This window comes from Panthera tigris, chromosome C1 (genome assembly GCF_018350195.1).
Source record: "Panthera tigris isolate Pti1 chromosome C1, P.tigris_Pti1_mat1.1, whole genome shotgun sequence".
Lineage (NCBI taxonomy): Eukaryota > Metazoa > Chordata > Mammalia > Carnivora > Felidae > Panthera > Panthera tigris.
The window spans coordinates 163,178,170-163,322,348 of NC_056667.1; the positions used below are offsets into that span (position 1 = coordinate 163,178,170).

Here is a 144,179-nt window from a genome sequence, read left to right on the forward strand (position 1 = left end):
GTCTAGGGGAGATGATATGGCATAACAGAAATGCCATTAAAGCCCAAAGCAGGGCACTGGGCTTTACTTCTGGCTGGGCAATGACTACCTTTCTATCTTAAGAACACTGCTTCACTTTTTGGATCCCATGACTTCATCCCTCATCTCAGGGAGGTTTCAAATTCTGAGAAAATTCCAGAAATCTTTCTACTGACACCCTTGGGGAAGGCTGTCTTCTCTTTCAAGCTGGAGGAAATTTGAGAGAGCCACTGGGTCTAGAAGAGTCTGGGTTATTTCCAGCATGGGGTAAGGAAGAAACAGGAAAAGGTGCTGCTGTTTAAGGACCTCCAATCGCGAGAAGGGCATGGACCACGCAGCTCTCTGGGGAGGTAAGAAAAGGCTCAGCATTGTCTGCAAATTACTAGACTGCTGGATCCACGTGAGTGGGACCATGTCCACTGCGTTCGGGTCTGTATCCCCAGAACCTCACATCGTGCCTGGCATGTGGTAGGTGATCGGAGGCAGATTTACCATAAAGCAAATAAACCTTAAGCTTCAGGGTCCCTTCCATTTGCATTCTAAGAAACATTCACTTTTATGCTTAACTTTATATTTGCAGTTTTATATACTTTTTCATAACGGGGTCTCCCAAGCATTACAAACTTCAAGCCCCATACAACCTATATATCTGCCTCCCGTCGGCATGCAATAAACACTTATTGACCTAATGAGAAAAAAAATTTTAAAAAAAGAAAAGGAAGGAAGGAAGGATGAAAACGTAAACAAAAAAAAAAAAGAAGAAAAAAAAGAGCATAGCAGCTGGGAGGATCAGATCCAACCTGGATCATCAGAGGCAGCCTTCTTAAACCATTCCCAAACATCAATAGACGATGATTTACCTCAATTAATTCAGACTGTTAAAAGCTTAGTTCTTATTTGACAACCAGAGGCTAGAGGCCAACGTATTTAAGCCTCTCCTAGAGCATTCTGAGAGATTGCAGTAAGGGTTGCAAGCATTTCCAGAGGCAGGAGAGGTGAGTATGGGGGAGTTTTGTGTTTGGCGCCATGCCAGGTACTTTCACATACCTCGTCCCACTTAATTTATTGTCCCCACTTCAAAGACGAGGAAACTGAAGGTCAGAAAGGTGGATCATTTTCCTTAAAGTCACGAGACTATTAACCGGTAAAGTTGGGATTTAAACTTTGATCTGTTGCGCCCCAAATCCTATGTGTTCTCCATGATTCCATGCTGTTCCACGGTGAGAAAATAGACGGTCTATTTGTAGGTTGTAAAAAAATCTTAAAAGAAAAAAAAAATCACCCAGGAGAAAATAGGAGACTGAAGTGAATAGCGATTAGTGGACATTATGGATTAGTTGATGACTTTGTGACCAGTGGCATCCGTTATTCTGTTGCTTATTAGAACAAGACCCGTGCCATTCAGTGTAGACTGGGAAGAATCCATGCACTTGAGCCACAGGAACTTTAAGAAACAGTGCATTTGGAGGAGCGATTTGAAACAGAGCCTGAAGATGGTTCAAAGATCAAATCTGAGGAAGTTGTAATCAGAGGGATCAAAAAAAGATGTTGAGATTGGAGTGATAAAAAATAACTCCTCGGTGGAATTTTAATTTCTTTGTAGTTCCGCAAAGCTCTTAGTTATTCATTCCTTGTAGTAGGAAGTCTTCAAAGAAGTCATCTTTTTCGGACACCGCAATGTGTGCAAGGCAGTTGTGGGAATTGTGGTGCATTCAGGAAACACATGCTGTTATCTCTTCCCATGTCACTAACAGGATGGTTAGGGGCCTTGATACATACAGGCCTACAACACCAGCCAACAGTCACTGCCATGATGGAGGGCACATTATGAACGGGTAGGAAATACATGGTTACTTTTAGGGACTTCCTGACCTTTTTTCTGTGCCTCACCGTTTAGAACGTGGTTTCATGTGCATCTTCACAGCAATCCTGTGAAATAGGCAGAGAGGGTATTGCTACTCTCCCAGTATGCAGGTGAAGAAGGAAAGGAGGTTGCAAAGAGGGGAAGTGAATTGCCAAAGGCCATCCAGCTGCTGAGTGGGAGTCCCACTAATTTCCTCAGATTCCCAGGCCTGTGTACATTTTACCAGTCATTCTTTACAGAGTTACATTTTACTGGGCAGCGTCTTAAGTACCCAAAGCATTTTTAACAATGCGGCATATTTCCTAGTCACTGAATTGATAACTAATGCACTATTTTGACTCATTATTAAAAAGCGTGAGAGTAGAAGTCTACGCCTTTGGAATTGGGATAAAGACTTGGTTGGCCACATCTCAGCAGTTGACCAGTGGTGTGCTAGTAAAGTGGCTCTGGGGGCAGGGGTGAGGGGTGGTTGGGTGAGTGTCTGGGAACAAATGTAGCATTTGCTCTTTTCCATCGTGTAAATACTCCCACTGTAGCCAATTTTAAGCCACCAACAGTTAAAGATCTACTTCCGGGAATTCCTGAATATTTAACAAAAGGCTCTTAGCCAGTGAGAAGCTAGCCCGCTGCTGACAGTGGTCTCTTCTGTCTTTTCTACTCTTATTTTTGGACCTAAGAAGCATCTTGAGAGAAAATTCTGGACCTGACTTGAAAATCTTGAGTCCAGTACTGTGGTTATGCTTTCCCTTCCTTTATTTGTGCCTGTCCATTAGGATACAAATTCATATTCTGTATCTCATTGATTTTTTAAAAGTGGCTTGACTTTATCTGTCTGACATACACAAGCTGACTACATTATTGATAATTACTTCTCCTTTTTAATTCTTAAAGAACAATGTACTCGTGGATCTGAAAGTCAGACTTCTAGGGCCGATAAGAAAGACGTGCTTTCATTTAAATGTTCTTCCTTTCCTCGTCACCAGCAACATTTCTATATAGAACTAATCCATTTGAGATCTCCACCTTTGCTGAATTTAATGTAGCTCAGTGTTAATGAATGTCTAATTCCGGGTTTCTGACTTTCTGGCGTTGCTTGCCTTACTGGCACTGCCTTACCATGATTAAGTCAAAAGACCTGCTTTATTCACGTTGCTCTGAAAATCTGAAGTGCAAGGTATCCATTCAGTTTTATTTCTCCCTGGTGGGTACAGCTCTCATTGGATACTAATGAGAATTACAAATGTGGCTTAAGGAGAAACTAGTGCCTTTGGAGTTGAGGGGCTGGTTATTTAAAGATGTATTGCCATGGCACTTAAGGAAAATGATTTATCTGTTTTGTTTTGTCCTCCTATAAATCAAGAATACAGCACAGCATTAAACATTCCTCAATATTTATGCTAATATAAATTTGGGTTTACATACCTGACACTAATTCAGGAGGAGCAGTGGTGTTAGAATAATGGCTACCTGCGACGGGGCACGGGTGTTCCTGAACGGCCACTTTAACTCTTTATTAGGCTGTGGATGTTCCCTTGTGGAGCAGACACGGCAGGTATTCCCCGTCTCAGGCACAGTTTCTCTGGTAGGTGCATTCTGACCATGCTTTCGGTTTTTCATTTGGTTTAGTTCGGGGCATTAGGTCAGCAACTGTATTTATAAATGTCTTACTAAGGAGTCAACTGGAACAGAGAGAAGCGACAGGACGAGCTCTGTGGGAACTCGGAACCCAGGAGGTTTGGCTGTGTCTGTACATCTTGGAACAGTCTATGGATCCAGCGAGCCAACACATACAGTGCAGACATTTCTAAGGACAGGTTTCATGTCCACTAAACTAAAATTCTTTCCTGCCGTTGTGTTCGCATCACCTGGAGGTGACTGACCCTCTCCGATTCCTCAACGCCTTTGTGCTTCAGTTTCCTCACAAGTAAAGCGGGAATACTCACAGGACTCGCCTGGGGAGGATTGCTGTGACAGCGGGCGACACCAGTGCAGCACATCGCACACGGCGTATGCATGCAGAGGTGGGCTCAACACAGGTCCTCCCGCTTGGCGCTCGCCACGTGCGGGTGGAATCCCGATTGTGTCTTTGCACTCTTGGTCCCACTGGACTATTTGTGAAAGTCCGTCGGACCCCAACAGTCACAGGCAATTTTCTGAGATGTTTTGTTAGAGCTTCCCCCAATTAGTCCGAAGGAGGAGCTGAGAGCCCGGCTGGGGTTCACTGCGCTGCGAGTGTCTTCAGTGCCTACCTGCCCTGTGTGAATCGGGCCAGTCTCCGATTCGCTGCCCGACTGGCCTTTGCGGACAGAGCCCCGCAACTCTACTGTCCGCATTTCTTGGTGTCTGAGTGCATTTTTGATGTTACCTATCTGCATGCATCCCCCAAGTGCACACATTTAATTGGTAATAGGTTTCCTTTGAAGATATAACGGATGTGGACTGACCACCATATCGCCCATGAAAATTTGGGACTTCTTTGATTACTTTTGATGCAAAATACAATGAGAATTCAAGGCCTTATTATTATTCCTGCTAACCAGGAGACACGCCAGGTTTAAAGTCAGATTTGTTTCTGTGTTAATAATACATTTGTATTACCCTTCCTTGCAGTCCCCGTCTCTTCTCCTGCTATCTTCACTGTGAGTTTGCACTTGTCAAAATGAATAATATGCGGCATCAATTCAAACTCCACTTTTCCAGTGTGTTCAGCCGTAATAGTTTCACTTTGCCTTGATTCTGTTGATTGCTATTAAATCCTGGATTGCTTTAAATTCCGTGAGATAGTCCTCAAAGTATCGCTTATAAATTGTGTGCATTTATTAGAATCTTGCTTAGAACAAAGAGCATCCAAGCTTCTGGAAACACTGCCTTCCACTTCTGCTCTCTGTGTAGAAGAGGCTGTAGAAACACGTTTTATCTTTTGAGAAACAAATTGTTCAAGAAGTGAATATAATACATTGTTGGAGGTGGGGTTTTTGTTTGTCTTGTTCTATTGTTTTATTTTCTTTTTTATCTGGTGGAGGAATAAAATAATCCAAACCCAGCACACTTTAGAGAAGAGAGTGGACTGGGGCCAAGATTCATAATAAATTTCTCTGCGTCCATCTGTACAATATTGATGTAAACGAGGTGTTAGTTGAATTTATTATGGGGCATTGTTCCTAGGTAATTCATCTGGGTTTCAAAAGCCAACCTCCAGCTCTTTCAGTCTTAGAAGTATGGTTGGTATAGACTACATTTTAAGAAATCCTGTCAAATAAGAGTGTTGCAAATACCAAATCTATTTTTTTCTGTTTTAGAGAGTTGGACCTGCTTCAAACAACAGCTCATCCAAAGTGGAGTTAAGTCAAGCTGAGTGAGTATGGTAAATAAAATGTAGTGCCTGTCAGGTGTTGGATAATCACACTCTGCAAGTACAGCTGTGTACTGGGTGCTGGGCATGTAGCCTTAGGAGGCACCGTCCTAAAAAACACGATGTGGGAGGAAGAGAAGAACAATGAAGTTTGCCATGATGCTAATGAACTTTAAGCTTTAGGGTCCCTCATTGGTAAGCTGCTCCATCATCAGCTCCAAGACCCTGGGTAGGGCCCAGGTAATATGCTCACAGAGCCGCATGTTTTGTAAAGTTTGGACAAGTAAGATATTTAAATGCAATCGGTTAAGACCCCCGTCTTTGTCTACTCCGGCTTCCCCTCGATGCTTCCCCAGTCGGTAGCCAGTGTGCTTGGAATGGCCACCAGTATTTTGGAGATGTAGTTGAGGGAAATTGGGTTGGGACAACATTTAGTTTGGGTTTCCTAAGATATACTTATGCAGCCTTCAGTCACTTCCACGTTTCGTTCAGTTATTGCTAACCACCCCAGTGGAGAAACTGTCCCAGAACAGTTTTACTGCCCACTGTACTGATTCATTCACTCAGCATCAGGACACAAAGATGCAGAGTCCAGAAGTCATATCACAGTATCAACATGCTTTACAAGGCGTGGCATTAAAAATAAGTGAGCGATGAAGGACACACGAGGTTTGAAATCTATAGAACCAGAAACTAGTCTCATCAATGGCTAATGAAAATGAAAGTTTTTTTCTGTCAGGCATACATTCAGTGATGAACCATATATCACTCTTCATAAAGCTATTGCTTTGAGTTGAATTTTTGTGTCCCCCCACCCCAAATTCTTAAGTTGAAAACCTAGTGCTCAGTGTGATGGTATTAGGAAGTGGGGCCTTTGCGATACGATTAGGTCATGAGGATGGAGCCCTCACAAATGGAATTAGTACTTTTATAAGAGACCTTGGAGAGCCTCTCCTTGCCTCTTCTGCTATGTGACATGTGAGATCGCAGTGAGAAGATATCCTCAGTGAAGAAGTGAGCTCTCACCAGACACTGAATCTGCCTTGATCTTGGACTTCCCAGCCTCCAGAACTAAGAGAAATAAATGTTTGTTTTTTAAGCCATGATATTTTTCAGTCCATGATATTTTTGTTTCAGCAGCTCTAATGGGCTAAGATACTCCCCAATTTATTTTTTCTTTTCTGACAAGAATGTGTGAAATAGAACTAATCATGATTCTTGTATTTGTGCAAACGTCTAGCCATATAATAAACAGAGATATGTCTGTGTACAAAGCTTATTGAATCCTAGCTATCAATAATAAAAAGTAAATTTAGTTCAACCAAGGTAGAGCAAAGATTGAAAAGTCTTTTTATCCTTTCTATAAAAAATATATCACAAAATCATTGCCATATAAAGAAGTTATCAAGACTGCAGCCAAATAATATAGGAAAAATATTATAGAGGTATGCTGGGCAATTAATTAATAAAAATATTGTGCTATTTTTCTGGATTTTATGATGCATGTAGCATTTGGCAAGTTAAAAATGTGTAATCTGTGGTGATTTCTTTTCTCCTTCTACATAAATACTCACTTTTATTTTGAATGTAATTAATTTGTGAGCAAGCATTGAATCTTTACTGACTCTTTGCATTGTTCAAGAAAATAGGTGGCTCAGTCAGTTGAGCATCTGACTTCAGCTCAGCTCATGATCTCACCGGTTCATGAGTTCGAGCCCTGCATTGGGCTGGCTGCTGTCACCCTGTCAGAGCAGAGTCCACTTTGGATCCTGTGTCCCCTTCTCTGATGCTCCCCCACTCATGCTCTCTCTCTCAAAAAAAAAAATTTAAACAAAGAAAGAAGGCAGGGAAAGATAACTAAGACATGGTCCTTTTTTGGCCAAATAAAGTGTGGCATGTGTATACTATAGGACCACATGCAGCCATTGAAAAGAACATGGTAGTTTTTAAAATTTTTTTTTAACATTTATTTATTTTTGGGACAGAGAGAGACAGAGCATGAACGGGGGAGGGGCAGAGAGAGAGGGAGACACAGAATCAGAAGCAGGCTCCAGGCTCTGAGCCATCAGCCCAGAGCCCGACGTGGGGCTCGAACTCACGGGCCGCGAGATGGTGACCTGAGCAGAAGTCGGACGCTCAACCGACTAAGCCACCCAGGCGCCCCTTTTAAAGGTACTATATGGAAAATCTCCATGTTTGAGTGTTAAGTGAAAAAAGCGAGGAGCAGAACAAGCATATATGGTGTGCTGTTTCTAAAGAAGAGGAGGAGACATGCATGTTTGTATTCATATAGGCAAACTCTGGATGAATACACAAAACACTGGTATTCTAGTCTTTAAAGATTGTTTTAACGACTGTAAGAATTCGAGTCCCCAGAAAATATGGATCCACCGGGCCCTGGCTATGTGATATAAGCATATTAATCTTAAGGTGCATCATAGCTGGGCATAATAGAGTATATTCATCCCTTTTCCTAAGGAGCAAACTGAGCCTCAAAGAGGTTAAATCACTTTCGTAAAGTGAATTGGCAAGGCCTGGATTCACACCCCGATTCACAAGTCTTTCATGCTCTTGTGTGATTTCTTTTCTTACTCAAGGCTGCCTTTGATGTTTTTGACAGGTCCCCTCTGAGCTTTCTCCTACAGTCCTCACAGGAGATTTTCCGTAACTTATGACCTCTCCCTCATTTTCAGCAAACATTTTGTTGTTGTATTTTATTTCACATGGCAAGTAGAAGTGAGAATTTCTCCAACCCTTCCCCTCCGTCTGCCCCCTTCTCCTCATCTCCTGTCCCCTCATCTTAAGGGGGTCAGGACACCCTTCTGACCCTCCCACAAGCTAAGGGTCCTCCTGACTCCACCCACTCACTCACCTCTGTCAGTCAGCCCCAAGACTTGCAGAATTCGGCTCCCAACACCTCTCACCCCCTGTCTCTCCTGCCTTCCCCTCTGCTCCATCATCAGCTCAGGCCCTCACCCTACCTGGCCTCCTTGGTCTTATTCTCCTTTAATCTGTTCCCAGCTGTGCTGCCATCTGAACGCTAACCTGATCCTGTTACTCTCCTGTTGAAAACTGTTCAAATAATTCATTCATTCATCTGTCCGACGAATCCTTACTCAGATGCTACTCTGACTTAGGCAATGAGGATCAGCAGAGAACAGAACAAAGTTCCTGCCTCATGGAGCTCACGTTCCAGTGGGGGCTGGGGGAGACAATACATAACATAAGTAAGTTAATATATATGTGTGAGTATAAAATACAGAAATATCTATGTCATAGAGTGATAAATGCTAGGGAGGACAATCAGCAGAGTAAGGGTTGTAAGAAAGGGTGGGGGGAAAGGGAGTTTGGCATTTTATACATAGTCTGGCTTTGGAAGACCTCACTGCTAAACACAATTTGAGCAGGAATTTGAATGAAGTGAGGGTAGCAAGCCACGTGTATATGCAGAAGGTCATTGTAGGTGAGGAAACGTCGGGAAAGAACATGGCTGCTATGTAGGGAAATGGCAAGGAGGGTAGAATAGTGTTGCCCAGTGAGAGGGGGGCACAGAGTAACGGCATGGTGTTGGTGTAACATCACCGAGGGCCTTTGGGCCACTGAGATTACTCTGGTTTTTAGTCTGAGTGGTCAGGAGAGCTGCGGGGGGGTTTTGAGCAGAGGCATCATATGATCTGAGTTGTAGTTAGCAAGATCACTCTGGGTGGTGTGCTGAGAAGATTTTGGTGGGGCAAGAGTGGAAGCAGAAACAATTAGGAGGCCATCAAAATGGAGGCAAGAGACGACGGTGGCTTAGACTGGATAGTGAGAAGTGGACAGATGCTGGATATCTTTTGCATGGTTCTCCGTATCCTTTAAGAGCAAATGCTGCCTGCGCACCATTTTATACAAGGTTCTTCATAATCTGCCTGCCCTGTACCCCTCAGGTGCCCCAGGGCTTTGCACCCGGAGTTGCCGGCTACTTTCTTCAAGGTGCAAACAAGTGACTCCTCCATTATGCCCCTTCTTCCTCCAAATCTAGGGTGACTATTCCCCCAGCTCCCTGTGCTTAGCTCCACCCCCCTGTGTCACAACTGTCTCTTTAGTGATCTGTTTCCCTTCCCCACAGTGGACTGTGAGCCTATCGAGAGAAGGAATAGTGCTGTTCACCACCATCCCTGCCTTTTTAAACCAGTGCTTGGCACATAAGAGGTGCCCAATAAATACTGTGTCATAGGTGAATATGTTCATTAACCTGGTTTGGCTTTAACTTTCTAATTCCCCAAGGAATAGCCCTCGAGCAGGCTCTCTCTGTGTAGGGACACACAGGGACAAAAGCCCTGGTGGGACTTACCTTTAGAACCTGCCACTTCGGGGAGCTTTTGGAGTAAGGCAGGGTTTAAGCAAACAAATTTTAAAGAATTAACCGTATAGGCAAAAGGAGCGAAGAGTTGGTTAAAAGAGCAAAAATAAAAAGAGTTACTATTTATAGAGTACCTACTGTGAGTCATAGCCTCTCCTAGTCTACAGAATCAGAGACTACAGTGGAGACTTCTGGGGCCCTGTGAAGCCAGTTGACTGTGATAAGAACTCACCCATCCTGAATGGGCAGCGGTGACAAGCACGGTGACAATGGCATTTGAGAAAGAACGTGGAAAACGGTAGAAAGAGGTGGGGGCCCTTTGCCCGAGCTCCGTGTCACCATATGCAGGCACTACAAAAGCGCCCCATTCTTGGCCGACATGACTGCTGAGTGTCCTGAGCGGAGTTCACTTCTGTTAGTCTTCTCCTCAGGGTTTGTATCTCCTTGCCTCGAAGGCTTCATCTGCATTGGCTCCTCCCTGGCCACCTTTTTCTCTAGCTGCTGCTACTATAATTAGCTTCATGCTGGCCAGATCAGACAGCGCCTCACCTCAGCTACACCGCAGACATCTTGCTTCCTGCCCCGAGGCCCTTTTAACAAGCACGGCGAGAGAGATGCCTGCGGAAACCTGTTGGGGAACACACAACCTGGAAGTGCCAGAGGGCAAGGCCTCACAGGCAGCTCCTGATCGGCGGTTACGGCAGGTAATTCTTAGGTACATTCTTGCGGTTTCTCTGAAGGTCCTGGTGAGGGTGAGCTCCAGTCACCCACAGGATTGACCAACTGGACAACATAAACTTTCCTTGGCTTTCCCTCCTGTCTTATTGCCTGCAGGGTCTCACTCCTGTTTCCTGGGTTTGCGTCTCCACCAAAAGCAACCCACTGCCTTAGGCTCTGCTTGGAAGTGGCAGGATGGGGAATCCTGGCTCGGAAACCCATGCTTAGTACTATTCAGTCATCTGGCCATTAGGGCTCCATCTTGAAGCCACATGACACATCAGCAGACAAACTTCAGAAAAGCCACAGGGCAGAGAAAGCAAAATCATCAGAATGGCTGCCCAAGCACCTTCTGTAACAGCATTTGTTTTCACTAGATATTCTAAAAGTTACCTTCCAGCATCAATAGGTCAATCCGTTCCTTTTTCCTGTAATATGGACACAGACCCCACGGAGACCACCTTTTCTCAGAAACAAATGACCTCACGCTGAGGATCCTTGTAAGGTGATCTGCCACCTTATTACCTGATAAATGGCCTTTCACACGAAGATATCACGGATTCTGCCACCAAGAATATTTTTAAAAAGAAATATTTCTCACTGTGAAATATCCTGTGAAGGCAGTTATCCCAATTTTGCCATGAGCTGTTATAGCAAACAACTGTTTTAGAGTTGATGCAGCATTATTTTGTCCAGGCTTTTCATTTCTTAATTATTCAAATGAGGAGGGTTTCAATAGTATTAGTATTGTGTTTCTAAAATGTAGAATTTTCCTAGGGGTCAGGAATCAGGAAAACATCTTCGAGTTTTGTATAAGATGGCTTTGTGTAAACAAAAAGAGAGATAGATTCCAGAACTCACAAATACAAGACTGCCTTATTATCTCAGTATGTCCCTTTCGTTAAAAAAAGCACACGGGAGCAAAAGTTACCATAAGGTGAAAATGTTCGTTAATGTTATGCATTTATTTATAAAATTAGCCATCACTTAAAGGTGTCTTTCCCATTTCATGCTAGACTTGCCAATTCCTCTGACAAAATAACATAAATCTACTGCAAAGTGAAGTTGCAAGTCTTGTAAAAGATGCGGGATTTCGTGAAGCTGATACAACGATGTTGACAATTGTGTGAATCACACACAAAGCTACTGACAGATGGGAATGGAAGAAAGAGAAAAATTAGCTGTAAGTGAAAGGGAAAAAAAATCAAGAGGAATGTTGATGGGATAGTAATTCATCAGAGATGTTTGAAAATCAAATGAGTCAGAGGGCCCCTGAGAAAATAATGAAGTTCTAAAATATTTTACTATTTTTACGAGAGTAATGAATATCACAATGTGGTATTATACTATCATAAATTTGGTAGAAAAATCATGTGAAGAAAATCTCCCATGTGTTTCATTCTTGGTTCTAAAAAGTAATTTATGCAATTATAACTCCCAACTTAAAATATGATGAAGTTAACCTCTTTTAATAATTTTTAGTTTTGTTTTTCAAAGTCAAGTCTCATTCAAACCTTACCCAGGCTCTGACATTTTTAGTTTCTGCCTTAAATGGATTCACTTGAAGATTTTCCCCATTACAAATGATTCGGTGTGTTAAATCATAGAAGCTTGGATCAGGTGTTTCAGAACGTGGAAAGCATTTTTGAGTAACCACCTGCCTTTATATTCTTACTTTGCAGTTGAACATCTGAGAAATTGGATGACACAGCTGATGATTAGGGGCGTGGCAGGCAGAGAGGAAGGGACAGGGTTCTAAGACTCACGACGCCCATACTGTTTCCTTACACTACGCATGTGCGACTTTGTCCAAACCACCTCGCTCCTCCGCATCTCAGATTAATCATACTTGACACTTGATGGCTGAGAAAAGGTGCCATCAAAAATTAAAAAAAATTTTTTTAACGTTTATTTATTTTTGAGACAGAAAGAGACAGAGCATGAACAGGGGAGGGTCAGAGAGAGGTAGATACAGAATCTGAAACAGGCTCCAGGCTCCGAGCTGTCAGCACAGAGCCAGACGCGGGGCTCGAACTCACGGACCTCAAGATCGTGACCTGAGCCGAAGTCGGACACTCAACCGACCAAGCCACCCAGGCGCCCCTCAAAAATTTAAATATGTTCAGTTACCCTTGATCATTTGGGTTTCTGGATTAGAACACAAGTGCAGATAATTGAAAATAAAAACTATGAAGGCTTAGAAATATTTTAGCTCTGTTCTGTTTAAAATACATGACTTCTCCTCAAAACTACACTATACTTATTTTTTACTGTGAACATTTTGAAATGGCTTTTGGCCAAAAGCATTAAAATTCTGACTCAATAATTTCAAACAACAGATAGCTCAGAAAGCATTTATGTTTAGCTTTCCAAAACTTTCGAGAATATTTCTGGTGGTGAATTAATCTTTTTAAAATATATTTCATTTGGGAAAATGTTAAAATTAGTTTATCTTTCTTGAGTACAAATCACTAATAAGGGGTGGCTGAGGAAGTCAGTTTTAAATTAAAATTTTGTCTTAGATGATCTACTGAGCCAAGACTTTGCACATGGATGTTATGAGTTGCTTGTATTCCAAATTGTAAACCCATTTGTTTTCCAGAAACTTCTCAGGTGGTTAGTAAAAATAGTGTGAGGTTTTTCCAAATTTAACATTTTTAGGACATCAAGAAAATCCTCAAAATCTAGAGAGAAAATTTTAGACCATTAATAAGTAAAAAATACTTATTATCAATAGGGAATACAAATGGAAAAGAACTCATCTTGTTATTAATTTCATTATCCTCCATTCCCTCCCCTCTTTCCTTCCTGAAATTACAGCTGGTAAACAGATGGTAGGCACAAGAGTTGCAGAAATAAGCAGACACACACACACACACACATCCCCTCAATGGGGGGACCTATTTGTCGGCGTGACCAGTGAGGAGTTCTGGCTGAGGGAGACCCAGTTGTCAGGCCTCAGTCAGAGCGCTTGTGGAGAGGGGAGTTTTGAAGATATATTAGCTCTGCACCTGTGTCTCACAGCAAAAGACCTTGGTAAGTCACACATTCTAAGTCCCAGCATAGTGGAGGCTTCTTTCAATTCCTATGTCCTTGAATTTTTCTTCAGGTTCCTGGGAGGCAGAAAAGCCTGAATCATTTGGAGCAGGAGAGTGACGGGATCAAATTTGAAAGACTGCTCTGGCAGCAGTGAGGTGAACAGACTCTGCAGGGGAGTGGGTGGGGAGTGGGTGGGGAGAGATGGAAGAGGGAGGGAGGGCGTAGGGGTGGAGAGGAAACAGAGAGACTAATAGCTGCCTTTGGCAGTGGTTGAGGTGAGGGGGATAGAACCTGGGCTAGAGAAGTGCCCAAATTCCAGAAAAATGGAGCTGAATCAATAGGACATGGTGAATTGGCAGTAGGAGGCAGAGGGAGGCATCAGGGAAAACTCCCCAGCTTCTGGTTTAAACCTTTGCTTGGGTGGTGGAGTCATATGCAGAAATGAGAAGGTTGAAATCGGTGGAAATTTGTAGGAGAAGATCAAGAGATCCATTTTGGACATGTCAAGTGTGAGATACCAGTAGAACATTCAGGTAAAAGTGTCAGATAGGCCACTCAGAGCTCAGAAGAGAGGTGTGGAGTGCTGGAGGGTACTTCGTGTCATTCAAAGCACCGATACACGTTTAATCTCATTTGATCATATAACAATCCCTTTATGGAATCAACAGAGCAGCCATTGTTATCCTATTATTTCGCAGACAGGAAAATTGAAATAAAAAGATGTTCATAGACTTGGCCAAATTCGTGTCCCCAAATTCCAGAGGCATCCTCTGAGACATAATCTTTTGGTCCTGTTCTTCCATCTCTAAGTTTTATCAAGATTTTTAGTCTGATTTAAGGCTTCTTTTCTAGTTTTTTATAGGTGGAGCAAGAAGCAAGTTTTTCTCCCTTTGCAGACAGTCCCAGACTCCACAAGTATTAATAGGGTACAAGTCAAGTTTATTGCTGTCTCTTGTCTTGAGGTCCAGGGAGAAAAGAAAGAGGATGATCGCTGGCTCAAAAGGGGACTTCAGGGCCATGGATTCCATCAATCCAGACCGAGGGGACACAGCAGAAATGGTGGCAGATGTATAGACTGTGGGCTTTAAAGAAAGCCGGTCCTTCTGTGTCCAATAATGTAGTGACAGCTCTACCATCCATTGGGTCCCAGAAGAGACAACAGGAGACCCATAGACTAAGAGCCTGTTCTGCTGCTGTAGGTAGTTCTAGAGAAGTCTCAGGCTCTCCCTCTTATACGGTAGCCCAATGTGGTCCTGACTTACTGAGTGTCAGGGCATCCAAGAGTTCAACCACTCAGGCATAAAAACCCACCAGTTCTTTTAAGACATCTAGCTAAAAGCCAGTCACATTCAAACTTATCTTTGGTGCTTATAAGACACCTCTGTTATGATCAAGGTGCAATAGCTTCAACTTTTGAGGGAAAATCATATGACAAAAGAGAGTCTCATGAAAAACACTGTTTGCTAAGTGAATCCTATGTCCCCAGGGAGGTGCATGTGGCAGAAACAGTACTAAGGCTTCAGGTCCCTTTGCCCCTTGTCTCTGGCCAAAGCCCCTCTAGCTTTAACAATTTTTTTTTCTGTGCATATTTGAACATTCCCTCCTCCTTTCAGCTCCAACATACCTTTTTCTCCTTTTATTAACTTGACATTAAACATGTCTCCTCTCAGCTGCTACACACACTCTGTTTTCAGTAGAAGGTGAACGTGGTTGCACTTTGGGTTCATCTAACATCTTGAACTATTTTTCAGATGTTGTGGGTAAAGCCAAACCCTAAATAACTTTAGCTGAACACTTTCCCCTTAATTTCTAGCCTCAAATGTATTTAAAGGGAAATATATTCCACATGTTTCTGATTCCATTTATCCCTAATTCCTCAAGAGGTTGAGACACGGTTAAGGTTCCAGAAGCCTCGTGAACCTTCTTTCCCCCACTCAGTCAAATGCATCTTTCTCAGGCTTAGAAGTCCACTTTGAACCAAGGGTCAGTGACTTGTCACAGTTTTCTTCTGAAATAGGTTTACTTCGGAAATTATGGTCCAAAAAATGTCCACAGTTTTCTTCCTATCTCCAATTTTCCAAGTCTTCTTTGGTCTATGTATTTAGGGCATTAAGAACTGCACACACATGCAAGATTTACTTTTGACTTAATCTTTCAGATTTTACTTAGTTTCCCCTCTAGGTCCAGTGCTGAGAGAGGGGCTGGGGGATGTGGATTATAATAAAATTAATTTTGAACAAGATGCTTTCACAATGTCTGGACAGTCGAGGGAGGTATCTGTGGATAGAGGACAGGTGTGAGGACAAGAGGGCAAGTGAGAGGTCCTGAGACCAAGTGGCTCCAGGGGATCAGCGAGAGAGGGGGAGGAGTCTAAGGGGAGAGTGCTGGCCACACCGAGGGTTGGGAAGGATGGGGAATAAAACCTAGGAGACTGGTATAGTGGGAGCAGGAGTCCTGGCTCCCCAGATAGGAGCAACTGTCTTTTGAGATTACAGGTTACTGTGGCAATAGGAGGGGTCCACTGATGGAAGTCATTTTTCACCTATCAGCTTATTTTCCCAGCAAAGCAGAAAGCAGGCAGAGAATTTCTTCAGAACTCACATCCCCATAGGTCACTTGGGACTTGGGACATGCACTGCAAAAAAGTTAGACGAACTAGGTTTCTCTTTCAAAAAGATATTCCTGAAAGAATAAGCAAACTCAACCAATAGCACTACATGCTCTAATGAGTCAGGTGGCAGCTATTTCAAACACACAAACACTTAAGAAACTTGGGGCGGGTGGGGGGGGGGACTGAGGAAACTCCAGGAAAGAAAAGGAGAAGCCCTTGAAAATAGGTGGGGTTCATTTCCTCCATGCATAGAGTTTTTCCCAACCGTTGCCTCAAGGCTCAGTGTTTCTGGTATTAATAATTCACAGGAAAAGGTAATGAAGTCACCCCAGCCTACTCAGGAATGGAGGTGATTTAGAGCCTGAATGAAGCCCGTACCTTACAGGGAGTTTCCCCCCTGGTGTTGTTATACTTTCCCCTAAAACACCCTATTGCATTTGTTCTGACTCAGGTGTGGTTTCATCGATGATACAGAATATATTAATGTTTTGCAAAAGAATTACCACCTCAAGCTTGGGACAGCTGCTTATAGATCAATTCCATTTCCACAGCCAATTTCTGTTGAGCGTGATTATCTGAAGGCAGCTCTTGGCCCATGTATACAATTAGCAGGGTGAAATGAAGATTTAATCACTCAGGGTTCAGTTGTTTAGTTTTCAGTATACCTACAATTCCACACTTGATCTTAGCCAAAAGGCCGAGAAGCGATACCTACAATTCCAACTAATCATTCTAATGTACCCTACTTGGAAGGGACCAGTGTATGTGGGACCTGTTCTCATGGACATGATTCAGGTACTTGAGGGCCAGAGATGGTGTCCTTCTATAGGGCAATGTGAGAAGTCAGGGCTGTGGCCGTCTTACCCAGAATGGTCCTGACATAGTGAGTGTGGACTTGGAGCCATTGTTGTTATTATTATTATTATTATTATTTCTAATGTTTATTTTTGAGAGAGAGAGAGAGACAGTGTGAGCGGAGAGGGGCAAAGAGAAGGAGACACAGAATCTGAAGCAGGTTCCAGGCTCTGAGCTGTCAGCCCAGGGCCCGATGGGGGACTCGAACCCATGAACCACAAGATCGTGACCTGAGCCGAAGTCAGATGCTTAACTGACTGAGCCACCCAGGTGCCCCAGCATTATTAAAATTCTATATTTCTCTGTCCTTACCCTGGTCCCATATGGTAGAAAGAAGGGAACCAAGACCAAAGACCAGGCCCCTGTTTAAATCAACAAAGTGAGTTCATGACTGGAAGGGATGAACGCTGTCAGCCCCTGCCTCTAGCATGCTGCTTATTTCACTGCCTTAGCCCCTTGCTTTGGGTCCTGATGTTCCCTGAGAAAACCTGCTGGCCTACCTTTGTGGTAACAGAGCCATCTTAGTAGAGGGTGACTGCTTTCTCCCATTTGCCCCCAACAATGACAGCACCCTGTGACAGCAAACAGAGACGCCCCCTCCCTCCCTGCCTCCCCGAGTCCCATGGCTGTAGAGCGGCAGGGGCTGACTCTGCTAAAGCCCATGCAGCCTCTGGGTAATGTTACTTGACTTATACATATTTTATTATGTTTGGCTGTTGGTGATGTTTAGATGAAAATTATTTCCAGATTATAATAAAGGCCGCCCTCTATTAAAGGAGTGTGGTTAGATCACTGACCATATTAACATCCTCAAAATTGGGAACTATATATCAAAGCATTGAGGAAGCAGAGGTTTCAAAGGTTGGGGGCGACACGGGGAATCCAACAACCCACATGTAGTGTTCTTGGCTCAAAAGAACTGCTGAACCTTGGAAAAGATTTATACCACATTTATTATGATGCTGCAGCATCACCAAGGATATAAACCAGTCATTGGCACTCTCTCAAAGAACACATCATTGTAACTCGTTATAACAATACTGCTGTGATATGTGCTCGTAATATTTATAAAGGCTAAGCTATGAAAACAGTACATGCCAACTGTCAGCAGTGATGTATCATTTAAAAAAAAAAGAGAATGTACACGACATAATGGTTTAAATGAACTCTGTAAAAATATGCTGCTCTGCTGAAGCCGTTTGGCCGACTGGACCTCTGGTGTCAAGCACTGCTTTCCAGGATTCGCTGCAGCTTGGCCTCCGGGAGCTTTCTCCTCTTCCTGTAGCTATTTTCAGGAATTCTGCAGTGTTCTTAGCAAACCTTACCCCCTCCAGTATCTGGTTCCTTAGTGCCTAGCAGAGTGCTCTGCTAAGAACGCTTGCAATCGACATCTGTGGGCTGATTTCATTTTTATGCAAATGCGGGATACTTGTTGGCCATTCAGAAGGTGGGGCAGATGCTTTTGCTTCCTTGTGCACAGAAAAGTGATTGAGGCCGGCTTGAAGGGGCAGTCACGTGGTCTGGCTGATGCTGTGGCTCCTGACTTTGGGCCTGCTGGTAAGATACTCATCGAGCTTTTCAGAAACCAGTGTGATGTGAGGAACCAACAATTTCCCAGTGAGGTGGCTACTGCTCCACAGCGGCAACCACGGGAGCAAGGTAGAGAAGGGACATTTAATAGTCCACCCGGGAACTAACTATGGGGGATTGGCTTCTGAGGGGTGGGTAAGGCGCTTAGTCCATAGATTATTCTATCTAGTAAAAAGCCAACATAGTTGGTAAAATCCCTCCCACCACTGCAGAAAGGAGGGAGGAGGGGAGCGGGGGTGGGGGCAGAGAGAAAAGAAAGAGTGACTGCTCTGTAAAATCTGAGCTCAGAACATGTCGGCACAGAGCTTCTTGTAATTAGTTGATCAGCAAAAAATGCGGAAGAAGACCATCCCCTAATGGTGAAGGTGAACAAGACAGATATTGTTTCCTTTGACTAGTATGTGCTAGAGGGCCCAGATATGGAGGTAGTTAAGATACCAAGCATAGGAAAAACTCTAACTGGAGCTTTACATGCATGTATGAACACATGCATATATATGTAAATGATCTATTTAGAGAGCTATCCACAGGGCAGGTTTATTTGTCTCAGCTAAAACTTTGTTCTTTGTCTTAGCCATAAAAGTCTTGAGTCAAAAACAACCTATGGTATTTTGAAGAAGCAATACTTAAATGATTTGGGATCAATCAACACTTATAGTCAAAATACTTTGTCCAGAATTTTTAGCTGCTCTTATGGAATGATGACAGACCCTCTCCTGCTTTACAGAGCCACTAGCCTTAGGTGCACCAGTCACACAAATGAGATGCAAATGTACCTAGAAGGGCGGTGAGGTAAGAGGATGGAGGAAGGGGGAACAGACTGAGTGGGACCATGAGGCCCTGCCATCCGGGTGGGGCTATGGTCCACGTGAGAACCTGGCGGGACTGGGAAGGAAACCACTTATGGAGGTGGTCGACCTAGGAGATCAGAGAGCTCAGAGAACATATTTCACAGGCTTGTTCTGGAGGTTTTAGCTATGGTGACGGCCTTGCTGGCTTCTGGCTGATTAGAATGCAATGACCTGGTGACCCCTAGCTTCAGCAAGGTACCATTCCATTACAGAATTCCTAGAGAAATTTCCACTCCTGCGAGAGAGGCTTCTCAGCAGGGAAGGAAGCTGGGATTCGTGCTTTGAGGACTCTGCAAGTTAAGACGTTGTCTGGGAATGTCATGTCACTCTGGAGAAAGAAGGGCCCAGTTTCTCACGAAGCAATCATTCCTGGAAGCTGACTTGCTTTATCCATGCTCTATCAATCTGCCACCTTTGAGGAGACCTAAATCTAGTCCAAACATTTTTATAATGCTATTTGATAGTTTCAAACCAAGTCATATTTTATCAGACCCACATTGTCATAGTTCCAACAGAGAGGCTAAAGAACTGCCCTCTAAACATGAAGTTTAAAAAAACCTGTGTTCCTCATTAGCCACAGACTTTAAATTTCATCACTGGAACCTTCTCAACTTAGACAAACATTAGGTGAAACAGCCTTAATCGCGGACATTCTCACAACTGTTAAAATTTGATGTGCGTAACTGAGAAGTGGTCTTGCCACAAAGTTGGGTTTGTGTCTGTCTGTTGTCCTCAAACTCCAAAACTAACACAACAGTGAAAAGAGGACAAAATACAAACAAAAAAATTAGAGGCTCAGAAAAATCAGCTACATCCTGGCAGGGTTTGTTACTGGAAAACCCAAGGATTCTAAAGTCTAAGAGCCTCTTCTTAGTGCAGGAAAATGGTTTCCTCTTGAACAGCAAATGATCTCCCCCCATAGTTCTCCCTGGTTGATTTCCATGCTGGGTCTCAGAGGTGACATTGCCTTCTCACTTAGGGAGCATTAACTGTTTTAGATGTGACCTCATGTAACAGTGAATTATCAACATTAGAAACACAAAAGTTGGAAATGGAGATTCAGCTGGATTAAATGCTGTGTTACTTCACTCTCTTCCTTTAAAAATTTGTATTTCGTGTTCTTCACCCCATGATTGCATCGTATGTTTAAATAAGGAACGTTCCTCTGCAAATTCCTGAACAGAGATACCTGTTCTAATTTTGGAACTGGAAGGTACCTTGATCCAATCCTTCAATTTTACGAATGAGGAAAAGAAGACCAAGTAACGCACCCATGCTCATGCAAGAAATGGTTTGTTTTAGGAGTTAAGGGGCTCAACGTAGGTAAAATGAAATGAACTAACCAAGTACCTGCACCATTTCCTATTGTTCCCTGAATGGAGTTTACAACTCAAAGCTAGTGTTTAAAACCCGAGTGACCAGACTCCTATTGCTTCTCCCCCACTTCCAGACTAAGGGAAGTAGGGCTGAAAATGTTCTTGGTGACCTGTATTCCCAGGGTCACGGTCAGTCTTTCCCTCTTGGTGTCATCAGCAAATGTCCAGAATTGGCTCTGACTGTAGAAGGGCACAGGCTTTACAATTCTATAGGAATACTGGGCAGTCTGGCTGAAACGGAGAGGAAGAAAGCATGACAAGTGAAGAAAGTGGCCATGGTCCCAGGAACTTGCTCAGCATCGCTAGCTGGGAAAAAAACTGTGTTCTTATCACTTTTCCCAAGCCTTTGATCACGGAATCTCTTCTGGGATAGCCTGACACTCCACAGATAAGCTATTGCAAGCCTCTGAGGGAAGTGTTGGCTCCTTTCCCCAGGAAGGAGGATCCCTGGGAAGACCAGCGCCTGCCTATCTGTCGCGTTAGTTATACCTACAGACCCATCTGTCTGCTGCTGAAATGAGTGGCTCACTCTTCTTTACCAGTCCACAACCACCCAACGGCAGGGACCCTGTGAAGGACAGTGCCTCTCCCAGGGGTCTGCGTTCAGCTTAGACTTGCTGCGTTGAGCTGCCCTTTCTCCCTCCTCTTGCTCTCTAGTTCTATTGTCTCTCTCTCTCTCCCCCTACCCCCCACCCCACCCGCACACACGCTGCCCCACCCCCTCTATAACCCCTTCTCGCTCGCGCTCTCCCCAGGCTTTGTTTGGCGTCTCCCGCCCGCTCCGTCTGCACCCCCGGTGTGTCCCCGTCCCCATCCCCTACGCGCGCAGGGGGACGCCGCCGGCCAGGAGGGACGGGACCGCGTCGAAGGCCGGACGTGTGGGAGCGCACGGAGGCGCCCAGCCCCAGACAGCGAGAGTGCCCGCCGAAAAAGCCCGAACGCGACTCGGACTGCCAAAGACGCGGGTCCTTCCCACCGCGAGGGCCCGGGCGCGCCCCCCCGCCCTTCCCGGCAGCCGCCCGCGCTCCCCCGGCGCCGCGGCGCGAACAAAGGCCGGCGGGCTCGCGGCGCTCCCCCTGGCGGCGGCTCCTCCCGCGGCCCGGCGCGGCCTTCCAGGGCTTTCTCTGCCGCCCCGAGGACGCCGCGGCGACCCCCGCCGCCCAGACGTGCGCCGGGCGCTGCGTTTTCGCTCGCCGCCCTCCCAGACGGTGCCCGTTCTGACGTACTTGTAATCCAGTCAGAAAAGAAGCCATTCACGAGCCCACATAGTTTCCTCAGTGAGACAAAGAAGTGAGTGATTCCCGTCACTTAGGGGATGGGAAGGGGATCAGAGTTCGCGCTTCCGTCCTTGCGTTTGGGCGCTGACGGCGGAGGGGTCACTTTGTCATTTATTTGCTGGAGCTGGAAGCGGGGGCTCAAAGGAAACCCTTGAAGAATTTTTTTTTTCTTCTTTTCTGGAAGGGTGTCAGAATCTACCGGACCGGGGCACGCATGCCACTTGTCAGAGCCGGCTGTGAGAGCCGAGAAAGAGTCATGGGAAAAAAAAAAAAAAAAAAAAAATCGAAACACCAAACAGAAAACCCCTCCCACCCGGTAACCCCTTTGAAAATGCTGACCGCTGTTACCAACGCCCCTGCGGAGGGTTCTCGTGGTTAGCGAAGGGATGGCCCCGGGCACGGTTCAGAAACTGTCCCGAGCAGCCTGTGGGGGTCAGTCTCTGGGGGTATCGGAGGTGCCCCCCCCCCCCCAAGTAACCACCGGCGGAGGAAGAGCAGAACCTCCCATCTGCGGGGTTCTGGCTTGTGAAAATGACTCCACTTGTTTTTGGGGGGGTGGTGGTGAACTTGAAAGTGTGCAGCCCAGATGGGAGGTTTAAGATCCCGCTCGGCCTGACACAGCTGTGGTCTCCAAGTTGCCTTTGGACTGAGCCGGGCCACACCCACAGCTGCAGCCAAGCAGTGCTATTTGAAACCCCCCCAGGGCCAACTGCTGTGAAAAGAACAGTTTATTACACAAAATAAAACAAAATGCCAGCTCATCTTTACAGTTTCACGGTCTGCCTTGGGGAGAAGAAAAGGAGTTTTAGTTTTCACCCCTTGTGCACCAAGTCTTGGGGCCAATTCTGGGAAGATCTGGAAAGTTCGCCCTTATGCTGTTGACTCACTGTCTGACCACGGACCTGGCGTTTCACTCAACTGCTTCTCTTTTTTGGGAAACGAGGAGAATGACATTCGCCATTCACCTCGCCATTCGCCATTTACCTCGCCCGGATGCTATAGAGTGCCCTGGCCAGGAGGCTAGATTCAGATGACGGGACTGATATATTCGAACCGTTTTTCTCCGTCATTCCAAGCAAAGATAGCTGAGATTGGGCCAATTTATTTGCCCCAGTACTAACTTTAGGAAGCCCATGCCACTGGACTCCCGTTTTTCAAGAGCAAGCTTTCAAAGAAACAGATGAACCTGCCTTTATAAAATTGAGATATTTGAAGCAAATATTAAAGTTTTTCTCCTCCGAATGCAACACAGATAAGAGACAGTGAAAGAATCTTGTCAAATGAAGCATCAGAACAATTGGACTAAAGATGAAAAGTTCTCTTCCCGTAATATTTCGCTAAGTGGGCTAAATGTTATTTATTTAGTGTTAAGAGGAAAACAGCCCCCTTGTCCCTTTATTATCTCTCAGGCCTCCACTATACTGAATTAGACTCTTTGAGCCTAGAAAAACTAGTTTGCACTCTACAATGGAGAATCCAGCCTGTGAGTGGGTATGAGAGCATTTCTATGGTACTCAAGAATCTGAGAGAAACATGAACTAAGTTGATCAACCAGATGTTTTGTCTACACAATACTAAGCATTAAGATGTTTCCCCTATACGTGGGTACTTGGTGTCATATAGATGAAACACTTGGATGGATAATTGAGTTTTTTTTTCTTTGTTCAGATATTTATGATATGCTGAAACAGCTGAAGAAGTGTTCAGTTCAAAGCTTCAGAGGGAGGAAACAGAAACAGGAGAAACAGGAGACAAGAGGTAAATAAAAGCAAGGACCAGGACCTCCCCTGGCTTCTGTGGGGTCACAGCCCTCTGGGTGCACAAGCAGAGGGCACTTTGTGTGAGGAAAAAGGCACTGCTTCCTAATGACAGCAACTCCATGCCAGAGCATGTGACTTTGCTGTCAGAGCATGGACTGGATTTCAGCTGCATTCTTCCCTCAGCTCTAGGCTTTTGTGCAGTGCACTAACCATGTAACTGTACTTTGTAGCCCTGCCAAGTCATCAAAAAGAGTAGGAAGGATGTTCAGTATTAAGGGACAAGTGGACATGAAGAAAGAGGGATAGAGTTTTACTTTGCTCACAGGTTTTCCCAATGTGCACAATACAGAGGACACTCCTGCTAATGTCAGTTTTGGCCCAACCAGGAAAATATTTGCACCCCCCCCCCCCCGTTGTTGGTATGTGTGAATGTTTGTTTGTTTGTTTGTTTGCTTATTATTTTTAAGTTAAGGAAAGGCTTGCAATTAATTCCAGCCATGTATTTACTGCCTTTTCTATGTGGTACCGTGTCTGTCAAGTTTTCACTTCCCTGGAATTTTAACTCCCATCTCCCTCCCCACCCCACTCTCATGTCTGTAACACAAATGCCTTTTTAAATCTTTGCTAGTTTAATTAGCGCATGAATTCATTTTGATTGATGAATTGATGTGGCTTATTGGCATGAAGATTTTCCTTCCCTCACAGCACTGTGTGTAATAGAAACGGCTTGTGTGGGGGGTGACACCTGCTTTGATGCTGCAGGCATTCTGTTTGATGCGGAAAGGCCAGCCATTCAGCTGTGATTCTCTAGTCTCTGGGGAGATATTTTTTCATAGCTGTTGGTGGAGTGGGGGGAAGGTTGGTGGTGAGTAGGAGGAGAGAGTGGTGTGGAAAGTGATGGCTGAGAAACAACATAGCTAAGAATTTAATGTTTATATTTTATTGGACTGATTTTGAAATAGTCATTGTTCACACCCTGGACCCAGGAGGAAAGGAGACCTTGACTTTCTGCCATCAGTAGTAAGGCATTGTGAATTAGCACGGCGAGTTGAAAATTTCCAAAGCCTCTTGCCAAAGAATTAAGCTGAAATTAGCACACAGTTGGTAACAATTTGATTTCTGGTCTCACTTTAATCAGTGAGGATTAATGGTTAAAATTTTTATTTCTAATCTCACTTTAGCCTGACTAACAAAAGCTGTCATTTTCATGAAAACTGCTAAATGAAGAGGGATTTATAAGCTCTCTGAGAGAATAAAAGCTAAAGTGCTAAGGCCCACTTTTCAGACCATAAAATTTTCAAATTCCCCCAATAGTCCCTCACATACTGCTAGAAGAGCTGGCTGCTGCTGGGCTCAGTGATGTTTATTGCTGGACAAAGGTGGTGGAAGAATTTGAGTGCATTCTTAATGGCTTCAGAACTCCAGATGAAATGCACTAATCTTCCTGGGGAAAATGAATATTACAGAGCAGAGTAGGAAGTAGGATTTGAATTGTAAAGATATATGTATACATATACACATACACATACATATACATATACATATACATATACATATACATACATACATACATATACATATATACATATATATACATATACAAATACATATGTATCTTTTTCCTTTTCCTTTTCTCACCTGAGTAACACCTTTCTGTGACCTCCCCTGCCACTCGGGTTCACAGCAAAATTGTGCAACTGGTGGAGTCTGTTCTCACTCTACCAAAATTTTCCCTGAGTCTCCTTTGAACAGTTTCTCATTGACTCCCATCCCCCTGGAGACCCGCGTTGTAGACCCTTGTTGAGACTTTACCCTGTTTTATCACCCCACTTTCCACGAAAACTGAGTGTTGTTACAAACGTTTATGCACTCATTTCTCACTTTTTCATTTTGAGGCTCTGCCCTCACATCCCGTTTGTGACACTGTACCCACATAGTGCCTTGTATGCTGAAGGCGTGCGCAAGTCAGAGTTCGAGGTGCAATGCTGGGATGCTGGGGAGAGGATTTTAGCATCACATGAGTAGTGGAGCAGATGATCTTCAAGAGTCCCTTCCACCCCCCAGTTTGATGATACTAAAGCCTTACCAGAAGGGGCAACTGGCCTCCTCACTCCTTTTCTCTAGTTTGATCAAAACCAAATATGAGCCTTTTCTCCAAGGTTTAATTATCTTCTGATAAATACAATCCTTAGTGACTGGGTTGCTCCCAATGATTATAATGTAGAACGAACAGCTCTTTAAACAATGGGCTGGGCAATAAGAATGAATTCTCCAACATGAAGCTCTAAGAACCATCAGCTCTCACAATTCTTTGTGGTTTTTTTCCCCCCAGCCATATTAATTCTAAAGTTCTCTTTTTATCGAAATGAGTCCAGTATCGGTTATTTTAGATAGCTTCCTCTACCTCTAATGAATTCACAAGCATCTGAGAATTTAAGTGGTGCCAGGAAACCTTGAAACACCACAGTCCTAGGTCATGGTGGCCTTAATATTTCCAATGAGGCTTCTACTAAGTGGGATGCTGTCCAGCATTGTCAAGCAGTGCTGGATAGGGTGACCCACAGAGCTGCCTTCACAGTTTTCCCTCACCCACCTCAGGCCACACATGGTTCACCCTGCTAACTGTCAAGGTCGTGGTCTTTACCACCTGTCCACTACGTGGTCTCCCTGTGGGAACACAGGTCTTAATCACTTGAGGAACTTGTCACATCCTCTGCCTCCCATCTTGCTTTGAGGGAACCCTTCTGTCCCCTGGATTGGGCCTCATCTACCTCCTCTAACTCTTGGGGTCCCTATCCATCTTGTACAATTGAACTCATCTTCTCTATGAACCTTGGACAAGAAAAACCTCCCTGTTCTTTGTTAATTCTTGCAGCAGAGAAAAAGCCACAACTGTGTTAACTTGTAGAGGATGAGGAGAAATTGGGTAGATTAGTGACACCCTTCATTTCTACTGAAATGAAATCTGTATCTATCTACCTACCATCTGTCTCCATGTCTACATCTATATATTTAAGGTTGATTCAATATGGGACTGTAATTTCTTTGAAAAACACTATTCTAGTCCACCTTGTTCAATGGTACCATACATGTGTTGCCTGGGGTTTCATGTGATTGTATGCAGCGGAAACTTGACTACAGTAGCTTAATACCAAATGCGGGTTCACTTTTCTTATGTAATAAGAAGTCTCAGGATAGGCAGTCCAGGGCTGGTGCTGTTGCTCCCATGTCCTCACTTCCCATGCTTAGTGAGCTCCTTTCATCCATATAATTTAAAGTTGGCTGCTTCCAGACAGGAAGAAGGGAGTCAAGCAAAACCTTTCTCTTCATGAAGCTTTGTCTTTTTATTTAGGAATAGGAGTCTTTCCTGGGGACCTTGCCTCTATCTGTGACCAGATCCATGAACCCTAGTTATATGGGAAGCTGAGTTAGATATGTTAATTTCCCAGCCCTTCTGGTAGAGGGCAGAGGAAATCGAGGGAGGACGTAAGGGATGGAGTGGGTACTGAGTAAGTCATTCTGCAGTACCTGTCAAAATGCATGACTTGTCCTACATTATTTTAAAAAAGAAAGAAAAATCACAATTTGTATCTGTGTGTGACTGTGACTACAAAGACACATGCCTACCCAAAGATTACAGTGGGTGTCATTTTTGAATTAAATGATGTCAGTGAAGATTGACAGCAGATGTTAGGTCATAGTCAAGGCACAGATAGTTGGGAGGGGGTCCTTCAAGGAAGATAGCTACAGTCAAAACCACTGTTTACAAAGGTGGGAGAGAAATGAGAGCTCTAAGCTGCAGTGAGTCTTGTATATTGTTCTGGGCGTCACAGTGGGAGAGTGGAATGGGGAAGTGCCAGTGGGAGAAAGAAGGGAGAACATCCATCATAAAGGCCCCATGACCCTGGCTATATGCTGGAATCACTTGGGAAAACTGTTTTTAATTACGAACATTTTTAAAAGTATTTACTCTTGAGAGAGAGAGAGAGAGAGAGAGGGAGAGCACAAGTGGGGAGGGTCAGAGAGAGGGAGACACAGAATTTGAAGCAGGCTCCAGGCTCTGAGCAGTCAGCACAGAGCCCCGACGTGGGGCTTGACTCACAAACTGCTAGATCATGACCTGAGCCGAAATCGGACGCTTAACCGACTGAACCACCCAGGTGGCCCAGGAAACTGTTGTTAAAAACTACTAACTCCTGGGACCCATCCCCAGAGATTCTGATTAAATTGGTCTAGGATGTGGTCTGGGTATTAGGATATTTCAAAGCTCCCCAGGTGAGATTCTGATACATAGCCAGGGTTGAAGCTCACCGTGCTATATAATTCTGAAACACAGTACCTGACCTGTCTTAGAATCATGCTTGCTCGGTCGGGCCTTGCCTGATGCCATAGCAAACAGTGAAGGATGAACCTGCCTGAAGGAACCCTGGTTGCCTATGCTGCAGGGATGCTGTTGGGCATCAGCCTGCATCCTCTTCATGAGATGCCACAAGAAAAATGCTCCCAGGTCGGTTTCAGGAAATGTGATTCTCCTGTACATTTGGTTTGTTTCTGTCTTGTTGACATGCTGAATCTTATAAATGACTCTGTTTCCCTCTTTATTTTGGCTCTGAGGAAGCTTGGGAGCAACTCTATATTACCATATGGTCTACATTCCTCTCTGCTGATATCACTCTTGGAGTTGATATTTTCTCATTTAAAATTTTTATTTAGGCTCCTTCAATTTTCAGAAATCATTTCCTATTTCTCTAAGCTCTCTTCAAACTTTGGTAGAGTGGGGGCAAAGGATTAAAAATAAATAAATAAATAAATAAAAAAGCCTAATCCCTCACCATCATCCAAGCAAAACTTTTTTAATCCTTCTACTTGCAATTTTTCCAACATTTGAATCTCTAAAATTTTACTTCTTTTCAAAGTTGTGCTTAAAATTTATTTTAATCTGGTTTCATCTGTATAAAACTGTTCTTAGTTGGAACTTGGGTGGTAGTATCCCAGAGAGTAATTTATTTCTGGGTCTTCACCCTCAACGAATGGCCTTAATTCTTTATGGGAGTACTTTGCTTTTGGAAATTAAAAATATTAAAATTTAGGGAATTGGACATTCTGTTTACACTAACAGAGCTACTCAGCAGATAGTGTAATAGGTGTTGTTAGAGAATGGCTGTATTTGCATTTTTGCCTCCCATAGTTTTTTTCCTGGGTTTATTTTTCCAGGAGTTGTTTTTAATGAAAAGGAAAGCAGGATATGAAAAGGATAATGAAAAGGATAGCAGTCCACAGTGAGACAAAGAACCAGAAAGCAGTCCTTATTTCATTTCACGAAGACAGCACTTAAGCTTTGATTTTCACTGTTGTCCAATATCAGTTATTTGTTTACCAGACATGCTTTAGATAGCTACAGCCCATTTGTAAGTCACTTATTTTGTACATTATGGCCTAATGTCTGGCAAAGTGTTTCCAAGTTGCCTATTATCATAAAAGTTAAGAACTCTGACAGAGATATTAGGAATCATAATGATACAATATTTATGAGGCAAACTACCAGGTAATTTCTAGTGATGGAAAAATAGCTAGCAAGCATTTTAAAAATAAGTTTGCTATTAGTCAGCCATTGTTAACTCATGTATAGTTGGAAACAAATCAGATGTCCGGGATTAATTTCTAAGCCCTTGCTATGTATCTTTGGGGAGCACACTTAACCTTTCTGGATTCCAGAGCTCAAGGAGGACAGTTTAAATAACATGGATATTTTAAGGTTCAACTAAGAAGACAGAGTATTGAACTCACTGTTTAGTATTCTGAATTAAAAAAGGATAATTAAGAACAGATGCCAGATTCCTCTGCTGTTGACTTAGATGCTAATATGAATATGGCCCTGAGGGGAGGTAGCCTTCCTTGAGCAGACCACAGGATCCCTTGCATCTCTTACTTCTTTTTAAAGGCATTGGCTAGTAAGAAAGGACAGATGTGGGCAGAAGGGAGGCATTCTATCTTTTTCCCTCCCCACTTTCCAACCTCTCAGCTACCACCATTTATATGTATTTTGGGGAGGAGGGCACTAGGGGTGGAAAATTTGGTTCCTGCACTTCCTCCCCCAACTTTTTTTTTTTAATCATAGAAGATTCTGGAAAGTAGAAATCTGTAATAGTAAACATTAGTTTTCAAAGTATGAAATCATGCTATGAAAATTGTAGAAGTCTCCAAAGTATAGCACGGACCATGGCCTTTGTGTAAATTAGATTCCTAGCTTTCAGGGCAGGGACTGTTTCTTGCAGAGTTTTGTCCACCCCTATCGTCATCTCTGGTAAGCCAGAATATTTGTTCCAAGCACTGCAGCTTCCCGTTGCCTGAGAGTTCTGTCAAGAGGAAAAACAGTAATTGTTACACTGAAGTTATTGCATTTTTGTGACACTAGCAAAATGACTTGCCTTATAACCAAAACTAAGAAGACAAAGAAACCCTTTAAATTCCAAAATCCTACCCAATTCCAAATAACATTTTTTTCAATTGCAGTGTGATGTCCTAGTAGTAATTTGGTAGCAAAATCTCTTTGAGATTTTTCCATTGCATTTTCCCCTACCATGTACCAAGGGAATGTAGAGAGACTTCAACTCAAGTAAAATAAGTCCTCTGCTCAGGCTCCATCCTCTTGCCTCTTATCTTGCCCAGAGCTTCAGGTTTCTGGGTTTTCTATATTAAAGAGCCCAGGAGCTCAGAGTTTCCAGTGGTGAGGCTGCCTAGATGGATAAATGCGGATAGAACGCCCCTCTCCTCTTCCCCCTCCCTGCTAGGTTAATTCTGTCTTGGGGCACATGTTGCTTTGCTAGTCACCGAGACATGACCCAGCCCCTGGACAACCCAAGCCTAGTTTTGAACACATGGAACCAGAAGGGGGACAAGATGGCCACTTAGCTTCCCTGGCATCATTAAGAAACACGCGGTATATATGGTGTGAGATTTGAAGTGTACTCTGGAAGAACTGCAGGGTGTGGGGTGGTTCCTAAAGAGAGGAAAATTACACCACCCTCTGAAACAGACAAATGATTTCTCTTGTGCAGATTATTTGCACAGGATGCTTCCTGGAAATCTCTGATGGCATGAGAGTAGCAACTGCTAATGGACACATCCTAAAACCCGCGGTCTCTTTGGATTTAGCTTTAATACCTTGGAGGTTTTTAGGTATAAAGAAGTGTCCTTTCTACGACTGACAATGACCCCAACCACCAGTGTTGCTGGAGCATCTGAATCTATTTCCCAAGCACCATGGCATAGTAGTTATGAATTTGGGCTTGGAGCCAGATGTGGTAAAAATGTGAATCCTGGAACTGGGAGGTGGGGTCAAACTACACCAGAATGTGGAAGGAGCAGCTCCCCAAAGGAAAACTGAGGTTCCCAGAGAGGAAGGAGTAGCAGTTCTGGAATCGGTCAGTCTAGTTCTCTCATATTCTAGTGCTCTAAACTTGAACGTGTTATAGAGCCTCCGTACAGGTCAGCCACAACATAGGGTTAGTAACATCTTTTGGAGTGTGTTCTTGAAAGTACTCAATGAGATCAAATTGTCAAAATGTATATAAAGTACTTGGGACATAGCAGGCTCTCAAAAAAGGGCAATAGAAAAAAAATAGATCTAGCCTATCTTTCTCTCTCTCTTCATATTAGACATTTTCTAAGGTTCTTTGGACTTAGTTCCCCCTTTCCATTTCTTTGAGTCACTGAGGTTTCCTAAACTCAACATAAAGAGCCCCTTCCAGTTATAGCTTTGAATCTGGCCAAGGAATGAAACAATTTTTTATATGTGTTTATTGTTGTGGTTATGATTATTATTAATTTGCCATCAAAAGAAAGTGCGTCCTTAATGAGTCAGTCTGCATCTGACTGCATCTCCGCATTTCCAAATCAAAGCCCTGAAATGTACAACTCAGCTTGCTGGGGAAGCCTTTAGAGTTTTGTTCGTGTAACTCATGCAAAAAAATGTTCTCCACGATCTGCCTCCCTAATAATTCTTGAGGGTTGAACTTATACTCCGATAGTTACATCTGGTTCTATAGTTAACAAATAGGTCAGAAGGAAAGGGAGGAGTGAAAAAACCATCCAGGCCCCCGTCCCTCGTTTTTTTCTCAGTGTGAAGTCATTTGCTTTTCTTTCTAACCCGTACCAAGTCCTCAGAAGTTGAGCCAGGCAGATGGTGAGGTTATAGCTTGGGCAAAATGTGTTCTAATGTTATCAGCTTTAAAGGAGCACATGGAGCAGAGAGGAAAGATGGTTTGTGGTATTTTTGTTTATTAAATTTGATGGTTGGATTATGACATTTATATTTATTAAATGTACAGAATCTCATCCATCACTGTTGACAGTCAGAACATGTCCTCTGCGGTTGGCATAGCTGTCTTTTCCTGCAAAGAGATCTAACATTTATTCTTATTTGGGAGACTCAGAAGAGGTGGAGAAGAAAGGAGATCCGCCCTTCAGTGCCACCACCCTGGGGAGATGGGAGTATGAGATAAGTGTTATTGTGTTTGATTCTGTCATGTTAAGACGCATTTTCCTTGTTTGGGTTGTGAGCCGGTTTTGATGGTGCTGTGGAGAAAACCTTTGGCAGCATGGGAGCAGCAGAGCCAGTGAACCCAGTGCAGGAAAAATACATAGAAAGAGGGCTCTCAGCTTTGCCCCATTAAAATCCTGGCATCGGCAACAGTTGAAGAAAATGTCGCGATGGCTTTGTCTGGTGGCTAGAGCACTTTAGCAGCCAGGCATCTTCATTCCACTCTGGATTTTATTACCTACCAGATGTGGGCTTCTTGGATATTTTATTAGAGCACCAGGTGAGCTGATGAAAGGACAGCACTCCAACTGCCTTCCAAATGACTCCCGGTTCGCTTGAGTTTTGTTTACACGTAAGAGGAGACAGGAGCTGGCAAGGCTTAGAAACAAGAAGGCACTGTCACCCACACAGTTTCTCAGTAGGTCTTGAGGTGAAGGAGATGGTGTGCTGGCTTAAGGTTTACGGATCTTTTCCAGAGTATAACTTAAAGATATTTTTACAGCCAATGTGCAAATGAATGAGACACATGGGTTCAATCTCTTTAGCCACATATGAGTTCACAAATAAAAGGTTCATTTAGGTTTGAGCAATCCCAGTACATTTGGAAACCAGTTAACTCAACATGTTGACTGCACAGCCTGGAAATCATGAATTATAAGTATCTAAGATACTAACCTGGTGAAGAGATTAAGTCCTTTTCCTTTGTCCCTTCCCACCTCCCTGCCTCCCTTTTAGGAGTTCTAACTCTAATCAATAGTGTTCTAGTTGACATTTTCTAAAGCAGGCCCATGTGCAGTTGCTGTGTCTAAGAAAGATTTCAAGCAGTAGCAAGCATTTATGTAGGCTTCACACAGATTTTGACCGTCAGGTATTTCCCTTCTCTTCAGTGGATTTAGGACCTGGGAAATGGTTTATAAGAGTACCATATACTAATCTCATTCTTTTTTAAACCAGGAAAGTAACTGTTCATAAGTATTATAAGTCATTAGTAGAACATCTTTTGGGTACAGCTCTCGTCTATGCATTATGGGGGATATTAAACAAAGGTAAATGGCAGTTTATCTCTAGAGAGTTTAAACAAAACATACCAAAAGCCAGACCTCTACGAAGAAACATAATTTCCTGTTAGATAGTGTGTATGTGGGTGTGCACGCGCGCGTGCATGCGCGTGCACACATCTGATTACATAAACAGACTGTAAACATTTCCAGGGGTGGGAGAGAGTGCAGGTCCTGGGTGTTAACAAGGCAAAGGTCATGAGTGCACTCCCCACATGGACCACTTGGCTCTGCTCCATCCCACTGCTACAGAGGGCCCCTCAGAGCGGAGCGGGAGCTGCAGTCCCTCTGACTATTCTGCAGTTCACGTGAGTGAAGCCAGAGTCCATTTATGGAGGGGGTTGGATACCCTAAGTCTTTTCTGTCTCTTTCTTGAATGAAAGAAATACTGTGCAAGATATGATTTTAATTGCACGTACAATATAATTCTAATCTGCTACTTGAACCAATGGAGTGAATATTTGTGAGCACATACTACTGCAACCTGTATATGCATATATATTTTTTTCTCATTTGATTCTCACAACAAGTCTCTGAAGTAGGGGTTTAGCATCACCACTTAATTGCTAAAAGATCTTGAAGATCAGGTATGTAGTAGGTTGTTCAATAAATATGTGTCGAATGAATAGATGAATGAAACTCATATTAAAAATCTTGCTTTTGCTCATAGCCGTAGAGTAGGCAAGAGGCAATGGTAGGATTGCAGCGTAGTTCCTGTGGCTCCAAAGCTTGCTCTCATCTTGGCAGTGCACAGGAGAGATAGTGCTATTAGGTTACCGCACTGCCCAGGAAACAGAAGCACATCTGAGAAGATGTCTCCATCTCCCCACCTGAGTGTTGTGTTGAAGACGTAGCCATAGCTGTGGATCTCCCGGCAATTCCTTCTTCAACTGGAACCCTGGCTATGGAATAACAATCAAGAGAGTACTGTGCTTGGAGCGGGTCTTCTTCTTGGAAAGACTTGCAGCAATGCCAGGTGAGGGGAAGGAGGTACTGAGGGCGTGGCGGCAGAGGTAAGTGTTGTGGGCCCAGGAGCGATCCTGAAATCTTTGATCTGTGTTTGGCTCTGCTAGGGACTAGACTTCTGACAAGCAGATTTCAGGGTTCTGTAGGTTGAAACACAGTGATTCCACACTTGGGAGGGAACTGCTATTTTATTGCCCCAATTAACTGCTTTATTTGTTTATAAATTCTTCCCTTTTCTGTTTTATGATGCAGTTGTGGTGTGTTTAATGGAACTGCAAGATTAAGACTGGCAAGATGACTGCATGTTATGTTTCCAAAGCTAATAAATGGTTTGAATCCAGAATGTTTGTGGCCCTTTCCAAAAATATTTGGTTTCTCTAAAAAGCAACAGCTGTTGGGAAATGGATGGAAGTTTTTACTGTAGTGTGTATAGCATTTTATTTAATGCTTTTATTCCTGTGGGGAATTTGACTGCCTGATAGCAGATGAAACAACAGGGACTTAGCAAAATATAAAAATTCATGATGTTAAAAATCAGCAAGTTGGATGTTAAATTTAAGAGTCACACAAGAAAACTAAGGATCTCTTTCTAAAAATACTTCTTGCTGAGTGGAAATTTTTGCTTCTGTGAGAATAAGTATACATTTAAAAAATTCATTTTCTACTAATATTTCTATCGTATTTTGTAGTTTACAAAGCACATATATATTTAAAATTTAGTTTTACTACAATTCTACTAAGCTGCTTAAGGATAATGATTTTCCTTTTTATAAATGATACAGGTAAGGCCTGGAAGGAAGAAACTTGCCTAAAGTCAGGCACTTCACCAGCAGTATAACCAGGGTTAGATAGAATTTTGCAATGATTTGTTCAGGAATCTTTGTCATATTATTGCCTAGTTATCAAGTAGTACCATTATAAAGTGAATGATATTTGGACAATGTCATCTGGCCAAGATATCATTGCTCCTCCAGAATCTTGTGGCCACAGCTACAAACCCATCACTCTCCCTGCTCCCTTATCCCAGTGGTAGAAACATCAAATGGTAAAGTGTGGTCATGTGCTCAAGTCTGGCAACCAGAGGTGGGGCCAGAAGAGCTCTCTTATGCCTGAGCTGCCCATGGGATTCAGGCACTATGTCCCACTAATACAACACATAGGGAATGGTTCGTCCCACACAAGAGAGAAAGTTAGATGCTGGATAGAGCAAAATGGAGTGATAGTGCACCTGCCCGATAGGGCAAGTACATACCAAATTGAACGAGGCAGACCAAAGTGATGAAAGACTTTTTTTGCTCTCTCCCCCCCTTCTTTCTTCCTTTCTTTTATTCTCCCCCAATTATCAACCAAAAGGATTATGAGAGAAAACTACAGGAAAGAGTTTTCCAATTTTTGTGACCCAAAGAATCACTGGGGAGCTTAATGAACATGCAAACCCCAAGGCCACAGCCCTGAGATTTCGATTTCATAAATGTTTTTAATACTTGTCAAAAGCAGAGGTGGTTCCCTAAACTAAAATAGCTTGGATATTCTACAATGTCCATCCCGTTGCCTTTTTTTTTTTTTTCCTTTCCAAGGTTTTGTTTAAATTCAAGTTATTTAACATATAGTGTAATAATGGTTTCAGGAGTAGAATTTAGTGATACGTCACTTACATATAACAGTGCTCATCCCAACAAATGCTCTCCTTAATGCTTGTCACCCATTTAGCACTACCCCCACCTCTCCTCCAGCAACCCTCAGTTTGTTCTCTGTATTTAAGAGTCTCTTATGGTTTGTCTCCCTGTCTTGTTTTTATCTTATTTTATTTTTCGTTTCCTTCTCCTATGTGCATCTGTTTTGTTTCTTAAATTCCACATATGAGTGAAATCATATGGTATTGCTTTTTTAAAGACAAACACAACAAGCTGGTGTCCTAAAGGCGATCACTCCTGACTTGGGCAAGCTGCTAAAATTGTAAGTCTGGAGTGGGGTTCAGCAATCTGAGTTTTTAACATGACCGGAGGTGATTATGACCCAGGTGGTCTACAGACTTCATTTTGAGAACCCCAACCTAATGAGTCAGAAGGTTCACATAAGGCAACTCTGCTTAATTGATAGCCAGACAAATAATTCAGCTCAGCTTTGACCCCTATTTCTGTGCTCTATTAAATGCGCTTAATCTCACCCCAGACTGGCAGGCTTTGCCTTCCCTTGTTGCTTCCTAGCTTCTGTAGGGAAGTAACCCCAGGCATCCACACCATCAGCTGATGTGGCCCCCTGCGTTGGCCGCCAGTGGCATCGGTGACTCAGCAATGAGTCAGCTCAGGGGAATTGACAGATTCACTGTGCTCCAGTGGAGAGAACTGGACCCAAAGGAAAAAAGTTTAGTGCTTTGAGTTTTATGTGTGAAACCTGCCGCTCTGCCATGTGAGGGATTGAAGGATTGGTGAGAATAAACAAAGAAGAGTAAGATAATGTAATTCTATCTTTCCTTACTTTGTGATTTATGTAGAGTTCTCTGTCCTTCAGAGAGTTTCTAGAAAATGATGGATGTATGGTGAAAGGTCCTGGGCAAAAAAAAATTAGATGAAGAGCAGAAGAGGAATGGATGAAACCATAAGAGACAAGAAAGCGTGCTTGGGTTTTCACAACATGGTGTGTCCTCTTGTGAGATTCACTGTGGCAGCTCGAGGTCATGGTAATGCCCCCCAGCTCCCAAAAGAGGGAAATTATAATATCAGATAATGATAGATTGTCAAATGTACAGTGGGTCCCCTGAGTTGATTATGAAGTGTGAGTCCAGAACTGTTTGTTTTATAAATTTAAAATCCTGCAAAATTGTTATTATCATGGAAAAGAAGCACCAACAGCTACCATATACAGGTAACCTGTGATACCACCCTCTGCTCCTAATTCTCTTGATTCATATTGTGCCTTTCAATGTTGTTTCTCTAAAAATTGTTCCAGTTCTTCTGGCATGAGATGGAAAGCAGAGGGCCAGGGGTCCAGGCCCTGTGCCCATCTCCTGGGCTTGACTGGCAACTTGCAGTGTGACCTTGGAAGACTCACTCAACATTTTTGGTTTCAGTTTCCTCATCTGTAAAAAGAAGTGGTTGAAATAGTAATTTCCATACCGCTTCTACATCTAACATTCTGGATTCCCTTAATATATTCAGGATACTTTCAAAAGAACTTGCTACCCTTTACATGAAAGACAGAATAAAAGGCCACTCTTTAGAGCAAATGAGATCTTTATTAGACATGAGGAGAATTCTTCTAACAGTAAATGGGCTAATGGGTTTGCTCTCTGTATTAATTTGCTAGAGCTGTATAACAAAGTATCATAGACTGTGCAGACTGTATGGTTTAAAGAACAGAAATTTATTTTTTCATAATTCTGGAGCCTAAAAGTGTTAGTGGGGTGGTCCTTTCTGGTGCCTCTCTCCTTGGCTTGTAGATGGCTGTCTTCTTACTGTATCTTCACCTGGTTCTTCCATCTCCGTGTATCTATTCTAATCTCACTTTCTTATAAGGATACTAGTTAGATTGGATTAGGGCCCACCCCAATGACCTCATTTTATCTTAATTGCCTTTTTTAAAGATCTCATCTTCAAATACAGTCACATTCTAGATACTGGGGCTGGGACTTCAGCATATGAATTTAGGGGAACAAAATTAAGCCCATAATGGTTTCCAAACTGCGGGATCTTAAGGAGTATGGAGAACATTGCCTTTCTTGGCTGGCTTGGGTAAAGCCCTAGATTAGATGAACAAAGAGGAGGATTCGATGAACTCTTAAAGGTTTTTCCAATTCTAGGAATTTGTGATATTGTATAAAGCTCCTCAAAATCAACACCTCCTTACCAGGAGCATGAATTAAAAAGGGGGCACAAAGAGCAAGGCTGCAGGAAAATAAAATAAAACAGTGAATGATTTGTACTTCAGGGAAAGCAAAGATGGAAAAGAACTTTGAAGCATTTTCATTTGAGGCAGTTTCATTACATCATGAGGGCAGAGGTGCTTTATCACACAGCCATTATTGTTTGATCTGTACCTGTAGGTGAACTTTTAGAGAGAATAAGAGTCTATTTCTCATAAATCCCACTTGAAGCAAACACAAAAGCAGGATCCTGCTGAGGACAAAGGAAAAATTCATGATGCAATTGCGTGTATCCTCATGGGTACCTTTTATGGCTGAGAAGGGGGAAGAAGAATTCCTTTCCAACATCACTATGAAAGAATACTTACAGATTACTCTTTCTGATTATTTGGACAGTAAAAGCAAGTAATGAGTCTCACACCACAGATCTCTGGCTTTTATTGCTCCAGTAATCCATTTGTTTCCTTAGGTATGTTTTCAGCAGCACAGAGTACTGGAAAGAGAATAAATGCTTACTATGTTCTGGTGTTCAGGACTGCATCCAGGTCATTCCTCCCTATGGCTTCTTATGGCCAACAGTCCACCAATGATCAGCACCTTTGTTTTCCCATTGGGTGAAGATGTACATGGTATTCACAGTGAATTTCTCATTAGACTTTCGAGGTCAACTATCCTCATCTGTGGAAAATTATACATCTTCCTCAAGGAACTCTCACTACTCCCCAGTGAAAATGTATTTCTTTAATAAAAAAAATAGCCCGCTGTATCCAGCTTTAAACACACACACACACACACACACACACACACACACACACACATACACACACCAGAGTTTGGATGGTTATCTTTGACACTTGCTTGTTTGAATATCAGTAACTTTTCTGGAAACCATTTTTTAACCATACTTTCAGCTCACTCTAGTAAGGAGCCATGGGCTCTATATCAGTTTTCTATCACTGCTATAACAAATGGCCACAAATTTAGTAGCTTAAACAACCCAGACTTATTCCCTTACAATTTTGTAGGTCAAAGGTCCAAATCAGGTCTCACTGGGCTTCAATCAAAGTGATGGTAGGGTTAGGGGAGAATCCTTGCCTTTTCCAGCTTCTAGTGGCTACCCACAATTCTTGGCTTATACCCTCTTTCTCCTTCTTTGAAGACAGAAAGGCTATATCTTTCTAACTCCTCTTCCATAATCACATCTGCCTCTGACTCTCTGATTTCCTCTTTTACTTGTAAGGGGACTGGGCCCACCTGGATAACCCAGGATACTTTCCCTATCTCAAGATCCTTAACCTTAATCATATCTGCAAAGTCCCTTGTGCCATGTGAGGTTACATATTCACAGGTTCTGGAGTTTAGGATGTGGCTATCCTTGGAGGGCCATTATTCTGCTTACCACAGCCTCTGACCATTTTAGCTGTGCATTTCGACTTCTTCATTTGGAAAATCACGGGAAGGGATGCAATTTCAAGGCAAATTCTTCTTCTTGAACGACTCATTTTCCCTCTTCTATTTGCTCAAGGTGCAGTGATGTTTCAAATGATGGAAGGAGAGGGAGAGGGGCTTACACTTAGAGCCCCACCAGATAGGGTGTGGAGTCTGTCAGAGATCTTTTCCTGCCCATCCGAACATGCAAGCCAGTGGAAATCTTGATGTCACTTTAGTCATGACCTCTGATGTGAACCAAATATATATGCGTTTATATATGTATATTTTATGTATTTAGGCAAAGCCTTGCCTGAGTCTCCTTGGCCCCCTGAAACTGGTCAGGTGTCTCTTGGTTCTCATATCACCCAGTCAGTATACCTCCATTAGAGTACTCATCCCACTCTATTGTATTTGCCTGTTTTCTCATCTGTTGAGCTGAGCAACTGGAGGGCAAGAACTCTTGAACTCCCTGTGCCTTGCACAAGGCCTGGCACATGAGAAGTTTAATAAGCATTTGTTGAATTCATGAAAACTCTACAAAAAAGTTCCTACTCAAAGTTTTTCAAGCCCAGCCTCTGAGGTAAGTGGGTGGCCTGGCAGACATATTAGAGATAGAGTGGAAATCTGAAGACAATTTGTTTTCCTAGAGTTTTAATATTGGATTAATTAAATTATAAAAATTCAGAATTGTTGTTGCTGCTGTTGTTGTTGTGAAACAATTAGGCAGACAAATTATATATATTCAACAATTAGATTTTCAACACAATATTAAAACTTATCAATGGTAAGCCAGGGATGCAACATAGTGTTCAGGAAAGCACTGTAATCTAGGACTTAGAATACTTGAGTTCTGGTTAAATGAGTAGCTGTGTGATTTGGAGTAAGTCATTTGCTATTTCTGAGATCCTGTCCTTATCACTAAATGATTCTGTTTGACACTTAGGAGATACTGTCCTTATTGCTAAATGATTCTGTTTGACACTTAAGTGATGGCCAGGTGCTGAAATGCTGTCAGGGTCTCTTTTTTCTAATGTGATATGACTCAGTCTTTCTTAAAGTGTGGAATATGGAATGAGGACCACGGGGGTGTAACATGATTTTATAGGTGCATGAATGAATATTTTAATTTTAACAACTGTTAATTGAATTCATTGAGCTGAATAAATGTACGAATTTATTGAGCTGAACACTGTAACATACAATTAGGAAATAGCATTGTTTTTATTCCCTTACTATCTTGCTGCTTGCTCTGTCAGATCTTTCTTGTGCTGCTGGATGATATTCTAGACTAATTTCATATTTTTTTTTTAAGTAGGCTTCATGCCCAGCATGGGCCCGAGCAGGACTTGAACTCACAACCCTGAGATCAAGACCTGAGCTGAGATCAAGAGTTGGATGCTTAACTGACCGAGCCAACCAGGCACCCCTTATAACTTTTTAAATTCCTTTAAGATTAGTTTTTTCATTAAGAAAACAGTCTCATGCTCACGTCTTAAAAATTCCAGTCACACAAAAATACAAACTTTAGTCTCTCATCCAATTCAGAGTTTTTATGCTCCACCATCTGACCCTTGATCCTGAAGACTATTAGTAGGAAAAAGGAGTGATGTTTTATTTTGCTCACTTTGACTCTCAGATTCCAATTCACAACATTGCTCTGGCTCCCAGAGTCAAGGCTAGAAGGAGGAGGAGGATTAGAGGAAAATAGAAAAACTGGCTTGTTTGGAGCTGTTGTAAGCTTGTGATCAGTGCCTTCCTAATGACAGGCCCAAGCTGGCCCCCACTGGGCATATTTTTGGAGATGTTTCCACCACCCTAATAAGACCATTCCTTGATGAGCTGATGGACTCTTTCTCCAACTTTGTCTGACACTCCTTTGGCTTCTGTCTTTTGGCAGTGTATCCCAATTAGCCTTTTTCCACTGGGGTTCTCTCACCTCAGCAGGTAGATCTTGGGCAGCAACCTTTCAAGAGAGCTCTAACTTCTGTACTTGGTGGCACATCAAACATGTGACTCATAGGCATTCACATATCTTGCTCTGTCACTGATAGAAGTGCAGTTTGCTCTGCTTGGCCCTCTCTCCTTGTACTGATGTTTGGGGCAGCACCAGCTAATCTCTTGCTTTCTGAATTCTTCAGTTTCTCCAAGTTCCAGGGAACACAATTTGGGGTTCTCCCAAGAATTTGCTAATGCTTTGGAGCTGCCCAAAGCTTGCATCCAGCCAGGGGTAAGAGGCCAGCCTGTGTGTGTGACAAGTATCATCAGTCTCTATGAGTAGTTTTCTTGAAGCTCTGTTTCTTTGCTTAAAGTGGAGGGAAAAGAGCCTTGAGGAAAGAATCAAGATTCCATAACACTGTCTACTCTAATGGGGTATCTCCTCTCGATGAATCTTCAACCTTCTTTTGATAGTCTTAAAAAACCAGGTTGGCCACCTATTGACACCCTGCTTTAGATTGCTGGGGTCATTCTCATCAGTTTTTTAAAGCTTTGAAGCTTTAGCCAAAATTCTGAGGTGCCAGAAGATGTCCCCTTTTGTCATGTCTCTATTAAAAATATATATAACTTATCAAACCTGTGATGTTGTAGACGTTATTGTCAAGGATTAGAATAGTTACAAAAAATAAGAATCTTTAAGAAAAATTAAATAATTAATAGCATAAGTGGCTCACAGATATGGCAAAATCCATCACGGTTATATTCTTAAGCCATCATGTTAAGCAGGAGAAAGGCTGAGGCAGCACATTCTCTCTCTTTCCAGCCCAACTGTGACAAAAACAATGCTTATTCAGTATTAAGACCAAATTTTTACTCCATTGTAGCTAATCTACGATGGAACATTTCCTTTATCAAATTCATAGTGAGTCCCTCGAAGGTTCTGAGTAAAAGTGAGAAGATGTTAATTTCTAAGAGAGCAATTTGTTTACTCTGTCAGAGTGAGAAATTATTGTAAAGTACAAAAATAAGTGCTAAATAAAGACCTCTATAAATAATTGAACTGAAAAATAAAATCATTGAATTTTTAAAAGTTTGATTTAAATGGTCTTTTTTCTTGATTACTTAAGATAGTATAAAGCGACATATTAAAAATATCAAGGAAAGATTTAAAAACCTAGATTTCCATGAAAAAGAGGCTTTGTAGGTGAAAGAGCACTGAATTTGGAATAAAAAAATTCCAACACTGCAATCTACCTACAGATAGTATGATCTTGAGAAGTCCCTTGACCTCCCTGAGCCATGTCTTTGTGGAATCAGACCTCAACTATACTGAGAATGTGCAAGGATCAAGTAAGATAATGTATGTGAAACAGAGAACAATCTAGAGTCCAGTACAGTGCTTCATCAGTCAATAGATGCTAGATATTAATTAAATTTTTTTTCATTTAAGTGTAACATACATACAATAAAATGTACCAGTTTTAAGGTACAATTGATGTGTTTTGACAAATATATATCCTCATATGTCTGACACCACAATGATGTTATAGAACGTTCCCATCACTCCCCAAATTCTGTTGTGCCATGTAACATCACTTCCCTCCCGTTAAATCCTTGCTTTACTCTTTTGTACAATTTTATATAAGTGGAGTCATGCAGTATGTGGTCTTTTGTGTCTGGATTCTTTCACTTGGCATAATGCTTTTAATATTCATTCATAATGTTGCACATATCAGTAGTTCCTTTTTATTACTGAGTAGTATTCCATTATGCGGATACATAACATTTTGTTTATCAGCGGACCAGCTGGTAAGCATTTGGCTTATTTCCAGTTTCTGGCTATTATGAAGAAAGTTACAATAATCATTTAATTACAAGTCTTTGTATGGGTATGTTTTCATTTTTGTTGGGTAAATACGTAAAAAGTAGGATTGCTGGGTTGTGTAATAAGTCTATGTTTAATCTAAGAAATGGCTACACTGCTCTCTAAAGTGGCTGCACCATTTTCCATTTCCACTATCCATGTGTGAAATTTCTAGTTGTTTCATATCCTCAGCAATACTCAGTATTGTAGGTCACTGTAAATTTTTTTTTTAATATAGTGGCTGTGAAGTGATACCTGTTTTAATTTACATTTCCCTCTCGATGAATGATATTCAGCATCTTTTTGTATGACTATTTGTCATTTCTATACCTTCTTCAATGAAGAGTCTGTTCAAATTTTTTGCCAATTTTTAAAATGGGACTGTTTTCTTACTATTGAGTTCTAAGAGTTCTTTTATATGTTCTGGATAAATGCCTCATTGAGAAACATGCTTGCAAATATTTTCTCCTGGTCTGTGGCTTGCCTTTTCATTTTCTTAACAGAGTCTTTTGAAGTGTAAAAGTTTTGGGTGGTTATCCCATAGAAATAGGATCGATTCCTCTCCACCAAATTTGATTTAGGTGTTGAGACCACGCCAGCAAGGTAGGAAAGGATTATTATGCAATAATGAGACTTTCTGGGGAGAGCAGGGCAGGCTCCTAAGGAGGAACAAAAATGGCTTGAGAGAGCAGGGAAAAGAGGCTGGTTTTGTTTGTACTGTGTTTAGGGAATGGCGCTGGAGTGAGGGTTCCTGTGCTTGAGAGCCAGGGCTTGCATGTTTTGAACTTCCTTTTGGCAACAAAGGTAGGAGCCCCTGGGCTTTCTTATCAGCTAGTCCAGATGTGGGGCAGAAGGAGAAGGTGGAATGGTGGGATTTGAAAGCTGTCAGCAGTCAAAATCAAACATCAAAATGGAGTCAGGCTCTTTATTACAGTTTAATTTTTTATGAAACCCAATTTATTGTAGCTTTTCTTCTGTGGTTCATTTATTTTTGTGTGTCTTACCTAAGAAACATTTTCCTAATTCAAATTAAAATGTTTTCCCTATATTTTCTTTTAGAAGTTTTATCGTTTTAGATATTACATTTAAGTAATCTATTTCGAGTTAATTTTTGTATACGGTGTGAGGTGCATTCTAGAAATTTCCCCCCCACAGGATCAATTCTTCCAGGATCTTTTTACTGAAAAAGACTATCCTTCATCCCACTGAATTGGCACCTTGACACATTTGTTGAAAGTCAATTGGCCATGGATATGAGGATTCATTTCTGGATTCTGGGTTCTATTTCATTGATCTATATGTCTGTATTCATCTCAATACCACACCATATTTACTACTATAGTTTTATAATAAGTCTTGACATTGGGTAGCATAATTACTCCAAATTTGTTCTTCTTTTCAGAATAATTCCATTTCCTAGATCTTCATTTGCATTTCCATATTAAGTTTTAAAATCATTTTGCCAATTTCTATTAAAAAAACCTGCTGGGATTTGGTTGAAATTGCACTGAGTCAATAGATCAATTTGGGGGAGATTGACATTTTATCAACACTGTGTTTTCTGATAAACACGGTTTATCTCTCCATTTATTTAGGTCCATTTTAAATTTCTTCCAGAAATGTTTTAGAATCTTGAGTATATAGATTTTACACACACTACATTAATTTTTCCCTAAGACTTTTATATTTTTTGATGTTATTATAAATAGTATATATTTTTAATTTTAGTTTCTAGTTGTGCGACTTTGTTTCCAGCCAAGATGGAGTAACAGGGCCTGGATCTGTCCTCTCAACTGAAACAGCTAAAAAGCTGAACAAGAAATATAAAACAATGGTTTTTAAGCCATAGGATGTCAGGCAATGGAAGACAGTGATTTCTGGGTGATAGAGAAAAAAATATAATAAGGTGAGCCCTATCACTGCTCAGCTCATCACCTGGAGAGTGTTTCTAGGCCACAGCAGAGGAGGCTGCAATTCAGACAGAGTCCTGAAGTCTTCTTGAGTTGAAGAAGTAGAAGTGGGAGTTCAGGGAGGCCAAGATAGAGTTTGTAGATCAGTGTATTGGAGAGACTAGAACTGCACCGAGAGACTATGTCAGAGGTCTACAGAGTCCCCATAACTCTACAATTGATCACTGCATGTTGCAAAGGAAACTATCAGAGAGCAGGGAAAGAGTCACTCAAAAAGTGTAGAGTAAACAATACTTAGAACTCACATAGTGTCGATAATACTTTTGTTCCTACTGGTCAGAGGAGAAAAACCTCATAAAATTCATAAGCCCTAAGCTAAATGCTGCTTTGGGCCTTCCTAACAAAGTTTAACAGCAAGACCCAAATGGATCGAAATGTTTCCTAGTAGTATAAATACATTAAAGAACTAAACTCAAGAATATTTGAGAGTGAAAAAAAAAAAATCCAGTACTCGAGAAGGTAAAACTCACACTGTCTGGAATCCAATAAAAAATTACCGGATATACCAAGGAGTAGAAAAAAACGTGACCTATAATTAAGAGAAAATGTACCCAATTGAAATTGACCCAGAAATGACCCAGACGTTAGAATTGGTAGTATAAGGACATCAAAAGTTTTTATAACTCTATTTCATGTGTTCAAGAAACTAGAGGAAAGATGAAAAATGTTAAGTAGTGACATGAACAATATAAAATAAAATACCCAAATTGAACTTCTAGTGGTAAAAATAATGCCTGGGTGGAGAAATTTATTAGAGGGAATTAATGGCAGATTGAACACTGAAGAGGAAAAGAACTTAATAAATTTGAAGCAATAAAAACTATCCTACATGAAACTCAGAGATAAAAAAACTGAAGAAAAAAAAAAAACACCTAAAACAAAAACAGAGCATCGGTGAGCTAATGATTCCTAATAAATGTGTTATAGATTTCTTGAAGGAGAGGAGAGAGGGGAGAATATAAAAGTATTTGAAGAAATAATGGTTGAATACATTTTCAAGTTTGATCAAAATTATAAACCTACAAATCCAAGAAGTTCTAAGCACTCCCAGCAACAACACGGACGAACCTTAAATAATGTTGAGTAAAAGAAGCTAGGCCAAAAAGGGTACATAGTCTATGATTCCATATATTTAAAAATCTAGAAAATACAGATTAATTTACAGTAACAAAACAGATGGGGGTGGAGAAAAGCCACGGAGGGGTGAGAGAGAGAGATTACAAAAGGACAAAGAAAATTTTTGAGAATGATGGATACATTCATTGTCTTGATTATGGTGGTAGTTTCATGTATATACACATACACACACAGGTATAGACATATATGTATGTATAAAAACTTATGGAAAAACTATATGTATATGTAAAAACATATATATGTAAAAACTTATAAAATTGTACACTTTATTTTTCACATTGTACACTTGAAATATATGCAGTTCATTATATATGAATTGTACCTCAAAAAGCTGTTTAAAAGGTCTAATAGTTTGTTGCTAGTGTATAGAACTACATTAGATTTTTATATATCTACCTTGAATCTTGCAACTTTGCTAATCTCACTTGTTCTAGTAATGCTTGTTATTGGTACTATTATCATCGCTGTTGTGGTTAAAATCAACAGCATATTAAAGGAAATATTTAATGCATGTGCTACAGCTTTGCAAACTGTGAATAAAACTATTTTAGCTGTACTAGAGAAATCAAGCTTTTAATTCAGTTGCCTAAGCAGAGGGAGTTTTTCTGTAGATGATTGAGGCCTGGATATGCTGAGATCCTGGTGATCACATGAGAATAGTAATGTACACAGGACTCTAAATACCCAAGGGCCAGGCCACCATCCTTCTCTAACAATTGCAGGAAACGGACTCAGATCCTTTTTCCTTAGAGCTCGTGTGCCAGCTCCTCTGGTGGGGAAGCCCCTGCATCCTGTCTGTTCAGTATTTGATGCTTGGTGATAACAAGCCTGTGCTCTCCAAGAGCTGGGAACTGCTCAGAACAGAAGTATTTATGGGTTCCCTGGAAATGCCTCCTGAACGCACCCTGGGGCCTGGCTGGAGAGCTTTCCCCTCACAGGCATGCTAGCTGCTGCTCAGCTCTTGGGCTCCTGTCAACACCAGCAGAGCAGGGGAGACTTTTCTACAGAACCCAGTTCATTTTCCTGGCTTGCTATCCATAACCTTCTACAAAAAACCTCCATCCACTGGGCCTGCCACCACAGTTCTGCTGTTCTATGTAACAGGAGTTAATGTTAGAATAACAAATCCTATTTATCCTTTATGAGGAATTAATTATTCAATGTTGGTAAATATATTAAGGGTTTTCCATGGGCTGCCAACAGCAGAGGATTATGCTAGAGAGCAAATAGGATGGAGCTGAAATCCATACATTTTATGTTCCATTGTTTTCTTAGCATTATGAAGCTAAGCAAATAATATTTCATATGGACATCACATTTCTTTTTAGTCCTGTCAAACATTTGATGTGCATTTGAGCTTTTTCTTGCTCTGTGGATGGCAATGTGACAAGTTGGGCTTCCAGCTATTCCTCAGGGGCCCAAGCTAAATTCACATACCTCAGTTTCTTCTGCAGCTCTGATTTCCCCTCTTATGGAACTCATCTTTGCTCCAAATGTCTTTAGCAACACAGAAACTTTAGTAATGGGTGAACTCATTTTCTCCAAGTTCAGAAATTATTCAGACTTCAAGGATTTTGGAATTTAAAGGGGATTCTTGGTTTCTGCATCAGGTCACCCATAACACAGTGCAACTTCTGTTTTTAAGTGGGATAAAAACCCTTTTAAGAAGCTTATTGAAAGGGCTCATATGATTTTGTGGACATCAAATAGTTTTTAAAGGACAATATTTTGATGGTTTAATTATAAGAAAATAGGAAACATGCAGATTAAATTGACCCTAAAACACACATGGTTTTAAAAATTAAGGGCAAAGAATTCTGGCAAAATACATTTTTTGAATCTAAAACACATGAACAAAATCAAAAGGCCTGATAAATTCAGATTATAGCAGTTGGACTAATGTGATATGCCATATAGAATCCCAAGGAGACCACAGGCCACTTCTCCATGCTGCCTCTTGTCACTTGGGATTCAGTTTCACACATCATTTTTTGCCTCTGAAAACATACTAAATCTTTTCCTCTTGTGTGTGATTTTTGTTTTTGTTTTTATTTTTTTAACGTTTATTTATTTTTGAGAGAGAGACAGACACACACACAGTGTGAGTAGGGGAGGGGCAGAGAGAGAGAGAAAGACACAGAATCCGAAGCAGGCTCCAGGCTCTGAGCTGTCACTACAGAGCCTGATGCGGGGCTTGAACTCACAAATCTCGAGATCATGACCTGAGCTGAAGTCCAACGCTTAACTGACTGAGCCACCCAGGTGCCCCTTGTGTGTGTTTTTAAGATTGTAATGAAGAATATGTGCTCTTTGAATTCCTCACACACATAAAGTTTTCTTCCAAGTAGTTAAATTTCTCACCCAAAGGAATTTGTTGTTTGGCTTCTTAATTGTCAAAGATGGCCATGCTGAGTCACGTAATTAAGAAAACCCAGGGTTTATCTTCCCCCAAATACCTCAACAGGCATTTTAATCTTTTCTAGCCAAAGAAACTTTTCATCAAATATTCAGTGGATTAAAGGGCACCTTCTCTCGGGGGTGGGGCTGGTGTCTTCTCCTCTCCTAGTGATCCTTCTCTGGAGCAAAATTTTGGGATATGCGGCAGATAACAAATTTGCTCATGGTGTCTGTTTTAGTATGTTTGGTAACTTTTGTGTATGTACTTGTCATTGTCTTTAAAAAATTACTGGTGGGAACGTTTGGGACTTTTCACAAAGGCACATTCTCCAGAGAGGTTTTGTTTCTGCCAGACACTTGTGGGCATTACCAGTCCTCTACCACTTTCAATCAAGTTCAGAGTTTGAGGTTCTTTGAAATTTCCAGGGAATGCAAATCCACACAAGGGTTGGCCTATGGGTGCGACATCTCTCCCCTCTCCCACTTTTCTTCCCTTCTCCACAAATTGGCACAGCAGAGGCTAGTTCACTTCCGATTGACATGTTCTTTGAGGGTGTAGTCTTTGGGCTCCATTTAATGTGGGGAAGGATTTTTCTTAGGCTCTGCTCTTGCACTGGCCCTGAGCCTTGCCTTTTGTCTATCTCTGTATAAGGCCAACAAAACTCAGAAATGTCTTCTGGATAAAAGCATCTGTGATGCTCAGGTCTTGCTTTCTTCTGTAGCTTCCCTTTGCCCCTTAGATTTTGTTCTGGTGGTTCCTTGTCAGCTTATTGATACATTTGTGAGACTTTTTATATTAGTATTTTATCCAATATTTTTAGCTCTTTTTCTGCAGGAAATCTGGTCTGAAAAAAATCTATCCTACCATTTCTGGAAATAGAACTTCTTTAGATATAAAATTGAATTGAGTGCCTGGGTGGCTCAGTCAGTTAAGCATCCAACTCTTGATTTCGGCTCAGGTCATGATCTCACAGTTGTGAGATCCAGCCCTATGTAGGCCTCTGTGCTGACAGCATGGAGTGCTCCTCCCCCGCTCATTCTCTCTCTTTCTCTCTCAAAATAAATAAATACACTTAAAACTTGAATTGAATGTTTCTAAGCATCTGATAGTTTAAAAATCCTACCTCAAGATAATGCATTAAGTCAGAGTTTCAAGGCTTAGAACAAGAAGACCACTTTTGGCTTCTATACTGGTTGGCGATGTATGTTCTACCATTTTACTTGAATAATATCCTGTGTCAGAGATTTCTTGAGAATCCTATTTATCTGAGCTCTACACCAGGTAGTACATATGGCAGTATAAAATGTGATTTATTTTCATACAGGTCTAAGGAATTTGGGATATGGTCTATTTTTTTTTTTTAAGTTCATTCATTTTGGGGAGAGAGAGAGAGAGAGAGAGAGAGAGAGCGAGCAGGGGAGGAGCAGAGAGAGAGGGAGACATAGAATCTGAAGCAGGCTCCAGGTTCTGAACTGTCAGTGCAGAGCCCAACGCTGGGCTCGAACTTATGAACGATGAGATCACGATCTGAGCTGAAGTCAGATGCTTAACAGACTGATCCACCCAGGCGCCCTGGATGTGGTCTATTTTAAAGGCTGAATTTAATTGGCCTATTCCTTAGCTTGAAGGGAAAAAGCAATATATGTTGAAAGTGAGTTATATGACATCATTAACTTATCCTCAGTAGAAAACTAACTCTCTGATGAAAAAAATAGTATCAAATTCCCCAATACACAATTTCCCCACTTTGACTGAGCTGGTGTTAAACTTGGCTTCCATGCTCTACCTTCTGTCATAAAAATGAAGAGTCAGAAAGACAGATGCCATATGATCTCACTTGTATGTGGAATCTAAAAAAAACAAAATAGAAACTGAAATGGACTAGGGATATGATGTGCAACATGGTGACTAAAGAACAATACTGTATTATATATTTGAAAGTTCTAAGAGAGTAGATCTTTAAAAGTTCTCATCACAAGGAAAAAACTTTATGTGGTAATGAACGTCAACTAGACTTTGTGGTGGTAATTTTATGATTCTGATATATATATATCTGATATGTATATCTATATATCTATATATATCAGATTGTTATCTTGTACACCTGAAATTAATGCAATGTTATATGTCAGTTATATCTCAATTTAAAAAAAAACAGAGAGAAAAAGGCAAAGATAGTCCAGCCTGATGTTGAGTGATGTGGGCACAAGCTCAAATGCCCACAAAGAAAGGAAAATTCAAATAGAAAAAGAATGCTCTTTTGCATGATGGTTCTTCATCTGATAATGGGCTTCTCTGTGGGCTCACCCCTGACTATGCCGGGAGTTCACAGAGCAGCTTCAGGGTCTGGCAAGCAAGTAAATGCTTTGTCATAGGTGCTCAGTGGAATATGAAGAATGAAGGGAGGAATGAGTAAATGAACAAATGAGCAGAATGTCCTATCCTTCCAGGTTGGCAATGTTCCCTTTTGTGCTTAAGAGAGCATTTGTCACCCTATTACTTTGTGAAATGCTCTGGACTTATGGGAAATAAATCTTTCTTTCTTTACAATTCATGCCCCATGGCAGTATTTTTTCGAAGTGTGGCCCATGGACCATCTATACCTGGATTACCTGGGATATTGGTCAAAACTGCAGATTCCCAGGACCCACTTCACAGCTACCAAATCAGAATTTCTGGGGACAGACTCATGAATTCACACTTTTAACACAACCCCAGGTGATTCTCTTGTACAAAAAAGTTTGAGGAGCTTTGTATTATGTGAACATTATCACATCAGTAATAATTTATTAAGCAATCACTATGTTCATTCCATATTTTAGCCTCTAACTCTATCAAAATGATCTATAGGAAGTCTGTAATCTATTTTATCAGGTTGTTTGATGCTTTCCAGTGTTGAATATATCTGTTTGCCTTATTGTCACAATTGTCTTTATTTTAAAAAACCCATACACACATTGTGCCATGATGATGTTTCTATAGAATGAGAAAAATAGGTAAAAACATTTTCCTATAGACTCTGGACATTTAAAATCTGAAATATGATAGTATGGACATTGAAGATGGACAGTGCAGAATTTAAAGAGAGAGAGGAAGGGGGGCGCCTGGGTGGCGCAGTCGGTTAAGCGTCCGACTTCAGCCAGGTCGCGATCTCGCGGTCCGTGAGTTCGAGCCCCGCGTCGGGCTCTGGGCTGATGGCTCAGAGCCTGGAGCCTGCTTCTGATTCTGTGTCTCCCTCTCTCTCTGACCCTCCCCCGTTCATGCTCTGTCTCTCTCTGTCCCAAAAATAAATAAAAAACGTTGAAAAAAAAATTTAAAAAAAATAAAATAAAATAAAAATAAAGAGAGAGAGGAAGGGAGTTGTTCCTTTCAGTTTTCTATAGTTTGGAAATTCGTCCAAATAATAATTCATTTAAGCAAGTTTTGTCTTATCTTTGTCCAGTATGGCTTCATATAATATATGGAATTTCCTAATTAGCATTCCTTTCATGAATTGACACGGGATGAGTCCAAAGTATTTGGCTTGACTAATTCTCTTTGCTAAGAAAAAGCCCATGGCTGAAAATAAACTGGTATTTTTGTTTTGAAAGGAAAAAAGAATTTCTGGAAATAGGTCCATGATCCTAAAAAGTAAGCTTGCATAAATACTGCTCTTTTTGCCAGGTTCAGGAAATTTCTAATGCATGATAAAAAGGATCAGGTGACACACTGAAGGGAGGGATTTGAAGTTAACTGTTGCATGTGAACAGAAAGGCTCTCCCATTTCAACATAACATGCCATGTAAAAGAAATGTGGATTAAAAACACAATGATCTAGTGCAGTACATCCTTTGTTGCAGACAATAGGTAGGCAATTGATCAGTTGTTTTTTTTATAAAACGGGGCAAGTCTCAGCTGAATTTCAAACCTCATGTTAAAAGCAATAGAAATACAAAGCAGTACTCATATACAGATCCTGGCAAAGAACCACATTGTGGCGGATTTACTACTTCCTTGGTATAGGCCTTAGATTGGAAATCAGCTGAACTTGTAGGTTTTGAGTCCTCATTCGTCATGTATGGTGCTGGCCTGCCAAAGTGAACTGTGTTGCTGCACAAACATGAGGTCTCCAGGAAAACAGGGTCTGACACAGGCACACCCACGCTGAGCCAGGGAAATGCTTCAGGCATGCCTTGCCAGGGAAGTATTAAAAGCTGATTAAAAGAAAGGCTTCCAGGAGCCTTGTGAAGAAGAGGATATAAGGTGCACCATTCTGGATCATTTCAGGCTCTTTCACCCTTAGATGAGAAACACTGTAGCTTCCCAGGTGGTGGGTACTCCAAAGAGTTCATTACACTTCTAAAGATAAAAGCCAATTTTACAAGACAGAGGTGAAAGGATTAAAATAAAACATACTATCCTTCAGTGTATGAAGGTGCATTGGTGGATCGTTGCCTGGTGTCGCTGAGAATCTTGCACCCAGCTATGAGGAATATGTTCATTTGTCCAAAAAGAAAAAAATATATATTTGGTGGTCATTTAATAATTGCTCATTGCTCTAAATACAAAGAGTCTGATTTAGCTTCAACCCTCCCCTCTCCAAAGGCAAATAGAAGATAGGTTTATAATCATTTAAAATGAAATCTCCAGGGCAAGTTATGCATACTGCACATTTTATTAATGAAGAGGAAAATCCAAGGCATTTCCTGCTGCAAGCTTCAGTTGTGTGAAGGCCAAAGCAACTAGGAGTTGTGTATTACCAGGAGGAGTGTAGCTTGTGTACTCAAATCAACCAGGCGTCCATAGGAAATGGGCTCCATTGATTAGGACTGTTCTCTCACCTGAAAGCATCTGGTGGTTGGAAAATTTAAACATAAAAAGTCCATCCGCCAGCTGCCAATTCATCTGCAAAACACACAATCTACTTCACATGTAAAAAGGGCAAAAGGAGAATCCTCAAATGGGGTAAAACAAATCTCACCATAGTTTCAAACAGGCCAAGTAGATCTTGCCTTTATCTCCTGGCCTGTCTTATATAAAGATGCTGCCCCTGGTTTATGTCTTTGGTATTCTCTTTCATCTAGCAGTATTTGTGCTGTGTCTTAAGAGCTCTTCTGAACCATAAGTAGCATATTAATTAATTATTGGGTTAGTGTAACAAATTGCACATCAGTGTATTTTATAATTATTCTCCAATTAGATTTGGTTTATTGAGTTAGAGGAGGAGGAGAATGGGATTTCTGGTTAGACTAGAGGGAACAGCATGCAGGGTTATGTTCTGAATTGGGAAACATTTTGAGCTTTCTTATTAAATAAAATCAAGCAGTATGTATACGCACAGCAGCTGGAAGAATATCGAAGGAGGGTGAGTCCAAAAATCGGATGCCATGTTCCTTCTTTGCAAGATTTCTCCAACTTTTGCAAAGTCTGGTGTTCAAGTATAAGGGCCAAATACTGTCTGGAGAAGATAATGCCTAAAGAGGAAAGAAAGGGAGTTGACATGTTATTGGCATGGGGTCAAAATGCAAGGGGTCAGGAATTTAGACTATTTCAGATGGCATAATAATTTGGGGTCTGGGGTATAAAGGAAGGGAAACAGAGAAATCACTGTGGACATCATCATGTCCAAACTGTAATGTGCCACAGAGATACCGTTGAAGAAAAAAACATCCCTTAAACATTTGGAAGTATCCCACTTTTGTAATTCCTGGGATATGTTCAGTATGTGTACTCCTTAAATCTCTAGATACTAATTTTGGACCCTTTTCAATTATAAGCTTTTCTTCCCTACACCAGGGATCCTTCCTCAAACAACATCTTTTGCAATCCCTATAATGCTTTATCTAGGACATTTGTCAATGCTTTATATATTCTGGCCACTGACTCCTTTAAAATGTCACCCTCCCTGTGTCACTTCCAGGAGCCTCTTCTCAACCACTATCATCTGCCCTTTGAACACTCTTAACGCCTTCCTGGGCATTTGCTCAGAGCATAGACCACTCGCTGCTTGATCCTCTGGCTCCTCTCCACTTATCCAGATACTATCCAGCCTTCAAGGACCAGACAATCACTACTTCTCTCAGGAAGCCATCCCTGCTTTCTGTACCCCTAGAGCCCATGGTGCTTCTTTCTAAACCATTAGCTTGGCAATTTACTGACTGCCATTATATATATCATTGTCTTATATTGTCATTAACATTTCAAGGCTCTATGCCATATCTCTCTTACTGGACTGCTAGTCCCTTGAGTGGAGAGGTTGGTTCTTCTAGGACAATTCCCACTATGTAGTTTGAACTCAATAAATGTATGATGATGAATTTGTAAACAACAACAAAGTTCTAAGAAATATTTATTTCACTCCTTTCTATTAATATTAGATACATTAAATTTAATTTTTTAGATGCTAAACTAAAAACTTAATAAATTATTAGCATTTAAAATGTATTTAATTTCTATTAAGGAGGATTCAAGACGTGGAATATTTTATTTTTTTGGCATAATACTTGTGTTTTCTCATAAAATTAAATAGAATATTACCTTAAATAAATTACATACCTCATCACATTCATATATCTATTCTTTCCCAGTTACCTTCAGAGAATAACTGATAAACTTGCCATGTGACATAAATAAGAAAGGCAGAGGGAGACAAGGGTATCATATCGGCTTTCTGGGGTCTCCTGACAAAAAGGTCCCAGGTTTGACCTCTTTTCTTCAATTGACACTCACCTATTACTTCTCCTCTCCTTTTAACAGGTTAAGGCTAAGCAAGAAAGAGTCCAGTGTGATGTTTCATTAAGTCGCTGAGCCATTGGAATAGGCTGAGCACCTCTAGAGGGAACTAAGTGGTTAATTGCATTTCATGGACCCAGCCAAACTAAAATGCAGCTCGTTCACCAAACCATCCTTTTTCCCCCCTTTCTCTGGATCAGTCCCAACTCTAATTAAAATATAATATTCTCCTTATGTGATTCCTTGGAAAAGTTTGTGGAATGACCACATAATACAGAGCAGGTTTTCCAGATGTTCCCTGTCTTGGCTGGTATTCGCATGCACAGCATCTCCACCCCCAAATTTTTCTTTTCTATACTTACCATATGACCTCCTCTCCCCTCCCTCTTCTCCTCTGCTGTCCCTGATATACTGTGCATAACTTCCTGAGTCTTATTGTTGTGCCTTCAGTGTATAAGAGCCATTACTGAAGTGCAGTGGGCCAAGAAAAAAGTAATACTTGCCTCCACAGAGCACTTTAATGCTATTTACAATGGAAAAAACAACTTTGAACTGCTTCCAAAATAACAGGCATTAAAATCACTTCTGTTTGCAGTTGAGATGGATTTTGTAGTAACCTTTCCAAACCTGCTTCCTCTGAATGTTTTTCAGTCCATAGAGTGGCTTTCTCAGTGAGAATTTAAAATGGTGCCCACATAAACACTTGACACATGCCTCAAAAGCTTATTTTCCAACATTCACTCAAGCAGTTTCTTGTGAAATCAGGGTTTGCAGTCACACAATCTCAATGAATATTATACAAATGCGGTGATATTAGGAAACACTGTTCCAACTGTGAGTTAATAAAAGGGACCAGTATGACATAGCCATAAGGTTTAAGCCCACTTTTGATAATGTGATCACTTAGCACAGTTCCATACGTTCAATTTCCCACACTTTTTCCCACACGTATTTTTCACAAACCTTATATACCCTCAGTCATTTGATCTGTGTTCATTAAATGTGAGGATTTCTCAGTGAAAGGTTACAAAATGGCATGCTGTAAGCAAAACCCATAGTTAAAAAAATCGGCATACTTCTTTCAAAATTCATGAATTAATAGCTAATGTTTTAGCTAAATAGCTAAAGTTGGAAATTTTCCCTCACAAGTTGGGATTCCTGGCTTTTCTTTAGTGAATTTAGAGATTTTTAAAAAACGTTTATTTATTTTTGAGAGAGAAAGACACAGAGCATGAGCGGGGGAGGGGCAGAGAGAGAGGGAGACACAGAATGCGAAGCAGGTTCCAGGCTCTGAGCTGTCAGCACAGAGCCTGACGTGGGGCTCGAACTCATGAACCGCAAGATCATGACCTGAGTTGAAGTCAGATGCTTAACTTCTTAACCGACTGAGCCACCCAGGTGCCCCTAGAGATCATTTTGATGTAGCATCATTCTGCTGGCATTTAGTCTAGTGGCTGCCTTGTCACATGGGACAGAAGCCATCTGCTCGCTGGACCTTCTGAGTCCAAGCATTCTTTCCCATCACCTACCTGATTTGATTTCAACACTTTGAGTCAGAATGTTCTCAGTTCAAGATTTTTAGAGACAGAAATTAAGCCAAGCAAGACATGTTTCAAGCCATATGTTGTTATTATTATTATTATTATTTTAAATCTAAATTCTTTCTCTGGAGTATATTTCCCAATTTGTCTATATTCTTGACACTGTTTTCCTAAGTAAACTGAGTCCATCATGCAGCATAACCTCATAGTTGAGAGCAAGGGCTTTGGAGTCATGTAGTCTTGACTGCTTTCTCACTATGTGGTATTGGTAAAATTGCTTAAAGTCTTTGTGCCTCAGTTTTCTTAACTCTAGAATGAGAATACTCCATAGCCTGGTGATTCTCAACTGTCCTGTGTGTCAGAAGGCTTGTTAAAACATGGATGGCTAGTCCTATCCCCGGAGTTTCTGATTTAGTAGGTCTGAGGTGAGGCCTGTGAATTTACATTTCTAACACGTTCCTGAGTAATGCTGCTGGTCGAGGAACCTCCAGGCACTTTGAGAACAACTGCCTATTCCATTGGGTGAAGATTAAATGTGATAGTTGTGTAAAACATGGTACAGTGAGCTAGCCATTTGATTGAAATAAAAAGTTATATTTAATTTGTTAGCGATCCATAGCTTAATTCTTTGTAAAACCTGATGAATTACTGCATTTTAATAAATACCATCAATTAATGGATTCTAGATATGAATAAACTGTTTCGTTTCTGAAACCTATATATTTTCATACTGCAGAAGAGAAAATCCACACCTTACTTTATTTTGGTTTTGTTCTTTTACCACTGTAAGGGAAGAATTAATAGATTTGCCTAAGGCATTGGAAGGAAAGGTGAACAAGAAGGAAATCATTTTAGATTGCCATGAATAAATCACCTTCTGTTCTCACATTATCTTCTCTGTGCTCTTCCTGTGCTCTCCTGGAATCTAGACCCAGCAATGGAGCACAAAGCTATCCATGGTCCTGCATGGAACACAAAGCCATCTGTGGTCCACTGGCTGTTTGCTCCTTCCCCTGTCCCTGCATTGCCTCAGTGACGAGCAATGAGAAACAGGATGGCCCCACATCAGACTAAAAAAGTGCGGGAGCGAGTTCCATGCAGATCTAAAATCAATGGACAAATAATTTCCTCCCTCCCTCCCTCCCTCTCTTCCTTCCTTCCTTTCATCCTTCTTCCTCTCTCCCTCCTTCCCTCTTCCCCTTCCCTCTCTCTGTCTCTCCTTCTCTCCCTCTTTCTATCCTTCCCTCCTTCCCTCTCTCCCCTTCTTTTCTATATTTGGACATTAAACATCATAGGAATATGCTAGGAACGTAGCATGTGTTTTGCAATACTGGCAACTAACTGACACCTATTTAAAAAAAAGACCCTAGAACTCAATCCAGCTTGCCTGACTAAAAAAAAAAAGTTCTAGCATGGTGTTCAGATATATTTCACTCATAAAAATAGCCTTGGTGCATATGCAACAAATAGACACTATATAAATAACACCTGGAGTGTAATGCATTATACCTAATTAAATATTTAAGAACTCCTAATTTTTGAAAAGCTTGACCAATACATTATACTCCACTTTCTTCTGTGGTAGACGAGGTGGGATTTCACTGGCCCTCGATATGGGAGAAAAAGGAATGAGTGTGAAGTGCAGAGGCTTGGGGAGGTGTAGGGAAAGTTTCCTCTAGGATTAGGCTTGTATAATGAACTTTGTTATCAAGGAAGTCTGTGGAAACCTCTTTTCTGAAGTTTTAGTGAATGTACAAGTCTGTTGCCTCTGGTTGATCTCTGGAAGTTCCTTTCAAGACTGTGATTTTGTGAATATTTTTGGTGTACCGGACTGCTCATGCTTGCTGGCCCTCCAGATGCTTATAAAGCACTGCATGTTCTCTCCACTGCAGAGCTAACCGCCATGCAGTCTTTTATGAACAGTTCTAATAAAACACCTCCTCTAGAGAGGCAGACACCATCAGAGTCGAAAGTGGTTGTGACACAGAGCAACCTTTGAGGTACAAGCTCTCAAGTGGTATTTAAATTTAATACTGCATCATAATTCAGGATGCTAAATCAGTATGTAAAAAAGGGATCAATACCTAGTAAAACTACAAGCAAGGCTGGCATGGACCACACAACTTCTTTTTCCATCTAAACCCTCCCAACTTGTCTCCAGGTCTTCTTGACACTGCGTCATTTGACATTACTTAGGCTATAAAACTTTATACATTCATAATGGGCAACAATAAGACTGGGCAGTTATTGTGGCATAAAATGGAGAAAAAAGTTACCAGACCGTCAATATGGCCATCGTTTTCTAGCCAAATGCTTTATTAATGATAAGTTAGCAGTCCCGAATTAACACAGATGTGATCAAATATCAACTCCATCGGTAAGTTTTCATTATGGGCTGTTCCTTCAGGCTCAAAATGAAAAGACTCAAGTACTCCAGAAATCACTTCCAAATTCTGAATAATGTTTCATTTGTAATACGTAAATAGGCATTTTAGGAACATCTCAATAAATTTCATCTGGAGATTTTTCTTAAGCAGACCCAGCTGGGTTGGACGACTCATAAAAATAGATTGATTTTTCCTGGTGCCATTTACAGATAGGCCAGGAAAAAAAGCCACAAGAAGCACTTTACTGCTGACATTTTGAAGATCTTATATCCTATAGCTTATTTGACATCATCAGATGATGCAGAGTATTAGGAAAGTATGGGAGAGTGGTGAGAAAATGCAACTGGAGAAACAAGGGCGTATTTGTATCAAAAAATTGGAAGGAAGAGAACGAATTCTTGTTTTCATTGCACCGTTCACCCCCCTTTCTTCCTGCTTGGGAGCCAAGTCAGTGAACAGCTCTTTACAAGACATGGAAGCTTAGAATTACATTACTTTAAAGTATGAGGGCTTCAGAACTGTGGCCTAACGGCTAATCAGTATCTTTTTCACCCTGAGAACAAGCAGTTTGGCAGATCTCTTTTCTAAACTAATTGACCCAAAGAGTTCTCCCCTCAGTGGTTTAGGCCCCTCCAAAGAAAGAAATGGTGCAGTACAACAGTGGTGATGCCGGTAGTGAGAAACACACCCAGACCTTAGTCTAGGATGCTTCTAGGAGACTTGTCCTGTGTCCTGTAATGATAGTCCAAGGTATGTGTTTTGACCTGTTGTTGGATTCAAACGCATGTAATGAGTCATAGAATAACGGGATTTTATTGTTCTTGGAATTGGTTTGGAGCAATCTCTCCACCCTCTTCCCTCCTTTATTCAGAGACATGCCCAGGCCCTCTCTGCCTCCCACACCAGTACTACCTCAGAGCATCCTTCTCTCAGGACCCGTGTGCATGAGTCCGGAGCATACTCCCACTGCGCTGCATGGGCGGGGTTTGTGGATAACCTTCCAGACATGGTTCTAGCCCTTTCTGATGAAGCAGTAACAGCCTTGCAAGAGTTATGCCAGAAAAAAAGGAAAAATGGACTGGACTTCACAATCAACCAGACCCAAGCATGAACAGACCCGTTCTCAGACCAAATCAACCTTTCTATTCCCGTCCTGACAACTATAAATTCAGAAGTCGCCACCACATAAAGTGCTTCATGCGCAAATACTTGAACTCTGACTTCCTTTCAACAGCCTTAATGGTGCTGCTTACCATATCATTGTAATGTGCCCTGGTGTTGTAATGTCATAAATGACAATCTCAACTACAATTGTAGCCCTAGCTGCCAAGCCCAACTCCACAACACTTTTGTCATATAACATGTGGCCCTGACGGGGCACACACAAGGGACCTCCCCTCAAAGCCTTCCGCTGTCCCAAGCTTTCTTTCTCTATTAAAATAAGGAGGCCCGCAAGCCACCACTGCAAAGTATAGACATAATTAACCATCTCTTCTGTTCAGCGGTAACTTATATTCCCAAAGAGGAGGAAAACAGAGGAAAAAAGAAAAACAACAAGGCCTAGAGACCCACGTTTCATTTGGAACACTAGGGGTTCTTGGTAGAGATCATTAAAGTGTGGTTTGAAATATTTTCCTTTTCTCATCAAGTCACTAGCCCTGTAATTGATGTCATAAAAAATATCTGTGTTCAGTTGCAGTGGGTTTCTTGGGTCCCTTCAAGTTATCAATTATTTACATCCCAGTGAAATGAAAGGGAGCTGTAAAGCAAGGTCCTGAAATGCCACCAAGGAGTCTGAGGGTGGTGTCGTTAATCTTGTGCATTGCACCCACGAAGAGGGTGTTAGTACTCTGTTTTGGAAAGTTCATTTCCCCCTCTCTGTCATACATTATCTGTGTGGATTTTATTGCTTCTCCTCATAAATAGTCTCATTGGGCTTTTTGTTTGTTCATATCTTCCACAATTTATACTCTTAAGGATGAGAGGAAAAACACCACCAGTTCCTTCAGCTAACACGGGCCTCTTTTCCCTGGATCCCCGGGCTTTATCCATTTCCTCCCTTATCCTTGTAGCATCCAAGGGGTTTTGTTCACCTACATAAGTTCGCCCAGTCCAGATTTGACATAAAATTATATTTGCGAATGGCAGGAATTTCGTGGTATTCGGAATCGTTTTCCTTCTCTTATTTTCTCCTGCTTTAACTTCTCCCCAAACTTTCTTTCCCAGGACCAAATTCCATACTGTTACTTGTCTTGGGGTGAAGCAACAGAAAACATTTGGTGATAGGTCTGAAGACCCAAACTTGAGCCATCATCTCCTTTAGTGATATATAAAGGCATCATGGTTAACATACAACCTTCCCACATTTCAATAAAGGACTTTACAGGGATTGCAGGTAAAATCTGATGCTGCACTTTTTTGCCATCTCATTATTTTCAGGCTTCTTTGGGATTGTCCTTTTATAGACCCCACTGTAACAACTTGAGACAGTTGATGGGATCAGAGTTACTTCTAAACCCTAGAGTGCAATAGGCTTTAGCTTTTCCATCACTCAAAATGCAGATTTGAATCTACACAAATCTGTTCCTAATCAGCCCATTTCTCTGATCTACAGAGCATGAATTAGCTTGTTATAAATGAGGTGGCAGGAAAATGCCTGAACCCTTTTGAGAGTGGCAGCAAAGCCCTTTCCAGGATTGAGGAAGGTATTATATATATTATTATTCTCCATCTGGTCAAAAGGGAAATTTTGAGGAATTAGGGGACATGCTGGTTAGACAGGACTGCAGCCACGGTTCCTTCTTAATGCTGTAGTTGTGTGTTCTATATTTACTGTTCCCTAGATATTTAAACATCTAAATTGGCATAGGAGTGTGAGGAAATTCTGCCAACATCCGGATCCTGAAAACCTCAGCAACTTGATTAACTTTGGAGACTTGCAGTGCAATTTGCCAAGAAGCATTATGCCATCCCAAGTTTCACAACACACTGTAGCAACGTAGATACCTAATATTTCTCTTTCCTTAATTTCTTGAAAAGAAAAGACTGTTTAGAACATAAGGGAATCTGTTCACTTAATGCAGCTCTAAGGAAGGAGAGAGGGACATTTCTGCAAAGTGATGAAATGCAGCTTACACAGTTAGGTGCCTGGGATGAAGGACCCAGCGGTTATGTGGATTCTGCTCACTGGTCCAGGAAACTGGAGGGGCATCACAGGGCTGAGAGCTCTGTGTTTCCTGTTCAGAGGGAGCAGAAGGGAGCCACAAAAAGAGGGAGTGGGGAAAGAAACAGGTGGGTAGGAGTACAGGGAGGAAAGAAGTCCTCTCTAGCTTTCCCTTGATCCCAACCAAGAGCCAATACTTGACAGTTCTTTTAATAGAATGTGCTCTTGTCAAGGACAAAGCAAGTGTGCCTGAAAGAAGCCTCCACGCGTGATTTCAAAGCTGAAATAAACCACTAAGCGGATAAACCACTCAAAATGTTCTGAAATGTGAAGAGAGAGGGGCTTGAATTTATAAGGAAGAGAATGGGTGCAGATACACCCGAATTAACTTGATTTATTCTTAGCTCTACAGGACCAGTGTTTTCTATTATAGGTCATGATGGATGCTTTCATTTGTGTTGACCTTAATGTTTTCCAAAGCGTGTTCACACACACATTTTGTCTCTTGTTCTTCAGGTAGATGGCCTGGTAGGTGTTAAGGCTACAGAGGGGTTAAGGCTACACAGTTAAGGCTCAGAGGGGTAAGGGAGTTGCTTGATGTCATGCAGTCCCCTCTTGGCTCATATTTACATCTGCTCTGGAGCAGAGGCTCAGTTTTCATAGACTTCTCCATCCTTCCCTCACTCAGCAGGGCTCAGTGCCGGTCCCTGTTCTCGGTGGCAGCTTGGTAAACACGGATTGATGAATTAATTGGCAACGGTGAAAATGACTGCTCTCAAGTACCTACAACAAAAGTTGTTGTTTTCCTCAGGGGTCTGCCCAGCCCTGATGTACCTAGGGTTGGCATTAGAAAAATCATGAACAATATCAGCGGATATTAGCGACTGAGGAAGCAGGCTCCCATTTAGCTCTAGACGCCACACTGAGATTCACACAATTAGAAGTTTATAGTCAACTGTGGGATGATACAGTCCATTAATCTTTCTAACAGTTACACGGTTCCATTTGGACCAGGCTCAGCTCTTATAAAATGCAGACTCATTACACTGACTCAGATGGGAGCCGGGGGAACATATTCAAGGGCAATGCCACCGTTTGCAAGCATATTTGAAGAACTATTTTGGTATCTTAAACATGAAATAGAAGTTAGGCAAGTTCAACAGAAAATCAGCCCTTGTCCTTTCCTGGCTTGTTCTTTGCCTTCCTGACCCGCTTGCCTTGTCCATTAGGATTGAGGGTTCAAATACAAAGAGAAGGAGAACGTCTGTAATCACCTTCTCAGAGAACACAGCCAAGGGATTTTACCAAAAAGAGTTTGAGATGGGAATTACCCTGTTTGTGATGCAGTGGAATAGGCAGCCCGTGTAAATATATTTACTCTTAGCATGAATTGGGTAGTTTAGCCTCTCAAATTCTCTTTGGAGTTTGAAATATCCAGATGGACTATATTAAAGAAATGAACGTACAGTATTTGAACCTCCAGACTTGGAATAATTAGCAGAACCTTATTCCATCTAACCCAAAGAAATGCCTCTTGATATTAAAACATTTGTGAGTATAATTTCATTCCTTATCCCCATTTTTTTTTATGACTGGGAAACTACGTCTGAGAAAAGTAAAATAACTCACCCAGAGCCACCCAGCTGTGAGGTGACCATTAAGGATATGTAAATGAAAGCCAAGCTTATTCTCACTAAAAGCCATGTTCTGAAAGTTACCTTGAATCTGGCTAGATGTCATGCGATAAGCTATTATTAGTCATTTTAACCTGGAGATTCAGAGGGAGAAGGGGGTTGAAGGAGACAAAATGGAAAAGTTGGGAGATGGAAATGACTCACCACCAACATCACCATCAGCCTGGACCGGTTGTGCTGTCAGAGATTAGGGGTGGGGTGGTTCTAGGATGCTCAGGGATGAGAATTAGGACTGATTTGAGGAGGTCATGTTAGCAAGTAAACATCCTAATAATAATTAAGAATGCATGTGAGTCTGGAAAATATACTGGATCTAGAAGAGAATGTAGATATGCTGTAAGACTGTCCAGTCCCAGGCATTATTACTACCCTGCAGTGGTTTTCACCCACATGGAATTCAAATGCATGTGCTACTGGTCTTTCCACTTAAAATCACTTCCAGGATCTTTTATATTGTCTTCTTATGTTTTCACAAACTATAACCACTATGATCAATATTTCCTATCAGTATATTCTGATCATTGAACACTGAGTCTTGCCTGAAAAGATGATTCCTGAAATCCCTAACAGTGATGAAAGTTAATTCTTGATCATCAGCATACAGATTGTCCAAGGCCAGTTTTTATTACCAGGCTGACTTCTGTCTGCCACACAGATCCTTCCAAGCCAGCTCCTATTACATTCTGTCACTGGGTGCTCAGGGAGGGCACATTAATTTTAATATTGGCTTTAGTCAAACCTCATTAGGAAGGTCAATATACTGCCCAAACCCCATTAAATAACATGTTTAAAACACTAAATAAATAACACTGAGACTTTTCATAGTTTTGGATCATCAAGGCAGCTTTTTTCTTTCTTCCAGCATTGCTGCTAATTTAAGACTGCAAGGAAGAAGTTTTAAGCACATTATTTTTGGCTTAAGCCCAACAGTGTTGCAATGTGATATTTAGGGCTCATGAATCAAGAGACAAACATGTATGGCCAGGTGTGGTTTGACATAAAAATTTCTGCAAGACAATTGGTCTCTCTGTATGATAAATGGTCAAAAATCTCATTCATTTCTAATGTCTTTGCTTTAAACAGTAAGGTAAATATATAGAAAGCTTCATTTTCTTTGCGTGACATTTATCTTCTCAAGTGTGGAGGTCTGTCTGATTAATGTCTAGTCATTCAAGGAAAAAGATGTCATCTCTAAGTTGCATGAAACGTGGAATGATTAGGTCATGCTTCTGGGGACTTTTTACATTCAATTACTTAAACTTTTTTTAAACTTTTTTTTTTTTTTAATTTTGTGTTGTGCCTGCTCCTCGGAGACCCTTCTATTTCTGTGTAATTTAATAGATGAGGCTGTTTCCTGATGTGGGTTCTTCTTTAGCAGGAGTCTCCATCTGCTGGCAGTGATGGCTCTGAATTCTGGCAGTACTCAAGTACTTGTGGGTAAGGGTCTCATCCAGTGGGCACCCACATACCAGCTTAGCACTCATTCATACTTGCATTATGAAATTATGAAAGAAAAATGTCCTAATTTGGAAATTACATTGTTGACCGTTTATAACATCAAGGCTGTTGCCTTTTATTATATTACTATGTAGCCTGGGTTTTGATTTTGGTGTGTGTGTGTGTGTGTGTGTGTGTGTGTGTGTGTGTGTGTGTGTGTGTTGCATTTTCCCCTAGTAGACTACGATAGTTTCAAACATCATATAAATAACCCAGTTCTATTTGCTAGTTTCCACAATTCTTTAAAATCAAGATACCAGATAAAATAACGTTTTGATGGCTAGAGTCTATTATCAGCATATGACACAAGCCTGGTCTTTGAAAAGACATAAATCAGATAACACAGTTCCAGTGATGCTGTGCTCTTTTGATTTTTTAAAGCCTTCTGTCAAGGCTGCCTTTACCGGCATCTTTTGATAGTGAGAGAATTAGATCATTGGCGTCATCACAAGATGCATCTGGCAGCAGCTTTTCTTCATCATTATCATTACCAGGGGCTTGTGGTGTTGGATTTCCTTCAGTTCCATTTGTTTTATGTCTGTATGTTTCTGGGTTCTCACAGCCTCTATGTGTGTGTGTGTGCGTGTGCGCGCGTGCAAGCATGCATGTGTGGTGTGGGGGGGGTGTGTGTGTAAGGAGACAGAGAGACTGGGAGAGACTGAAAGAAGTTGGGGGAGAGCCGGCAGCAGTGTGTGGAGGACTTCTTCTGCCCTAGTCACATCTCCATTCTTTATCTAGTAGACAACAGGCTAAGTCACCTACTCCTGGCCTTATAATTCTTAGCAGAGGGGAACTGTGGCTTCCTTTGGAAATATTCTTCATTTTTCTATCCTTTCTCTATCTACTCACCCTCTTTAAGGATCAGAAGCTCTGGGATGTGTGGCATAGTGGATATCTCACACAGGGAAGCACAGGTTTCTCTGCCTGTCTTTCAAACAGCACATTCTAGACTTAGTGGCACAAGAGGAAACACTTTCTCTTTGTTTCTGATTAAGTTGTCGCTCATTCTTCATAGTATCAAAGGTTATGCTTTTTGTTCAGCCGAGACAAGCAGCAGATAATTTCTCATATAAAAATCCTTAAAGAGGATCTGACATTTAAACATCAATATTCCACTTGGTTATAGACTGGATGACTCATTCATTTCTGGACCTCATTAATTAATTAAGAAATTAAAATATTTGTTGAATGCTTGATATCTACTAAGTTCTGTGCTAGATACTCGGGATGCAACAATGAGGCTAAACAGACGTGGCTTCTGCCCTCACAGAGTTGACAGTCTAATGTTAACTTTCTAGGTTTAAATGGAAGTAAGCTTAAGCAGGAAAGTGATCTGTCAAAGAACATTGGGTAATCAGTGGAAAGATGTAAACTGGGCTCAGGAAGCGCTGTGGCGGGGGTCCAGGTAGTAGGGTACAGAGAGTAGGAAACACTTGGTGGTCTAGAATGGTACCCTCTCTGAAGTGACTATACGGGCACCAACCATTTTCCCCACTCTAGCATCACTCCCCTCAAGATGCGGAGTCCTAGAAGTGAAGGCCTTTATGGCATATGTGGGTCACTTGTCACCTTAGCCAGAAAGTCACATGACCCCTTGGCTAATGGTTCCACCAGAATGTGTGTAATGCTGAAGGCAGAGTATGTAATTTTCCTTAAGAAAAGCAGGGTATTGCCATCAGAAGAAAAGGGAAGGGATGATACACTGCCAGAAAGAGTTCTTTATCATCCCCTACTGTACTTGGGCCCAGATTGAACAGAACCAGTAGATGATTTTCTCACATAGGCAGCACATAAATGGCAAAGAAGAGGTTAGGGGGAAGTAGAATCTTGCAGGAAAGCAAAGGCACAAGTCCTCTTCATTCTTGGTGACCTGTTAATGTGACACGTCACATTAATTTAACTCCATTGGGTGTTCACCTACTTCATAACTTTAGGTTTGATCCCTGTATAGAAAATATTATTTCAACTTCTAAAAATGTGCCTGCTATATTTGCTAGACCTGAAATTCATAACTGTAGCGATGTAACAGGGTGAGTGCAGATGCGTGGGAATTGTGTGATGCCACATAAAAGGTGGGTAGCTTGGGACGAGTGATTTAACTTTTCTGAGACTTCACTTTCTCCTTTGCAAAATCTGCATAATAATGCTTTTTTATTGTTGTGAAGATTAGAGAATTAAAATTAAGAATATAAATGAAGAGGTCCCTCACATGTAGTAGATACTCAGTATATTGTAGATATTGTTGTTGTATTGTTATAGAAACCTTCTCCCTACTCTTTTGTCAGCCTCTAACAATTCTATTGCCTTTAAGCCCTGTCTACTCCATTCAGGCAAAAGCAATGTAAACAATGAAATAATTTGTCATCTAAATAATAGCTTGGAATAAATAAATGAAGGTGGGAGTAGGATAATTGCACAGTTAATAAATTCAGCAATTGATTGATGTCATCAAGGCTCCAGGTTCTAACTTTCATTCTGCCATTCTGTGTTGGCTTTGTTTCTTCAGAGTTACAACATGGCTGCTCCACTCCAGCTATCACATCCTCAACCACGGTGGTCAACAGCAAAATAAGAAGTTTCTTTATGTGTGTTACTTTTTGTCAAGGAGTAAAAATTTTCCCAGAACCACCTCCCATATACCCCAACTCCTCAACTGAAGAGTTTTCTTCAGGTCCTATTCACCAGGAGTGAATATATTCATACATGTGCTTTAATTACTAGAGAGATTGGGAAAGTGTTCAGCATTTTCAGGCTCTGCCTGAAAGAAGAAGGGAAACGTTGCTAGATAGGAAACCAATAGTACCTTTCACAGTGGCCACATCACCTGTTTCCATAAGGACTTTGTGTTGCAAGTTACCAAAAACACTTTCAAACCGGCTTTACCAAGAATGAAGTTAGTTGGCACAAAACTAAAAAATCCAAAGGCATCTGGCTTCAGGAGAGGATTAATCTAGGGGCTTAAGCAATGCCACCACAGATATAATTTCTCGCAAGCTTTCCATTATGAATTTTATGGTGAAGCTTTATCCTTGGGCCCTATCTGGCAGCATCCCCACAGCTCTGAGATGTCTCCTTATGACAGCAAAGTGACATGGCAGTCCAAGATCTTACATCTTCATTCTCTTCTAGGAAAAGAAGGAGTATCTCTTGTAGTACCACCTGCTTCCAGATCCACTGTCTCTTTCTCTCTCTGTAACCTTGACAGGATCGTGTACCTAGACTTGCACCAATCTGTGTACAAGGAATTTTGATACAAGACAGTTGATGTTTGCCTCTGAAATTGGGTGTGGACAAACCACATGCCTAAGAATGGAGACATTTCCCCACCTTAGGACACCATTTGGTGAGAGATGGGGAATAATGGCTGTGCTGGGGAGACAGCAAATAAATGTCTATTATATCACCTTTGTAGTAATCACTGAGCTTAGAGGACTTAGTAATTAAGGTTAGTCAATGTACTTCTCTGTACTGTTATACTCCATTTAATTAAAGTCAACCACAGGTAGCTGTGCCAACTTATGCCATGATGTGTACCTAGTGTTGGGCTCCCCAAAGAAAGCCAAATCCCTGTCCTTAAAGCTCAGAGTAATATTGTCTCATATTATTAAATGGTGTCTGGCTATTTATCTTTCCATATATTATCTGTTTAACTCCTCTGTGATCATCATGATGGCAGCAACCTTGTCTGAGTCAGGAAGTGTTTACCCAAACCCTCCCTTCTCCTCCCACAGCACCTGAACCACACACATAGGGGTCACTCTGAAGATTTGTGGACTGTTTGATTGCTGGCCAACATTCACATGTGTTGAGTGGCCCCCAGTGCAGAACCCTGCCTATTCTCCAGCTCTCTTCTGGCTTCTTTTTTTGGGGGTTGATTTCTGTATTGTGACAGAGATCACTAGTGTTCACCAGTCTTATTTCTTTCTCTTTCTGGGGCACACTGCTCAACTATTCTTCTTGCCCCTCTGGTGTCTCAGTGGGACCATGAGACTGAGTTGTGGCCAATGGCATGTAAGTAGAAGCTACTTGAGCTACCACCAGGCTTGGCCTTAGAACCTTCTATGTAATCTTTCAAGCTCTCCCCCTGGCTCTCCTTAGGGCCGAGAGTGAGATCCTTTGAGATCATAGGAGATAGAGGATCCTCATAATGGAAGGTTCCAGCCTCTTGACTCGCTGCTTGGAAGAGGTGTTCCTTGGAAGCTTCCTTGCCAGGGATGTTCACACTGTCTCTGAGTGAGCAAGTGCCTGAGGTTTAGGGTGGGTTGTTACAGCTCCTAGCATCACACCCTGACTTTTTGTTTTTTAAGAGAGCAAATATGGTTCTGATAGTTTTCAGAAACATCTTTTGATTTACAAGAAACTCTAGAAAATTGCTATTTTTGAAAAGAGACGTTTGAGCAAAACATTAATAACATCTTCAGATATAATATTCAACATTCTGAAGGATGGTCAATTTTCAAGCAAATGTACCTTTTCAGTAATAATCAAAACATTTGCATTATCTCCAAATTTGGGAAGAAATTATTATAAATGGTTTCATCTGTACATTAGCAAAATCCCTTAATCCCATTGTGTGTTTGTCACCTAACTGCTCATTTGCAGGTATTCAACATTTCCAATAAGAGTATTCCCTTACCTGCTTTTAAATCATTACTGTTTTTAAAATGGCTTCATTATTTCTTAATTTTCTTAATTTACTTTCTTACCTATTCTTGTTAAAAGCTGATTTTTGATGAATAATTTTAGCATCCCAGGATCTCTGGAAACAAAATGAATTTCAGGTTTACACTCATTTGTCAGTGAAAGCCAGAAGAGGAAGGCAGGATGGACAATTATAGATTAACCTCAACTGAATTTGATTATGCCCTTATGTCACATCCCATGGCACTCAGAATTTGGTAACATGAGAGCCAGGAGGGACTTTAGTGATCATTCAGTCCTCCATCCTCAGTCACTGATGAGGCAGCAGAGATCCACAGAGGGCTGCACAGTTGGCTAGTGATGAAGAGACGATTAATTCAGGGATAACGGTTTCCATTAAATGACTTGTGTGGAATTAAACCCGGGTGTGTAAGTGAGTTTTCACTCCCTGTCAACTGTCCCTCTGGTTTCCTCCTTTGTTCCCAACCTATGGGTACAAACTAAAGGCACTAACGAACACCACAGAATTACTAGGAGGTTGATGTCCCTAGATACTTCAGCCCAAACAGGGAGTCCAAATAATGTTTTTGATAATATATTTGTGGAAGTTTCTTTTTATCACCACTGTTCCATTCTCTGTTCCTCAGTTCACTGGCTGTTGTTGCTTGAACTGTCTCTGAGTAAAACAAGACAGGAAGGAACCTTTTATTTCCTGCAATGATTGAAGTATCACTCTGTTCTGTGTGGCAACCATCTTCTAATCAATTAGAAGAGTCACTATCATCCAGTGTACTTTTTCAGATACATGAGAAATTTCTTCCTCATCTCAGGAATATTGAACACTTGTCTTGGATGCTCCTCTAACTAGCTTTGTGACTTTGAACTAAACTCATCACCTTTCTGCCCCTTAGTTTCTCGTTGGTAAAATTAGGGATAAGTTAAGAATGCCATTGTCACTTCCAGTTGGAATTAATTAACCAATGAGTTCAGCAGTATTTGACAGCCTCTGTGGAAGGCCCTAGGAATTTCAAGGAGAAGGAGAAGGATGAGGAGGAGAAGAAGGAGGAGGAGACAGAAGAGACAGAGAAGGAGGGGGAGGAAGAGGAGGAGGGCAAAGCAGAGTGGAAGGAGGAGAAGGAGGAGAAGGAGAAGAAGAAGAAGAAGAAATACTCCTGCCCTTGAGAAGCTCACAATCTGGCTTGAATCCATGCTTTTTCTGGATGGGGTAAAGAAAATGGACGTGTAAGTGGTTCTCATAGTAACACTGGACGATGTGGAATCCAGGGACATCTGAACCTGTCTGAATTATTGTAATTTTATTTTATTTTATTTTATTTTATTTTATTTTATTTTATTTTATTTTATTTTATTTTATTTTATTTTATTTAAGAGAGAGAAAGAGAGAGCACACATGAGTAGGGGAGAGGGGAAGAGGGAGAGAGAAAATCTTAAGCAGGCTCCACGCTCAGCATGGAGCCAAACATGGGGCTTGAGCCCGTGATTATGGGATCATGACCTGAGTTGAAATCAATAGTCAGATGCTCAACTGATTGAGCCACCCAGGCACCCCAACCTGTGTAAATTTTTAAGCTTCCACTGGCACTTCTTTTTTTCATCGTCATTCTACATCATGTTCTTGAGACTTGAATTACCTCTCACCTATATTAAAAATCTTCCTTTTTTTTTATTTCATCTGTTCCTATCTATTTTTCCAGTTTTCTTCTCTGTAGATGGTCAACATTTAGGAATTAGGTTTTAGATTTTCTACACAGGTCACCCTTTGATGCACTTAACCTTGCCTCCAATTTTTCCCACACAGACCTTTGTCCTTTTGCATACACATGTATGATACACATGTATGAATTTAGTACACTAAAATTCTGCTTATATTTTTATTTTACAAAGCAATCCTTTCTTAACATGTTGTTACAAAACTGTGTGCGGTTGATCAAAGGAAAGTAGTTCTTCCTCTCTGCCTCTATTCAACTGTAAAATTCTGGATACTCGTGATTCATATCAGACAGGGGTCAGAAGGAGCTTGATGGAATGATGGAGGCAACCCAGGAAAGCCTGTCTATCAAAAGCTTCCTGGAAGTCTGTGCTTGGTCTACTGATACAGAACCTCTACAGTCCATTGTGTTCTTTCATTGCAGACGGCTCTGATGCTCTGCAAATCCAAAACATGTCCACTGGCTGGTCTCCATTTATGTCTTCTCTTTTCTTCATTTGCTGTTGGCAGTGGATAAATCAGATATTACTTGTTTCAATTTAGACTTTAGTTTCTTAATTGTGTCAAATCATCTTAGCCTGGAGATGGTTTCTCCCCAGTATGACCACTGTAATCTTTCATGGGACACTTCTACCTCTGGCTGACTCTGTCTTTGGTACATGGATTCAGCAAGTGAAGGGTCTTGGTTCATCTGGGGCACAGATGGGAGTTCTTCTATATCATCTGCCAGAATGACAGACTCAGGCTTCATATTCACTGGCCCACTATAGTTCATGCTCATTATTTTAGAGTGTGTTACTCAGGAATATCTTGGTTATAAGAGCCCAGAAACTCACCCCTAAGCTGACTTATGTTAAAGGAAAAAGAATTTAATAGATAATATAGTAATTTAAAAATCTAGGTGCATTTAGGCATGGCTGGAACCTGGAGTTCAAATTTCTTGCACTCAGTCTCACTCTTACTTATTCTCCCAATTATTGGTTTCACTCTTGGATAGATCCTCTTCATCTGATGGCCCCCAGCTACTTCAGACTTATATCCTCTTTGATTCGTGTTCAGCTCAGCAAAGAGCTGTAAGGCCTGGTGATGACTAGTCAAACTGGAGTCCTGTGCCTATTCTTGAGACAATATTTATGGCCGGGGGGATGGAATATACTGATGGTAGAATCTCGGATAACATCTCTACCTCAGGAGTGGCAACGTACCCACTGTGCCCAACGTACCCAACGTACCCAATCTCACTGTGCCCTGAGATTAGGGGAGGGTGGTTTCCTCACAGAAAATTTAAGGTATGGTTGTCAGAAAAAAAGGAAAGGAAGTTCTGGGCCGGCCAGAAGGCCTACTGCATGAGGACAGTGTCTGACAACCTGTGTGCTTGATTCATGTCTTTTTATTGTTAAAATTATAGGTTGAGGTTATTGTCTCATAAACTTTCCTCTTGCTGGTTTTCCAGGTGTGTCATTACCTCTGGTTCTAACTCGAAGGCTTGATACAGTGGAGGGTGCCCCATTTTTTTAGCGCTTCTACTTAGATTAAAAAAAATCAGACATACCTTATGTTGTTTCCATTCTGTGAATCAGTGGAAGAAAGCCACTGCTGTGCAAGGTTTCAACTGTTTCTCCAATCTAGTATGCACGCGGCAATGCCTTCAGTGTTTACTGGCTATTAACACAATATTATATTGTACACGAGGCAAAGAACATATTTTGTACTTCAGTTTCATAAACTCTTTTCTAATTTATCAGTTAACTTATTCTGTGTTCATCAAGAGACTTTTAACATTTAACCCTGGGAAAAAGCAGGCATGCCGCATCATAAAATTAGTAAGTTTGGTAAAACATGGGAAGGAAGACATTCATTCCCCTTTGCAATTGTGTAAATAGTCTACAGATGCTTATGAGCTATTGCCAACTGTATTTATTTATTTACTTGATTAATAATATGGGCTCAATGCATGAAAACATCATCGCATACATACCATAAAATATATTCCTATGTTAATCTGTTGGTTCACAATATCATGTTTTTTTACTATACTTCAAAATTCCTTTAGCACATCTCTGATACCCAGTATATATTTATTAATAGTGACTCTTCCTTATGATTTCACATAAATACCAAACAAAAAAGAGCAATGGGAGGTGGGGGGATACCTATAGAAATAGAGTTGTTATTTTATTCTTGGTCCTTCTCAATAGGCCAAATGGAAGTGAGTAGGTTCATCATCCCTTTTCCCTTTAAAGACATGATGTGATGTGTTCATCCATTCTAGGTATGGTTTCTAATTTTTACTTACTGATCTTACTCTTTATCTAATCAAGGATTGAGTTTCTAGTTCCAGAAGTGGAACTTGAAACAGGTTATTCTCCCTCTTTTTTTTTAATGTTTATTTATTTTTGAGGGGGCGGGGAGGGGCAGAGAGAGAGAGGAGGACAGAGGATCCAAAGCAGGCTCTGCACTGATAGCAGTGAGCCTGATGCAGGGCTAGAACTCACAAACCATGAGATCATGACCTGAGCTGAAGTTGAGCACCCAGCCGACTGAGCCACCCAGGCGCCCCCAGGTTTTTCTCCCTCATAATGAACGGGCCTTTACCCAGAGTCACAGACTCACAGACATAAAGCACAAGACATAAAGCTCCCGCTTCTCTCCCATGACCCATTGGAGAAGAGAGAATGTCTATTCAAAGAGAAACATGAAGGATTTCTCACCATCCGGGCAGGGTACTGTGCATCCTGATGAGTTATTCCAACTACTTAGGTGCCCCCAGGAAACTGGGCCTTTCCTGTTTAGGATGGATCACAGAAGGTATAACCGTAGCAACACAGGCAGTGCACCTCCTGTTGCCTCATGCTATCCCTGAGTCAGCCACCAGTTCCTCTTTCATGGGACCAGCTGAGTGTAGCTCTGACTTATACAGTTACCAGTCTTTCAAGTGTTAGGTGGCCTAGGCGCAAAATCTAGCAAACCCTTTTAAAAAACAGTTAAAACCCAATCATGTTCATACATTTCCAACATGGCATACTACATTGCCATATTAAAATTAGGTTGTGTCAGCCAGTTTTATATTTAAAGCCCATGGGATTCAATAGTTTATAAGATAATCTTGTAGCTAAAAGAATAGTCTCATTACAAATGGCCTTTGCTTGGCAGCTTTGGGTCCCATAAAAGGGATTGTTTTTACCAAGATAGTCTCTTAGACTGAAAGAAAAGGACGACTGCTACAAATGTTTGCCTCAATCCCAAGTCTTTGATTTTATTTCCTCAGCTATAGCATTGTTATGGCAATGCTTATGATGAAATGTATTTAACCTCACAGAATGCTCTGCCAGCTGATGAAACAACTCCCTAGGTCCGCTGAATTCTTTGGCACTTCCCTAAAAAGCACCCAGAAATGAAACAATGTCTGAACAGATATAAATTACACATATCCTCTCTTTGGTTATATGAACAAATGTAAAAGACTCAGAAATACAGGAATATGGACAAAAACAGAATCTACTAATCTATGGGGAATGTTTCTAGGCAACAAGCATTGCACGATATAGAGATCATTAAATCTGTTCTATTATTATGTCTGGTGTTCCCAAGGGGTTCAGAGATCTCAAAGCATTCCAAACATTTTACTGAGTCTTCCTTTAGCCTCATTAATAGGAACTGAGGACATTTTGGATGCAGAGACATTGCTAGTGCAACTTCATTGAAAGATAAAAATCTTACACATTTTGGGCTTAACTAGTAAATTAGCATTGTGATACAAATGCTATGTCTCCCACATTCCTGGAATCTCCAAATGTGTGTATGGGTGTATGTGTGTTTTAATTTCAGTCGAGCATTAGAATTCTCTTAGCTTATGACTATAAACTATGAACGTCCCTTCCATATGGGTATTATTTCCTGCCAAGTAGCACAGGTTGTCATAACCACCAGATAGGCCCAGGGATTCCCCCAAGTGGCCTCTGCATCCCTTCATTTCAGTGGCTGAAATTTGTGAATTCTGGCTTTAGAATTATAAGAATTCTCATTATGGGGTCCAGACTTCTTTTGGCTGAAATTTTGATTTCACACGATTTCTGTTGGAATGCAGGCAGATGTCAGTCTTGTTCATCACAGGAGGTCTGATGAGTTCAGAAATCCTTTGTATTTCATAGTTTTGGACTCTGATTTACTGCTCCCAGTGGGCCAGATGTCCAGTGCCTGCAATAAGTAAATGCACATTCTCCTGTTTCTCTGGAATATGGTCTACTGCAATTCTCTGGCTGTTTTAAATAAGACTAGCTGTCCCCAGCCAGGAGAATTTAAGCTATGGGCCAGGATGACCTCTTGAAGTCCTTTCCAACTCTGTGTCTTTGTGATTCCGATTTCTACTCTGGAAAGAAGATATTAACATTTTACCAGGTTCCACACTTCTTCACTTTTTCAGCTTTTATATTTCAAGTGTCTATTGATCGTGCAGTTGCACACTGTTCCTTTGTTCTTTACATCTTTATTGATGCAAAGCAGTGCCAGAAACTGCTTTTTAACAGTTATTCAATCCCTGATGCCCTTCATGTATCAGATTTGGGATTTCATTTCTTAGAACTACTGGGCTGGCTATACAATTAATTGCTTCTTATTAACAAGCCATTAGACTCACTTGACCAACCATCAACAGCTGAAGAAAACGCCTCCCCCTCCTTTGCCCATATCTTGCTCTCTTTTGATGTTGAAGCTGTTCTTCTATGTAATGGGAGTCTTGCTGGAGTGTCTGGAGGTCTCTGGCTCATTTAAGTGACAGGAAATGTAATCTCCTGATAATAAACAGGTTTCTGTGGCCATCACTGTGACCTTTATCACTTCACCCTTCAGAGAGATCCCAGAAGGCCATTGGCACTTAACTCTGGGTAATCACATGGCTATTAAGAAAAGGAGTTGTATGTTTGTATTTGTGTGTGTGTGTGTGTGTGTGTGTGTGTGTGTGTGTGTGTGTGTAAATATCCAGCCACTGGCACCAGTAATCTATGTTCAGGAGGAAGCATAGCATACAGGGAGCAGGGCCACTCTGGGGACAGATAGATGTCAGTTTGAAATCCAGCTCCACCACTAATTAGGTTTGTAGGACCTTGGACAAGTTACTTCTCCGCAGTAAGCCTCAGTTTCTCCTTCTGAAAAATGGGATCAAAACACACCAACCCAGCTTGATTGTTTTGAGAATTAAACGAAGTGCCTGCATGTAGAATATATTCCATAGGAATTTGCTATAATTGACCTTTCTAGCCCTCAGCTTATTGACTTGTATTCAATGAGAGACTTCCATGTGTAATGGGCAACGAATGGGCTTTGGAGTCACACAGTTGGGATATGATCTCCAAATGTGCCATTGACTCTGTGATTCTTATTTTCTCTTCTCAAGAGGTTGATGTGAGGAATAAAATGAGGTAATGTTGTGCCTGGCCTGCAGCAGCCCCTCAAAAAACATGGGTTTCCTGGCTGGAGACCATCAGGGCCCCTTAAGCCTGCCTCTTATGAGAATACAGAGCTAGGTTCAGCCCCAGGCTGATCCATAACCCCCGATTGTGCCTGCAGACCCCATATGTGCTCCATGAAGGTGGATGTCTTACCCGGGCTGTGGTCTCTGTGTTAATCATCCTCATACAGTCAGGAATACAATCCTCTTGACCCCTCCCCATGTAGATCCACAGTGTTTTATCCAGATCCTTGGGGCCAGATGTGTTTCAGAATTCAAAATTTTCCATAATTTCAGGAAGATAACTCAGTGCCATCTGTATTACAATGCCTAACACCCCAGTGGAGTGTGGGCAGCACTCTGTAATCAAACACATTAATATTTCTGCAATAAAGTATATAGCTATTCACCTTGAAGTGAGATAATTGTGAATATTTTTACATCTTTTCAGATCAGGTTTTGCAGCCAAATGTGTTCAGGTCAAGTCAGAATTGACTGCCAAATAATTTAGGGAAAAAGGTTCAGTTTTCAGTGCTTTTTCAATTTTGGGATTTCTGACCAGTGGTTACAGACCTGTACAAACCCTGAAGCTAGAATTGACTCCTCAGTCTCTGTTTCTGTCCCTCTAATATCTAAGCCATTTCCAAGTATTCTACTCCCCTTGGCTGTAATTATCCTTCCTAATCTGTGCCAAACAACAGAGTTCTCACTTTAAAACCATTTCTCCAGAACCCTCTCCTTGGTAGATTCATTCCATTCACCCAGTTAATCACCCCTGTCTTTTATTGGTCCTTTCCCCCCAAGTCTGAGCTTTTATCTGTCTTAGGAATAGATTTGTATTAGTGACCTTGGGTGAAAGAGCACTTCCTTGATTTGTCCTTAATGTATACATTTGCTTTTCCTCTCCCTCTATGTCCGATAACCTGCAGAGTAGGGGATCCTGTCATCTGATTCCTTATTCACTTGCTACCCACACCTGGAGATTTCCACTGCTGATGGGAACAGAACAAAGAGGGCCAGACATCAACCCCAAACAGATGCCTTAGTCACTTCCATGACCATGGGCTGCACTCCCAACCTATGTTCAACCTTCTTACAAAAGGGATTGAGAGTGAACAGACCAGTCTGCGCATCTGTCTTTGTTGCCATAAAAACCATTCAAACTCTTGTTCCATCACAGGCGAACATCATTTTTTAAAAAAATTTTAATGTTTATTTACTTTTGAGAGAGACAGAGAGAGAGAGAGACAGACAGAGACAGAGACAGAGACAGAGCGAGAGCAGAGGAGGGGCAGAGAAAGAGGGAGACACAGAATCTGAAGCAGATTCCAGGTCCTGAGCTGTCAGCACAGAGCCTGACACGGGGCTCAAACCCACGAACCATGAGATCATGACCTGAGCCAAAGTCAGATGCTCAACTGACTGAGCCACCCAGGTGCCCCAAAGTGAACATCATTTTAAAAAACAATGAAAAACAAAGTTTTCAATAGTGCCCTGAGTAGAGTTACTCTTGATGGTGATGGTGATCTTTATGTAGAAGAGTATACTGAGGGGAGCTTCTGACCACTGCTAATGAGTAATGGCGACTGAGGAGGGGTAGTTGGTAAGGGAAATGAGGTGTTGCTTATACTTGCTGGCTCCATTTTACACATGCTGGTTGCTGTCCAACTTGGTTTAATTTGGCTTCCCTCGTCATTGGAAACAATTCTCCTCAGAGTCACCAGTGGCCTCCATGTGGCTAAATTCAAGGGATATGTTTTAGTCTTCCTTGAACTTAAGCTCTCAGAAGCACTTTATGCCATCGACAGTCCTTCCTGCGTGAAATACTCTCTGCCCATGGCTTTTACGACACTACACTCTCCTAGTTTTCTCCTCTATTTTTTACTCTTTGTATTTAGTCTCTCTTGGAGGTTCATCCCTTACTACTTAATCAGGAAATATTGGTGTGCACAAGTTTATATTTCCAGTCCAGAGCCCTCATCTCAACTCCAGGCTTGTGTATTCAGCTGCCTCTTTCAGATCTCTTCATGAGTATCAGCATATCCAAAGTAGATCTCATGACTTCTAATCCCAAACCTGGTCTTCTCTCTGTGTGTCTGGAAACAGCATCATTATTTGCTCTCTTGCAAATGGGACGCCTGGGTGTTGTCTTGGTCTCCTAGAGTGTCTCTCTCAGTCCCCATATTCATTGACCACCAACTCCTGCTGGTTTTACCTCTTAGGCAGCTCTCCAGTCCACCACACTGCTTCATCTCCATCACCACAAGGCTAATCCCAGCTTCTAGCAACCCGCGTTAAGAACTGCAGTCCCAATGCTATGGAGGGAGGAAAGAATGGAAGTTAGAATGAAACCAACGGTCTCTGTTGAAATAGCTATAGGTCCCTACCTGTGAGGGTAGTATAATAGTCAACATGTTCCTCAAATTTGCATGTTATTATTTAATAGTAGACTATTTGGAAGAGCAGGGAGGGGTCTCACATCCTCAAGGCTTTTGGCAAAAGCATTCCTCATCCTATGTCTACCAGACCATAGTGGTGGTGGCACCAAGTCTATGGTGGGAGAAACAAGTGAAGCCTAATTCCCCTCTACAAACCCCTTATGCCCAGGGATCCAGAGAAAACTGCTACCTCTTCCAGGTTTCTTGAGTGATGTATTGGCTCAGATTAAAGGATTCCCTCACCTCATCTGTGACCCTGCCCTTCAGTATGGTGGTGAAGTTTGGACAAGTTTGTGAGCTGTTCTTTCCTGATATTCCCCTGATAGTTGCCCAGCAATGGATACTTACCCTGGAAGTAGATTACCAAGAGGATCCTAATCCAAGCCTGCAGTAGTAACCTACGTCCACGAAGTCTGACTGGAACTGTGCTGGTCTTCGTGGTTTTTGTCATTTATCTTCATCACCTACTGAATATGGTATGCACGATATGTCTGAAATCTCACCTCAGAGAATAGTCTCATGGTCAGTCTCAAGATCAGTCTCACAGAAGCAAGTACAACAGCAGTTCTAGACAGTGGCTCTCACCTCCCAATTCTGTTCCTTTGCTAGCCCTTCCCCATTTTTTAAAAAATTTTTTTTAACGTTTATTTATTTTTGAGACAGAGAGAGACAGAGCATGAACAGGGGAGGGGCAGAGAGAGAGGGAGACACAGAAGCTGAAACAGGCTCCAGGCTCTGGGCTGTCAGCACAGAGCCCGATGCGGGGCTCGAACTCACGGACCGCAAGATCGTGACCTGAGCCGAAGTCGGCCACTTAACCGACTGAGCCACCCAGGCGCCCCATCCCATTTTGTAAATGCCATATCTGGGCATGAGTTATTCACACTGAAAGCCAGAGAGTCATCCTTAATAACTTCTGCTCTCTAACCACTTCCCTCCACCTTTATTGTATCAACGAGTCCTTTTGTTTCCACCTACAAAGGACTCCTGGAATCTGTTTACTTCTAACCTATTTTCACAGACACCACCCTAGCTGAAGCCACTGTCTTCCTGTCCCCTGTCTCCATGCTGGTCTTTTTGCATCAACTGTCACCCTTCCCCACCCCATTTATTATCTGTACAGAAGCTCCAGTGATATTTTATAAATACGAATTATATTGTGCACTTTTTCTTTGCTTATCATTCTGTAATTCCACTCACTTCTTTCAGTTATTTTAAAATCAACATCCTCTTTCCTGCCTCAGGGCCTTTGCACATACTACTGTTTCCTCCGTCCAGAACTTTCTATCCTTGTCCTCATCTGGTTAACTTTTTACTCATTTCTAAGACTTAGATTAAGTGTCATTTCCTTAACCTCCCAAACTAAATTGAATTCCTCTCAGTTTTTCAAATTACCCCCTTAACTGTTGTATTTCACTGTTACAAATAATAGCTATACTCTTATTTTTACGATTAATTGTTTAATGTCTGTCACCCCAACAAGACCATAAGCTTCAAGAGGGCAAGGACCATATCTGAGCTGAACAACATTGTACACCAGCAAGCAGTAATATCTTTGGCACAAAGTAGGAGCCCATATTAGTCAGCTCAAGTTCCCATAATAAATTACCAGAGACTGGGTGACTTAAACAACAGGTATTTCTCTTTCCCAAAGCTGGAAGTCCTAGACCAAGGTCTGGCAGCTGATGAGACTTCTTCCTAGCTTGCAAAGGCCACCTTCTTGCTGTGTCCTCACATGGCCTTTCCTCAACACAGGCTCATGGAGAGTGAGAGAGAGGAGTATCTCTTTTAAGGCCACCAATATTATCATATTAGGACCCTCTTTCTGACCTCATTTAACTTTAATGACCTCCTAAAAGCCCTATTCTCAAATACAGTCATGTTGGGGGGTAAGATCTTCAATGTATACATTTTGAGGGGATACTATCCAGTCCCTAGCAGAACCCAAAAATGTTTGTTGAAAATATGAATGTACAATATAGTATATTGTATATTCTAGTGAAACATTTCACAACTAGTGAAAAATTACTTCTGATAAATTAACTGTTGCTTATTGTGTTATGTTTCATGAATATGGAAGAATTTATATTTTGGAACTTTGCATTTAAGTGCAATCATCTTAATAAACATTTTGTGTTTACTTCTTTAGTTTTTCCTTTTCTATGGTAGTTTCCCATAATGTGGAAGGGTATCTAGATATGTATGTGGCAAAGTAAAAAGGAAAACATTTTCCAAAAATTGATCAGATTTGAGAGGGGATTTTGAAAGTTAGGTTTCTTTGGTCACTTGAATTGAAGGCAGTTTAATTCTAAACTTCCCTTAGTTGCATAATTGGCTTCCTAGACATATCATGAAATAAAGCTGGCCCATTAAAAGTACAAAAGGAATGAGAAATCTGTTGGATGATTCCATTGTTCATGCTTAGTGTCTGTCCTAAAAGTAATACAATGAGAACCTCCACAAAACATTTTGTGCTCTGATACTCGTTTTTACTTTACAGAGCCAATGATTCCTCTGGGTTTGTTTCCTGGGATTGCTTCTCCTCTTTTTTTTTTTTTTTTTTTTTTTTGGAGGGGGAGGGGGTTATCTACTAATAGTGGCTTCATTCCAACTAAGGAAACTGGCCTCCCCACATCCATTAATGACAAATTGCAATACTGTTGCTGGACTAGAAACTATCCATTAGAATCAGTGCAGCTCCCAGAGTTACTAGGGAGCACACGTGTTTTCTTTGTCTCTCCCCCACCCCACTCCCACCCCTGCTCAGTGCCCACAAGCATTTTGTGAAGCTTCAGCTATTTTGTGTACAATTACACAACTGGTTAAAACTTATTTTGGCAAAAGCTTAGTATATATGTGTGTGGTGGAGAGTAGGCATTTAAAACCTCTTGGAAAAGATGTGTTTTCATACCAAGTACTGTTATGTAGACTTTCTGGAAGTCACTTTCAAGTAGATCACAATGAGAGGTCGATATGTAGTCTCATAGAGCTAGGCTCATTATGTGGAAATGATACCATAAGTGACAGAGATACGTCATGAGGGCTTACCTGAGGTAGTGTTTAAAGTGTCAGCCAAGAGAGAGGCATGACGGTCAAGGGCCAGCACCTCCCAGCACCTCCCACTCTAGTATGCCTTTCATCCTTCACCACAGTATTTTGCCAGAACGTAGCTAGTGAGAAATCCCTCTGGGCAAACATTTTGTGGGTCTCTGACTTTGAGGAAGATATTTCACAAGTCATAAGATGGCAAAAAGTAGTCGAATAAGGAGAGACTGGGTGATCAGGGTCAGAACTCAAGCTCCAGTCTTATGACTGCCTGGATGAGTGACCATGGAGGCAGACCGCCACTTACAGGCTCTGTGACCTCGGGGAAGCTATTTGACCTCTCTCTGCCTTAGTTTCTTCATGTGTCATGGGAATAATAATAGTACTTTCTTCATAGGGTTGTTGGATGATTAAATGAGTTAATACTTGGAAAGTACTGAGAGTAACACCTAGCATACAGTTAGCACTCAATGTTAGCTGCTTATGTTCCTCTTTTCTTCATTTATTAAATGATTATCTCACTAACTTGCCTCCAGTGAGTGTGGTTAAGAATAAACCGCCAATACTGCCCTGAGAAATGTCTAAAGCAGAGGACAGAAATGATCACTTCATGCATTAGCTTATAACATAAATGAGTAAGGAAATATTTTCAAGTATGAAAAATTGGGGGCCATGTGGTCAACTTCTCTCTCCATTTAAAAAAATTCTCCTCTGGATGCTCATTAGGGATTTCTACCCTTCATTTGGGCTCTATTCTCCAACTTCACTTCTATCCCAACTCCTGGTTTTCTTAAACTTTTTTTTCCTCTTAGGAAAGTGAAAGAATAACAGCTCCAGCTAGAGACGCTTGCCTGAAATAGCACTGGCACATAGCAGCTTCCTTTGTGGGTTTCTGCCAATGAGCCCAGCAAGCCTGTAGATCCTCGGTATGCCACTGGGTCCCTAGGAACAGACCCCTGACCTTGAGGCCTGGCAGCAGGCCCGGGCTGTTCTGAAGAAAAGGACGATCTCCCTCCCGAGACCAGACAGGCACCACCCATCTTGCTATCGCTGGAGTCCTGTGCCAAGCAAAACACCAGGAAAATCTCTTTTTCATTGTTTGATTTTCCATGGGCTTTGAAAAAGTTCCCATTTCTTGTAGCCAAGTCTAGAATTAAATTATACTTCACTGATAGCTGAGGGAAAAAAAATCCCATTCAACTTCCTGAGGCTCTTCCAACAGGCTTTGTTTGTGGCCTCATGGATGATGTTTCTGACGTGCCTCAATAGCTTCTTCCTCGAATCCCCTTCACACACGCTGACCCTCACTCTGCTTTGTGATATAAATTATTCATCTAATTTCTTGAGCACCAGGCAGACATGACTGAGGAATGCTTCCCTTTCTGAACATGAAGTAATTGATGTTTTTCTGCTTTCCTGCCATGTGGCTAGGGAATTATTAAAATGGGCTTGTGTTTAATAGTCAATTTTTGTTGGGTATTCTAGCTCCATAGTTAAGCCGCACACTTCCCATCTCCTAAAGTGATGTGATGGCCCGTGATTTTCTAAGAGCTCTATCTTCATATTTCTCTATTTCCTTTCCACCTCGTCTCTCATAGCACAGATAAGCAAAATGGCAATAATATGAGCATTTTATGTTTAAAAACAATCTCACAATCCAAAAAAATCCCCTAAGAGATAGCTTTCAATTTCCCCTCCCCCTCCTTACAGCCCAGGCCACCACCAACAGTGACACCTAGTGGTCAAATATAAGTCAGTCCCTTCATTCTGAGTTGAGCCGCTTTTTACAAAAAATAGAATTTCCTTTGGAAGCAAATGGACTGAGCTTTATGTTTTTCTGTGACTGCACAGAAAGATAGGTTTCTTATAATGCATGGCTAAAATATATTACTTGGGGATGGGCAAGTGCATAATTATCACTTGTGTTTATAAAGTTCCTATAGACTTGTGCTTGTTTCTCCCCCCACCCCCACCCCCGCCTTAGGTAATGACCGCTTGATTTTATTATAACTTTAATAGTTGGCAGCTGTTAGAAATATTTTAAATTTCAACACCTATAATGTATACTTAAAGGTAAAGTATTTTTAAGTGAGTGATATTATAAATCAGTTATTTGCATAAATCTATCTCAAACTCATGGAACCACATTTACTGGCAAAAATGGTTTCCATTTAAATGATAGTAATCTCCAGGAAGAGATGAGAGTTTTTCCCTTAACCTTTTTTTAATAAGTGAGGAAACATAAAAACATCTATATTATTAATGAAATCTTTCAGAGTTTATAAAAGTATGGGAAAACCATGAATCCTTTTTTACAACCTTTTTATTTTTAAATAATTTAAAATAATTTCTAATTATTTCAAAATATTTTAAGATAACTTATTTCATTTTATAATAATAGATGCCGAGGCACTTGCAAAAATAGTGCTGAGAGGTCCTCTGTAACTTCCCCCCAGCTTTCCCTAGTGGTAACATCTTACATAGCTATAGTACAATGTCAAAACCAGGAAAATGACATTGGTACAATCAATTTAATTTATTCAGATTTCATCTATTTTACTGGCACTCAGTTGTATATGTGTGTAATTCTATGCAATTTTATCCCGTGTGTAGATGCATGAACCACCACAAGATATAGAACTGCTCTATCACCACAAAGATATCTCATGTTACACCTTTATAATATTAAAATAAATGATTGAGCCCAGACCTTGTCGATGGCAGGAAGAAGGCATTTGTATATCATTATTGTTATCACCCACATTTATTAAACTCTATGGCCTGTGTTGTTTTAATTGCTTTATATAAATTATGTCATTTAGTTTTTGCAGTGATCTTAAGAGGTGAAGATTCTTTACTTTTTGTGTGTGTGTGTGTGTGTGTGTGTGTGCGCACGCGCAACTGCATTCATTTAAAAGGACAGCAAGGGTATAATTAAATCAAGAAAAATGATGGTTCTCTGATCTTTTGTCCCCTAACACACCAGATAAAGTTTGCTCCAAGCTCAGTTTTAAATTTGATACAGACTCAATTCAATAAATATGGGTACTGAGCTAGGTGGTGAAGGGATTACAGGTGTTGACAAAGTACATTGCTCAAGGCCAGTTCTCAGTTCCCTAGGTTGGCCTTCTGAGATCCTCCTATTGCCAAGGCCAGCTTCAGCTCTTGACAGAACCAAAGACAAGGCTGGTTTCTCCTGAATGGCTTGGCATAGAGTCACTTTTGACAGGAATGGAAGGGAAACTGGGTTCAGTCTTTTCAATTACTCCTTCCTGGTTATGTTTTTGACATTTTACATCTTCAAATGCTTGAGTATCTGTAGAGTCATAACATGCTGGGAAATAGAACATCATGAGACACCAACATGGTTTGAATTAGCTGCTTTGGAGTAAGGAAAGCTGAAAGGTAACTTAATGATTGTCTTCATCTGTCCAAGTAGGCTATCTGGAAGAAGAGGGGACCGAGAGGATCACTGGATGGGGAGTTAGAGGTTTGCAAACTTCAAGAGTCGTAGAGTTCTCAAGTAAAAATGCGGGGATTCTGCAGATTATGGCTAATATGGATTGAATGTTTGTGCCCCCCCAGATTCATATGTTGAAACTTAATCCCTTGTGTGATAGTATTTGGAGCTGGGCCTTTGGGAGGTGATGAGGTCACAAGGGTAGAGCCCTCATGAATGGGATCTTATGAAAGACACTCCAGGAGCTCTCCCTCACTCCTTCCACCTTGTGAGGACAATGAGAAGATAGCCCCCTATGAATGAGGAAGCAGGCCCTCACCAGGCACTGAATCTGCTGACACCTTGATCTTGGACTTTCTAGCCTCCAGGACTGTGAGAAATAAATATTTGCTATTTAAGCCACTCAGTCTGGTATTTTTGTAATAGGAGCCCGAATGGACAATGACCAAGGTCCCTTTCAATGCTATCTTTATAAAGTAAATGGTAAAAGGGTTTCTTGATGGTACAGGCTTCTAATTATTGGGTAGATGATAAAAGTTAATTAGAAATGTTCCGTGTGGCTTAAAATAGACTTCCATCTCAAATGGAATGCTTTAGAAGCTGTGGATTCTTGTAAATCCTTGTAAATCCTTTAGGGTCTTGACTCAGTCTTTACTCAACTTTGAACATTGGAAATTTAATGAAATTTATTTACTAGTAAGCAATGTGCAAATGCATAGCACTATTCTAACACATTTGTGGCAAACAGAAACCTTACTAGTGAGGGGATTGTGATGCTGAATTCCTAATTTAAATATGCCTCTTTCCAGCTGCATGATCTTCCAGTAATTCTCCTGACTTGTGTCAGTCTCATTTCTCCTTCTCAGTTTTCTGTCTATATACCAAGTTTTTAAAGCAATCTTTCAGGAAACTTACTAGATAAAGCTGAGAATATAGGGAAACACTTTGTAGCTGAGGACAAGTAGCATACTACCCCAATACTATCTATAAGGAAAACATAACTCAGATGTATAATATATTATATATGCAACAGAAAAACAGCCTTTAATAGACCTTGAAATATTTGTTCCTATCCACCAAGATTTAGTACTTACTTTATTAGTACTGACCGTACCCTGCTTTGGGACATGATACATTTCAAAAACATGCATGAAATTGAAGTGTGTAAAGGTAGAACAACAGGCTTCCTATTTTGAGGGAGGGGAATATTCATTTCCAGAGCATTAGCATTTTTAATTAATTTAGTCAGTTGCTCAGTCAATATATTTTTGTTGAGCATATCCTATGTGCCAGACACTATTCTAGGCACTGGGGAAAAAGCAAAGAACAAACAAAACCTGTAAAAAATCTCTGCCTTCTCCTACATTATAGGGAATGAGTTGAGGAGAGAGAAGTAGACAAAGTAAAAGAGCAGAGTATTTAATTCATTAGAAGCTAATACTGAAAGAATCAAGTGTTGGAGGAGGATGGGGATGAGGGTATTTATGGAGGGTAAACAGACAAGGAGCAGCTTGGGCAGGCCTCTGTGAGGAAGACATGCACAGGGGTCTGAAAGGCAAAGATGGCTGATGGATCCCAGTCACCTTATATGCAACTGTTGCAAGAAATACCAATTTCTGTACAAAGAAAGCCTCATACTGAGAAAGTCCCTAGAACTCAGACAGTCCCTACTCAGAAAGGAGCTGGTACTAAATCTAAGTGTTCTTTTTCATTCCCTGCCAAGGCTGGTTGGCCAAGCGAGGCTGCTAAAATGAGTTTCTCTTGTGGGGGAGCTCCAATGGATACCAGAGACCAAGGAATCCAAAGAGGCTTGTAACTTAGTTAGCATAGGGGTGTTTTTGTAATACAGGGGAAATTAAATACTCGCTCCTCCAGCAATTTGTTTTCTCTTAGCTAGCCAGTGTGCTTGCTTGTTTGCACATATCCACCATTTTCAATACATGGCCCGTGGATCTCTGTCCAGGCAGGCATGGCCTGTGGTGCCTTCTGTTGTTTCCATCAGTCACCTCCCCTCAATTTCAGTAGATGTTGGGTTCCTGGCTCTGAATGATGACCAACCCATTGATGTTAAGAGGGAAAATGCATTATTAGAACTCTGGGTCACTCTCTCGTCTTCTTTTCCTTATTGCACAGTCAAATAATAATGCCATTGTGCAGTACGAGACATAAAAATATAAAAAATGGCATGAAGTTTCAGCTGGTAAGAGCTGTAATCACAGTACTGAATGGTTAGCTCCAGGTATAACTTTTTCGAAATATGAGATCTGCTTATCCACCTTCACCACCTGGGAGCCTAGCCAGTGGTGCAGAATTATTTAGTCCCCTGAATTTGCTCTCCTACTTAATGTCATAGCCAGGACTAGCATTCTGTAAAGGCAATCCTGTGGTTTTTAGCATGCAGGGAATAGAGCTCCCTAACCTACTTCCTGAGGCCACTCATTCCATTCCTAGTTACCTAATATTTTTTAAATGTCCCCAGAGAGGGTAAAAACTGACTTAAAATTATACTTATGTGTAAATGACTGATATCAAATAAGAGGAGGTTGTACAGGGAAAAAAAGGCTAGATGAGGGTGGGAGGGAAGAGGCTCCAAAGGGGGAGGCTGGGGGATGGGACATAAGAAACAGTGGTAGCCGGAAGAACAACATTGCTTCCTCAAGGTTTTGCCCCAGTCCAGCTGTTTATGCAAGGCAGGTAGGAACTCTAATTAGAGGGAGAAAGTGACAGATTTTGGAAGGGAATGTACAGGGGATAGGGAACTTTAGTTCTGCTTCTTTTCCTCCAGGCCTCCTGGAGTCTGTAAGCTCCTCAGGGCACCTCAGAACCCCATCAAGGATGGAGGTTGCACAGGACATATCTCCATCAGGAGCCTGGAAGTGAGGGGGCGGGGGGGGGGGGGAAGACAGCTCTTTAGTGCAGCCACTAGATAATCAGTGCAAGTTTGCCTGCTGAAGGGACCAAAGGGGCTGAGCAGGGCCTCATGGAATGAGTCATGGCTCTGAAATCCTGTGTTGGGGAGCACAGGAGAGAGGGTTGTTCAAGCATGAGGAGTGCACCCAGGATTGTAATCTAGGAGGACCCAGTCAGGATGAGAGTCAGTGTTGTCCCTGGGACAACTGACAGGATCTTCAATGTCAAAGAGTAAGGCTGAAAACAGGATGGAGCAGGGACTAGGAAGAGCCTGATGAAAAGATCAGAACTAAGTTGGTTATAAGAGACAACATGATAGGGTCTTTTGGAGAGTCAGGAAGAGGACAGAGAGTGAGTACCAGAATCTCTCCCAAAGAATTTTCACAGCATACTAGCCCGGTGAGATGAGGTGCTCCATCAAAAGGTTCCCATGGTCCCCCTGCTAAAAAGAAATTGATAAGACCACAAACTATACTCTTTTACACAGATTAATTAGCTTATTAAAAGCTTCAAGAAGTCCTACAACCTGTGTAGCTTTACTTAACCCCCAATTTTTCCAACTAATCTGATATTGGACTCCTTTTCATATGTTATACCTGATCTGTTCCTAGGAACCCACTTTGGGAAATACTCTTCTATAGTTTTTTGCTCCAATCCAGTTACATTGGCCACCACCCAAAGTCTCCCTGGCCACTGAAGTGGTGTCCCGCAAAGCTTTTTCTGTAAAGCAGAAGTCTCTTCACCTCCTGACCCACAGTCCACTGGACACCATTCATATCCTCTCTGGCCCCATGCTGAGAATGTTTGGGCATCTGTTGAAAGGTAGTTCAGAGAACATTACCAACCTGTTATATTGACTTGAAAACTATTGTAACTATACCCTGGAACATCTTCAATCCACTAGGTGTTTTTCTTCTAGCTGGAGAGAAATGCCCTTTGAACCGAACTTCCCCTACCTGTACATTTCAACTCTGGAAGGTTTTTGTTGGTGTTTTACTGTGAGGCTACCTCAAGGCACAGCTGTCAGTTAGTGGCACTTTATTACAAGCCAGTGCTAGCTAACAGACCATGAACCATTCATTGATAGCTAATATCCTTAGTTACACCGCACCCCTACTGAATAAAGAAGCCAGATTGCTAAATTTGTTTTTTCAAAGACATTGAGTAAAAAAGTTGACAAAGCCACTTGAATGCAATTTCCAACCATCTAAAATGAAAAGCTTTCTCGATCTTCATGTCATAGACTGGAGAGAAGGTTTATTTTCCTACTGTGTGTAAGTAATGGATTTCGCCTTTTCTGGGAATCCATCATCGAAGAGTATGTTGAATACTCAAACAATGGCATTCTAAATTGTCTTGCAGTGACACTAACTAGCTGGAACTAATTCAGAAATGTGCACGGAGCATGATGAGGATAACTTCGTGTGCGGGATAAAAGCAGCACATCTCACCTGCTTCCATCATAGCTCATCTTAGGACAGACGCTGACTGGGCCCAGGCTGCCCAGAAAATATAGGAACCTTGTTACAGATTACATCCAGCTTTTCTTTTTCTTTTCTTTTCTTTTTTCTTTCCTTTAAAGAGGCTCTTTGTCAGAGAGAGAATGTAAAAGCTCAAATACTTTTTACTCATTTTCTTGCCGAGAGCTGCAGGCATAACCAGCAGCGACCACCAGTAATTAATCATAGCTCTGGATATGGGAGCACACGTTCAAAGACATTTTCAACCCACTGAAACACGTCATGGGTTTAAAATTTTGCCATAGAGCAGAATCTCTGGAACGAAGCTTTACATTCTTTCTGATTTCGATGTACCTACTGAGTGCAGCCAAAGGCCACTTTTGTAAAGTCATCAGGAATGGCAGAATTCCTTCCTCCCAAGGAATCTAGGGCAGGAAAGCATCTCCGGACCACCCTGGAGACACACAGCAAGATGGACAGAGACAAGCCTATGACACTGGGCAAAATATTAGGTGAGTGTTTGGGGAATGCTTTTTTGTTGCCATGAACAGAGACTCAAATTACGGAGGCAATTTATTGCAAGGATGCTTGTGGAACAGCACTTGAAATAGAAAATGCTCAGGGCTAGAGATAGTTCTGGAAAATACCTATGCTCTCTGTTGCTCTCAGGAGCCACAGGGATGCCCTCTATTGGTTTATCTGCTTATTTTTGACATCCGTTCCATCCTATCCTCTTTGTGGACTGACTATTGCTTAGTCATTACTTCCTCTTCCCTATAACTTCAGCTTGCACATGTTCCCCCTTGCTTCATCCTTCTAAAACTTCAGCTCTTATTACTGACTCATTCTCTTGGCATTTTCATAGTTTATATTCTCAAGAGAGCAAATTTAATTGGTCCAGACTACAGTGATGGGCCAGGCCACATTGCTGGATGCCAGCCTACGGATGGCCTGCCTACGGATGGCCTACCCTTGGGTCAGGTGCTTACCCCTGGTCTTATCAGCTGAGACCAGGTGGGGTAGGGTTACCCTGTTTAACACAGGCTCCTGTAGACCTGTCCCTTCAGCAGGGGCTGTGATTGGGCAGACACCATGATTGACGTCGGAGGTCACTGTTGTATTCCTGTTCCATAATTAATGATTCCTCTCAGAGCAGCCCATGCTTTTCTCATACACCAGCCCACACAGCTATCAGATGGCATTTCCACTTCTAAATAAGTCTCTACTCTGTTCAGATTTTTCATCCTCACTGCCACTACTCTTGTTCACATTGTAATTATTACCACCACTCACTGTCTCTTAAATGGTCTCCCCACTGACACTCCCATGTGCCCTTCAGTCTTGTACCCATCTTTCCACAGTTCAAATCTGATCACACCACCCCCTACTTATGACATTCAATGCCTCCCATTTGCCACAGGATAAAGTCTAATTCTTTGATGTGGTTTAGAAGGTCTTAAGGTTTCCATGACCTGGTCTCTGCCAGGCTCCTCTCCCATCATCTCTCACCATCCCTCCTCTGCTGTCTACGCTCTGGCTTTACTGGGCTCCTCTCAGTTTCTCTCGACATGCTGCATTCTTTCTTGACTTGGGACCTTTGTACCTGCTTTTCCCTGTCTCCATCCCCAGCTCTCCCTCTTCTCAACGGAAACTTCTCACCTCTGACTTCTCTGACTCCTTCGACAAGTGTGGTGAGGACAGAGCACATCTGCTGTTTGCAGCTGTACCCCAGCCCTGGCCCTGGGGTGGCACTCCGTAGGGGCTCTGTAAACATTTTTTGTTGGTGTGTTGCTGAATCCCAGAACACAGAGAGGTTATTTCTGTGTGGAGATCAAAAGTGAAAAGTAAATAAAAGAGTGATTTGGACAGAGGAAGAGAGAAAGAGAGTACAGGGAAATAAAGAAGGACATGGTATAAGGATTTTGAAAAACTCATGGAGTATAGATAAACCCCTGAAGGAGAAAGATCTATGGACTTCGATTAGTGAGAGAAATCTGCAGCCCCCAGAGGGCCAGTGAGATCAAAAGACTTGCCGAGGAATCCATCTCAAGGATATCTGGCCATTAACAATAAGCAGGATTTAGGATCTGGATTAATTTGTTTAGCAGGGAGAAGTTTAACTCCCTTCTATTCCTTTGGAATAGCTGTGGTACTTCAAATGGGATATGAACCTGGGCACACCTGTTTCCTGTGGTTTATCGTGGGACAGTCTGCATTCCAAGGCATAGCCTTCAGCTCCCTATGTGTTCCCAGCATCAGAGCTCTCTAGTGCTCCCTGATAAACTTTCACAGATGCTGTGACATAGTTTATTTGCCCTTTGAGAAACCTGGGCTATGCTCTCCTCCTTGTGTCCTGCCCACACTGCCCCCACAGAGAGCTCAGGGGAGACAAAAGAGCTGGACAAACTTGCCACACCTCTGTGAAGGGTCATGTTCATCCCTCTCTGACGTTAGCCTTCTCGGGGAGGGTCATGGAGTCAAGCAGCCACAGTTATCTCCACTCCACTGGCATCAGGTAGATAGTACGTTTTTACAGTGACTGCCAGAAGCATACAAGTGACACACGTCTCCACATGTTTTAACGTGAGAGCTTAAATTTCAAGACACACTGAAAGCCAAAAAGAGAGTGGCCGCCTCCCTGTATTTAGCAAGTGAGAGATAGAGCTGGAAAGAGAACTGGCAAATGGCTAGTCAGCAATGTGGCATCAAGAAACTAGTTCCCTTCCAGCACACAGATTAGCTACAACCTCTCATGGAATCAGTTTCCGGCCGATAGCTGATGGTAACCAGGGAAGAACACAGGCTCCCACAAACTTGAGGAAGGAAAGGATGGCCAAAGTCAATAGGCACTGCAATAACCTGAGGGCTCTTTTTCCCTCTGACAAGGGTCAAGGAGGGAAGAAATTGCTCTTGAAAGCTCACAGTAGTGTCATGGTCTGAATTAGAAAGGCTTGTAGATCACACCTTCACTACCATGTCTGTCCTAATGATCATGCAAATGTCCTGCCATGCCTGAGGCTTGGACCCAGCGATGTTGGTGGGAAGCAGCTCTTGTCCTCACATCCAAAGACAATGGGTGGCCCTATCAGAAAAGCAGGGATCTTAGTTATCTCTTTTCTTGATAGTTCAGTCTGAAGAGATGTAGGATTCTTACCTCCTGGCCATCCAGTCTGAGACCGATATAAGTAAACATTATCTGCATCATTTAAGAGTCCCCCCCCCCCATTTTCTCCCTCTGCAAAAAGCAAGCAAGCAAGCAAGCAAGCAAACAAACAAAACAAACAAAAAAAGCCCCAAACAGGCTGAGTTATCTTGATCAAGGCACCTAACCTCTCTGAACCTGTTTTTTTCAGCTGTAAAATTAGGAGATTGGACTTTGTTGAAAAGCCCCTCTAATAAAAGTTATGACATTTCATATAAAATATTCAGAAGCCATAGGAAAGAGGGGAAAACACATTCTTTTCCTTGATGGGCCATCACATAAGAAGAATAATGAGTATTTGGGTGTAGGGTTCACAAGAAGCCTGACGTACAGACTTAAGATGCCTAATTAAATAGTGGCCTCCCCAAGGTCACAGCCTCCTTCCTGTTCGTGTGTCTCTCCACTCAGTGCCTCGTACTCCATAATGCTGTGCAGAGCATGGGCTCCCTGACAGCTGTTGCCTTAACTCTTAACAGACTTTGTTTCTCTCCAAGGTGGGTCCTAGACCCGTACCTAAGGCCCAAGGCGGTGGAGGCATAGTATTGCTGTAGACATTTGCATTTGTTCTGTTCTCTTCCTCAGTGTTTGGACCAATGTGTCCGGTGGGATCTAGATTTATGAAGGACTGCTTTCGTTTCGGGTGCCTGGCTTCCTTGCTGACAGTCAGGCTGCCTTGGGATGTTGATTTTTGTTCTTTTGCTCATTGTTTCCCTGCTCCCTATTTCTAGTTTCTTTTTTTCAGAGGCTGACGCAGTTATTTCCACCCCAAGTGCTTGGCCCCACTCTCCAGCTCTGGGCTCCGTAACCCATGGCAACAAGAGAAGGGAAGCAGGTGATCACACACCACACACACATATGATTTGCTCTCTCTCTCCCTCTCTCTCGTCTCTCTCTCTCTCTCTAGCTCTGGCAGCCTAGGGCACACAAAGGGAGGAGACTTAACTGGCTGCAGTGCCAATTAGAGACACAGGCCTCGGGGCTGGTGCTGAGCGCTCAGGGCTTCCGGGTCACGATGCAGCAGCTGCTGGGGAGCGGCGTGGCCTCTCCTTCTGTTTGCTGCAGCTCCTCGTATTTCTCCAGGGCAGCAAAGTAAAATCTGACCTTGCATACACAGTTAAAAATGTCTTCGCAGCAGTCCATTCCCTGCTAGCCCAGCCTGGAATCCTATTTTATGTCACTATGGAGACTGGCAGAATTGTGCCTATTAGTAATAAGTGAGCTTACATATATTTGAAATGAGAAGAAAGTCTTTCCACATAATTTTCCAAGTGGAAGTCATAATTAAGTCATTTAAAATCTAAACTCTCACTCCTGCCCTCTCTCATATTGGTGGGTTGTAGGACGTTTCAGCCCAGTGCAACAATTTCTTTGTTCCTTGCCAAATTTTCTAGTTGGTTTGACCTAAGGATCAGAAGAGTCAAGTGATTGACCTGTGCTCAAGTGGTAAAAATCCCCTTTCTGTTCAGGGGCTAGAAATACATGGTAGACACATTCTTATTCTACTTGCTCAGAACTAGTAGTTGTAGGTTAATAAACAAGTCTTTTAAATAGGCATCATAAAAGTGATACATACAAACACATGTAACATTTTATTTTCACTTAAAATTACAAATATACCTTAATTTCCTCACTCTTTTAATGTAGGGCCACGGTCTGATGCTTGAAGGCCAACTCAACATTCTTATAGTATAAGCTATAGTAATAATAATAATAATAATAATAATACATCATCTACAACTTCCAGTCTTGGTGCTGTAAGAATTTAAAGACATTGGAAAATCCATCTGAGCCCAGGATCTGTCTAGATTTTTATGGTTTTCTGCAATATTGAACAATAATCTCATTTCCATTTCATTTGAAGGCAAAGAAACTTGTCTATTCTATCCAAATAATTCAACCAGTTTTTTAAGAAAAAACTTCATTTCCTTTTGCATTCATGTTGCATTGGTTTACATATCGTTTAATAAAATTATGAACGATAAAAAAAACAGATGCAACTGGCAAAAAATGGTTTGGGAATAAATCCAAGTGCTCTTGATAAATTGGATACCCAACTGGTGGGAGCAGAGGTATGTAGAGCATACCTCAAGAGAGCAGCATCCAGCATCACAGAGAAACTAGGAACCTCTAGCCACTTTAGCACATGACAGTTGGATGTGATTACTAATATTAGAAATGTAAGAATGTGATTACTTATACTAGAAAGCTGGTATTGCTAATACCAGCATGGAACGAGGGAACCCATTGCACTGATTCGCTCCATACACACTCTCCTTAATCTGTATCTTCATTTCTAAGCTCAGTTCTTCATATTTAACATTTGGACAACTTCACCTGTCCCGTTCGCTTCTTAAATCCAGTGTGTCCAAAAACAAGCCCTTCTCCTCTTTTGAGATGAAATAGGACATGCTGGTTTTCCTAGTAGGAAAACTCTTTTGCTAAAGGAAATCTTAAGCTAGGTTAAAGCCAAGAAGGGACCCCAGAGGTGTAACCTCCTTCATGCTCCTTCAGGAGATCCCAAGGAGCCTCCGAGGATTTCTAGAATTCTTTAGAGCACAGATGGAAAATCTCTGGAATAGAGTATAAACTTTGGAGCCAGACAGAATTGACTTCAAACCCTCACTCTTTCACATGCTGTCTATGTGACTTTGGGCAAATTGGTTATTACTGGAGTCCTAGTTTCCTCAGGAATAAAGTGGAAATAATATAGTTTCTAATAAAAATTGTGACTATGGGATAAAATGCTGCATGAAAAGCATTTGACGTGCTGAGATACTCCACAGAGTTTCCCATCAGTTCCTTTTCTCTGTGGTCTGGATTTTTTTAATGGCACCCAGTTCCCAAGGTTTGAAACCTCAGTTGCCCCTGGCCCTTCCTTCCTCCTTAACTACCACCCTCCAACCACATCACCCAATTATCTGGGAAGTTCTGCATTTTCTAGCCCCTTAACACCAAATCCTTAGTTTAACTTCCATTTCATTTCATGTTACCATCTTCATTCATGCCTCCATTATCCCCTAACTTCCTGTTAAACTGTACCCACAAATTCAACCTACGCATTGATGACCAATGACCTTCTTGAATTACAGAACGGACTGGACAGACTGTGCTCAGATCCCCTCAATGGTGGGACACCCCTCAGGGTGTAGTCTACCACATAATATCTATATGGTAGAGCTTGGCATTCAAAGTGTTCTAAGCTTTAGGCTCTTTTCTCTTCCAGGCTTATCTTTGGGCTTGTCCAGCCCAAGCGACTTTTTTTCTGTTCTCTCACTGCAAGAATTTCATTCTTCACCAAGTCTGTGCTTCTGCGCCTGCTATTTCCTTCACCTTTCCCTCACCATATCTCTGGCGGGGTAAGTTCCACTAAGATTTCAAGCAGAAGTGGCCTTTTAAAAATAATGTTGTCTCATCATTTCCTCTTTTAAACACCCTCTTTTGGCTTCATCCCCTAAAGTTTGTGTCAATCTTCCTATATTGTTAATATTTGTAACTTTATTCTACTCTCATTTATGACATTATCTCTTCTGTGACCTTGACTCAGAATTTTGCCATAGTAAGCTTCAGAAAATGTATCTTGGCTGAATACTTTTGATAGATTAAACATTTCAAGGTATAGATAAGATCCAAAAGAAAAACAAAAACAAAAGCAGAAACCAAGACTTACTGTAGGTTCATAGTGTATGTATGGTCGTCTCCTCAGTGGCCTCTCAAAAGAGGGCATTGCTACCCTTGAAGTTTTGATCTCCCTCCCAGGAGGTTGGGCATGAATGTAAAGACAGAAATTAATCCAAAGGAAACAGGGTTTTCCTTGACTCTATGTTTTATTGTTACAAGTTTATTCATTGTTTTTTGAAAAAAGAAAACAAAACTTCTGTAAACTACTACATTGCAAAGAAACAGAGGAAAACCCACATGTTCTTCCATGTGCTTTTTGCTGCCATTTTATTTTCTATCAAGCTTGTAGTGGGGTATCATTGGCCAAGATTTCCTGAACACTTTAACTATAGGAAATTCTTACAATTATAGGAAATTGTGATCCCAATAACAGTTTCTAACCTGTCTGCATCCAAACCCTTTTCTTTTTTCACCACCACAAATCTAAACCTTCATGTGATATTATTCTATATTATAACCATGAAAAATACAGAACAATGCAATGAAATAGTAGAAGGAGAACTCAATTGGCATTACAAACTGAGGAAGCTCAAGTTCTCAAGATCTCCCTTACCCCTTTTTGTTAAGCCGGACAGACTGTTAACAGAGTATGGGTATTGGGCTCTGACCACTGGAGGAAACTGCCATTATCAAACAAACATCTGCTTGCTTCCCTCTGTGGTCCCTACCAGCTGTAGCCGAGGCACAGTAAATTACTCTGCTAATTCTATTGGCTCATTCCTGCACTTCTTTAACGTAGAATATTGATTTGTGCCAGGGATCCTGGGCTTGCACAGATTCTAAAGATGCAATGGGAAAAATCTGATATTTTTAACACCAGAAAAACCTGTGATATGGAGAACTGGTGCTGGAGTTGAAAGACACCCAGTGAGAAGCTAAGACTGAAAACAATGCATCAGTTCATTGAAGGGGTTCCCTTTAAAGGTAAAACACTGGGAATCATATAGGAGAGGACCACCCTTTAGTCATTAATGGAAGGCAGGGTGATGTTGGCCCATTTTGAGGGATAATGGGAATGAGCTGGAGGATGTGATGAGGAAAAGTAGTCGTCTTTAGCTGATTATTTGATATAGAAATTCTACTCATAAGGAAGAAAAACCCTCTATAGCATGCCTATTCTTAGGCTGTTCTTGATTTTCTGAAGAATCAGGGTATGATAACAGAGAAGTCCAACTCTGGAATTCTCTGGTACTTAGTAGTGTGACTTTGGTAAGGCTGAAGTTGTTTCCTCATTTCTAAATGGAAGTGATAACTCCCGTAGACCTGTGAGAATGAAGTGAAATATTACATGGAAATCATTCGTCAGAGCCACAAGCTTATTGTTAATTGTTAGATGTACTTTCAGGGCTCTGTGTCCTTCCTCCAGAAAGCTGATAGGCAATGGAATTCACTCTGAAGGCTTATGTAGGAAGAGCACACTGGGTGTTGGAGACGAGGACTCCACTGAGAAGAAACCACCCACCAGCATCCTCCAGAGTTTGATAAGCACTTGCTTCTCTGGTTGGCTGGGGTGTGAAAAAGCTTACCTCAAAGGAAATTAACCCAAATATGTAAGGCCAGTGGGATTAATACCATCAGGCATTGAGGAGTTATTAAATTGCGTATGAAATGTGAGGGGCTTGACATAAGCTCCCCACCCACTCCACTTTCCAATTTCATAGCTATTGAATTTCAAAGAATTATTATCCGTGTTTTCCTGGTGATTTTAAATTCTACTGTCCCTGGCAGAGTGAGGTGTGGAAACAAGATTCAGGATATCTTTCAAAGATGAAGCTGACATTGATTCAAAGCAGATGTTTTGGTGGGATGCCCTCACCTATATGGACAGCTGGCTTGTGTTAGGTGTGGCTTCTCTGGAAGGTGCCCAGAAGCCCAGAACACTTGAAATCGTGGAGCATCTCAGAAGATTCAGTAAAACCTTAGGGTCCCTTCTTTCTCATTTATAAACTATTGACTTTGATACAGACCTTTGGGGAACTACTTTCATTAGGTGGGGACAAAGCCCTATATGAAGAACTGTATGTGGATTACTCATCTAATCTACACAACACTCTAAGAGTAGACACCACAGTGCCCTTTACCTAGGTGAGGATACTACAGGAGAGGTAAAAGCATGTAACTTGCCTAAGGGTTCATAGATAATCAAGTGGTAGAACTAAGATGACATCCAAACATGCCCATTTGACTTCAAAAACTATCTGTAATTATCTACATTACAACATGTGTTAAGATACATGAACCACATGGAATTGCTAAAGGTCAACCAATTTTGACCTACAAAATGGCAGTTTCATATGGTTTAACCAAATACTTCATTTGACCCACAGCATATATTTCATTTGACCTACAGCCTTAATCTAAACATAATGTTAACCAAAAAAGAATGCAAGTAAATGTGATTGGATTTGAATTTCATTTCCTCTTTTTTCTGCTGCAAAATACAAGAGGAGCTGACTAATCCTACCTCAATGATTCATGTACTACTTGATGTTTTTCTAATAATTTTGAAATTAATATTTGCATTGTATTTTTTTATTAGCTTTTTTGTATTCTGACCAACTAAGCTTATAATTGTGTTTCCCTCTCGTTGGTTGCTGAACTTCACACATTTTGCCATTATGACTTTTATATTTTTCAGGTCTTTCCATGCTCAGTAGATTTCCAGAATAATTATTGTTCTTTATACCCTCCAAACAAGACTACAGTTTTTTTGAAAAAAGCATAAATTATATGAAACTTTATTAAATTATCTGGGGTCTAGGAAATATTCCCAATGAGGACAGACCTGGCCAAAATTATATGTACCTAAGATGTACATTAATAGACATTTTATTTAAAAAACTATAACAGCATGAGAAGGTATATTTTACATTTATATGTAACATATATGTGTAGAGATGAATGTTTGAAAATATAAATATAACAATTTGCATAGTAATGTTTATTATCTATGTTCCAATTTTAGTTAATTAATATGTGGTGAATTAAAATTCATCAGCTTTTCCCTCTTCTTCCCCCAGAACTCTGTAACTTTACCTGTCACTATGGCCAGATAGTCTTTTTAATTTTTTAAAAAATGTTTATTTATTTTTGAGAGAGAGATAGAGTATGTGAAGGCAGGGGAGGGGCAAAGAGAGAGGGAGACCAGAATCCAAAGCAGACTCCTGGCTCTGAGTTGTCTGCACAGAGCCCGACGTGGGGCTCAAACTCACAAACCATGAGATCATGACCTGAACTCCTGAACTGAAGTCTTATGCTTAACTGACTGAACCACCCAGGCGCCCCAGATAGTCTTTTTTAAGGAAGTTCACCATCCTTCTGACGCATGTCTTTACCTCCCATTCTCATCAATAAACCTTTTGCCCTTGTTTTCAGTGAATTCTTTTGAAAGACATATTTTCTCAATATACACTTATTGAGACATTAATGAGATGAATCCAGTGATCCTTTTTCCAGCTCACCCAAGGAGAATGTTGTTGAAATGGTACTTTTCATTTGCTTAGCACTTTTTGCTTTTGCAGAGGATTTTCCACTGTCACTGGTATTTGTCATGAATATTGCGTGTATGTAGTAGCTGTGCCTCTGTACGTGCCTTTTAATTTAAAAAGTTGTCTGAGTGTTCAGCAATGTCTGGGTTAGACATTGATTTCTTATTAGGGGGTAATTACTCAGTTTGGGGATCTTTTCTGGTTTTCAGACTTTGAACCTGCTCATGAGAATGTTCTTTGTCATGTTTTGCTTGTTAATAACAACGCAATAGGATCTAGTACTCTTCCCCACTTTATACCTATGATACTATGGAAATAAACTTGTTCTGACAGATGCAAACATTTTCCTGCATTGACAAAAACTCCTGCTACCGGGTATGCAGACCACATTGTAAGGAATGGTTACATGAGGAGCTGTAAATTTCCAAGAGGTCTGTCAAAGCTGAAATATTTTCAGGTGGTCTAAAAGATCATTTAGATTTAGGTATTTGAGAAGAGTCTTCTAGAGAAAAAAGTTGTTTTTTTTAAAACAAGCAAATCTCACCAATGATGGAGAGGTAGCCAGAGAACTCTCAAAATCACCACCACTCCTGCAGTAATTTTCACATCCTGTTTTTGTCTCTCTGCTCCAGCAGCCGCCTCGGTGGTTCCAAGGCGCGTTCCTGCATGCTTATTGCAGGATGTCACAGCCATTTCCTCATTTTGTGTAGATGTTTTTATTAGGTTGCGGACAATGTGCACGCTGGTTTGTGAAGAGTTAACACTCAGCTGTGCTGTTGATGTGCCTTTACTCAATATGTTTCCTTTGAAGCAAGGGTGCAGTGTTTCAAAAGACAATCACTATAATTCTATGCAGATTTTTCTTGATTAATGAATAGGAATTTTCAACTGAATCTTTAAATAAGTCAGAACAGTGTAAGAAATGGATATAATCCTTATTTTTTTTATTAAAAGTCATTTCAAATTTGAAAAATTCAGGCATTGTATACATATCTGATTTATTGTCATATGTGTGTCTTGACTCGTAAAGCTGTTGTGGAAATTATATAATGCTTGCAAAAAATAGTGTGGTCTCTTTGTGAAGCTAAATGAAATAAAATATAAAGTTTGTGATACATTAAATCACAAACATAAATATGTACTTTATGGCCAGCTGTTATTTCTAAGTGTGCACATTTTAAAATAGAAACATTTACCCAACATGCTGATTAGCAATTTCCCAGTTCCAAAAGGCTCAGTCGCATTTAAGATGCAAAAGATTAAAATGCCTAAATGGATAAAGTTAATAGTTCATCTTCGTAAATGTTTTTATATGTTTTAAGTCTTACAGTCCCTTCCAACCCTGTAGACTCAAGAGCTGGAGCTACTTTGATGTGGATTTGTGTTTTATGCACATGCTTTCATTGGAATAGAATCTGACTGCGTCCCAGACACCAGGAGAAATGTTCTGCATATGAACGGAGGCCATGTGGCTCCATGCTACTTCATACTGTGTGTGCAGGTTCTCGGAGAAAGTGAACTGCTTATCATCATATCACAAAGAGTCAGCCTTAATTTTGGCTAAAGATCATCTCAGTTGCGAATGTTCCACCTCTGAATGATTTTACTCTTCTCCCGCATAAAAACTGGTCAAGGAAGACATGCAAGGTTATGTTGACTCTAAATGCAATTCCCTGGGAGACCTCACTGGCTCGTCCATGTGGCATCTCTGCCTCTGTAGGTAGGTCAGAATTGTTAAATGCCTCTAGTCCTTTAGAACACATTGGCAATTGGCAGTTCAAAAGTTCACATGATGCCATATGTCCTAATAATTTTTATCTACATCTAAAACAATATGAGACTGTCAAATAAAATCCTGCATGCAAACAAATGATGGAATGCGGGGAACCCTCTGCTTTAGCCTTTTCTCCTTTGTCCAACAAGCTAATGCAATAAGGCCAATAATAAAAGGTTGTGTACTAGGCCTAAAGCCTGTGACAGATAAAAAAGAAATGTTGGAAACCAATGAAGCTTTTGCACAATTAGATTTTTTGAGGCTGTGCTGTAAGGATTGCCCAGAGCCTGTTCAGTCCTGATTGATGGTAAAATCATAACTACATCATATTAGCTGTAGAGTTCACTGACAGGTTACTACAGATTAATATTGCCACTGCTGTTCACTTACCATCAAACCAGGGAAATATGAATTGAGCTGTTCTTCTAACAAACCCTGCATATTAAAAGGTAAGGTGTCCTACTGAACAGTCTCCCCTGTCACTGAGGAAAGACACAAACAATGTCTATTTGAGAGATATGCAGATACGCTGCAGCATACTAATTAGTCTGCCAGGAGAGCCCCATCACATCCGGCTGGCTAACAAGCCTTCATGTGTGCTTGTTCCTTCAGAGCTCTTGGCTACAGGACTGCAAACGACACCCTAAAACGTGGAGCTGCAAACCTTGGTGATTTAAATGCAGGCTGCCAGGCAAATTGCAGTGACATAAATTTGTCCCATGTGTTTTGCATCGTGTGAATATGAAACAGGGGAAGCCATGGAGCCGAGTTTTGTTGGCATTGGACTCAGGAGGTTTGGTGAGCTCTTTTCAGACATGCTGCCCACAGCAAGGTGAGGTCTTTTGCTTTACTTTGAAAATGTTGAAAATGCAGGAAATAAACATGTGCTGATAATAATGAGATCCTAAAGTGAAATCATTTTAGCCTTTTAGTGCCCCAAGCCTTGGGTAAGAAGTCCACCGTGAAACAAAAACAGGACTCACTCTACAGGATGGGAAATGGAAGGGTGAGTCAGTCCTGACATAAGGAATGTCAATAAGGAACGGCTGGAATAACAGACACTTTCACAGTGTGTCTGATGTGCAAAGAAGAGCCAGCCTGGAATCAGGCAGGAGACCTGTGCTTTTAGCCCTCAGTCAAGGCACTTGTTCTTTTGTGAGTTGGAATGTTGTGAGGGGTTTGAACTAGGTGATGTCCAAGGTCCTTTTCAGCTTTATTACCCCATTCTGCAGGCCCAAATGTCTTATATCCTAGGCCATGTTTCGTGTTTCCTATCGATCTTGCTGTTGTTTTATAGAGAATATGCAAAGAGCTAGAGAGTCAGCCAGAACCTGGAGAAGAAGATAATAGTGTCTTTTTATTTTTTAAGAGAAAATGGTGACCTTGGCAACTGTAAACCATAAGCTTCATAAACAATGTTAATGGACAGCTGACAGACTGGGAGAAGAATTTGCGATGCTTGAAACTATCTCTTAAAAAAATGACATTGGATTATTACATAGAATATACAAAGAACTCTTGCACATTGACAAGAAAAAAAGACAGGAAACCTCAAAGAAAAATACGTAAGGGATATGATGGGGTAGTTCACAGGAGAAGAAGCTCAAGTGGTGAACTGGTACCAGAAGGGGTACTCAGGTTCTCTGGTCATGGAACAACACAGACCATTTCAGACACATTAGAATGTCACAACTGGAAAGTTGCATAATGCCAGGTGTTTACAAGTTATGGGGTTATGGGAACTCTTTGATTGTTGGGAGAAGAGTAAAGGAGTATGATCATTTTAGAAAGCAATCTGACAATCTTAATGGAATTAAGGCAAAGATGACAAGAGGTCCCACTTAGCAGGAAGGCAGGGAAGACCTGAGGTTTGGGCATAATATAGTACTAGTGCCCCCTTTACTTCCCAAAAAGTTCCTCTTAGGAAAGACAATAAATTATATAGTCATCCTGCTTCACCAAGCCCACTTCTGGACACATCCCAGAGACATTTTCACAAAGGGATAACACACAAAGATGTCTTTTTAGCACTGTTTGTGGTAATTTGGAGTTGGAACTAACATGTATGCCCTTCATAAGACAATAAATAAGTAAGTGGGGCGGTTGCATTCTATGGAAAAGTATGCAGTGAACAGAGGCAGTATTTTCAATGTTTAGATATGCAATATTTTTTTAGACATGCAATATTTGGATAATGCCACATGGATACATTTTAAAAGCAAAAATTTTGAGTGAACAAGTAAGAGAAAATGAGATGTAAAGTGTAATGCCATTTGTCCAAATTTTAAAAAACAAATTCAAATTTGTTAAGTACAAAACAACACTAGATCTACAAAGATACATGCACATATTAACAACATCAGAATGCCTCTGTGGGGACGAGAGAAATGGTGATGAGGGTTCTGGGGTGAGGAGGAGAAAATAATGAAATGAGAGATGGGCCTTGTGGGAATAATGTGGCGATGTGCTATAAAGTGAGGTGTAGGATTATTATAGGCCTCTGCCCTTGAGGTCAAAAATGAAGAATAAAAGATGATAATTGTAACATGTCTCTGGGAATGTGATAGAAGGACCTTCCTTCAAATCAAGTATGATTGTTATCAGGAAGCAACAGTTCATAAATAGGAAGGCTTTTGAGTCTGTCCTATACAACCTGTTCACCAGATAATTCCACTATCTAATAATCTCCTGACTGACAGTAGAGTCTCTGGCATTGTCATCAATGAATGACTCAGATTTCACAGCAAGATGTATGGTAAATGGCATCTGCAAGGCACATAATTGTAGCTCTCTCCCACAACTTTCAATGGCTCCCTATATAATATGAAGCCTAAACGCCTGAGCTTACAATAAAGGCTCTCCACCGTCTAATATCAAACTGCCTCTCCCATTTTATTCCTACTTTCTTTACATCCATCTTTCACTCTCCTGCGAGTCCTTCTGCCTCAGTCATTGCTCACCCTGTGTGACCCGCCTGGTGGGTCCTTTCATTCCTCTTCTTGTCTAAGTCTTATCCACTTTCAGGACTAGTTTGAGGTGCAGCTCTTCTATAGAGGCTTCCTCTCCCATCTCAGACCCAAGGGACCTTGACTTTCTCCTTCATGCAGCTGTTAGAGTGCACACTGCTTGGCATCATAAGTATCTCTTTATACATGTGCTTTCTCTGCAGGGATCATGTTATATACTCTCAACTCTCATGAATATAGGCATACCTCATATTTTTGTGCTTCACTTTATTGTGCTTCCCAGATACTGTTTTATTTTTCTTATTTTTATGAATTGAAGGTTTGTGGGAACCTTGTGTCAAATAAGTCTATTGGCGCCATTTTTCCAACAGCATTTTCTCACTTCATGTTTCTGTGTCACATTTTGGTAATTCTTGCAATATTTCAAAATCTTTCGCTATTATTATGTTTGTTGTGGTGATCTGTGATCAGGATGAGACAGTATATTTAGTAGATACATGCTGTGTGTGTTCTGACTGCTCTGCTGACCAGCCATTCCCCTGTCTCCTTCCCCTTGGGTTTTCCTATTCTTTGAAACACAGCAATATTGAAATTAGGCCAATTAGTAATCCTACAATGGCTTCTAAGTATTCAAGTGAAATGAAGAGTCAATCGATGTAGCAAACTAATAAAGTTTCCTATTTTAAAATAGGAATACTATTTTAAGAAATTGCCATAGCCACCCCTGCCTTCAGCAACCACCACCCTGACCAGTGAGCAGCTGTCACCATTCAGGCAAGACCCTCCACCAGCAAAAAGATTACAGCTTGCTGAAAACTCAGATGATAGTTAGCACTTTTTAGTAATATTCTTAAATTAAGGTATGTACATGCCTTTTTTTTTTTTTAGTTATAATGCTATTCCTCACTTGATAGACTACAGTATAGTGTAAACATAACTTTTATTTGCACTGGGAAACCAAAAAAATTCTTTTGATTCAGTTTATTGCAATAGTCACTTTATTGTGGTGGTCTGGAACTGAACCCCCAATATACACGAAGTATGCCTGTAGGCCTAAACCTTTTATAAAGTATCATAAAATAAACATTTATTGACTCCCCGCTTGGATACTGAAGGAGGATACAATAACCCCTGGATACTGTCCCTGACTTCAAAAGAGCTTACAGTCCATTGGAAAGGTGTGTCAATCCCCAGAGAGAATTAGAAAGTGAGCGATGTCAGGAGGTACAGGAGGAGATGGGCTGGAACTGGGGAAAGTGATGCCTGGAGCTGGTGTGAATCAAAGCAGTTTCTAATTTCAGAGCAGAACTTAGCCTCTTCTGTATGCTGTTTTCAGTCCAGGCCTGGCATGTTAGGTCAGGACACAGGAGAGTTAGGTACATAGAAATGTTTCAGCAAGGTCTGCTGGTGATGGTGATTATAGGATCATGAAGTCATTTCCCTACTAGAGAACCAATGCTGCTCTTTTCTTTCTGGTGTATTTTAGGGCTAAAATAATTATTGGATGAATCTGATCTTTGCAGGGGGAAATACTAACTGATGTCTGAAAACAAAGAATGATGTGCTTAGCTAGTTAAGGTCTGCAGCCCTAATCCTTATGGCAGCCACATTTGTCAGTAGGTTGTGTTGCTGTATGAGATGGGAAGACATTGAGTCATAGGAGACCCAGCAAAAAATGGGCTCACTAATAATGATATTTAACAATCTTATAAATAAAAATGTTTGGGATAGGGTGCTGCCATGAATGATTTAATGATAATCCTTTTAGTGAGGACCCAGGTTCCTCCTCCGCTTCAATCTGCCATCCTTAGCATGTTTTTGTCTCATCCTCAAATTTATTGCCTCTTTGACATACAATGGCCACCATACTTCTAGACTGTACACCTTCACAAAGCTATGCTCAAAGGTAGGGTGGTAAGAAAGCTTCTCTCCAAGATCACTGCCAAAGAAGGACTTATTTTCCAGAAACTCCTAGAGACTTCCCCTTACATCTTATTGTCTAGAGCTGGGCCATGGCCAGAACTAACCACAAAGGAATATTGGGCTGGTTTAGCACTATTATAGTAGATAAGCTTTGCTAGCATGGAAGAAAGGGGAGGGGATTAGTGGTAGTGTAGGCAATGGAGAGTTTTCCACAGGCCACAAATGTATTGGGTATTCAATAAACTTTGAACCTTTTCTAAAATTTCATGAAGAAAAGGTCCATCTTGTGGAATAAAAATATGTTCATGGGCAGCAAGTTCTCACAACTCCCAGACCTGGAGCCTTCTTTCTTTGCTGGATCATAGGGAATTTTCTTTCATTTAATTTATTTTCTTTCATCCATTTAACTGTCCAACTAATCATTCATCATACACTTATTGAGCATTCAGCAGAAGTTCTTAAAATTTCTTATGCTACAAGGGCGCCTGGGTGGCTCAGTTGGTTCAGCGACTGACTTCAGCTCAGGTCATAATCTCACAGTTTGTGAGTTTGAGTCCTGCGTCAGGCTCTGTGCTGACAGCTCAGAGCCTGGAGCCTGCTTTGGATTCTGTGTCTCCCTCTCTCTCTCTGCCCCTTCCCCACTCACACTCTGTCTCTCTCTCAAAAATAAATAAACATTAAAAAAATTTAAAAATTTCTTATGCCACAGACTCCTTCAACAGCCAGATGAAACCTAAAGATGCCTTCTTAAAGTAATGTTTTTAAGATCATTCCAAAAAATAGAATTACAAAGGAAACCAATTAAATTGAAATGCAGTTTACCTTTGGACCTTGTGGCCAGAACCCATGCTGGTGCTGGTATATAAAATAATAGGAACTATGCAGGGACATTATCCTTATGGGTAATGTCTATCCATTAGAACCCAGTGGAAGTGACAGCCAAGCAAAAGGCAATTTAAAGCTCTGATAGGAGAGGTACCTGGTGCCATGGCAAGACACGATGGGGGCCCAGGTCAGTTTGAGATGGTGTTGGAGGAAAAGACAAAGATTCCTGGCTATCTAAGAAGACAGTCAAAGGAATTAATAATGAAAGAGTTAGTGGGAAGATAATTTTAGTGAGAAAGAAAAGTAAGTGCAAAGATGTACAGATGAGGGGGATTGTGGAGGTTTTGGAGAACAGTTACTATTTCACTATTGCTGGACACAGAGGTCAAAGGGGATAGACAGTTCTGGGGAGTTGAGCAGAGATGAGCTCATGACAAAACACTCCTAAAAGAGTCTGATGCTGTGCTGAAATCCACTCTGAATGAGTTTATTATATGAGGCAGCTTTGACCAGTAAAGACATGTGACCAGACTATAGTGACCTTGTTGGGTTTTTGCTCATTGTAGAGTCTGCAGGACTCAGCACAGTGCTGTATTAAATGAGGGTGAAATTAAAGGAACTCTAGTTCTTTGGGTTGCTAATTCCTAATGCAGCATGTTACAGCACTTTCTGTGAGGCACCCACTGCCTTGAGAACATGCTCAGTCGACCCCTGAAGCAGAGTCTTCTACGACTCTTATCCGTCTCCACCACCATGTTCCTGGCCAAGAGTGGCTGCCTAGTTTTCTATCTGCAGCCAAAAAAGTCACATCCTGGCTGCATCTGTGGCGACTAAGATCTACAGGTATGGCTGGAGCTGGAATGGTAAGGGTCACCCAGGACAAGTGGGAGACTGAGTGTGGGCACTTGCCTCCCAGCCAGGGCCACCACGCAGTCAGCCAGGCTCTCTCACCTGACTGTCACCACGCTCTACAGCACCATCCAGTGGCCGCTCCTTTAGACCAGTCCTTGGCCCTCTTGTTTCCTGGAAAGATCTCAAAGCCACGATCTATATTTCTAGGATGACCTTGACCCTTCTACCCACAATCCCCACCAATAAACCCAAGAGTTCACAATAATGTGGCTTGTGATGTACCTTACACATCATTCTTCATGTGTCTCCCAATGTTCAAAAAATGAAATAAGGATGAATAGAGCATCAAATGGGAAACAGGGGACCTGGATATTCTCTGATAAGAGGTAATGACTAGTTGGACATTATAGTTAGACGGGAACTCAGAATATAGCTAGTAGAAACTTTTCTCCTTACTGAGGCCCAATTTATAGTTGAAATGATACAGATGAACTTGACCATGTCAACTGTGACCCTAATTAGGATTAAAGAAGTTAAGTTGTCTAACCTGTCAGAATTTAGCCTACTCATCCCTAAGGTGAATGGTTGGAAGTACATCTTTAAAAGTCCTGGCTAAATATAATTTCTGTGGTTTTGAATCATACCAAATTTTTTCCCTGTATATGAGTCTAATTCTCACTAAAAATGTAGCCTTCTCACTTATTTCTAAGATAGATTGACATATAGCTGAAATTTAAAAATTGACCTACTTTTTGTCATTTTTTAATGGTTACTCTATGATTCATGAGTCAGTCTGCCACACAAATCTCAGATAATGTGAGTGAATTATTCACATTTTGTAGCAGCAACATAGTAGTTTTTCACTTCCCATATCATTTAAACTATCTTGTAGATTCTATGCTTGCATTAAAAAAAATCTAAAGAGCATTCACATTTTTTTTTCTTTTCTGGAGTGTGCTTAAGAACTTTGCACTGTGTGCAGTGTGTTTAAGAGAAATTAACTGAACTGGGTAGAATTCACATAACTTGGCATTCTCTGTCCCAGGAGGTAAGAAGTGGCATTCTGAATGATGGAAAGATCCTGATGTCAGTAGCCTCTTGATTTAGTTTTGTTGGGGTCTTAGCTCATCAGTTAACTTCACCATGTCTGATACTTCATTAGTAAAATGAGAGATAACCTATCTGACAACCAGATAAAGAGGAATAAAGTTCGCAAAGCACTTAAGACATCTACAGGATGATCTAAAGAGAAAAAGATAATAATCCACTTGGATTTTTTTTTTTTTTTGATGACATGGCAGATGGTCCTGATGACACAGTTTATAGGCCCCTTTCTTTGTCCACAAATGGTTCTCAGGACCTGGGACAGTGTTTTCCTGGAACTGTACTAAATTTTGGTACACATCAGACATTGGCCATAACCTAGATTTTGAACACAAAATCAAGTGAGACCACCAAAGTTCTCCTCTCCATTTATCTTCTGATAAATGCCACAACACACAAACATTCAAAAACAAAACCATAAGAAGGTGTCTTTAAAGCAAACTGGCATTTTGAAAACTTCATCCAAGAACTCTTGCAGATGGACACTGAATACAGGCAAGGTGAGCTGTTCTTTTGTAGCGCGGTTTATAAAACATCAATGAGAATATGTGTATATTGAAATTACAAAGAAGGGATTTTACAAAGTCAGGCACATAAGTATGGGTTTCCAAAATATAAAAGTCATTGAGTACAATAGTGCAAAAATTCTACAAGTTTCTATTTAAGTTCTTCGACTGTAGAATTTGCATTTGCCTGAAGCAAGAAGCCCAGCTGTTTTACAATGGGGCCTTTTGCCTCCTAGCAAGAGACAACACAGCAGACAATGTGTCCCTTAAACAGCAAATCTGTTCTCAAGAGCTACTTCTCTTGGTTGTCTATGGTTTCAATAAAATATATTCTGGACTTATTAATTAATGTTGCACAGCATTTATTTCTTTTATTGTTTATTCAAAAATTTTGACCAGTATTAAGTTCTTATGGTTTTTATTTTTTGATGCATTAAATTTAATTGGAACACAGGACTCCCATTTTGAGGATTGGGTATTTAAAAAAAAGAAGCATTGGTTTTTAAACTGAAAGGTTTGATGGAGTATTAAATTTGATGAATCATAGCAAGTGTCTGTGTTTGTTAGCTTTTATAGACCACATTAAAGCATTCATTAATAAAGTCACACTACATTGCTTTGAGTAGGTCCTAAAAGGTTAACGACTTGATGCAGGCTGGTGTTCTTAAGCCTTACAGTTTGAGAGCGTCATGTGTGAAACTTAGTTCACTTTGAAATTGGAATACAAAAGAGATTTTTATTTTCTCTCAAAGGAATTTCTTATTCCTCTTTCTCTTTTCCGTTTCTTCTTCTTTTCTTCAGCCATCACCCCAAATCTTGCTCACTCAGGTGTATGTATGAAGCCTGTGGCTTGTTAGCTGCAGGATGACCCTGAGGCGTCACAGGAGAAAGTCACCCTCCCTCTTGGCTGCTCCTACGGTGACCTTCCATCAGGGAGAAGCTGACTCAATTATGAATCACCCATTTTGGAAAAGGAGTTGTTACTTGAGACGTATATTTTTAACTGTTTGATTTCTTTCCCTCGGAGAGTCTGTTTTGGAAGATAGGATATAGAAATATTTGCAGTGTTTGAACTAGAATAGCTCATACAACCACCTATTATGATATTATGCATCCAGAGGACACTGGATATTTATTTGCTGACTGACTGGATAACCACAAGACAAGGGTCAGGGACCCACATCCTCCTGTTCTGAGGCTAGGAGCACTTGGAGTAATATTACATTTGAATTGTTTACCCTGGATAATTTCTGAGTCAAATCTTTATTTTACATGTCAGAAACAGCATCAAATCAAACTAGATTGGAATTGTGGCCTCCTGTGAGAAAATTGCCAAATTAAGGAATTGTGCAAATCCTTAATGTTAAGTATAAGCTCTATAGCCACTTCATGAAAGTGCATGAAATCTGTGCCTTTTTCAGAGGAAACTTTCTTGGCAAAGTCACATTTTGTGAGGGTAAATTTTTCTTAAAAGGGGACTTTGTGCAGTGTCTTGATTCTGTGGGGAGTTGTTAGTAAAATAAATGACTCAAATTGGTTTTGTGTGGGAGACAAATCAAAGCATTTCCATGAGGCTGCAGGGCTGACCTGTAGTAGTTTAACCATTTCCTGAGCAAATAGAACCTGCTGGATTGGATGGATGATAGTTCCCGTGTTAGTCATTGTGGAGAGAAAAATAACAGTTCATATAAAAGAGGCCACCAAGGGTTATATGGCTGCAATTGTTTCCAGGCTGAAACAACTTTGTATCTGTTTATTATTGTCAGTATCTTGTTATATTGTTCTTTCAGAATCAATAAAAGCTAAACTCCCTCCATGATTTTACTACTAGACTCTCCTGGAAGGATGTATAGTACTAAAAGTCAAGAATGCCAGAACAGGGGAGGAGACAGAGCTAATGATGAGTCAAAGTTAAATCCACTTTATTTAACAATCTTTTTTTTTCAGAGAGGAAATTGTTTCGTTAATGTAAAACATATGGGAAGATTCTTGTTTTTTTAATGTATGAGGAAAATTTTTTCTTTAGAAGGAAAAAGGAACAAACACACATACAGAGATATTTTTATTTTGATTATAAAAGTTGTTTTCAGAAGATTCATTACTCTCAACTTTTCCACACTTCTACAAAATCCTAGTTGTCAGTCATCACCACGTGAGGATTAATTTATCCTCCCTAATAGTAGTTTTTATATTTAATAAATTTAAAAAAACCTTTTTTTAAGAAAAAAAACTAGATTAACAAGCATAATCATTTGAATTTTTCCTCCTTGGTATCATATCATCCATTCCTATCTATTTAAGGCATGAGCATAACAGATACTATTCAAACATCTAATGATTGGTGTCCACAGAAATAACCTTCTCCAGCTTTAGGGTCCAGGGCTGAATCCATGGCCCTGTTAAACCCATGGTACTTGATAAATACATAGCAACCAGCTCCTGGGAAGGTAGGAGGAAGAAGCATTTTCACAGTCTTCGAAGTGTAAAAGTGCCATGCCTAATTTGATGCTACCAAAGTGGGAGGAGATAGGACCAGCTGACTCTGCCACCAGTCACACATCGGCTTCAGCACATTACCATAGACCCCTCTAAATTACATGATTCTGATTCTAGGATTGTTTAATAGATTGGGAAAGGAGGGCTCCATTTGGTTTAAAATTTTTTTTTTGCCCCAAAGCCCTGAGAGCAATTTTATCTAAGGCCCCTAGTTCTTGATAGGTGCTAACCTTATTCAAGCACTGCCAGAAACCAGTGCCAACATATTTCTTTGTCCGGAAGCTCTTGGTTGAAACCACTTTGTTTAACACAATGTTGTAGGGGGGGAAAAATCCCCACGTGAGGAAAAATAGAATGGTAGATTATAGTGCATAGTCCAGTTGTGTAATTTTTTTGAAGTTTATTATTTTTTTTTAAGATATGGTTTCATTATTGGAATCTGAATCTCTGTAGAATGAGGCAGCTTTGCAGGACTCATTGTAGAGTCAGTAAAAAATGGAGTGAGTCACTGAAATCTCTGGACCTTCCACACTGAAACGGGGAAAATAGGGTCCATCACATGTATCTATATGGTTAATCATATCGCTAAGGTACTTTGAAGAAAATTATGTAGAGTAAGGCTTATCATTTGCAGCTGCTTAGGAGGAATGCCAGCAATGCAAGCAGGCCAGTTTTGAAGATAATAGATTTATGCCTTGCAGAAAGCCAAATGTGTGATCACTCAGACCAGAATCTGTTAAGTATCATGTTGCTATTTCTCCTCTTTCTTCCCCATTTCAGGTCCCATCTCAAATACGAACGTCACCCAGAGGTTACCCAGGTGATCCTAGGCCATCCTGAGCATGCAGCTGTGCAGGGCTTGACCTTGAAGGACAGATGGCATCAGGGGGAATTCTTTTATACCTTGTATTGGCCAGGGCTCAGCTTCTGACATTTCTGTCTACAGACGACAAAAGGCTTTCATTGTAAGCTGCTTTCTGATGCGTGCTTAAAACCAAGTTGAACACATTAAAAGGGAGAAGAAGCAGAAACTTGCTCACTGTGCTCTGTGAAGAATTAAAAAAATTTTATGGAAGTCGATGAAAGGGAAATAGATTTTTGAAATCTTTATGCCCTCTCCCCTCAAAATTGGACTTAATATTTATTTCAGGTTAATTATAATTCTTCATTCATTCCAATATACATTTATATTATGTTCCGTAATATATTTCCTTTAAAAAATTGACATTTAAAATGTTTCACATAAATTATATTTAGCTGAGTTTGCTTTCTATTTCTGATCTGAATAATATCAGGATTCTTGCAAACCTAAACCTTCCCTTAGTAAAATTTACTGTCACTGGGGTATGATATGCTTTCATGGGTTCCCCTCTAATTTTTTTCCTTTTTCAACTATAATACTTTCTCAGACCTCCTTCTCTATAATGTTACCAAGATTCTTTGAAGTATTATCTGATTTCAGAACTAAGGCTTAACCATTCTTCTTCAGGAGACTTTAAATAACTCTTTATCCTTCTAATTTAGTACTTCAGTCCACCATGTACCCACTTTAGTCCTCTTGACCCGGCATATTTCTGGAAAGTGCAAGGCAAAGTTTCTGAAATTTGGCTGTTGATCTGATTACATAGCGGCTATGTGCTTGAATGAAAAAATAATAATAGCTAACATTTATTGAGTGGTTTTAAAGTCCCTGGAATTGTTCTAAATGTTCTTTCTACACGCATTCCTCACTTAATCTTCACAATGACCTGAGGAAATAGATCATATTATCATACCCATTTTCCAGATGAACAAAATAAGGCACAGAGACACATCAGTTGAATCAGGATTCTAATTCAGTCAGTCTAACTCAGGAGTCCTCATTTTTATCCACTATGCCGTCCTTCACAGAGCAGTCTTACAATCTGTTTTGAAAGCTATATTCACGGCTGCGTGTGTGGTAGAAAGAACACTGCACTAAGGGCCAGAAGATGGACCTTTAGTGCAGTTTTGCCACTAATTAGTTGTGTAAACTTGGACACGTTGGCCTCTCTGGAAAAAGCTAGGCAGAAATCCATTACATTAAGTCCTTTTATAAGCAGCTTATTTATTTTAAATAAATACTATGGCTCTCAGTGGGAGGCCATTTAAGCAGAGCCATTAAGGCCAACATAGAATAGTTTCTGGGGCCAGACTGTGAGGTTGACACAGGGCTCCATGCAGGACTTCCTGGATTGAGTCCCTTTTCTACCTCTTACCATATGTGAGATGGTGGCAAGTTTTTCAGCCTTCCAGAACCTCCATTTCTTCATCTGTAAAATGCAGATAGTAAACGGTTGTCCACCTAAGAGGGTCACTATGGGTAGATGAAGAGTGCACATAAAGCATTTAGTGTCGCATTTTATGTGATTCTCTATATGGTCCTATGAGGTTACCATTATTATCCCCATTACACAGACGAATACAGCGAGGCCTACAGAAGTTAATTAATTTGTCCAAGAGTATTTATATTGTAAGTGGTAGAGTCAGGATTCTAACCCAGGCAGATGGGTATTTAACCAAACACCATCTTTTTCCCAAGTCTAAGAGGATTCTCTGTGTCTGATACTGTATGTTATCTATTACCTGAGCTAACAGTCCCCTCCAGTATATCCTCCACCCTCCCAGGTTCAGCAGCCAAAGCATTTTAACTGGTACTTAAGGCAGAGTTTTGGGATCCTGCCGCAGCACTAGACCCACAGTTCATTCTGATTGGTCAGGGCCTGTCTCTGTTCTGATTGGTCGGCATCCCTCAACCCTCCTCCCCCACACACATACATACTCTATCACCAAACATTGGTCTCTTTTCTGGAAGACAAAGAGGGAAAGCTGGAATGCTCTCTCAAGTATTTTCTCTAGATGTCAAGTTCTATAGGCTTATTAGGCATCCACTCTCCCTGGTCCATCCCACTCCCCACATGCTCACATAAACTTGTTTTGCTAAGAGCTAATTTCCAACTTAACACGAAGTATTGAGAATTAAAGTTTCACAGAAAAACTACTGGTAGAAATAGATTTCAGATGTGTTGAAATTTGCTTATGTCATATGTCAATTGATTAAGAAAATTAAATGTTGTACCCAGGAAAATATAACAATGGACAGGCAAGAATAGCATGTGTCTTTAGGACACATGTTAGAATACAAGATAGTGCCCAGATTTTGCTATATGTTACAGGTGCATTTATTAAAGGCTTTGGAACTTTCTAACCTTGAACTACCACACCCCGTCCATAGAGAGATGCAAAGCCCTTTGTGCCATGTAGTGGTTGCATCGGTTTCTCTGAAAATGCCTTTTCTTCTGGATTGATAGCTAAGATACTCATTTTCTCTGAATAGTAGGATTCCTATATTCTGATACTTGCCTGATTTCTCAAAGCCCCCCCCAAAGTGCCTTATCACTAATTGATTCTGAAAGACTTTGGTCTATTTGGGTTCTCCTTTGTTGAAGAATACCGGCAAGAAAAGTTACTGGTTAGCACTTTCGGGTGGACACCTTCCACCCAGGAAGCCATGTCGGTTTTGGGTTTTCCCAGTGATGCTGACCTGAGTCTGGGCTACTGAAAACATGGCTCTTTTGTCAAATGCCCTAGAGTCCTAGTCATCCCCACTGCTATCTCTTCTGCCCTGAACGTCTCTGGAGCAAAAACTGAGAGCTTTGTGTGGTGGGTCGGGTCCACAGAGTAGCAACACTCAGGTTTCCCCTCATGACCTATGCAATTTATTTCTAACTGGAGCTCTCTTCTTAACTCCCTGTTATCTTGCATTTCGAGAACGCTGCTCTTTCCTCTGTGCTGTGTGCCCTGGAGCTCGTGGGGGGGGCGGGAGGGGGAGCACCCAGAGAGGACATCTTGAGCATCTGTTCTTCTCCATGAGCTAAAGATTCCCATCTTGACTGAGGTCTTCCAGTTTTCAATCTGGTGATGCTTGATAAAAAATAGCAAAATAATATGAGCTGGTAAATAAATGTTAATATATGCTTCAAATACAAAAGCAGTTTCTTCTGCAGTAGATAACGTAAGAAAATATACAATGTTAGTATTTGATTTGCATCAGTAGGTGAGAGCCCTGAATCCTTCATTACGAGGTTAAATCTGATTTTTGTTTGTGACCAGCATGAACGCTGACCTCTGCCCTTTGAATGATCTTTCCGTCTCCCAGAAAGTTCATGAAAAGGTCATGGAGCTGCACTGACTTCCTCTGTGTGTGCATGGACGTGTCTTTGCTATTGATCTGGGAAAAGACCTTGCTTTGTCCATTCAGTGGTTTTGTTCACTTTATTTTTAACGGAAACCTGATCAGTGATTATAGAATTTTTCCGCAGGAATTCACACCTGAGTAAGTGCAGAAAGCTAACCTCTTTTCAAGTTGGTTATTTAGTCTGTGTTTTACCTTGGCCATAACTCCCAATTAAATGCATTTCTTGAACTCTTAGCAAAGCAAAATATGGCACTTACTGGTCACAAGTTCAAAGCAGGAGAGAGAGGGGAAAAAAATGGCTTAGTAGCTGGAAATAAAAACACCAGTGAATTCCTCTTACGGATTCCTTCATGTCAAATTCATATCATGAGTGACTTTCAGTTTTCCCTCTAGATCATCTTGGCATGATCGAGGAGTAAAAATAAAAATGATTTCTAGTATATTCCTGAAGTGATTCCTTCTTTTGATGCTGCCTGTCAACGTAAAAGGGGTTATGAATCTCTGGAAACCTGCTCTACTGACACCATCTGCAGCATAGGCACCAGTTTTCAAATCAGCCTGCAGTAAGTGGGACAGTTGGAGGGTTTTAAATCTCCACTAGAAAACTATTGCCATTTACAAACAACAAGCTTTGTACTGAAATGGTGAAAAATGCACTGGCGTCATATTTAGAATGATTGTGGAGGGGGATATAACAATACTTTTCAAGACTGTAAGCAATACGTATATTCATATCTTGCGCTATTTATCTTGTAGATATACAGCGCTGAAGTTCTTGGCTGCTAGCTGTTAGGTTAGCATCGAGAAGGAAAGATCCTGAGGTTTGTCACTGCTGTATATCACCGCAGCTGTGCCCTTTGATTACACTGGGGCACCGCCAGTCATTAATAACGGGGAAAGCTTTTTGTCTGGCAAATGCATCGTCGTACAGTCCTTTCTTAACACCTAAGCATCTTGGTGTGGTAGTGAACGTAAATTAAAGGTGAAGATTGTTTATTTTATAGCCACACTTGTAAATAGAGGTGGCCTTTCCAGAGCCGTTCAAGAAAGTGTATTTTTCCTTGCTTTAAGACTTGAAATGTTCTCATATTTGGCAATTCGCTCAAGGGAACTCAGTCATTAAGTCTCACTCGAACAAACAATATGAGCACAATGTAATTACAATTTTAATTTCATCACTGTCACACTCGTGTGGCTACCAGAGGGTTACAAAACAAGCTATCATCCAAGACAACAATTGCTGTACAGACTTAAAAACCCAAGTGTGCCCACGGTTGAAGATTTCTTGAAGAGCATGATGTGAATGGAATATGCAAATAGAAAGCTTTCCAACATAAAAAAAAAATGCTCAGATTTGAATCTGATCGAATGTGTTGCTTTGCAAGGTTGATGCCACCAGCCAATTTTCCCTGAAGTGCTACTTTCCCATCAAAAGTCACCCCAAAGTTGACCAATTGCTAGAGAGCTCGATCACATTAAACTAACTCGTAAATAAATGGATTTATAAATTCCACCGCCCTATGGGAAATGTTACAATGTTTTAAAGGCGAGTGTAATCACACTGTCAATTTTATCTCTATTTCGTTTCTATTGCCACTAGCATCCAGTAGGACCCATCATTTCTTGCTGGGATGATTACAATAGCCTCTTTTGTTGTTTCCTTACCACCAGTCCTTCTTCCCTTAATTCAGAAATATTCAAAGTATGAGTTTTTCACAAGCCAGTTCTGGGGTTGGGGGGGGGGGTTGAAATCAATTTAGCATTCCACGATCAACATTTTAAAAAAGAAAAAAAGGAAAGACAACAACATGGGATAAAGCATACTGCAGCATGGTATACAGAGTAAGGGTGACTATTGTTGCCTAAATTATCTTTTCTTTAGTTGTGTGTGTGTGTGTGTGTGTGTGTGTGCGCGCTCTTATTCTCATTGGCTCCAGATATAAAATGTATTTCTTCTATAGGTCCTGATCAAAGAAGTTTTAAAACTCCTGCTCTAATCCGTGTTTCCCAAAGTGTAAGATGCTTCCAGGCAATTTGGACTCATAACTGGGTCATGTGATCAGAAACTTATTGCCTTTTCTGTTCTTTACCCAGTTTATCTAATTGGATCAAGAAGGAAGTCTCATGCTGGTGCTAGTATATCCTTCACATCCATCTGACACTTGCTGAACTAATTTTTGTTCTTGTCATTTTTTTTTCAACTGAACACTCACTGTAGGCAACTGCTAAGTTCTCAAAAATACAAAGCTTGCAACACGCAACTTCACTGGCAAGGACTACAGAGACATACCAGCTATAAAAACAATTTTGTGGAAACACGTGGGAGAGAACAGTAATTTGGATGAAAGAAAGAAGACACTGGAGGGTTTGGGATGGCTATTTCAGCAGAAGCAAAGGTTCAGAGGAGTGAAAATATAGTCCATGTGGAAATCTCCTATCCGTTAGCCCCCATGCCTTGAACTGTCTTTTTGCCTCCTCTATTTCTATTTTTCCCACTTCTTACTTTTAGCTTCTTCAACTCCCTTGCCTCTATGTCACCCATCTTTCTGCCCACTACAACTTTTCTGGGGAGCATTTTAGCGAAGCTACTTTGCAAGCGTTAAAAGACAAAATTAGAACAGTCTTCAGACTCAACACTTTTGAAAAGTATCTGGATCAAATTTTATAATATTATTTGGTTAATATGACTACCACTGTGTTCACTTTTAAGGCAAATGACACTGACTTCTCACTTATGCCTGCGATATAAAGCTTATTTTAAAATAATTTTGAGGGGAAAAAAGGCAGCTAATTAAAAGAAAAATATTAAGGAATTTAGAGTACAGGAGATACATGTTTAAGGACAAAGGTTGTGATTGGCATATGCAAATCACTAAAGTTTTTACTGAAGTTGAGATGACACTATTAATCAATTTTTAAAACTATTGCCAAAATAATCTTTCTAAAATGCAAATTAAATTAAATCTAACATGAGATAATTAAATCAAATTAAAACTACATAAAGTCCCTCAGCACTGTTCTACTGTCTACAGGATCTGACCCCTGCCTCCTTTTCCAAATTCATTTCCTGCTACAATCCTACTCACAACCATGCCAAATAATTTGTTCCTTTTCACTTCTATGCTTTTGCTCATTCTGTGCCTTCCTTGGGAATGCCAGCCACTCCCTTCCCCTGCCACCTATGAGGTCCTGCTCACCCCTCAACACTGAGCTCAAATATGAAGATCCCAAGCCCCTCCCATCAGCTGGCACTCTATTCTCCATTATTCTATGGTGACTCATTTATACCACTGGGATACCATTTATTACAATGACCTCTAAGTCTTTTTTTTTTTTTTTGCATTTTTATTTACCCTAAAGCACAAAGTGCTTTATTCATCTTTGTCTCTTAAGCATCAAAGATAGTTCTTGGCGCATACACACAGTAAGCACACACAAAAAATTTGAGAATGAACAAATTCCTCATAATGAAGATATACTTGGCCCAAGGCCAGGACGAGACATACTGTAGGAGCCAATTACAAATTTTAAATTTGCTACATCAGCTCAGACAAGGCCAAAGGGGATTTGAAATGAGTAACAACAGTAATAATAATAGAAACCAACATTTAGTAAGTGCTTACTAAGTTGAGGGCCTTCTACAATGCATTATCTCATTTAGTCCTTAGAACAATCCCTCAGGGTAGAAACTGAGGCTCGGTGAGGCTAAGTAACTTGTCCAAGGTCAACAGCCATTTAACAGTGGAACTGGGATCCAGAGCTAGGGCTGTCTGCCCCCAGAGCCTGCCCCTAGCCACCAAACAGTGTGAGAAGGATGGGTCAGTTGCTTTCTGTTCTCTAAAGACAGTGAGATTGGCATTAAGAACCTACTTCCATTGGCTTTGCCCCTGTTGGTCCCCGTTGCACCTGTGTTTGGTGAGAACAGTCTGCATCTTTGCTTCCATCAAGCTCTGTGTATCCCAGGCTTCCCTAGCACTCTGCCTCCCGGGCTCCTGGTCCAGAAGTCATTCCCCAAACTTGAATCTGCCCCATTGGCCTGACTGCCGGCTTCCCTCCCTCATAATTGTTTGGTTCACAAAAACAGCAGCAGGTCCTGGTCAAGAGCAGGAGTCTGCTGCCACACTGTTTGGTTTGTGCAGTTCAGCTGTTGACTGCAGGCAAGTTATTCAACCTATTTGTTTCCTCAAGATTAAATATGACTTATTATTTTAGAAGTGCATAGAATCACGCCTGGTACATAGTAAATATTATTGAGTGCTAATTAAATAAAGTGAAACCCCTCTGGATTATGCCATTTCCTACTCTTCCAGGTAGACATTTTGCTGCTGCTATTTCCTTGTTCCTTTTAGGTGCCCCATAGAGGCTGTCAGAACACTTGACTGTCTTCTGATATGGCATAATTTCTTTTATTCTCAGACAATCCCTGCTTTGGGGCCGGCACTATGCTAAAGGCAACAGGACAAGAACAGAGGAAAAATGTAGTATTTGCCCTCAAAGAGCTTAAGATTGGTCACAAAACAAAACAAAGCATAAAACATTGTCTCTGTCATATGGCATGCTGAGAGTCCCCAGTAGGGACAGGAGAACAAGTTTGGGCATGTGGGATGGGGTGGGCACTGGGCGGGGGGGGGGGAGTGCATGGGAGGCCTACAGACAGGCCCCTTCCTGGGAGAAGTCAACAGTTTAATCTGCCCAATGCTAGAGGCACAGAAAGCTCAGATATGACCTCTATAGGGTGCCTGTTTGAGGGGTCTGAGCCAAAGGAAGGTGAGGAGGCAGATCCTGCCAGTGGGGACTCCTGAAGGGAGCAGTTCTTGGGGTAAGGTAAGATCCCAGAGGTCTGATGAGGTTGGGAAAAGGCCAATCATTACCCAGCATCCCTCCTATTTATTGGTTAGTGTAATGGTTAATTTTATTTGTCAATTTGACTGGGCCACAGGATGCCCAGTTATCTGGTTAAACATTATTTCTGGGTGTGTATGCACAGGTGTTTAGAAAGGAGATTAGTATTTGAATCCTGAAACTGAGTAAAGCTGATTGACCTCCTTAATGTGACTGGGCCTCATCCAACCCACAGAAGGACTGAATAAAACAAAAAGAGGGAAGAAGGGAAATTTTCTTCTTTCTGACTGACTGTTCGAGCTGGGACATTGGTCTTCTGCCTTCAGACTGGAACTTAAACACCATTGATAGGATTTTCACTCCCAGGCCTTTCAAGTTGGACTAGAACTTATGCCACAGGTTCTCCTGGTTCCTGGGGCTTTGGGCTTGGACTGGAACTCTACCACTGGCTTTTCTGGATCTCCAGCTTGCAGAAGACAGATCATGGGTTTTCTCAGCTTCCATAATAATGTCAGTCCCTTATAATAAAGACATAAATATGTAAAGTATATAATATTTTTTAAAGTGAGAAATATTTTGTTTAACTAGAAGAGAAGCTACCACTATGTTTTTCATCTTATAATAGCATTAAGTATGTAAGTATTTTCATCTCATAATTGGTATTAGCGACTTTAGCAATGAATTATGAATCATTCCAATAACTGTGTATTGCATACTTACTGTGGAAAAGAAGGCAATGTGCCCAGAAAGCATGAGATATAAATGAGTGTGACATAGTCCCTTGCCTGGAGGAACTCACAGTCTAGGGGGAAAAATGTTTACGCAAATAGGCGAGGCAGTGTGATGTAATGGTTGAGAGGGCAAGCTTTAGGCAGTGGTGTACTGGTAGATGTCTAACAAGTGATGGTCTGGAATAAAATGAGGGCTGTAATGGTTTGTGGCTCATGCCTTTTCCATGGTGTAGATATTCTCACTACAGCCTATGTTAAGCTACCAGTACGACATCACCCAATGCAGAGCTGGAAGGAGATACCGTTGGCTCTCTCAAGCTGGTCCAAGCTGGCACCTGCACGTCACTGGTTCTAGAGGTCATATGTCTATTCTTGAGTCAACCGTGGCATGTACTAGCTATGTAGTAGCTCATAACTCCTTTTGACTCCAGCATCTTCATCTGGAAAGCGGAATTACAGTAGTACTTATGGAGTTATCTGAAGGCTGGAGGATAAGCTATGGACAATATTTAGAACAGTGTTTGGTGCATTATCTCAATAAATGCAACTTGTAATTATTATAATTAAATACAAAGACGATGGAGAGATGGCTCCAAGAGGAAGACTGTAGGATTTAAGAAGGAGGTAATTTTTTTGTATATTAGGGATGGTGGGGGTTGTAGAAGGGGAATCTCGAGTTGGGGACTGCATGGCAGAGCCAGGCAGGTAAGAGAGTATCAGACATATTCTGAAAATTCAATTCACTTTGGCTGGAATATAGTGGTTACACATAGGAGCAGAGACATCATGTGCTTAGGAATTAGGCTGGGCCATGTTGTGGTGTCCTGAGGGCCAGAAGATAGGGGCTGGGGGAGCCACTGGCTATTTAGATGTAGAGAGTGACATGAGGCCTGGTATTCCTAACAAAATTCTCTAATGAATGTTCTAATGAGTGTTCAAGTGAAATGAGGTGACTGCTTCAAATCAGTGCTTGGGAATCATTACACACTTGTTCCATCATTAAGATAAGTATTGACTGGCTCCTGCTAAGTCTGGCAGACCACTAAAGAACATCGAGGCAGACTCTCAGGTTCCATTTCTTGCCCAGTACTCCATCTGGAAACACAATTGGGCCAATGAAAGTTTTTAAATGGGTAGGTCTTCTATAATCTTGAACTCACATCAATGCAGTTTCATATCTGGCAGATATTACAGAGATTTATGATCTCACAGAGTGGGGTCTGCAGTTCACAGAATCACTAATACAAAATAAATTGCTGCCCTTTAGAAATGACTTGCAAATAGAACTACCTCAAATATTATAGGGTAGGGGAAGAATATTACTTTCAACAGAGCCGAGTGAGGGAAAAATTACTCTGTTGGTATTGTTTTCCAGAATATCACCTTTTTGGAAAACACTTTGTTTCAAAAAGGTTCATTTGCTCTGGATCTAATTTTTATCATCTCCAGCTTTGTTTTGTAAACAATGTTCAAAGAGCCAAATTTTGTTTAACAGTTTACAAATTGCCCTATATCACACTGTTTTTAAAATAGCCTTAACATTAGTGTACTGTTTACTAGCTTAAACGCTTACATATATTACCTCATTTCATGCACATAGTCACCCTATGAGACAGAAGTCATAGGGTTTTAGAGTTGGAAGGGAACTGTGAGATCAAATTTGAGATTTTCATTCTTCATTCATTCACTCAACAATATTTGTTGTATGTGGACTTGACAGAAACCATGCCAGAATTACCCATGGCGAATAAGAGAGAAGTCCCTGTGCTTAAGAAATTTACATTCTCAGTGGGAGTCAGACAATAAACAAATAAATAAATTATCAAGATAATTAAGGGCCTGTGATATATGCTCTGAAGGGAATAAACAGGGTTCTATAATAAATGGGGTGATAGAGAAGGTTTGGGTGGAAGATTGTAGTTTAGATATCATTGCTAAGAGGTGACATCTGAACAGAGAAATGAACAATAAGAAGAAGCCTGTCACTGAAGACGTTGGGGCAGAACATTCTGAAGAGGGGAGCAAGTGCAAAGGCCAACAGTGAGCCTGAAGTAGTTAGGGAAACAAAGGAGGCCAGTGTGGCAGAGTGAAGGAGCAAAGGGAAGAGTGGTACCAGATGATGTGGGAGACATAGACAAGGATAGATCCAGAAGACTTTGGTTTCAACCCAAGCCACTGAAGGTTTTTGAGCAGTGGAGAGATATGTATCTGTTAGATGGAGAATGGACTTGAAGAAGTAGCAAGACTGTAGGCAGTGAGACCAGTTAGGAAACTGAGGCCCAGAGAGGGAAAATAACATCATTGGTACCAGAATCAGTTCCAGAACCCAGGTTTTCTCCTCAAGGTCCAGTGTGCTTGTCATTTTTCAAATAAGAAAATGTCCAAGGAACTTTAAATTTTTTTAATGTTTATTTATTTTTGAGAGACAGAGAGTGTGAGCAGGGAAATGGCAGAGAGAAAGAGAAAGACACAGAATCTGAAGAGGCTCCAGGCTCTAAGCTGTCAGCACCAAGCCCAATGTGGGGCTCGAACTCACATGCTGTGAGATCATGACCTGAGCCGAAGTTGGCTGCTTAGCTGACTGAGCCACCCAGGCGCCCCTGTCCAAGGAACTTTAATTACTGTTTATACAGGAGCATCTGGAAAGTTTATCATCTTCCTAGTCTTCAGAAAAAACATTATGGAGAGCTTTGCTGTGTGTGTGTGTGTTAGAAAAATTGAGAGCATCATCTTTGCATCATCTATAACTCATTTCAACAAACACATATGGCAGAGTTACCAGGTACATGGCTGTGGCATACAATGCACCATCTACCTAATCTCTGGTCCTTTCCTTTCTCCTTGCCCACAAAACCTTATTTTGTTCATGATGGCATTATACACTTATAACATCTCTGTTTTCTACTCTCCTTTGCAGTTAAGAATAACCTAGTTTTGACGAAGTAGAATTTTGCTAAGGATTTCTGGGAAAGGTTTCCTTTTCCAAAAAAGGCTCCACTTCTTCCTACATCTCTGTCATTTTCTTCTTCCTTGATGAAACCCTGTGGATGAAAGCCACATGTTAAGATGGTGGAGCAAAGACCTGGAAGGGGCCTGGCCCCTGATGGTTTAAAGTGAACATACCAATTGTGTAGATACTACTTGTGAACTTTGTGACATATGAGAAGATATTGATCAAACCACTGTATTTATATATTTTTTAATGTAGCTGAACACATCCTAACAAAGTCACTGTCTTGGTGGGAGACAGAGATAAATCAATATATGGTGGCTGCAACCCAATATCAATAGCTCATGAAAATGACATGGGATGTTAACTAAGTGCTAGGGTGAGGCAAAGGAAGAGTTGATTTTCCTAAACAAAGGAACTATTTTTCTAAATAAAGAAATGTGGTACTTTCTTCAGGAGTAATTAAGCCATCAACTTATACAATAAAATTTCCCACCCACATAAGGCCTGAAAATCAAGGAGACACGGGACAATGGGCATTTGAATTACACCAAGAGAGGGAGCTCTAGAGGGTGTCCAATTAACTTGCAGTCAATCACCCGCAAATTAATTTGAAGAGGTGTCAGGAGATTGAGGCAAGTTGGAGCTTTCTTTGTGGATTGTGGATTTCTCTCTAAGGTTGCATCTAGAGTCAGCTCCAGGGGCTCTTGGTCCCTTTTTTTGGATTAGGTTCACAGCACATCTTCCTTCCAGCTTCTCACACCCAAAAGGGTGATTGGTCTTTGAAGTTCACCCCATTCTCAATCGTGGCATCTCCATGGCTAACCAAAGGAGATGTAAAGGAGAGCCTTCTGTGTCATTTTTTTTTCATGTCTACCTGAAAATACTGTCTGGCCCCATGAGAGGCTTTTAACAGCTTATTCAAAGGCATAATTTGAATCAGGAGCAAAGAATGTATTCATGCGCTCATTTTCCACATTAACATTGCTCTTAGAATCTGTATTTTCTCTCTTACACATAGACACACGGGGACATTGGACTATCAACTTGAGGGAAAAGTCTATTTGTAATGATGACTATGTAATTTTAAAGCCCAGTACAGCATAAGTATTATGTGTTATTCCATAAATACTCATTGTATTTCCGACTCATGGACTTAGATGGTGTTCTCTCACCTTCCATAGAAAAGGCTGGGTAACAGCCAGCTTATTAAGTGACTTTATAGGGACAAGAGGAACCCTAAGCTCTCCATCCTCTTAAAATTGTCCCAAATGTATAACCACTGTATACCATCCATAACATCTAGTCTAACCTTGGACTAGATTGAGAAATCCAAGTGGGCATTATCCATAGTAATAAGTTCTGACGTGGAAAAGCATTTTACTTCATACACTTCTGTTCTTCTTTTGTTATCCACCCATCAATGCATCCAGGTGTAGCCCACATTTATTGTGTCCTGATTTCAGTTATTCTGAAGTGCTTTTAGCTTGCAAAGTATCTGGGAAAATACATTAGGAAGGTTACAAAGAAAGCCTGACTATGAATGAGCAGTCTCATACAGACACAGTCCTGGAGGCCAGACTGTTGTTCTGAGACCAGGCATGGGTGTGGCTGAGTTACTTTCTGGGGGGTCACAATGCTGATGATGAAACACCTTTATAGTTCTGGTGGTTACAGTATTCCCTCTCAAACCACTTACATTTTGATGTTAAAACATTATTTGTCAGAGATGTGAAAACTGGTCATGGCTCATGTTAGGGGATATAATCTTGGCTTCTTGTCCAAATGATGTCCTGAGGAACACTGGCTTTGTGGTCATTGCTGGTTCCAGGGTAGGGACTTGCAATGATTTCCAAGCTGGGTGGGAAGAGAGGAAGAAGAGATCAGTGAGTTTGTTACCAGGCAGCAGGAATATACTTTTCACAAACACACAGTGTCTTGAAAGTTTGGTTTCCCATCACCATTTATATTCCTGAGGAATAGATGTGTCTCTCACTCCGCAGCAGTGTTTCATGACATTTGGATTTACAATGTTCAAGTTGAAGTCTCTAGCCCCTTGCAGTCTGTCAAAAACAGCTTCTTTGTCCATTTATTTTTGTCTTCCACACCCAGTCTGAATATCTTTTGTAAATTTATACTTGACAACCCTCGTATTTCAGTAGCTGGCTTTGGTTTCACAATCTACCTTGCTTGCTCAGTTACATTAGCTGAAACAACAAATTTAATCCATGATGTCAATAGTAAATTATAGCAGAGAAGTAATATATGTCTGACATCATAAAGGTCAAGGCCATGGTAAAAACACTGCAAATTCTGGAGCCATTGTGTTTGAGCAAGCAGTGGGCTCTTACTAAACACTAACATCATGAAAATCAGATTAGCACTAAAAGCTGCATTTGGCTAATCTTATTTTTTTTTTAATATCTTCTTTTTTAAATGGAAAATTTCTAAAAGCAGAAAGCTCTTCTGCTCTACACTGGGCTGTGGATTTGTTCCCATGGACATTGGCTGTGTAATTATATTTTATATTTGGTAGTGGATAAATAATTAAAACTAGAATTACTTTTCTGAAAAGATTCATTTAGAGCACACGTTTTCTATTACCATAGCAGTCGGATGGGGGAGGGGACATCACCTCCTACCTACCTAAACTACCTTGCCATTAAAGTATCTAAATTACCTCGGTGAATTCTGAGCGCAGAAGTGGTTGATGAATTGCTTTTGCATAAATGCACTTTCCCTTTGCTAGAATCTAATTTTATGAAACACACTCGTGTGTGTGTGTGTGCGCACACACGTACACACACACACACACACACACTCACCAAGAGACACACATATACCAAAGCAACCACTGAACCCTCTCAAGAAGAAAAATTGAAGGGTGGAATTTTCTCTATATAATGAAGTTTTTTTAAACGTTGCCAGTAATATAAGCATCTCTGAGGAAAGCCCAAATGGCTTCATCTCCTATAGGGAAGAGCAGCTCATGAATCACTGTTTCCATGAAGAAGTGTTTCATTCCTTAAACTGGTGCTATCAATTGTACTGGCTGATTTTTTTTATCAGTATCAAAATTTGATTTTGGCTTAAACTCATTTATTACAAGTAAGGAAAAAATTCTTCTGCAGAGTGAACTAAAAAGCCATTCCGTGGATACGAGTCTGAAAATCCCATGCCTTTTGTGGTTATAATGTGTTTAGATGGTTTGATCTGTCATGGGCAGCCCCAGCAGCCAAGGAGGCCTCTTAAACAGCTGACAGCTCTCACTTGGCTCAGATGTATTTTCATTTGTTAATTAGGAGCATTTATTTTAGTTTCCATGTGTTCTTGCTGTGTGTTAGACATAAGAAAGATCATATATCTGAGTTCCAAGATACAATAATGTGGCACTAGGTATTATCTCCTGACAGAGTAGTTGCTGTTTGCGTCAGTGACAAGGGAGAAAACGTCATCACGCCCCGTCTGTGCCCAGTGACAACCAGCACTTTATGAGACTATTTCTTGTGGGTCTGGAGCAATGGCTCTAAAGAATCGGAAGAAGACAAGCTGAAAAGAAAGTGACCTCCAGTGAGGTCTGAAGATGCCCAGCCTCTCCTCTAGTCAGGCCTCTCTGTTTTGCCTGCCTCCATTACTACCTGGAGTGATGAGTTGGCCTTGGGCCAGGGGGGAGAAAGAGTGTGGAGGCCAAGGTGCCCAAATCCCCTATTTCTAGTCCTGTTTGTTTGCCTCACTTGTAATCACCACAAGCAAGCTGAAAAAACCTAGCCCTCAAATTGACCTTGGACTATATGAACACCTGGCTCAAGATCATATAGCACTTCGAAGAAAGAAAATGTCTCCTGAAAACTAAGGTTATTGCAGTTTGAAGAACTGTACATTTTTTATTTCCAAGATTTCTTTAATTTGGTAATTGATACCCATAAATATACCCTGGAGAACATGAATGAGATACAGTTCCTGCCTGCGAGAACCTTAAAATTGAAAATCATAACAAAAATACATAGCCTCTAAGTAATCTCTCAGCCTTTAATCCCTCTTTATGTCACACTGTTGCAAGGGAGATGGGAGCGTGGGGAACAGGTGCGCGTCATTCACAATGGGCTTGGGAAATCTCTCACGGTGCCCGTCGATACACTGGCGGCATTGTCGGCATTAACTTACAAGGACTTACACATCAGTGCAAGATTGTTGGTGTATGTTATGCATCTTGCCTTATATCATCAACGTGTGATTGCGATATTTTCTCTTCATAATCAAATAGAAAAATGATTTTCTTTCTCTAATTTTTGTTACAAAATAAAATATTATCCTACAAACTAAGTTTTGATAATTTCTGAACAGTGATTAGGTTTTTCTCTATTAAAAATTTTTTATTTTATAGGTTTTTTAAGTTTATTTATTTTAAGAGAGACAGAAAGAGAGCATGAGCAGGAGAGGGGCAGAGAGAGAGAGAGAGGAAGAGAGAGAGGGAATCCCAAGCAGACTCCTCAGGGTCAGAGCAGAACCGACATGGGGCTCAAACTCACGAAACTTGAGATCATGCATGACCTGAGCTAAAATGAAGAGTTGGATACTTAACCAACAGAGCCACCCAGGCACCCCTTTAATTTTTATTTTAGAGAGACAGCAAGAGTGGGGGGAGAGGGAGAGAGAGAAAGAATCTCAAGCAGGCTCCACGCTCATCCTGACACAGGGCTCCATCCCACCCCCCTAGTATCGTGACCTGAGCCAAAATCAAGATTCAGATGCTCAACTGACTGAGCCACCCAGTTGTCCATTTCTCTACTTTAATCCAAGAGTGTATTTTGTTTCCTGAATGACTGAATAAGTGAATTTTGATCTGCCCACATAAACTAATGGACTTCTCTTTCACTCTAATAGTGACTAGAATTTGGAAAAATCTGCCTTCCTAGTTTGGCTTTAAAGACATGGCTTTTTGGCTTCTGGGCTATGTCGCTGCGTCTTTGGCCACATGTTAGTGGTAACTAACAGTTGTTGAGTGTTCGTGTCCTAGGCACTGTGCTTGGCACTTCGCTTGCTGGATCTCAGACAGTACCTAGTCCTTTGAGTTAGGTATTGTTATTTTCTCATTTTACAAAAGAGAAAGTGGGACTTAGCAAGACTAGGAAGGCTACCCACACAATAGGTCAGTTGCTAGCCTATGGACTAATTTCCTTTGGGTTAGGGACCCAACCCTGCTCCAAAAATCTGTTCATGAATCCAAACCCAACTGCCTCCAAATGTCACATCCCTAACTTCTACTAATCCTGCCTTAGTGTGGGTTCACATTACAAAGGCCCCTTGGGTGGATTATTCTCCCTGTTGCTCCTCTCAGTCCTAGAGTGACAACCGCACTTCCTTTAAAATTTAGAAAACAGTAGTTTCCTGGGCTCGCCTCATCACCCCAAGCAAGCCTGTTAGCTGCTGCTCTTGGCAGGGGAACTGGGAACATGACGAATGATAGCGGTCTGCTCCAGGAATAAACAAACTCTTCATTATTCCATTAGCTATTTTCCATTTCCTGCTAAGCCTAACAATTTATTAGCACTATTTAAGTTAATGTATGGCTGTATTATTTTACGTATTTACTTTATATTCTTCACATGATGACATATTTAGGTGTTCAGATCCTCTGTGTGGTTTTTTTGAAGACTAAATTGGATGAGTTTGAGAGGGTAACTCTCCCAGTACTGGTAGGACCACCACTAATTCCTCTTTATGGAGCACATTTTTTTTAAAGGGCTGAAAAGAGATTATCTCAAGGCCACTGGGAACCAAGTAGGTTTGGAATGTAATGCCATACGAGGAGAACACATGTACCCTTGCTTCTCAGTTATCCTATGCTGCAGGTAAATATTGTGTGTGTGTTGAGAGCAGCATTAGACAAGACTCAAGAAGCCCTGATTTCCAACCTTCTACTATTTGGGGTTTTGTGAAGATCAAAAGGGTATGGAGGTGGTTTCTGTTAGGCTGTTTGGATGAGGAAGAAGAATCTCTGACTCTAGCAGAAAAGACATTTATTGCAGGATCACATGTGGACGGATAGATTGGGAGGGAAAACAGAGTCCCAAAAGACAGAGGGCACTGTAGGGTCACTTCTGGCCATTTCTTTCTTGCTCTTCTCTCACACGCAGGTGACGTGGTCTTGCCCTCATGGTATCTGTTCTCTGTGACCTTGCTGTTCTCTTGGTGCACCCACTGCTCTCACACCAACTGGCTTCTTCCTTCCCTATCCTCCAAGGCTTAGAAAATGGAGGCCAAGAAGCCAAATACAGAGTGAAGAAGTGCTTTATTTGACTACCTCAAACATTTAAATTTTTTAACATTTATTTATTTTTGAGAGAGAGAGAGACACAGCGTGAGCAGGGGAGGGACAGAGAAAAGAGGGAGACACAGACTCTGAAGAAGGTTCCAGGCTCTGAGCTGTCAGCACAGAGCCCAACGCAGAGCTCGAACTCATGAACTGCGAGATCATGACCTGAGCCATAGTCTGATGCTTAACCGACTAAGCCATCCACGCGTCCCTGACTACCTCAACATTTAGATCAAATTTTGAATATGAGTGTTTTTTGGCAAAGCATGTGCTATTGTCATATAGTTACAAGTTCACACAGTTACTTCATTCGGATGAAAACATTTGAGTTTGCAGCCACTGTCCTCTGTATATATTTTCTGTACTTCCTTCTGCTTATTCATAATTTTTTTCTGTATCTTAACTTTCACTTGGTTTTCTATGACTACTCATGCCCTTGACCCCTACCCAAATAATATGCTCTGCAATTTTTTTAGCATTTACTGTTTACCTTCATATGATCTGTTTATCTCCATTTACAGTCTTGAGAAAGAACCTTCCTATACCATACTACATTAATAGGTCAGTCCAAGGTACCTCTACTGACATGTTTATTATAAGTGAAAAAGTACTTTGTAATATGGACAGTGGTATACAAATGCAAGGTGTCCATTATTATTATTGTTATTTTGTGACAGTATATATAAGGGTCATATAGATAGATCAAACTATCACAAAAAATTCTCTCCTGGCACATGTGATGATTTATTGCTTTGGAGTTTATCCAAAGACCTTAGCTAAGAAACACAGCAGTTAAGCTATGGACCAATTTTCTTACTGAAGTGAGCATACCCATGGGTCTTCTCTAAGCATCTATGGGGGAATAATTTCAGATTCAGACAAATGGCTCAGAGTCTTGGTTGAGTTGTGTAATGTGTAGGCACAGTCAAGGCACCCTGGAGAGACGTGGGCAGGAATGGGTCATTCAGGGGCACCTTAAAAAGAATTTGTCATTTTTGGGTACTACAAAACCATCAATGTTGAAAAACGTCAGGTGGCCTTCACTTATGCTTACAAATTTGGTTCTTTCCTTATCTTTGATACACTCAACACCTCTAATGCCATGGCAATTTACCTGTTTCACTCTATTCCAATGTCTGTCGCCCACAGAAGTTCCAATTAAAAATAAATAACAGAAGACAAAATAAGGAGAAGAAGCTCTTCTGTTTCCCACAAGCTTTGGGATTAAGGCTGGATCTCTCTCTCTCTCTCTCTCTCTCTCTCTCTCTCTCTCTCTCTCTCTCAATGTCTCCTTTTAGAAAGAGATAAAAATAGTCATTATCAAGGAAGCCAAACTAATAGATTAGAAGATTTTGTAAATATTTAGACTTAGCTAATAAAGTAGCATATATTAACAAAGAATATACTCTTAGAGATCTCATAACTAGAACTAATTAAGGTTGGTAATTAACTTTGGAAAGAACCCAAAAACAAAGAAAACAATTAGACAAATGATCTGTTAGTTTAGAAGATGCAAAACTTTGAAAGTGCCAATGACTCAGTCGAATGTCTCTTAAACTTTCTACCAGAAACATTGGAAACCTGATGGGCTAGATCCTGGTGTGTGTGCTCTCTGTTTTAGCCCTTTCCAAAGGGATGTCGTGAGGATAGAGACCATAGATGTGAAGACACATCAAGCATTAGAAACAGAGATGCAAAATATACCCAAGTTATTATCATCATTCTTCAGATTGATTGTTCTAGCAGGACTTCTTCATAAAGGATACTATGGCATTGGATCCATTCATAAAAAGCCCAATAAGCAAAAGACAGAAAACAAAAATCAAAACAAAAACAACACAAACAAAGCAAATGGCAAACACCTGGAGTAAGTTCCGGAGTGCCCAGCTAAGCATCTTTCAATGGGTGGGGGGCTCTGGCCTGTGAAGGCTGCTCAGGGCTGGACACAGAGCTGAAGAATAGCATTGCAAGGGGACTAAATCACTGGGCTCATGAAGTTGTGTGTTGTGTGTCTGGAGGGTTGTCAATCAAACCGTTCTGGTACTCACAAAATGATTCAAAGAGCCCTAACATGAGAAGGACTGAGTCTCTGTGGATGCTGAGAATTGTAGGTAATACTGCCAACTGATGTCTCCCAGGTCTTCAGATGGTAATGCTTTTATGCCAACTCCTACACCTTTCCCTCCTTCTTTTCTTTCTCTCTCCTCTCCTTTTTTTCTTTCTACCATATCATGTTCCTGTCTTCAGCTGAATTTGTCATCTATTACCATCTAATGTTTACATGATTTACTGCCAGGCCACTGTCTTCACCTGGTGCAATAGATTGAGCATTAAGGCCTCCCTGAAACCACTATGTTGAAACCTAATCTCCAGTGTGATGGTATGTGGAGGTAGGGTCTTTGGGACGTGATTAGGCCATGAGGGTGGCACCCTCATGAATGGGATTTGTGCCCTTATTGAAAAGACTTCAGACTTAAGTCTGATAAGACTCCCTTATCCCCTCCACCATGTGAGGATACAGTGAGAAGACAGTTTTCTATGAACCAAGAAGGGGGCTCTCACCAGACACTGAATCAGCCAGTGCCTTGATCTTGGTCTTCCTAGCTTCCAGGAATGTTAGACATAAATGTTTGCTGTTTAAGGCACCCAGTCTAGGGACTCCTGGCTGGCTCAGTTGGAAAAGCGTGTGACTCTTGATCTTGGGATTGTGGATTCAAGCCCCATGTTGGATGTAGAGATTACTTAAATAAATAAATATTAAAAAAAAAAAAGTCACCCAGTCTATAGTATTTTTGTCAAAGCAGCCTGAACCAAGACACTTGGATTTTTCCAAAAGTAGAGTCTGAGACAAGAACTTGTGTGCAGAACTTGTGTGGCTGGGATCAGAAGCGAGAACCAGGGAGCATGAAACGGAGAGGAGAGAAAAGCCAATCAACGGTGCTTTATGGAGTGGTCCAGACAGCAGGCAGCTGGGACTGCATCTTACTAGGACCATCTGAGACTGTAGAATGCTGACCAGAATTGCTCACAATGAAAGTACTGACAAGCAAATTTGTCCATCAGCTCTTATTTCCAGTTTGTTAAGAGTTTCTCCAGTTGCTATTGCATGTAACCTGAGCACTCTTCCCCCAGTGTGGTTCCTAAGCATCGCAGAGCAGAAAGGTGGGTTCTTTACATTATGTGGTGTTGGCAGAAGTGGTTTGCAGTGTCTCTAAGGACATGTGCTGCAGTAGTAGATGGTATTAGAGGTGAAGCTGGAAGGATATGAGGTGATCCCAAGGGACTCTGATGTGCCAGGCCTTCCTCAACCATCTTTTCTATAATTGACTCATGTTAATCTATCTGATAGAGTGCATAACTTGTTCTGGGAACATGCTTGTAATCCAAAGCACTTGTATATCAAAGTGAATTTCAAGAACCATTGGCTCAGTGATCATGTGATGTTGGGCGTCACGTACTACTGGTATGGCAAGACATCGTTCGTTTATCAAGTTAAAATTTATTAGAAATGTTTGTTCATCTTGTGGAACACTCACAGAATAAGCTACTCACAACCTAAGGTTTTACTGTAATTGACATTTATTCCTCTTAAATTTCATAATATTGATTTTTTACTAGCAAATTTGCCTAGAGAATACTTTAAATATTCTGTTTCTTTCACTTACAATTGTGCCAATCATGGTGAGTTGGAAGGTCTGGATATGGAGTGGGCTGGCTTGAACTCAAATCCCAACTCCACACTAAGTAGTGCTAAGTAGTAACTTCCTTGAAGAAGTTACTATAAACCATAAATTGGGGATGATTGCAGTACCTACCCAACAAAATTATTGTTCTAAAATTTAAATAAAATAGGGATGTCTAGCTGGCTCAGTCAGAAGAGTGTGTGACTCCTCATCTTGAGTTATGTGTTCAAGTCCCATGTTAGGTGTACAGATTACTAAAAAAATAAATAAAAATTAAAAAAAAGACTGAATAAAATACTAATCATAAAACAGTTAGCTTGGTATATGGATCACACAAACTAGTGCTTATTATTTTAAAATATATATATACACATATGTACATAAGTCAGATGAGTATAACTTCATACCTTCATCTAAGTCATTGGTAAAAATGAATTTAAAAGGTTCAAATGAAGAATGCAACAGCAATTTTCTGAGCCTTCCCTTTAGGTTAACATCAATACATGGGATCATAAAATCTCAGGGTTCTTTTTCATTTTTTTGTTTTTTTCTTTCAAGTTTTATTGAAATTCCAGTTAGTTTACATATAGTGTAATGTTACTTTCAGGAGTAGAATTTAGTGACTCATCACTTACATATAACACCCAGGGTTCATCACAACAAGTGCCCTCTTCAATGCCCACCCCCCATCTAGCCCATCCCCCCACCCACATCCATTCCAGCAATGCTCAGTTTGTTCTCTATAATTGAGAGTCTGTTTTATGGTTTGCCTCTCTCTCTCTCTCTCTTTTCTTTTTGCCCCTATGTTCATCTGTTTCATTTCTTAAATTCCACATATGAGTGCAATCATAATGTATTTGTCTTTCTCTGATATAATACACCCTAGCTTCATCTGTGTCATTGCAATTGGCAAGATTTCATTCTTTTTGATGGCTTAGTAATAATATTCCATTGTGTGTGTGTGTGTGTGTGTGTGTGTGTGTGTGTGTGTGTGTGTGTGACATTTTATTTATCCATTCATCAGTTGATGGACATTTGGACTCTTTCCATATTTGGCTATTGTTGATAATCATACATCAACCCTGACACATCAGGGTGCACGTGTCCCTTCAAATCAGTATTTTTTTATCCTTTGGGTAAATACCTAGTTGTGTAATTGCTGGATCATAGGGTAGTTCTATTTTTAACTTTCTGTGGATCTCCATACTGTTTTCCACAGTGGCTGCACCAGTTTGCATTCCCGCCAATAGTGTAAGAGGATTCTCCTTTCTCTGCATAATCACCAATACCTGTTGTTTCCTGTGTTGTTAATTTTAGCCATTTTGATAGGTGTGAGGTGATATCTCACTGTAGTTTTGATTTGTATTTCCCTGATGATGAGTGATATTGAGCTTTTCATGTGTTTGTTAGCGCTCTGTATATATTCCTTGGAAAAGTGTCTATTCATGTCTTCTACCTATTTTTTAACTGGATTATTTATTTTTTGGGTGTTGAGTTTGATAAGTTCTTTACATATTTTGAATATTAACCCTTTATCAGATAGGTCATTTGCAAATATCTTCTCTCATTCCAAAGGTTCCCCTTTAGTTTTGTTGATTCTTTCCTTTGCTGTGCAGAAGCTTTTTATCTTGATGAAGTCCCAATAGTTCATTTTTGCTTTTTGTTTTCCTTGCCTCCAGAGATGTATCTAGTAAAAAGTTGATATGGCCAACGTCAAAGAAGTTGATGCCTGTGTTCTCCTCTAGTGTTTTGATAGTTTCCTGTCTCACATTTAGGCCTTTCATCCATTTCAATTTATTTTTGTGTATGGTGTAAAAAAAAGGGGGGGGGGAGGATCCAGTTTCATTCTTTTGCACATTGCTGTCCAGTTTTCTCAACACCATTTGTTAAAGAGACTATCTGTTTTCCATTGGATATCCTTTCCTGCTTTGTCAAAGATTGGTTGACCATATAGTTGTGAGTCCATTTCTGGGTTTTTTAAATCTGTTCCACTGATCTATGTGTCTGTGTTTATGACAGTACTGTACTGTCGTCTTAATTACTACAGCTTTGTAATGTATCTTGAAGTCTGGAATTATGATGCTTCCAGGTTTATTTTCCGTTTTCAAGATTGCTTTGGCTATTTGGGGTTTTTGTGGTTCTATACAAATATTAGGATTATTCATTCTAGTGCTGTGAAAAATGGTGGGGCGCCTGGGTGGCTCAGTTGGTTAAGCGTCCAACTTCGGCTCAGGTCATGATTTCACAATTCGTGGGTTCGAGCCCCGCATCAGGCTCTGTGCTGACAGCTCAGAGCCTGGAGCCTGCTTCAGATTCTGTGTGTGTCTCTCTCTCTGCTCCTCCCTTGCTCAGGCTCTGTCTCTCTCTGTCTCTCAAAAATAAATAAATGTAAAAAAAAAAATTAAAAAAAAAGAAAAATGCTGGTGGTATTTTGATAGGGATTGCATTAAATCTGTAGATTACTGTGAGTAGTGTAGGCACATAACAATTTTTAAAAATATTTTAACTATATTTGCTTTTCCAATCCTTGAGCATGGAATATTTCTTCATTTCTTTGTGTCATCTTCAATTTCTTTCATAAGTGTTCTAAAGTTTTCAGAGTGCAAATCTTTTACCTCTTTGGTTAGGTTTATTCCTAGGTATCTTATATTTTTTGGTGTAATTGTAAATGGGATTGATTCTTTGATTTCTCTTTTTGCTTTCATTATTGGTGTATAGAAATGCAACAGATTTCTGTATGTTGATTATATCCTGAAACTTTACTGAATTTGTGTTATCAGTTCTAGCAGTTTTTTGGTGGAATCTTATGTGTTACCTACATACAGTATCATGTTGTCTGTGAATAGTGAAAGTTTGACTTCTTCCTTGCTGATTTGTATGCCTTTTATTTCTTTTTGTTGTCTGATTGTTGAGGCTAGGACTTCCAGTACTCTGTTAAATAGTAATGGATAAATAGTAATGGTAATAGTAACATTACTATGTTAAATAGTAAGACATTCCTGTCTTATTCCCGACCATAGAGGAAAAGCTCTTAGTTTTTCCCCCATTGAGAATGGCATTAGCTGTGGCTCTTCTGTATATGACCTTTATGATGTTGAAGTCTGTTTTCTCTTATCCTTAATTTGTTGAGGGTTTTTGTCAAGAATGGTTGCTGTATTTTCTTAAATGCTTTTTCTGCGTTTATTGAGAGGAACTTATAGTTCTTATCCTTTTTTTTAAATTATTATTAATGTGGTATAATATGTTGATTGATTTGAGAATACTGAACCACACTTGCAGGCCAGGAATAAATCCCACCTTATCATCATGAATTATTCTTTTAATGTACTGTTGGATTCAATTTGCAAGTATTTTGTTGAGAGTTTTTGCATCCATGTTCATTAGGGATATTGGCCTGTAATTCTCTTTTTTAGTGGGGTCTTTGTCTGGTTTTGGAATCAAGGTAATGCTGGCCTTATAGAATGAATTTCTATTTTTCTATAACGGTTTGAGAAGAATAGGTATTAACTCTTCTTTGAATGGTTGATAGAATTCTCCTGGGAAGCCATCTGGTCTAGGACTTTTGTTTGTTGGGAGATTTTTGATTACTGATTTAATTTCTTTGCTGGTTATTGGTCTATTAGAGTTCTCTATTTCTTCCTGTTTCAGTTATGGTAGTTTATGTTTTAAGTTTCTAAGAATTTATCCATTTCTTCCCGATTGCCCAATTTGTTGGCATATAATTTTTTATAATATTCTCTTATTAATTGTTCGTATTTCTGTGGTGTTGGTTGCGATCTCTCTTATCTCATGTGTGGTTTTATTTATTTGGGTCCTTTCTCTTTTCTTTTTGATAAGTCTGAATAGGTGTTTATCAATTTTATTAATTTTTTCAAAGAACCAGCTCCTGGTTTCATTGATCTGTTCTAGTGGTGTTTTGTTTGTTTGTTTCTATATCATTTATTTCTGCTCTAATCTTTATCATTTCCCTTTTTCTTCTGGATTTAGGTTTCATTTGTTGTTCTTTTTCTAGCTCCTTAAGTGTAAACTTAGGTTGCATATTTGAGATTTTTCTTGCTTCTTGAGGTGGACCAGTGTTGCAATATACTTCCCTCTTATGATTGCTTTTGCTGCATTCCAGAGGGTTTTGGACTGTTGTGTTTTGTCACTTGTTTCCATGTGTTTTATTTTATTTCTTCTTTAATTTCCTGCTTGACCCATTCATTCTTTAGCTGGATACTCTTTAACCTCCATGCATTTGTGGTCATTTACATTTTTTCTTGTGGTTGACTTCAAGGTTCATAGTTTTGTGGTTGGAAAATATGCATGGTATCATCTCAACCTTATTGAGGTCTGATTTGTGGCCTAGTATATGTGATCTATTCTGGAGAATGTCCCATCTGCACTTGAAAAGACTGTGTATTCTACTGCTTTAGGATGAAATGTTCTGGTTATATCTGTTAAGTCCATCTGTCTCAGTATGTCATTCAAAGCCATTGTTTCCTTGTAGATTTTCTGCTTAGGTCATCTGTCCATTGATGTAAGTGGGATGGTAAAGTCCCCTAACATTATTGTATTACTATCAGTGAGTTCCTTTATGTTTGTTATAATTGTTTTATATATTTGGGTGCTTTCAAGTTAGGGCATAAATATTTATAATTGTTAGATCTTCTTGTTGGATAGACTCTTTTATTATGATACGGTGCCCTTCTTCATCTCTTCTTATAGTCTTTGGTATAAAATCTAGTTTATCTGACATAAGTATTGCCACTCTGGCTTTCTTTTGATGTCCATTAGTATGATAAATGGTTTTCCATCCCACTTTAAATCTGCAGGTGTCTTTAAAAAGCAACATATATATAGGTCTTGTTGTTGTTTTTTTTTTTATCCATTCTGACACCCTATGTCTTTTGATTGGAGCAGTTAGTCCATTTACATTCAGAGTAATTATTGATAGATATTAATTTAGCGCCATTTTATTACTTTTGTTGTTGTTTCTGTATACTCTCTCTGTTCCTTTCTAGTCTTTGTCACTTTTTGGTCTTTCTTTCCTACATAAAGAGTCCCCTTTAATATTTCTTGCAGGACTGGTTTAGTGATCATGAACTCCTTGAGTTTTTGTTTGTCTGAGAAACTATTTTTCATTCTATTCTGAATGACAGCCTTGCTGGATAGAGTATTCTTGGCTGCATATTTTTCTCATTCAGCATGTTGAATATAACACACCACTCCCTTCTTGCCTGCCAAGTTTCTGTGGAAAGATCTGCTGCTAACTTTATTTGTCTTCCTTTGTAAGTTAGGGACTTCTTTTGTCTTGTTGCTTTTAGGATTTTCTCTTTTTCTCTATATTTTGCAAATTTAACTGCAATATGTCTTGATGCTAGCCTGCTTTTGTTGATTTTGATCAAGTTCCCTGTGCCTCCTGGATTTGGATGTCTGTTTCCTTCCCTAGGTTATAGAAGTTTTAAGTTACAATTTCCTCAAATAAATTTTCTACCCCTTTTCCCTCTCTTCTTCTGGGACTCCTATGATATGAATGTTATTATACTTTATGAAGTCACTGAGTTCTCTGAGTCTACATTTGTGATCTAATTTTTCTTTCCCTCTTCTTTTTAGCTTCATTATTTTCCATAGTTTTATTTATTTTTTAAATTATTTTCCATAGTTTTATCTTCTATATCACTTATTTGTTCCTCTGCTTCTTCCATTCCTGTCATTACATCCAGTCGGTTTCAAATCTCGGTTATTTCATTTTTCATTTCAGACCGACTAGTTTTTAGGTCTTTTATCTCTGTTGTAAGGGACTACCTGATGTCTTCTATGCTTTTCCCACGCCCAGCTACTATCCATATGATTGTTGCTTTAAATTCTGGATCAGCCATATTACTTATATCTGTTACAATTAGATCCTTGGCTGTGACCTTTTCTTGTTCTTTCTTTTGGATTGAATTCCTCCATCTTGGCATTTTTTCTAGGTCTCTTATTCTCTGTGTTGAGAAAGCTTATTATGTTTCTTGCTCCTGAGAGTAATGGTTTTATGAAGAAGAGGTCATATACTGTCCAGGGCCTGGCACTTCAGGAGGGGTCTCTAGCGTATGCTGTGTGCACTCTGCTGTTGTGCTTTGGCTGCTCTTTCCCCCAGGTCAGTTCTCTGCAGAATTTTTCCTTGCCTGCTGTGGGGAGTGCTGGACCTTGGCCAGAGTGTGGTGAATTTTAAATAGGCGTGCTCTGGTCTGCTTGTTAAAAGAGACCCGATGCTATTTCCACTAGAGCTGAAGCTTTGCAGCACTCTATGGTCAGTATATGTAGTGTGTGTGTGTGTGTGTGTGTGTGTGTGTGTGTGTGTATGTGTGTGTGTAGTGGGGGGGGAGTTGTGCTGGTCTTCTGGGGGAGGGGCCTGCTGCTCTGGATCTCAGGCACACTTGCTGAAGGAAAGCAGCACGTGCAGAGCACAGGTGGGTGGGGCTTGGTGCAAGCTGTTTAGGCACACTGTTGGCACTGTGCTGCTTACTGAAGTTAGTAAGGGAGGGGCAAGGGAGAGAAATGGCACCAGCTCCCCTCTCTCATCCCTAGAGAGGGGAGTTTGCACCCTCCGCTGTCTAGGAAGCCCACCCGGAAGAGTGAAAAATCTCTCTTCATGTGTTCCAGGCTTCTCTCAGATCCCTGCCTCCACCTTGTTTGTGTCTGAGCTGTCTGCCCGCCCAGTAGCACAGTACACCTGTGGTCTATCCCAGGCAGGCCAGATGAGTTTTAAAACACCAAATTTTAGAGACCTGGCATGGTGCGAACTTGCTCCGGTCCTCTGGGGGAGGGTCTCACTGCACTGGGATTGATGCAGGTTTGTCCCAGAAGGGCATTTGCACCAAAGTGCGGGGGCATGGAGTTTGGAATAAAGCACAGTGAAGAACCAGTGTCCAGGTTAGCCATCCTCAGCAGGTGTCTCTGCACCTATGCTGAGGCATGGGAGTGCAATGGTGCCCACCAACTCTTTTGTTCACTGAGAAGCAATGCCGCTTCTCCCAGATACACTCCAGGAAGGGGGAACCGTCTCTCCTAGTGCATCCCAAGGGATCCTCAGATCATGCTGTCTGCTCCCAGGCTCTGCCTTCCTTTACCACAGGAGCACTGCAGCACCCTCAGGGCTTTACACCAGCCATGACACAGACCTGTAAAACTCCAGTCTTTGAGCCCCGCTGCTTCTAAAAACTACAAAAATCTGTCCCTCTCATTTTCCCAAAGGCTTTAGGCAAGTGTTTTCCTTGTGTGATCACCCGTGTGTTCTTCTCTCTCTCTCTTCTCTTTCCATGACCAGGGCTCCTTCCCCTCCACAGCACCCACAATCTGTTTCTCCCCCAAACCACATCTCCGCATCTCCTGCCTTCCATGATGTGGCCTCTTCTCCCCTCTAGTTATACAGTTTGTTCTATTAGTCCTCAGGTAGATTTCTTGGGTATTCAGAACGATTTGATGTTTCTCTAGCTGTGTTTGAGCGACAAAGCAAGCGTAGGGTCCTCCTCCTACTCTGCCATCTTAGCTCCTCTCTAAAATCTCAGTTTTTAAAGTCCAAACACCCATCTTATGCTATGTTCATCTCAAGAGATTATTTCAATTGGTTTGGTAAGTTAAGGAATGCTATATCTACATAGTAGTGTTACTCCAAATATGGTCTAAGAATCAGTGCTGGTCCCTCAACTGTTACTGGTCCACAATG

At 40.9% G+C, this 144,179-nt stretch overlaps 1 long non-coding RNA gene across 1 annotated transcript; it reads left to right on the forward strand.

Annotated features, from left to right (window-relative positions):
* The first annotated feature begins 21,724 nt into the window (after nucleotides 1–21,724).
* LOC102951322 lies at nucleotides 21,725–114,764 on the forward strand. The gene is made up of 5 exons (XR_006221484.1): nucleotides 21,725–21,905; nucleotides 23,561–23,650; nucleotides 102,654–103,025; nucleotides 103,692–103,911; nucleotides 114,532–114,764. It is a non-coding gene; the product is annotated as an uncharacterized LOC102951322 (long non-coding RNA).
* Nucleotides 114,765–144,179: the final 29,415 nt, after the last annotated feature.